This window comes from Ptychodera flava, chromosome 17 (assembly GCF_041260155.1).
Source record: "Ptychodera flava strain L36383 chromosome 17, AS_Pfla_20210202, whole genome shotgun sequence".
NCBI classification, from domain to species: Eukaryota; Metazoa; Hemichordata; class Enteropneusta; family Ptychoderidae; genus Ptychodera; species Ptychodera flava.
Genome location: NC_091944.1, coordinates 6,338,589 through 6,466,434, shown reverse-complemented (window position 1 = coordinate 6,466,434; position 127,846 = coordinate 6,338,589). Strand labels below are relative to the sequence as shown.

At 39.7% G+C, this 127,846-nt stretch overlaps 2 protein-coding genes across 14 annotated transcripts; both read right to left on the bottom strand.

Moving 5' to 3' along the window:
* Positions 1-14,176: 14,176 nt before the first annotated feature.
* Positions 14,177-88,696, bottom strand: LOC139115260 (uncharacterized). 12 transcript variants are annotated; one of them, XM_070677249.1, is made up of 20 exons: positions 86,601-88,696; positions 59,606-59,620; positions 57,230-57,298; positions 55,822-56,221; positions 53,611-54,198; positions 44,372-44,637; positions 43,857-44,030; positions 41,456-41,581; positions 40,541-40,750; positions 37,081-37,260; positions 35,322-36,416; positions 30,866-31,237; positions 28,280-28,447; positions 27,420-27,689; positions 24,920-25,099; positions 24,206-24,367; positions 23,650-23,847; positions 21,701-21,717; positions 18,704-20,648; positions 14,177-16,775 (listed from the first exon to the last, which is right to left on the bottom strand). In XM_070677249.1, the coding sequence occupies exons 1-20, from the start codon at positions 88,458-88,460 to the stop codon at positions 16,536-16,538; spliced, it is 8,535 nt and encodes a 2,844-aa protein (XP_070533350.1). In that variant the 5' UTR covers positions 88,461-88,696; the 3' UTR covers positions 14,177-16,535. The 12 variants fall into 12 exon arrangements, with proteins under 12 accessions (XP_070533350.1, XP_070533355.1, XP_070533353.1 ...); XM_070677254.1 differs by lacking the exon at positions 21,701-21,717 and adding an exon at positions 21,560-21,648 and having other exon boundaries at positions 14,177-17,222; XM_070677252.1 differs by lacking the exon at positions 21,701-21,717 and adding an exon at positions 21,560-21,648 and having other exon boundaries at positions 14,177-16,881.
* An 8,584-nt stretch (positions 88,697-97,280) lies between these two features.
* LOC139115258 (uncharacterized) lies at positions 97,281-121,143 on the bottom strand. Of its 2 annotated transcripts, none has more exons than XM_070677241.1 (4): positions 120,691-121,143; positions 103,785-106,276; positions 103,158-103,418; positions 97,281-97,527 (listed from the first exon to the last, which is right to left on the bottom strand). In XM_070677241.1, exons 1-4 carry the CDS (start codon positions 120,794-120,796, stop codon positions 97,420-97,422), a joined length of 2,967 nt encoding a protein of 988 aa, XP_070533342.1. In that variant the 5' UTR covers positions 120,797-121,143; the 3' UTR covers positions 97,281-97,419. The 2 variants fall into 2 exon arrangements, with proteins under 2 accessions (XP_070533342.1, XP_070533343.1); XM_070677242.1 differs by having other exon boundaries at positions 97,443-97,527; positions 103,102-103,418.
* Between the last annotated feature and the right edge of the window lie 6,703 nt (positions 121,144-127,846).

Here is a 127,846-nt window from a genome sequence, read left to right as displayed (position 1 = left end):
TTGCACTAATAGAACGCCTGACCGCTTGGAAAAAGCCGACCTAATTTGTAAGGTTGAAGATCGGATCGACTACTAAAGGCGAGAAAAACTTTTCTCTATTCCGATTCCCTTCTGTCAGGTTAATTGAAAGCACCGGTAATTAAAACGACATCCGTCCATACTTCAGCGACCATTTAACACGATGAATGGCTTGTATATCTTTTTCTAAACCCATGAATTCTGAATCTGCATCATAGAATAAGAACGAGCTAAATAAACGATTCCATTCTAGCTTCAGATACTTCGGATTGAGAAAAAGAACGCTCGGGTTCCAAATTTCGAAATCTGAATCCGACGTGCAATTTAATTTCGTGACGTGCAAATGCAAAGCTGGCATGCGGCACCAAAGTCAAGGTTAAGAAGCTGAAGAAAGTTCTAAACGTCATGCTGTTAAATAGCTAGTTCGTTGACAAAGAGACAGCGTGAATCAAAACAAAAGCATTAAAGAATACAAGCCAACTTTTGCACTTTAACGAATTTAAGGTAATCGAAACATAGCATCCGTTTGTTCTCTCTCTCTCTCTCTCTCTCTCTCTCTCTCTCTCTCTCTCTCTCTCTCTCTCTCTCTCTCTCTCTCTCTCTCTCTCTCTTATATCCATGTTTCAGAGTAGTAGTGAAGTTGACTTTTAAAATGGATCTCAGTGTATTGTGTCAATGAAGTTGTTTTATTGGAAGTTCAAAAAAGGCATATCATTAATACCCATTCAGCAACACGTACGCTTCTCTCTTTTGAAATATTGTTCTCCTAATTGGCTGTTTCCCTCATGTGTCGTTTATATTTTGAGGAGTTGGAGAGAGTGTTTTGTTACCCGAATGAAAACGCCGGCAGCCTCAGGGTTGATGCACTTCGCCTTTGCCCGTTGTCGTATCGCGTATCCGCCCCCTGACACTCAATACCGTATTCACTCTCTGAAGTAAAAAGCGACATTCAGTGAATATCTCCCCTCACTCTGAAAGCAATGCGTTTTATCGCCGAACCCCCCGCCTCCACACGGACACGGGAGATATATATTCGGGACCCCTGCTACTGGGCACTTTTCGACAATGCACCGAGCGAAAGATGAGAAGGCAAAGCAAACAATATCCAGTGGGCAGGGACACAGATGCCAGACGAGCAGATCAACGCGTTATGCGGCGTGACATTCACAAAACGCTCTCGATAACATCATACGCATTGCCACCTTGTCATTAAACGCCTCAAACGCACACAAAACGGTGCAAATCGATGCAACATTGGCAATCACTTTGGCCCTACAGAGTTGCCCCGGGTCAGACCATTTTACAATATCAAGGCATTGCGCAGTCGTTTGCTCGCCCCCAAAACCCCCATAGCAATATCATTTTTATGTCTATTATAGAAAATGTCACCCACTTATTTTGAAATCCATGTTTAAATCAATGCAAGCCGTATATTATGGAAATAAAATCCCCTGTGATGCACCGGTGTTAAATCTGGCATTCTCAGTGATTTCAATGTCTAACCGTCTTATAAACATCTGAAGGCTTTTTTGAAAGTCATTCACTTTAGTTATTGCTAACTTTGAGATCTAAACTTCAATGTAGTGTCTGTCGGTAGATAAAGGAAAATATCAGTTCATGTCGTGTGTTATATCATCTAAGTATGAATGTACTACGCAAAGTCACCTCAAGACCTGTATATTTGTGGCCACATTGCCTGGCATTTCTCCAAAAGCGCTATTTGTATTCTCAGATTCACCGGTGCAATTCATGTACATCCATGTGTAATAACGGGCAAATACAGTTCAGCTGGGCGACCAAATATATACGATAAAAGGCCTGGTTTTTTAACCACAACCATGAAAAATATATAGAAGACTTCTCGTGAGTGCAGAAGGGTAAAAATGTCTAGCTGTAAAGATTTTTTCACTATTTTTGTTTAGTATGTCAATTCTAAGTTCTTGTTCTACTCCAAAAAGTACGTTTAAAACCACTAGTAGGTTCACAAGATCGCGTTGATACATGTAAAATCATGCAGACAAATCAGAAGCTTCTACTGTATTTGGTAAAATGCGCTGTTATTATTGTTTGCATTTGAATACTATAGCATTGACCAAAATTCACTTATCAACAATAACAGCGCAGTCTACGCACGTACAGGCTGAGTTGAGAAGCTCAATACCGTATATCTCAACATGCCATGGCAAGTTTGACAAGAAACTGAAGTCGACAATTAAGAATAAAATAATAAAAAAAATCATCAAAAGTTATAGATGCAGGCCCTTTACAAAATGAAAACGGTATCGGTTGCCCATATCGGATATAGCAACTGGTATGGCGGTCACTCTTGACTAATACGCCATCACAAGTTCCGAGCGAAATAATATATGCACCGCTGTCCAGTACTTGTTCATTATAGTTCCGTGGTTGCTCTTCCAAGTTGCAGCCTCTTCCTCCAAATTCGATTCAGGGGGAATTGAATCCTGAACAGTAAATTTGTTGTATTAAAAATTCACTTATTTCCATACAATACCGGAAGACTCATTTGCATAAAATAATCGGGCCAAATTTAACGCGCTAGATGCTTATTTCATGGAACACGATTGGAACTAATTTGGGATTATTGGATCTTCATATTTCTCAATTTTCTCAAAAATTTTAGGTGCCCTATTGTTTAATGTTTCAATATTACAAATTATTCATAAAAGCAAGTGTGTAACGTAAAGAGAAAAGCAGATGAGGTTACATTTGTAGATAAAATCGACATTACTTCACCATTCAATTATCCCAAATTAGTTCCAATCGTGTTATTGGAAGAATTAAACTCGACTCAACTCGGCTAAAGTTTTACCAGCTTGGCATTTATTATCGTCAGTTTCTCAGGATACGTTAGGGCCGCTATGTAGCATTTGAGATTATAAACGGTAAATACTGTATTATTTCCTAGGCTGACCAGGTCAGCTATGGCAGCTATTGCTATTTGATTGCTATAGCAGATAATTAATTGAAACGTCTAGCGTCTAGCTCGAACTTTGTAGTCAATTTTGAAATTACATCATCGGCTACGTTGTAAATTTTTAATCCTACAACCAAGGTGGCCGATATTATATGCAATATATATTTTCAATTTGGTTGTAGGGAAAATATATAACAACAGCACGATGCCTTCGAATTTAAGAATCGGGCAACAGGCAGACGTACCGTGTACGCAACCCGGCAACGTATCGTGGGTTGTCAGTGCCTCCAGGCTAGGAGCCCTGCTAATAATTTGGATGAAGAATTAAAAACGAATGCAATGCCGACAAAGTGCACGTGTTCACCGTCATTTTCTATAGAGTGTTTTGACAGAGGAAGTCTCCACAAATCGATCGGCCTTCATCGGCCACGCTCTCTAATTATCCAACAAAAGGCTCACGTATAATGACAACAGGAGGAATGACACCGGCAGTTCCAAGCGTGCACAGTTCATCAAGCTGAGAGGAGAACTCGGGGCAAGTATCTTCTGCAACCTAGTCCTTACGAAGCTCTTTAATCCAATGTGAAAATTGTTGAAAAGTCGAAAAAAGGCAAAGTGTTGAAGACTATTTTACGACCGCTAAGAATAAGGTCCCCTTTCACATCGACATTGAAATGTTAATGACAATACGGTTAGACGAACAAATTATCTTTATGTAGATTCAAAATTTCCGTGACGTCTTCGATTTTTTCATTTTTTCCTCCTTGGAAGATGAATACACCGCCTTTGATGTTTGTTGTAACAACTTTGTCCTCTTTGCTTCAAGTTGAAAAAATTGTCATTGCATTTCTTACTTCATTTATTGTTTGAGGGAAGTTCAGGTTTATAAGACTGTACAATCATTATAGTTTGGGTTTTTTGTGAAAAAAGTGAGAAAAACATGACATTCAAGCAGCCACAGAGAGAGAGAGAGAGAGAGAGAGAGAGAGAGAGAGAGAGAGAGAGAGAGAGAGAGAGAGAGAGAGAGAGAGAGAGAGGTCACAGCCCACAGGTTTAGTCGCAAAAGTAGCCCAGTAATTATAAAATCAGTTAATCGTCGTATAATTTCTATTGTTGTTTGTTAATAGACAATAATTTACCCGTGTTCCAATAGTAATCTCTGTTATCTACGACGTTGTAAATCAAGAGCTCGAAAAGCTTCCCTCTCCAGCCGGTCTGTATATGTTAATGTTGTGTTCTTACCATTGTGGTATTATCGCAGTCTGCAGAAGTGCCCTCTATCGGACAACCATGTACAACAGTACAACCCGAGGTTAGTGGCACTAGTTCAAATTCAGCGGGTTGAGACTTACATAGTACGCGACGTCACACGCAGAGCCTACTACGGGCGACAAGGTCAACGTTACCAGGCGAATCTCAATTTTGATATCCATTGTTGGCCCTCCCATGAAGACGATGTCGCCGGCGTTTGATATTCATGCCCTATTTTTTACACAGTCAGCAAACACCCGTGGCATGGTTCTGTCATCCGATATTCCCAGCGCTTCTAAAGCCCGTTCAATCTATAATTGAAGCGCCACGACCAAACTAGAGTTATTTACCCAAAGTTGACATCGAAACTATCGTCGGATCATTATCCCCGACGCAAATGTCACGGCCATATGTGCTACGGTGTCTTGTTCACTCTATACTGCTGTGTTTGAACATATTATGAGGGTTTCCAACCATTTTCGGAAATCCTAAAATTAAAAATCCTGGTCACCTTGCGAGTACACTTCGTCGGCGCAAGCCATGAACGAAATTGAACTGAGAACAGCGTACTAGTTTTAAAACAATCACACTGTATGTCTTCAGAGTCCACAAATATTATTAAGTTATTAAATATATAAAGGGTCCAGATTATCCAGGATATAAAATATGTAAATGATCGAGTAAAAGTATCCCCGCGTTGTCTCAGTAACGCGGTGACAAAAAGTAAGCCACGGACTGAAGTAAGTTGAAGGTAGGAATATAATGATATATGTTTGAGCTGCCTAAAATGTGACATCAGTTGCATGGGAAACAGACAGCTTTTGAAAAAATAATTAAAACTGTGAATTTTTAGTTAGTTTTCTGGGTAGAACTACAGACGAAACATTCTCGAGAATAAGATTCTGGTCAAACTGCATTACAGAGATTGATTAATACGATGAGAAAATAGAGTGTAGCACTTGTAGGATGGTTTATATTACTTGTTGTCTTACGGACAACGCCATGAAAAAAAATTAAACGAAGACGCCAAGATACTGTTTTTTTCATCGTACAATGGCAAAAGAAATAAATTCAACTTTATACGCTCCGAACAAAGATGGGCGGGTTGTGAACGCATAAAAGCACTTTGACGCGAAAAAGAATGAACTGCAGAGGACGATGAACGTAAAGAGCTACAAGAACCGATCGATTTTCTCTGTTGATGGAACAATCGAGTCGTATCGTAAGTCAAACATGCTCTAAAAATTGAAGCGAGGGATAAGTTCTCCCCTCTGTGTCCCTATCGCTGTCTCCAAGTCCATGTCTCTGTCTGGATTTCTGACTCTCTCGCTGTCTGTCTGTCTGACTCTCTCTTGCTCTCCAACTCTCTCTCTCCCTGCCCCCTCTCTCTCCCTGTCCCCTCTCTCTCTCTCTAAATGAACAAAATTATCAAACTACTAATGATTGTCTATACACTGCAATATTTGAGACTGCAATACTTACGATGGGGAATCGCTAGAACGGCTAAGAAACCTCGAATTTGATTGTTGGTACAGTTTTCCCACTTTATCGTGCTGAGGTCAAAAACTAAGGACCACCTGCACACAGGCACTTGCAGCATGTGTCGCTGACTATTTGCATTTTTCTTCATCAAACACACGAGCACACGCACACACTTAATATTATCGCTTCCAGAAAATACCAAATTGTATGGAATTGAAGGGGACAAAGGGAATGGATTACTGACAAGTAGAAAAAAAGAGGAAGTGGAACACTTGTTCCCTGACCCCTTAACTATAGTACAGCAGCAACTCTGTCGTTAATTATCGCGTGCGGCAATTGAAACTATTGTAGTGCGCCGAAGAGCTGAACAATGTCCGTGCGAGTAAAGTACATGTCCATTCTCTGTACAGCGACTTTTGATCAGATTCTTCAACCCCGGAGGCAGCGTCGATTGCGACAGCGGGAGAACCCATCATCGACGCCTTATTTTGGAAATTTGACGAAATATGTGATTCGTCAGTGACAAGGATCGATGGAGTAATTTGACATGTCAAAATACACAAAAAGATCGACTCAATTGGTGGTGAAAGTGTCTCGTTTAAAATTTTGATTCTTCTATTTTTTTGCATAAAAAATACGACGAAAGGTAACATCACATTTATAAGCGGGCCAATAGCTTGCTCTGATGGCAGAATATTTCGGCATGCTTCACAACACAGACTAATTAAAAATGGACTTTTATGACGAAACACATGATGAAATATAATAATGATAGTATTCTTCGAATGAGCGTTGGAGAAAAAAAACCCACGAGGAACGATTTCAATTAAAAGTACGTACAATATACACCTCGGGGCCCGGTCAATAGTCGGATTCTCAAACTCTTACGATATTCTTTTGGCTGACCACTTGTGGGGCTTATTTTGAAGCTTATGGAATAAATTAAATTTTCGCCGGTTTAGTTTTGTGGAAATTTTATTTCCCCCATAAAGATAACACAGGGATGGTTGCCATTTCGAATTTCAAATATCGTCAAATATTGGGTAATATTTCTCTACCATCAAAATTTGTACGGTGACCCCTAATTTTTATTCTTGATTTTGAAAGATGGTTGAAAGTTTACTTGAGGAAAATTCAAAGTCTTTTAATTTCGAGGCGTAAAAACTACTTTAAAGGTACTCCTCGAGAAAAAAAAATGTGAAAGGGTGAGGTGTCTAAAATGGTAGTGCAATTACAATAAGTTAACAAACCTGCATTGATTGCCAGTGTATAGATGTATTTCGTTTGACAGTAAATTTGTTTCGCTTTGTTTTCAACTTGACTAATTGTGAATATTGGAGAAAGCACAAACACCTACATGCACATTTCCATGTGTGTAAATGTGTTTGTGTGTGTGCGTGTGCGTGCGTTTCTCTGAATACTTCGAAGTCGACTTAATTCGAGTTCTCTCAAACGTGCATTACCTGCTCAATCTTGGAAAGTGTTGCGCATGCGTGATGCTGTATTATTGAACCCTTTCCCCTTCCCTAGGATCGAAACCAAGGCAGTGGAAATATTGTGGAGTTTCGTCCAGAGACAGCAGCCTCGCCTGGTTGGTGTTTTTAAACAAAGTGTAAAGAACTAGTTTTATGGCCCAAAGTCGGAGGAAACGTTAACCACTGGCTGTCTTTTATCTCGAGAGTACTTTTCAAATCATCGCTTGGCTGGCAACGTTTCAGCTTCCAAATTCAAAGCCTTTATACATGTAAGCGCATCAGACACTATTTAGAGGTATTTATATAGCCTTTGTCGGGTGTCTTATTGACATTTAACAAGAGAAACGTGACTGCGTAGAGCGATAGTACACCGTAAAATTTCCTATAGTTGTGTGTTTGACTGTGAACTCGTGTTGTACGCTGTCTCCAGTGACAGCCATCATGTGGAAAACTTTACCAGCCTTTTGGACTTACTTTGCTTTACTACGATCCTCTGACGGTAAAACGTCAAATTGACATTAATTCCCCAAATTTTGAACTTCTACCATCAAATCATTGTGGCTTCTCTAACTTGAAAGCGGTTAGGCGTGGTTATTGGGGTAATGTCATCCGGCGTGGCTGACAAACTGGCAACCGCGAGCACTTCATGAAGAGATTTTCTTTCCTATACATTAATAGAGAATTGTAGAACGTACACTACACTATTCATTGTAGGAGGGTAGTCTTTTATTCAGTTCCTGCATCATTGGTGGTAGCGCATGCGGAGAGACTGTGGTTTATTTGAATAAAAACCTGGTACTTGTATATAATAAAATAAAACGATAGGTACTAGGTCAGGACGATACAAATGAAATGGGCTCGAGGAATTGTCGACAGTCAAAATGTGTAAAACTTTTTGAAGTATTCATTTAGAAGGAGTGTCAACTAAATTGATTGGTGATTATCGACACCAAGCTACTCATTCAAGTAAATATTAAGGACTCGCTCACAGCTCCATTGGCTTGAAATGTTATGCTGTTTTCCGGAAGTATTTTCTTCCTTGTTTTCTTATTAAACGCCAAAACTTGATAAAAATTGAAGCGTTAAACTTGTCGACATAGCTTGTATATTTGGTAATGTCCTCTGTTATTTTTTGACATACGAAATTCCATCCGGACTATGGAATGCATTATTTGTCAACACCAGCATTGCGCAAAGCTCAAGATGAATCGTGGTGTCGAAACTCAGGCTGATATGTTGCAGCTTATTTACATAAAAGAATAACAAATAAGCTGTATTTTCAGAACCTGATCAGTGACAATAATATAATTGGTACTGCATTTTAAAGTAAACTTTAAGCAACCCATATGAAAAGTATTAATTTCTCAGTTCGTAGAACCAGCTTATGCTTTTAGTTTGACATGCAAACTTAAAACACAGGCTGCGGATTGTCTTGCTGCTGGACGCATGGTAACTGCTTTACATATTTTTTTCGTTAATGATTTTGGTATCGACCGTGTTACTGGACTGTTGGGATACAGTGGAAATCGTGAACGATAGATTAAGTTATCCAGCCAATGGACATGACTCATGGTCCAGGAGCTGAAGGGACGTTGGCTGAGATCAGTTTTTCTCGTAATTCAGTCACATGATGACAATGACATTTAGATAGTTTTACAAAAGGTAAAAAAATCTAGGCGTTGACCCTTTTCTGCTTAACGTTGTGTTGCACATTACATGATATTTTTCTCAAAAAAGATGACCGAGTGTCACTTAAATCGTAACTTTTTTTTCCGACGCAGAAATTCAAACTCGAATAATATGTCCCTCATGCAAATAGGCTAGTACGGGCGTCGAAATTAAAAGGCTGAAATTTTTCATCAACTTTTTTGAAATCAAGAATAAAAATCAAGATCCGCTGTGCAAACTTTTGTACTAGATAAACAAATTACCAAATACAGTGAGTGTATGTACCAACTCTTATTATTCAATGGCCGTTATCCCTGTAACTATTAGGGAATAATTGAACGTTCTATGTCAACGAATATGAGTGGGGTTACTGGATTGGCTTTCAAATGAACCCCCACAAGTGGTAGATCAAAGCAGCCTGTTACAGAAGTTTGAGAGTCAAAGTACATGCCCACACGGCGCATTCTAAAAGAACCCGAACTAATTCGATTACTCTGCTTTCGACTTTCAAGTATTTAACATTTATGTAATGTGTCGCGTTTGTTGCTTGTCAAGCCACTACTTCCTTTTCACGACACCATCCTCGGCATTATTGCGTTTAAATATTGATTTAACTTTGTGACCGCGTGACTCGCTGATTATTGGCACCACGAAGGTACTTCCCGCCAGTTGATAGGGGTGAACGTCTGCATAATAATGACGGAAAAGCATGTACCGGTATTACCTCACCATTGGTTCCAACCCGTTCTTTAGCAGCGATTTCCGTTTTAAAAATTACTGCAATTAATCTTACACCACTGCTAGTCATCTGTAGGCTGTCGTCGGCACAATCATATAAGAGGGATAGGAAGCGAGTATTTGTCCGTGATAAGAGAGAATACCGTCGTGGTTTTTTTCGAATGGGAAACTGGTACGGTTAACAAATAGATTTGTCCGTAATTCAGAACACTACCAGTTATAGTCTAGAACCCTTTTTACACATACAAACCATGCGTGTCTTCACAAACGCCGCACCGAGTCGCTTCAATGCGGCGTGACACAACACGCATTTTGACGCCTAGGTCAAAGGAACTGCCGCATGCCTAGCTAAGACTTCACACTCAACAATATGATCAATTACAATGATCAATAAAGGTGGTGGTCTTTAAATTATTAGCAGTCACGTTTTGCAACCAAATGTGGTGATCATCTGTTGAATTTGTATTCTTTCCAAGCTAAATGTAACGTTCAATTCATCACCCTCCCCCTATCCCTTATGGTTTCAGAAAGCCATGGAAAACAACGCCAGACAGCCAGGCTGGTAGTACTTTGAAAAAAATTTCTGCCCGAGGAAAATTGCATCTACCTGATAATTATATTTTGGATAATGTAACGCGGCATACCTTGCTTTACATTCAGAAAACTAATAGCTATAAAGGCATTAATTCGGGAAGGCGGGCGGGCACGTGTAATACGACATGACCAAGAGAGAGAGAGAGAGAGAGAGAGAGAGAGAGAGAGAGAGAGAGAGAGAGAGAGAGAGAGAAGAGAGAGAGAGAGAGAGAGAGAGAGAGAGAGAGAAAACGACTGAGAAAGAGACATACAGACAGATATGTGTAGGCAGACAGACAGAGACTGGGGAGCAAGACGAGGCAGACTTGGGGAGCGAGATAGATATAAACTGAGGTGAGCAAAATCGTTCATAAATAAACGTCCTACCGAGAGCAAAAGTTTACATAGTTTTTTTTTCTCATCTTGGTAGATGACTTTCTAGAGACATACAGAGACAGAGACAGAGACAAAGAAAGACACACAGAGACAGAGGGACTGAGAGAGTATGGGTGACAACAATCGTTTCTTGTTCGACAACAATACTCTTGATCTCGGTTATGTCTGTTAGCCATACAAGAAATTTCTACTTGCAGAAAAATCTTACCGTAGCCGTAAAATTGACCTGATTGCATCGGCGACACCACCAACGTATAATATGGTGCGTCAATGAGCCACAAGAATGAAGTATACAGACTATAGGATATCGACAATAAAGAAAACAGAAACCCATTACTACTAAACATCTCACGATTAAAAAGTTATTGAAGGAAAAATATGATAAGGAAAGACTCAAGTAGCCATGTCGCTCTACCAATAAAGAGAGTTCAGTGTACCTTTAAATTCTTACATCTTACTGAGATGCTGAAAAGCGGAGCGTGAGGGCTTACGCAATGTAAAGGTTGCAAAGGGGATTATTTCAAAGAAAATTTTAACTTCAGTATCATTTAAAAAAGAGACGGGGGAGATATTAACGATTACCAGTATATAACGTCTTCAAGAATACACTCGGAAATTTAGGAAAGGTTCAAACAAGTTTGTAAACATATATGTTTGGAATCATTATTACTCAATGAGAACTGATCATAACACCGCTTTTTGATACGTGTATCAGATTTCATATTTGAGATTTTGATATTCATATTTTAGAAAACGACACTCCTAGTATATAAACTGTGAGTTCTGTTAAATCAGTCAGGCCAATAAAAAATAATACAGTATCCCAGTCTGCACTTCAAAGTAATACTCGCCTTTGTAGAGGGACTTCAACTTTGCTAAAATTTCTTTGGGAAATTTCTAACCATTCTAATAATCAAGGATGAAAATCATGGGCCACTGTGTACGGTTTGTGGAATTAGGGGAAATATTACCCGAGATTGCCGATATTTGTGATTCAGTATGGCAGCTTTATTACCCATCGTGTATACTTAAAGGTAAAGAAAACTGTTCGATGTTCACAACTTAGCAATACTGTCCAAAGGCTTCAAAACAAATCCGTGCTAGTAGCAGGCTATTGTACAAATTCGAGTGTCCGAAGAACTATCTTCGGATCGCATTCTACATTACCAGTGCCGCTTTGACCAATAGCTGTATTCTTGCAGGTTTTCTGCGTTGGTTACGGACAGTGAAGTTCAATGAAGTTTCACAGCTTATAGCCTTTACCTTTGTACCGCTATGTAGTATTGCGATTTAGCATAGACAGCAACCAAGGCAACGCTCTCTCATCCCCGCGCGGGTTTTATTCCATCAAGTTCACTTCTATATAGACTGCCAAGTAACACAATGGGCCTGGTACAACGAGCTCAAAATGCTGCAACCAGAATAACCACACGTACTAGGAAATTTGCGCTTATCACCCCAGTTCTCACCAGTTCGTCTCAGCATTGACTACAAAATTTTGCTGTTAACTTTCGAGGCTATGCAGAATCAGACTCCTGCGTACATCAGTGATCTACTCCAGCCTTATATTCCAACTCATACACTCCGTTCATCAACCGAGAAACTTTTAACATGTACGACCCATACAAAACCACCACCTATAGTGGCAGCCCGCGGCCATTTTCATAAGCTGGACCTAAACTATGGAACGCACTGCCACTTGACCTCAGAGAATTCCCAAACTTAAAAGCTCTCAAAAGAAAACTGAAAACGAACATGTTCTCCAGAGCATAAAATATGGTCAAGCCATTGAGCGTCATGGTCCAAAACACTGTTTTTGGTTTTTGTCGCTATATAAACTTAGCTGATTGATTGATTGATTGATTGATTGAATTACTACCCGCCGTTTTATGCCACACGCTACCGTTTCTAAGTATGTCATGCAACTAACACCGTCCCGCATTTCACACGTCTGTAGGAAAACAGCCGAAGAACGGTAGGAAGTTGGTCATCTGGTATGTGATACCAGTGTTCTTGGCAATACTAGTAATAATATACCAGAAAAAATCGTGACATCCGTTCAAAGAGAGAATAGCCACTTGGCGTGCACTATGTAGGAAAATAACTTTGATAAGATTGTTCATATCGTAACGATTTCTCTACCCATCTTTACCGCTCGTTGAAGTTATAGAGATTCTAGAATTTCTGCAACTAATTTATCAGCTTGACGGAGTCGACACTTCCTTTGACAAGATAAATTAATGTCATGATCAATACAGCTTACTGTAAAAAAAACGGCGGTAAAAATGAAACTTTTTGCTGGTAAAATTTCTCTCTCCGGAAGTCGACAAAGGGTGGTGATTCGTGCCTCTTCGACGTAACTATAGCCACGACTCTGTGCAAGAAATTCGAAATTGAAACTTTACAATGAGCGGAAAATGTTGGCATTTCATCAAATAATCATTGTCCGCTTTAAAGGTTCTTATTCTGGCCGACAAAACTTGTTACGGTCCTGCATCACGGTGTTATCATCATGCCTTTTGTTCAATTTCGAAATCTGTAGATTTTCATGGTTATCGACAGTGGCTTTTATTCTTGTCCTCTTGCAGTGAACTCCGCTTTTAATGGTACCTCAACCCTCAAAGAAAACTACAGTGCACCGGAAAGTTTGGAAGCCAATTGCAAACCATCTATTTTTAATTGATCGCTCTTTTCATTCTACGATTGCAAGAAATCAAGTTATGACACAATCAAATTTCAATAGGTTGGGTTCTGTGGGAACGTGGTCAGGGTGCGATTTCCATCAGGCTCTGCGACAGCTGAGGAGTTGGGCTTCCGGGATAACGACATGTCGGGTCGTTGTCAAGAATTATGAAATAGTAAAACTTGTGGCCGACTATGCCGTTTGATGGTTTTACCCGAAGCACACAAGGGTGGGTAAGACACTAAGTTTCAACTGCGCATGTTACGGTATTGTAGTTCTTGCACAGAACGCCCACATGTTGCTGTGTTCACACTGACCAAAGTCATAAAGTACAAAATGAAGAGAAGAACGGCCGGCACAACAGACGGCACAACAGACAATCAAATGCAGTCATTGAATTGAAATAAATATACTGGACGATGAAGTTACTTCTCACTTGCCAGCAGATTTCTTTTGTACCCTGTGCATGTACGGAACATTTGGTAAGAGATATTATTTCAGGAGTCGTGACACAAAGAATCCTTTGTCAAAGAAGATCGTAAATTGTGAATCGGGCCACCAGCATTCACTGCATATTTTCTCGCATCTACTGAGCGAGTGCACTCAGACAAATGTTAACGTTATGAGATGTTGGCAATATCAAGACGAGCTCCAAAGCCGCTGAACAATGAAAGCCATTCGGCAATACGTAAAGTACATCAAATTTGAAATTTTCAGCACGGGATTCGGGTAACAGACATAAGTTTGATATGGTTCCATATCAAGCATGAGACTCATATCACGGTGATCATTTACTGAATACAACCTCCATTTTGAATTATTCTTTGTTGGTTACTGTTTGTCGTCCTGTTTCAAATACTCTTGACTCTTACACAAATACATTCAGAAAATTAAAACACACACATATTTTGCTAAATGGCATAAATTCAAGAAGAGAATACGCCTGATATACACCTGTTTCTCTATAAAAACAAATTTTATTAATTCACAAAACAAAATGACAAAGCCAAATTAAGCATTTTCTATAATATTTATGGGAGCGAGCATTTTAAGAAAATAAAAATTCAAGCAACATTTCATAATTTGCATGCACGTAATCAAGTCTGCCAGTACTCGGGATACATTTAATTACGTCAGAAATGACGTCATACAGCCGGCATGATCTACTGTGAATGAGGTAGGATAACTTTGTGTGTATGTAGTCATGACTTCTATTAAATACTTAATATTTGAAGATCTTGTCGAAAAAGGCAACGTTTTACTTATTCACAAAGTCGTATCATCAAAATGATTTTAACTCAAATATGCAAACGATTTGAAGGGCGAAAATGTCAAGGAAATCTACGGACATATTTTTACTGACGACAAATGAAACGAATACAACATGATCATGGCCCAGTTTTATTTTTAAATATAACTTAATGTCTTAAGTGACGTATTTTTGATGTGTAAATTTTGATTCTATATTATTATAAATAATTGGCTTGTTTCATTTGATGAATACAATCGATTTAAATTACTGATTATTTTCACACGGATATTGCACTACCATTGCGCTAGAAATACAACGAAAACACTATGTAGCCAAGCAAATAAAAATCAAAATGAACTCTTGGGAAACAAAGAAAACATTTCCACCATTACAGGAAATGTTGATATTGTCACAGACTTACGGGCTTGCAAGCACTGCGTCAACATGATAGGGTGGGAAAGAATTTTGCTGTTAATGTAGTTTTACAATGTTAAATACGCGGTCCCTGAATAAATTAAACTTTTGGATTTGTCATAAAAACAAACTATAAGACAGACAAACAAACGACAACTAGGGGGCACAACGGTACGATATCATTCATAGATACTCCTGACGGTTTAAATATATCAAGGATTTTCTTCCCTTCTAGTAAATGGTTGTATATTGATATTAAAAAACTAAGCAGGCGCGGGTGTTAGGTCTAGAGAAAAAATCCTGAAACTTCTTCTGACGAAAGTCAATGCATTTAAGAAGTGATTGACTGTTGATGATAGGACCAACGCTACGATTTTCACAATAATATCTGAATTTCTATGAGATTCAAAACAGGGAAACATGTCCTGCCAGAAATTAAGATTAACCAATTTGAATTTAATTTTGTAGAGTGTTGGTCGGAAAGAGGCTATAGGAAAACGGCACAGAAATCGGACACGTGCACAATGACCAATCACTGATGTTATAAACATGCATATAATTATTCCGATATTTAAAAAAGAAATACAACGATATATCAGCTTCGATTTTCCATTCAAGTATTTTGCTGAGGACCTGGGAATGACATAAGATTCGAACGTACGCGGAACCCCCCTCCCCTCAAGAAAAACTACACACAGATCAAGCGTTGTTGAAAGTGGGTTTTACAAGAGACAGACAAAACGGTTGCATGCGCTGTAAACTTCTTTTATCTTGTTTTAATCTAGTTAATTTAAATATGGTTTCATTACGTCACAGTGTATAAATCATGTGACATGTACGCGTTGCAAATAACCTACGTAACGATATAAATACAAAAACAACGCGTCTCTGTCAGCATCTTATCAACTTTGTCTATCATTGCAAGGTTCACTTGTAGACATGACATCGGATTTACAAAGTTTTTGAAAGCAAACACTTTAAAAAGCTTATGTTTGAAATCTAAGAAATATCCCCTAGTTGCAGTAACGATGGTATGTTAGGTATTCGGAAGTATTGTACGATATAATAGTTTTGGTAGCACCATAGGAAGTGATGAATATTTACATCAGTTCAACTCTAGTGTAAAACCAGTTTATATGCGTCTGCAAATGAGACCAAAATGTCCTTCGTTACCACTCTAGGCCACGTTTCTTCTCGCTTTCATCTCGTTGGGTCTCGGCACGGTTCGGTAAACTTCGAAGGTCGCAGCTCAGTGCTTGGGTATACCTGCGAGCAGCGTTCTAGGCTTGTCACTATCGATTACAGTTAACGGTGACTAATAATTCTTCAATAGAAAGGTTATCTGAAGTTCTCAGAATGTTTTTCTCATTTTTTTGTTTTCCTCTTTTTCTGAAATCCATTATAAAATTGGTGCGATGGTTGTTCATAAAATAATACTGTCATTAAAACTGACGGTAAAACTAATATCCATTGCGACTGCTGGTTAGCCAGGTTTATTGCTGAAATAGTTGATGGCGACGATGATGACAAAGAGCTCATGTATCAATCAAGCATATCACCCAGCTTCATATTTTTCCAAAAATGTTGGCCCACTTCTCAAGTGATGACGTAATGTTTTCGCCTCGGATACGTTCGGATTTAGTCGGGAGTTCAAACAGTCGTTTCGCAGAAACGCTTGAACATTTCCAACGCTTCTTGCATTGACGGGTGCTGTTCAATGTCTGGCGATAAGTGGGACTCCTGTACGAAGATCTGGCCACTCACAATGTCAATATGTAATGTCTGCTGCTGCAGTCGACGGTGTAGCCATCTAGAGGGCGCTCGTCTGTTGGCGGGTTTCGGAGGCCTCGGAAAACGCATCGTCAACATCGGAACGATATCTGCAGTGATCTAACTCAACCAGGGAACGGAAAAGTTTTCAAAACAAAGTAGGAAAATAAAAATAAAGGAAGTGCAAAACTAAACCAATCACAAACAGAAAAGAAAAGGATGGTGCCTGAAAATTTCAGAACAAAAACAAAAATTCCGAAAGAGAGTGATTTGGCATAGTTAAGAAGCCAAAGACCAACCACAACCAAAACAAAATAATTGTATGAACATTTCACAACAAATAAAACGATACCACAAACAATTACAGTTAGGTAAACAAATGTTCAAAATAGCAAAATCATAAAGGCAAAGAGTCGACAGCGGACAGTTTCGAAAAATCAAAGAATATTTGCGTTGGAGGGCGAGGGGTAGGGAGAGAGAGAGAAAGCGGTTAGAAATATACGGACCAAACCATGCAAGCACTTTTCCCAAGAGAGACACACACTAATTTTTACGCTTATTTTTCTTCTAATAGATTACAATTTTTAGTAAAAGTGTTACCGGATATATGTACACCAGGAGTTAAGGCACACGTTATGTATACCACGGGGTTGTTTTGTGTGAATATTGATGCATCGAGTCAATAGAGGGCGCACCAGACCACGTGAGTAACAACACAGGCATTCGACGGAGAAAACATAAAAAAAAAAAGAAATAGGAATAAAAGTAAAAGAATATGGAAAAATAGTTGAAAATGAGAAAGAATAAATATAGTGTTAGTAATTATTTATTCATATGTTCATGCTAATGTTTTGTTAACGTACAAGCTGGGAGACGAAGCATAATGTATATCTCACGACATGAAATACGTAACAATACGAGACTTCGCAACGAGATTTCACAAGTCCTCATTACGCTAGCTGGAAGTGACTTATATCGAAAGATCATGCGTTTATTGTAGTTCCTAGAAAGTTAAAAAGAATAGATTAAACAGAGCAATTTTATGAAATGCTTGATTTTGTCGTCATGGGCCCGAAGAGCTAGTTACTCTAGCATACATGATGAAAAATCTTTAGCAGCTACCACTGAAAAGGAAACGTCACACAACAGATACATCGATCAAATATTATTCATCAAAGTGTCTGGATTTACAACTTATTGTTTATCACTGATTTCAATCGTTAATATTAGACAACAAGGCATAGAAAGCCTATCATTTGGGCATTTCTGAACGGCGTGTGTCGGTACTAATTCCGACTGTAATACGCGACAGTCTCCTAAATCAAGGGGAAACGAGCAAAAAGCAAAAAGGCGATGTTCTACAATCAGGTATGACAGTTAAGTGTTTGTGCCAATATCATTTAAATTCGTTTTTGAAAGTAATTTTAAAAAATAACATGAGCAATTTTTTTATTATTTTCACCCCAGAGAAAAATGACTGCCCGCCTGTAAAATTTCATGTCGTGGATTGTTAAAATGCGATATGGTATCATGCGACAAGCCAATTTCACAAATCTACAAGTTTGTTGGGCTGTTCTGTGACATCGCAGAAGCTTGGTCGATCACATAGGACGAACAGTTAGTGACGTTCGGTCAGTGTGGCGCCATGCACAGACTGTCAAATGCTATGACGTCATATGGACAATAAAGATAAACAAAAAGTAGCGTAACGAATGTTTGACGAGATTTTCGACACGCTGAATTTCAGTTCTCAGAAGTTCTTCGAAACGATAAACAATCGCTATCACGAGGCTAAGTCAACGCAACCAATTTGGTTTTGTGACATTTTCAGTTTTATATTCTTCTTTTCGAAATAGTAGATCTTGGGCCTTTGGACAGTGTTCATCAAAAACTTTAGCTATCATCAGCTACCACTTATTACAATAATTTACCAAATGGTTTGTGTCACATTATTTCATATGTTTAAACAACAAATGCAGGACTAAACTTCGCAGTAAAAGGTACTTCCTTGTTATAAAATTCTATATTCACGATGAAAGGACACTCACCTGTGAAAATGCATTATCTGACGGGCTGCCAGCGTTTCCTGAGCGACTGTTTCCACCGCTCTTGAATACTGAAGACTTTTTTGTTGTTTTGCTCGCCTTCTGTTTATCTTCAGCGGCCGCCTTTCTGTTTGCACTTTGGTCCGGCGTGTGCATACTCCTAACGCCCATTTTCGGCGAGGCCTGACTATACGATGTGGCCGACTTGCCGTGTGCTGTCGTTGGCGACGCTGTAGCGGTGATCGGGCGGTTTGAGGGGGCGTGTTTTTGTCGTTGGCCCTCAGTCCTTGGCTGTTGGCTAGATTTCGTTTTAGGCTGTTGCCCCGATGACGTAGAAGCGTGGCTTTGCACACCTGACGGACTCGGGGACCTGTCTCGGACTGATGTCTTCTCTTCAACAGTCTTTTGGTCTTTCGTAACACTCTGAGGTACAGCTGGAGGCAAAGAAAACTTCAAAGGCTCTCCCGAAAGTCTGAAACCTGGTGGGCTCAAGCTTCTGCTCCGTAGACTTCGATCAAACTTGTCCGGCTTAGACGTGCTCTCCGAGGGGCTCTCTGCAAAGAACTTGGCCCTCGCTGTGCGAGGCGAGGAAGGGGTATTGTCCTTCGAATGCTTACGTTGTTGGTCTGCTGGTAACTGTGATGGAGATTGCTGCTGAGGTGGGGTATGATGCAATCTCACTGCCTCCTGATGCTGCATCCTTGTTTTAGTCCGGGGAAGATTACCCGGTATGATAGGCACAAACGGTTCCGGAGAAAGTTTTTCTGGGACGAATTGAGCGTCTCTTATCGGTGGTGTTGGGGTGCGAGACGCATTCGGCGAAGGGCCCTTTTTGGTGAGATCTCTCTCGGGCGTCGAAGCATCCCTTTCAAATGATGGCTCCTGCATGCGTTTCACATATAACGCGTTTGGTGGAGTTCTGGCATATGTTGGGGACGACGGTCCCTTCCGTTCTGCTGCCCCCTGTTGTTTAGGTGAAGTCTTGTCAGCGGATTTCTTGGCCGAATCTGGTTTTCCAGGCACAGGCGGCTTGCCATGTTTTGCAGAAGGGCTGCTCGCCTGCCTGTCTGATGAGGGCTTTGTCCGAGGAGAAGGCGCCTTCTCTTCGACTTCCTTCTCAGCTTTCGAAGAAATCACTGAAGATGACCCAACCGGTGATGTAGGCGTTTTGGTCCCTGCACTCTCTGCTTTCGGAGAAATTCCCTTGACGGGATCCTGGCCGATGGATGTGGCTGTAGGTTTGGTGGTTTCGACTTTTGGCTTCTCGGACATAGGGGACGTGATCCGGCCCGGGGCTGGACTTGCTTCCCTCGAACGCGATGAGCCATTCTCGAACATCTTTTTGGCGGAGAGCACTCTGCTCTCTCGCACTACCTCAGGGTCCCTTTGACTGTCGTTGATAAGTTTGCCGTCATCTTGCATCCATGGCAACAGCGGCTGTTTCTTTTCAGTCGGTCGTAGCAGTCCCCGGACGTCGAAGTAACCAGATCGTCCGACGACCGGAACAGTCACTATCTTCGAGGGTGGGGAGGTTCTCCCTTTGTCGTCTGAGGGGGAGCCCTCTTCCTGTTCTTGGGTTGACGGGGGCGGTACATCATCCGAGGCAATGCTTGATGTCGCCGTTGGTACCTTTGTGCTATGACTGATACTGGTCTGGGCAAGTTTTTCAGATATGACGGTGCCTGGACTTCCTGGACCACTGCTGACACTAGGATACGACTGTTCACACTGATCAGCGATGGGCAAGCTTGAAGGTTTCCCGATGACGGATTTCGAGTCTTCGTGTTCGGGTGGAGTTTGCGCTGCCAGTGCTGTCGGCCGATCTCTGGTGCCTGGTCGAGCTGTAGAGGGCGTTGTGGTTCTTGTTAGACTTGCAGACTGATAAAGTGGTTTCTTGGCTTTTCTCATCTCCTCAACCGGGGTGAACACATCGGAATGCGATCTTGATCTAGACAAGGCAAAGGTGTTTAAGGTGATTACTCTCAGGAACGACGGTATAACACAGCGAGCATACAATTTTTCATACGCCTCTTAAAAACGCAATATATAATTTTGATTTCATTTTAGCACAACACATTCAAAGTACAGAAACAAAACAAGAACGGAAAAACAACAAAGGTCATAGTGCTGGGATGACACAGAAACGTTAAAAACTTAGTACAACGTAAGCTATGGTGTATATATATATATATATATATATATATATATATATATATATATATATATATATATATATATATATATATATATATATAATGTTAAGGCTGTCTACTATGGGCAGTTAAGTGCTCAATGCAATGCTTGACAGCTAAATATTGGTTCAAAAGTCCGTTTGATGAACTAAGTAATTAATGTGTTTGAAGTGAATACTTTGCTAAGTTCCTTTCCCCATTTTTGATCCTACTATCGGTGAAATACACTTCAATACACGTAAAAGTACTGAGACCCCTAATTACTTTCAAGACCCAAGGACCTCTTCATCGTGTAACCATCTCAGGCGTGATTGGACTTTTTTCAGGTCAGGAAAATTTGCATCGCGCGCACCTACCAAACATTAGCTGCCTTGCGCTGCGATTTAAGTAAGGGACAGTTTTTAGATGCAGTATGATTCCAACCCATTACCAGGAAGAAAACTACACACAAAGCAACCAGGTGAGAAATAGGCAACACCAACATCGGTTAAAAGTTGACTTATTTCGAAGGAGAGCAGCCACACTTTGACAACAATTCCGTAACAAGGCGCACACAAACGAACACCGTACCATATAATCTATAAATAAAGCTACTAAAGACATATTATATTGTGTTAGAAATTTAGGCGGGAACTATCAGACTTAGGACAGAAAATATATAGTCTACCTTCGCAAGTTCATGTTTATGTCTTTCAGGGACAGTTCAGCCTGATACTGGGCTAGCTCATCAGTGGCCTTCTCGATCTCTCTCATGGCCTAAAATTTTGTCGAAATATCAAAAATGAAAAAAAGATTCTTAGGGACGTACCTGTCGTCAGCTTTATCCTACCAGAATGAAAGCATGTAAGAAAGGAGTATTGGGATTGTTAGTAAGGGTAAAGAGTGTGAGTGCCATTAAAACTTGACTGTTGTGTTGTTGGTTAGGATTCGGGGTGCAGAATCTACCTTTAGTTGACAAGCGCGTGGCGCAAACTTAACGTCTTGGCTGAAGCTCTACACTACAAAATGCCAGCTAGAATATAGGCTGCAGAAAGGGTCGTTAGTAGACGGAGTTGTCAAACTGTATGACATTTTACTCCCTTACAGTTGTGCAGTTAAAAAGCATTTCTTTGCAAATATTTGTTACTGTGCCCAAAAGAACACGCTGTCACTCCCTTTGTGTCGGAATATGACAACATCTTCGAATACGCATATACAGCTATGGACGGCTTAGCCCATACAAGTACCACACATGAGTGGTTGTTGTATGGGAGTAATCCAGTCTTAGGCATTTTTACGTAGGAGAGGGAACTTCAGGCACTCGCGAATAATTTAATAGTTTTCAGCTGTTATAGTCTGTAAAATTTGTGTCAGTTTTTTCCTGTTTTCCTTTGTAAGGATTACAACGCCCACTTTCACATATCACGGGGCAATGAAACGTCATAGTACGACATTGCGCCACCAGGATAATTTGACAGTTTTCAACTGTTTTAGTCTATAAAATTTGTGTCAGTTTTTCCCATTTACAAAGTCCACTTTTACAAATCACGGGGCAATCAAACGTCACAGTACGAAATTGCGCCACCAGGAAGCCTTGTCGGATGCACCGGAAGTTAGTCACACTACCGGAGCGAGTGCATATTCGCCTGGCCTCCTCGTAATTGTGACAAATCCGGAGAGCTTCCTCAAGAATTCTTAAATGATAGTAGAAAATGGCCGTGTCATGCATAGTAATTATCTATTAGTATTGACGAACTAGAATGTGAAATTATCATCGCTGTTAAATAAACGAGAGATGCAATTTAGTGAAAGTAAAATATCACAGTCGAGTGATAAATATATAGGTGTTATGTGTCGACACAGGCTCTCCAAGAAGTGTAGCGACTGGAATCAAATATAATCATGAGGAGAGGATTTCTGTGATGTTTGTATGAGGAAACAGCGCGTTTACACAAAGGTATGACAAAAGTTTAGTTCAACTTCGAGAAGGGTTTGAATTGATTTCCATAACTACTGCTTCTTGTGTATTGAAGAAGCCAGAGTCGTCAGAGTTTAATGCAAATGAGATGAAAAAAAATCGATTCTGAGCTGACCCGTTTTGCCTTTTATCCCCCAACGACTAAAATTTGCCAAACATGTCATGACCACATATTTCAAATGATCCAAAACTGTAGACAGGCGAGTGATTCATTTCAAAGTTTATATGATCACACGCGCCAAAGGTCACGTCAGGACATCAACAGAAAATCAGATGTCAAAGGAGGAATGAAATGCTGAATGAGAGCTACCAAAGTAGAGAGACTTTCCTTTCTGGTTAGGTACAGGTTGGACAAAATTGGTTAAGTTGTTCATCGTCTTTGACTCAATCAACAGTTATGTACTATGTCATCTTTTTCACTTTGTCACCGTAAAGTAAAAATTGGTGGTAATAGAAATTTAATTAACTCAGCATTCGTATTTATCTGTACTTTGAAAGCAGTACTGTCATGATGGCAATATACTTAAAAATCGCACGGGAGAAAAGGCGGCAGAATGCTAAACGACATGCTTATGTTAGGCGTGTACAGACAAGAAGCAGTGATTCTACATTTGCAGTAAACTTTATTTCGAAAGTCTGGTCAGTTACTTTGACACCCTGTTTAAAATGTATTTGATATGAGATAATATTAGGTCAATTTTGAACAGACGAGAATGTGTGCTTTGAAAAATACAATTTACGTGTTAGAAATGTATAGTGCGGTGGAATTCATCTACACAATTATGCTTTCATTGTCGAACCTCGGAAAGCGTCGTTTCTACTTCCAAATCCGTGTCGTCTTCCCCAGCATTCCAAGCTATCCCGTCATCCCCTGTTAGATATCTATGCGCGTGCGCAGCGTTCGTGGGTATGAGAGTGGTGGCGACCTGCACCTGTTCAAAGTGGCTAATTTGCGGCGAGATCACTTGGTCGGATGTGATTGTCTCGCTTTCTGGCCTCTGTGAAGAGAATCGACACCATAGCAACGTGCAGAAACAACACAAACTTACAAACACAAAAACGAAAATGTGAAAATGAAGGCCAATGTAAAATAAATATGTATGAAGAACATAAATATGACAGAATATGAGAATAAAAATTGCATAAAACGATATATCATGGAGATGAACTACTCGCCGGTAAAGCAAGTACATGGATAAATGCTCTCACAGTAATTGGTATACACAGACAATCAGATGATCTATGGCAATCGCGCATGCGTGAAGTTTGCTTTAAAGTGGGCTTCGCCAATAGTTACAGTTAGGGCGGTAAATATATCCAACTTTCAATGTCCAGGAAATATCTACCGAGACCTACCTGCTTGTTTGTCGCCATGGCCGCGGAGGACTGGGTTTTGGTAAGGGGCTTCTCTGTGTCTCTCTGTGGAGTTTCTCGTATTGACCCGTTTTGGCTGTGTTTTAGAGCAATGCTGGTGTCCACTTGCTCAAGCGCCGTTGCGATATTCTTCAGTTTTTCAAACTACAAAGAAACAAACAAAGTAAATTTGAACGTGAGATGAACACACCTATTCTTTTATTGCGACGTGTGGAAGACGACTATCTGACAAAACCGAGCTTAATTGACAAAACCTTCACTACAAGTTTAGCTATTATTTATCCCTAACGAGTGGGCTCCAGCGAAGTGGGACGGATTTTCATACACGCATGTCTTGTCAGATAGTTGTCTTACACACGTACGTACTAACGATTCAAGTGTGTGCGTATCAATCGAAAGTGCACATTTGCTAGCCAGCGACGGCGCTGTTTATCCAGAATGATAACGAAATAACATAATAATCTTCAACTTTTCCACTCACGAAAGAGATTTACAGGTATTTGAAAGCGCCACAATAACTAAGTGTGGTTATGCAATAACAGGCAAATTCGACATTGGAAACAGGCGGACATGGCCTCATGGAAATAAACATTCGACTTTATACGCCACAGTCTTTGGTATTTTTGAGAACTTGCTGAAAACTTGCTATTTGTTTCCGTATCGCACTTTTGGCAGTCATGAAAAAAGTGAGAGTACCTCAGCTATGATCTCATCCATTCTCGATTTTTCCTGAGTGTGAATTTTCTCGTTTTCGGAGAGTTTCTTCTGATACTCCTCCCTTTCTTCCTTCCAAGCATCGTGATCACGTTGATGTCTTTTCTGAGCCTCCTTCGTCTTCGTCTCCCACTCCTTCAGCACTCGGTTCTCTTCCTCCACCTTGGGAACGAGGGTGAGAAAAGACAAACGCTGTGGGCGCTGTATACAGGCAATGCTGCAGCCACACTTTTCTGTTCGCTCTGGGTACAATGTCATATCTCTGCTCTTTGGTTTCGTATTTCTCCTTCGAACAAACGGAGAATATCAAATACCGGACATCATCGCTGCTCTGGCATGCTAAATTAAAATCATCGATGACTGATCATGATGTTTTTGTACCTCCTGCGCGCGTTACCATGGAGAGTTTAACAGAGTTAAGGGTTCACTGGAAGTCACCCTGCTATCGGAGCCTGTTCAACATCAGCACAACTTGTGTGGTTTGATTGGATGTGAAAAGGTTGAAAAAGAGATTTTCTATAATTGAAGGAATGTGCCGTTGTTTATATTGGTATAATCTTATTCGTTTTATCGCATAAAAACAACATCAAAGATCAGGAATGCCAACACATGTGAATAAATATAGTACATGCGCCGGTTACTAGCTGTCAAATATTATGACCGATACGAACTCTGTTGTGCCCACCTACTATGGTTGACACCAGCATTGCTGGAATTACGGTAGTATGCGCCTCGAAAGTGAAAGACTTAAACTTCTGCCAAAGCGTTCCTCGATGATTCTTTCAAACATTCTCTTACCAGACCAAGAATAAAAATCAGGGGTCACCGTGCAAATCTTGGTACTACAGAAACAAATTAACATTTCTCCACCTTTGAAATTCAAAATGGCAAATATCCCTATGTTAACTCTACGAGGGAAAAAGCCATTTTCGATTTTCACAAAACTAAGACGGTGAAAAGTTTTCTTACACCAAGAGATTTAAATGAGCCCCTACAAGCAGTAGATCAGAAAAGTATTGAAAAAATTCAGAGTCCGAACATCTGTCCCCGAGGCGCATTCTATCCAAATGTTTAGATGCACTATTTGGACTTGGTAGCTGACAGTCAAACCCATATCAATTGGTATCGATCTATCATCGGCTCTTCTACTTCATGAATATTTTAACAATCCGTAAACAAAACAAAATAAAATCATTTCATCATTATTAAAGTAGAATTAAAAAGAGCTGAACTTCAAAGCAGTTGATCGGGTAGCGTTTCGAAAATTGCCGCGAGTACACTCGCACGAGAAAAGTCGGAAAATCCAATACTTTTAGATCTATTGATTTCTGTAGCCGCGAATCTGGTGTTGAATGAAGTTTTTGTAGCTCTCAACAAAACTTCGAAAGATTGTTTTGCTAATCCATTTAAATTACTATACACGACTGGAGTCGACGGATGGCACTAATCCAAAGAAAAGATTACGCAAAATGAAAAGCTTCGGGAATGGAGGTGTGTCTTAGGCTTGCCAGATGTTCCTTATAATTAAAGTTTCTTTCAAAGTCGCCGTCACAACACCCCTAGATTATGTAATTTTCAGGTGTGACCTAAAAAAATTACCAAAGCGCGCTAAAATGGGTCAATTCTTGTAACTGACTCTCGAGCGGAACGGAGCCTCAGAGCTGCAGCTGTTTGATGACAGCCCAGACGACTTTATGGCAGTCGTCTGAGATTGAAGTCACCCACTATTTCGACATTTTACCCTCGTCTTTGTTTCATCGCTGAGGTATACCACCCAAGCCATCATTCTTGTTAACTAAAAGAACAGAAAATTCTATACCGTGGGCATGACGTACGAACTTTTTCACCTCTCACGCAGCCATAATGCATTCTGGATTTCGAGTTCTTTAAAAATACGGGTCAGGGGTAACATGACCCCTGCGTGAAGCTAAGCCGAACGGTACACTCGGAGCAGTGGGGTTGCTCGTGTTTGGTAGATATGATCGTCAAAACAAGACTTATTCGTCTTTACTTGTAACTCTACCCCTTCCGCCGACAGCGAATATCTCTCAAAGATTGATTTCCAAACTGACCAAATCGACAATATTCTAAACTGGAGGAGTATGGCTATCGAGTTTCAACTCCGCACTGAGCTTGTTTTTTGGAATCTCATCTCGCGAGTCACAGGACAGAGGAATAGCAAATCTTCATGGCCAACGTAGTGTACGGTAGTATACTGTATGCTGATCTCAGTTGTCTATTCCTCTACAGTGCGTTTGTTTTTGCATGGATTTAGTTGTGATATTGGAAGACTTAGTGTGTATGATTGCCATTTTTGAGGGGAAATGTTGTGAGATGTATATATATATATATATATATATTTATATATATATATATATATACATATATATATATTGAAATAACAGAACAAAAGCGACAGAACAAAAAGAAAATACACAAATGGGCCTCCGAAAAAAGGGATAAAATAGAAACCATGACTGACTTCCTTAATCCTGGCGACTAACTGCGTCTTCTCATCCTGCCAGTCTTTGCGTTCAGAGTTCAACTTGGTCTCAAAGTCGCGTCTCTCGTTCTGGAGGGTTCTTTCCATCGATTCCAGCTGTCTCTGTAAATCCATATTCTTGCCGTGTGACGCCGCCAGCAGTCGCTTGTGTTCATTTCTTTCCCTCTCCCATGAATCCTTGAGCCTGGCGACTTGCTCCTCCGCCTTCTCTTTGCTTTTCTTCGATGATCCCTTTGTGTGCTGTTCCAACTGTGGATATTAAAAAAACACGATTAGCACAAGTACAGACAAAGTCTTTATCTGTGTCGCAGGTAACAGAAGGGCATATCTGACCCTATAGTACCGATACAACAAATTCAAAATGAAATTTACAGTATTTTCACTTTTTTACAATCTTGTTACACCTTCCTTCAATCGTATGCATGCTTGGGCATGGCAAGTCACTTTCACAATCACTAAATCTAAAAAAACACCAATTGTTAAACGGGTCTGGCCTCTGGCGAAACGCAATTTGTAGTCGCAACTTTTAATGAGTTGTTCAAAATTTTGTGACCTTATTACTTAAAATATGAGGCTCAAATTATTTTAGAGTGACTGAATTGCCGTATCAGTGTTTGCATAAATATAAAGCATCGACCGACTTGGCGTCTGTCTCGTATGCGGACTTATTGCCATACACAAGCATCCTATATACTGTATTAAACATCATCGCTGCATTCATCATCATCATACCTCCCTAATCTGAGTTGTAAGCAGGGATAGCGCAGAGAGATTGTGGACTTGAGGGACATTTCCTTGAAAGAGAGCAGGATCTTCCCGGGATATGACCTTTGACCTACCCTAGCAATTTTGACCTGCATTTCGGAGCGTTCAATCTCCCAGGCAGATTTCTCGGCGACGTATGTGTTCTGCGTCTGGCTTCGACGTTTCTCTTCTACGGCTAGTTTTTGCTGCAGTGTCTCGGCACTTCGTCGCAAATCTAATACCATTCGTTTGGTTTCCTTCGCCTGGAACGAACAGAGTTTGAACATAGCTTAGATCAAGGGAAACATGAATATTTTGCTACGGGACGGTGATAAATTTTGAGTAAACAGCAAATGCGATCATTTGTTTTCCTGACCTAGACACGAGATTTGAAACACACGACAGCTGTTAGATTGTGATATTTCTCACTCAAATTTTTAAGTTTATTTTTCTCTGCCAAGAACTTACGCCCTGGCTAGGATGACGGTGATTTGCGACATTCTCTGACCTTAGCGGTGCCAACATCACGTGACTAGACAACATGACGGATATTTCTGATAAAAACAGGGACCATTAGGGTTATGGAAATTATGCATGATACCTTCCTATGAAATTTTACACGTTGTGTGTGGTCTCTCTTTGAAGGGTAAAATTGGCTCTTTCATCATGGTTGCTAGGGGTTACGGCCCAGAGACAAAGAAGGGTGAATTTATCGGCTGTGGGTCAGAGGTCAACTTTCTTGGCAAGTGCAGGGCCATTACACTGACGTTTGTTACAAATGAAAGAACGTGAGAACCGACTGACACACCACAAAGTCGACATTGTCCACACGGCAACGCTTCTGCTCACAACCACCCTAAGGCAATTGTAAATTTGACAGTGGGATACAAGGACTTGTGTTCCAAACTTGTCGACTGGAAATTCTCTCAAACGCGCACTTAAGGATGTTTGAAATCATTCTAATATGGGGCGCTAGGGTAGTCACAACAACTCTAAGATGTTGTCAAAATCCACTGCTTGCGAGTGTACACTTGAATATCCTCATCTACGCCTGCGTACAGAACATACGTGTGTCAACGCTGTCGTGTCTGCACACTCATCATTTGCCGTAACCATCAAACGCATGCAGAATCTATGTCGGTGACCAGGACGTAAATCAAAAACTGCAAAGAAGAGTATTTATGTGTAGCTTCTTTGACACAAAAAGCAGGTGGCGCTTCCACACTCGTTCGGTATGTCTCAACTTACTATACATCGCAAGACATGGGGAAATATAATTTGTATACATAAATTTCAACCTGGGTCTGTACGAGTCTACCTCACGTTTCAATTGTGTTTTACTCGTGTACTTTGCTGGCTACTCAAAAAATCAGAAATTAACGAGATAACATATTTATAAGGTATTAAAACTTCAAATGTAACCCCCCCCCCCCTCTACTGTCTATGATGTTATGGGCTATTTCGAATAGATGCTTTGTCGCGCTTGGATACTAGTGCGGTTTACGGATTTGCGGTAGATTCACTTGAAACTTGTAACAGATTACTAAAACAAAACCTTTGAACACACACTTGAAGCGCAACAAATCTACATACATACATAGCTTGGGCCAAGAAAAATAAAAAAGTATGTTTCTCATCCTAAACATATTGCAAAATTGATGCGGTGACGCGGCTTTTTTCTTCTCATTTTTTTTATTCCTCAACCAACAAGAACGCGCAAAAAACATGAAAACAACATAGTAATGCACGCAGAGATAAATGCACAGCAGTGTTGCTTTAGTATTTTTGTATTATAGCAACAGTTCTGTGGTTTGACTTTTAGTGCAGCAATGCACAGTTTTGACAGCTTAATAAAACAGTGACATATGTGTACAATTCTGAATGGAATGTTAGTGTCAGTTATTTTGTTTACAGTTCTGTTTTATACGGCACTGTGTTATGCACTGCAGTCGCGTATTTTTGCGGATTTTTCATTTCCCCGTGAGCAGAAAAAGGTTGACTCGGCGGGTTTTAATTGACGCGAGCGAGGATGAGAAACAAACTTTTTTTATCTTTCTTGGTCTTACATGGCTTGACTTCCCCTGAAAACAATGAATTTCAAAACAAAACTGACCAACACGACGCTCTAAAACACAAAACAAATTCGAAATGGCTGATAGGTGCTCTTCCTACATTTTTGTCATTGTAGATGTATTAACTTCGTGTCTGATATACATAATTTAAAAATTTTATTGACGGACTTTAGGGCAATGCTGTCTGATGTTTAAGGCAAACAGACAATAAAGATAAAAAACAATAAAACTAACGTATATTATATTAAAGTTGTAATTGATGAGGGGGGGGGGGGGTTTAATTCTGTTCGACTTGCGTGCACAGACGCAGAATTGATGTATTGTTAAGTAAACATATGCCAAACATTGCGGCTACTGGGGCCTGTTAGTCTGAAAAGTATTGTATAACCAACAGCAAATCTTCTAGAATGGACCTGAGTACAAACATAAATAGTACAAGACAGTAACAATATTCAATTAGAAAACACAAGCCTACACTTTATGCGTAAAGCAAACAGATGTACAGATCGCAGGGTAAGCTGCGACAATGACCAAGTCCAAAGAATGTCAGAGAGAATGGTGTTTGTCGCAGTGTTCGGAACAATCGCTCCTGTTTTGCTATCGGCTTACCTCTGCCGCTTGTCTTTGAAGGTGCGATTTCTCTCTCTCCCATGCCTTGCGTTCGTTGTCGAACTGTGCCTTCACTGTCGCCAGCTCGCTCTGCATATCAGAGTTGATCTGTTTTTGCCGCTCTTTCTCCTTCATCTCGTTCCGGACGCGACTTTCCAGCCGACCCTTGACCTCCTTACCGGAGCGCGCCTCCGCGTCAAGTCGAAACTGCAGAGCGCTGATTGCGCCCTTGTGGAGTTTGTCTTTGGAGTCTGATTGTTGAAGGAGGCGGGTTTTCTCTTTCTTCCATGCGTTCTCTCTCTCCGCTAGCGCATCTTCGGCAACTCTGGTCCTCCCCTGCGCCTCCGTCAGTTCCTCTGTTCGAAGCTTCAACTGAAGCAAAGCAGACAAGGTTAAAACACATTACATGCACGATAAGATAGAGGTCGTCGTTTTGTCTTAAACAAGATCCTTTGATGCTAACGGATCAAGCCCAACATAAACAGATAAATTACTAGTAACCCACGGTATAACGACAATTAATACAAGTCCATGCCTCCATGTACAGCTGGAATGTTGAACCGTTCACCGAGTCGCATTACAGCATAAAGTAGTCTTACGTGATAGAGCGATAAAGACGGTACTCGGAGTAAACGGCACTGGAGCTGAAATTATATGAGTATGTGACTTCATCCGAAACAGTAGCAGACGTACGCCACTGCATTTTAAGGTAGAGTGCGCCCCGTGGACATATATTTGGACTCTCAAACTTGTCAAATTCTTTGCTGATCTACCACTTGTGGGGTTCATCTTGAAACTCTACAAGAAAGAAAAACTTTTCACCGTCTTACATGTAGTTTTTTGAAAATCGAAAATTTTACTTTTCTCCACAGAGTGAACACATGGATTGCGGCCATTTTAAATTTCAAATATCAGTAAATCTTTGGTAATTTGTTTCTCTAGTACCAAAATTTGCACGGTGACCCCCAATTTTTATTCTCGATTTTGAAAGAAAATGGTTGAAACATTCCTTGAGGAAAGTTTGAGCAAATTTTTAAGTATTTCCCTTTCTAGGCGCATACTACCTTAAATCATATTTATTTATTTGCGACGTCAGGTCTGACTGCGTATACGTTAGACCTTTGTAGCAGACGTTTTTGTGGTAACACTGAATCGTAGTGCATGTATAATTGGACATAGAAAACACTGCCTGCTTCCATAATGATTTAGGATATGTACGTACATACGTGCATGCACGTCGCCAGTCACTTACGATTGTTATAAAGTACAGTAATTGGTTGTACCGCCAATATTTGTTCCATAGTAATTGGATATCTGTGTATGCTAATGTGCGAACAAATCGTGTAAATGGAACGGCAACGATCGATTTATGACGCAAGCAAATCTACTTGAGGTAGTGGAAAATGAAAGGGTGAAACTACTGCTCAAACTTTCTAGAAGGAGACCTTCAACCACTCTCTCTAGAAATCAAGAACAAAATTAACCATGGTAACTGTGCAAGTTTTGGTGCTACAGAAACAAATTATCCAATATTTATATCAACATTTGAAATTCAAGGTGGCCGCTTTCCTTTTGTTAACTCTATGGGGAAAAACAAAATTTTCCATTTTCACAAAAATAAGCCGGTAGAAACTTCATTTACTCATTGAGCTTCAAAGTGAGTCCCAACACGTGATAGACCAAAAAAATGTTTGTACAAATCGGAGAGTCCGACTTTCTGTCGCATTCTACAAATGTAGATTGCCTCGTTTTCCTCTGTCTGTTTCCTCGGTAGCTGCCTGCATAGGCGAGGACCGTAATCGCGAAAGCTCCAAAAATCGTTACAGCCGATTTCAATCACAGTGCGAGGCTATCGTTGGTACTTTTGCATGTCGGGCAAGAACGTGGCACCTTTTTTCAGCATAAGTTGCGTTATGTCCCTGACATTTCTGTTTGGTTCAGATTCGCAACGCGTTTCACAGGTGGATAAGAGTGCCATACACTTGCCATCATTGTTGTATCCATATAAATTTTCTCAATCACCACCGACAGTCTCCAATATATTTGAGCATTTGAAGAAATCGGTACTATTTGCTCACTTACTTCACTCGCTCATGACACCACTGATGGACATTCTCCAAAAAGAGCCACTGAAGTGTGCTTACTAAAAGACTTGCAAGATTTAGATTATTACCATCGTAAAAATAGTTTGGGTTGATTACGTATGTTAGCTGCCACTTTGACCTTGGTTGCAGAAGAGTATGTGTATACAAGCGTGTGCGCGCGCATATCATGCAGGTTTCTCTTATTGTCAGTTGCTCCTGGAACATACGACCTGATCTTTGAAACGTTCCAGCGTAGAAATAATTGCTCATCGTCTACTCCCAGTAGTACTGAAAAAATGATTTATATCGTCCGATGAGTTCACACGTTTTATGGGCAGTTCGGGTGCCTTAAAACGTGCCTGACTTCCTTAGACAATGTTTAACGTTTCTCGTCATGTTTGGCTCGAATTAATCAAATGTATATATAGTTTTACATGAAAGAAAGAAATCCTACTACCGGTGCACGGAACATACTATTCTATATTTGATAAATTTGTAATAAATTCAAATCGTTTTCCATACCTTTCGTTTGGGGAAATTGACTTGCAGAGAAACGCAACTCCTCGTCTAAAATGGGTGATATATGAAATGCTGTACTAAACTTGGCGCTCTTGTTATCGTTCGGAATTCACACAGTGCAGACGTCGTTTACTCCGACTTATAAACGTCGATTTTTAAAGAATGCTGCTACGCTTAGGGGGACTTTTAGCTTTCACGCAGCGTCAAACCATGGGAACATGCCCCAGGGGTGGAACTTTATGCTCGATTTAAAGCCAAGAAAACATTCCAGATAGTGTTGATTATCACTCATGTGATGTGTGACGCATTATGTTTGGAAGTTTTGCTGATGGGCTTGAGGTCGGATTCGCTGACTGGGAGAAAGGTTTCTACTCGAGGCGTGAATGTTAGTAGACACGGTCTATCAACTTTCAGTGTTCTGAGATTGCTCTTAACTTTACGTTCAAGACTGGACTGGACGGTGACCAATGGCTGTGTTGTGATGGCTTTACTACGACTCGCTCAACGGATATGCTAGGCCGCCGGTTGTTTTGCTCACCGTCTAGGAGCTCTGTCCCAACCGTGTTTTTTTTCTCAGTCATGGGCCCTAATTCTGACGTATATAGCTGAGAAAGTTGGTGCACAATTCGTTCTTTGAAAGGCACCACTCGGGCTTTGAAAGACATGGCCACTTGTAGTAAACAGTTGAAAAGTTACGTTTGTTTAAAAAATCAGCCGCTGCTGTCTTTACGTGATAAAAATATCAAGCCAAGTGACAAGATAGCGCAAAAGATACGGAATTTCGGGGGAAGCTTGTATAGTCCGCTTACGTCGACAGAAATACAGCGAAATTTATTCTGATCACCCTTAACACAATGTAAAAGTGAGCCATTAACGAAAGGGATATCATCGTTGGGTGGAAAGTGGGATACTATACCACGGAATGAATCCATTTGATCTGTTCGCAAAACGGTGCTTTGTTGGTGCTTTACGACATGTAACTGTTTAGACGAATAAAACTGCTTTATCGTTCTAGAAAGTACGGTGTTTACAGCTGACGATGTACTTAAAGTTGGGAGCCAGTCGATGAAGACGCTACTTATCAGCCCGTTTCCATAGTAACGACACTTTCGTACCTGGTCTTAGCGAACCCTTGTCGATTGTCGTAACTTGCATTAACGAGGGAAAACATGTGAATTTATCTCAAGAGTCGCGATACCATCCAAGAACAAAGAATGAAACGAGATACAGAGATCTCTTACGTGGTAAGAGATACAGTAACACGTATCTTGACAGTCCAATGAGGTACGAACATGTATAAATGTCTAGAAAGAGCTTCCCATCTTAACGCGGACTTCAAAAATGTACGACTGGAGGGAAACCTGACGTGATAGCCCCATTCTACGCATACTTCAGCTCATCCAAATTTAAATACATGTACACGCTATGGTACTTGTGACGCCCAAAGAAACGGTTGTATAATTAGCCAGTAAGCATGGCAGCGTTGCAGGCACAGTGATTTCAAGAGTCTTCAGACTTCACGCTTGCCACTCAGATACTTCGGCGCAAACATTGTAAATTGTAAGTGGACAGTACTACATGGATACCGAAGCGCTTGAGAAAAGAGAAAAACATTATGTAATTCAGAAGTCATTGCACGTAAGCGTTTCGCAGTAAGTAGGCAAGTGGACGTTTTCGCGCATACGCCCGATATTACAGACAAACATTTGTTCACGGAGAGACCAATGCAAGCATAAAGAACACATACCGTTAACAGTTGACTATTCAGCGAATCTCTTGGTGAAAGGTTCGTACTGAATTCATCGTTGCAAATCAAAACTATGAACTTTTGAATAACTGCATATTTTACAAACCTGTTCGTGAAGTTGCTCAACCTCCGCTTTCAGCTCATTTTCTTTTGCAGACGACAGCTCCCCACTGGTGGTTTTCTCATTAAGACTATTCTGCAAGTCTTTACGCGCCCTTTCCCAAGATTCCTCGCGTTCCCGTAACTCCTTTTTCAGTCGCTGCAAGTCATTTGTGAGAGTTGAATTCTCAGCTGTCCATTTCACCTCCTTTTGCTTGAGGGCGTCCTCCGCTGCCTTCCTTTGCTTGCAGAGTTCGTTCCTTTCAGTACCCCATGCGTCTTCCCGCGCTTTCAAACTAGACTTTAATTTTTCCATCGCTTCTTTGAGTTGTTCTTTTTCCCGTTTCCATTCTCCTTCATTAGCTGATGTTTTAGTTTGTTGCGGTTTCTTTTCTCGATTCTGTGTTTCGGTCTCTCCCTTCGACGACTCAAGATCGGCAGCACTTGTCGCCGCTTGAGCGGTCCTGCTTCCTGTCGTCTGCGCTTGTGCCAGTTTTGTCTCCAAGTCCTGTACTTTCCTTTGCAAATCCTGTTTTTGAAGGTCTGAATCTTTAAACTTACTATTCAATTGTGCATTTTCACTCTCGTGTTTGTCAACTTTAGATTGGAGGTCGTTTACTGTCGTCTGCATTTCCTCTTCTCTCGTTTTTTGACGACATTTCAAATCCGCGGTTTCCTTTTCCAGCCGTGATTTCTCACTCTGCAACTTCTTGGCGTAGTCATCGGCTATAGCAGCCTTGTCTCTCGCGAAAGCTTCCTCTTTTTTCTTCAAGAGTTCGTTCAGTTCTAGCGCCTTTCTTTCAAATTCCTTTAATTTGGCTTCATAATGCTTGTGCCCGAAATCGCTCTGTGCTTTCTCCCTACGCAGTCTGTCGTTCTCGTCCTTTGCTTTCTTCAGTTCGTTTTCTCTCCTCTTTCTCTCGTTCTCAAAGTCAAATCTCGCGGTCGCCCGCTCTTTTTCCCATGAAGAGCGCTCCTTCTTGAGTGTCACCTCCATCTCTGATTTCTCTTGCTGTGACTCAGTGAGCTTGCTGTGCAGGAGGGATCTCTCCTCCATCAATATGTCGCGAGATGCCTTCAACTCTTCGTTTTCAGCAGTCATCTGCAAGAGTTGTGATAACACGAATAGAACGAGACGTTTAATATATATGCATATAAGTATGTATGTATATTCAGGCAGACGTACATACATACAGAGCATGCTTGCATAACAATCCGCCCGCCGTCCCCCCACCCCCCATTCATCCATCCATCCATTCATGCATCTATCGATGCATCAATCCAGGATCCATCCATGTATCCTTGCATCCGTCATGATCCATCCATCCATCCATCCATCCATCCATCCATCAATCCATCAATCCATGCACCCGCGCATTCATCTATCCATGCATCCATCATCCATGCATCCATCATCAATCAATCATGCATCAATCCATGCATTTATCTATCCATCCATCCATCCATCCATCCGTCCATCCGCCTCAAAGATTCTCTACAGGAATGGAAGTCTTAAATACAATTATTCACACATCCATTCATGCACCCATCCACCTATCTATACATATATCCATCAAAACCTACATACGTTCACCATCCACCAACTCATCCATCCCAGGGATCCTCTATCGGAGAGGGAAGTCTTTCATACAACCATTCACAGTATGACATAAATTATGCCAGATAGAAACGATTTTTGCAAAAATAATCGATAATCAATCAATAACTACAGTGAAAACAATTGAGTACCCAAAACTTGATCTCACCACTTCGATTTTAGCCCGCAGTTCTTCATTTTTCGCCCGGTGCTTCGATGAATCATTCTCGAGTTTTTGCGTCTCGGCTTGTAGTTTTTGCCGTACCCGTTCAAGCTCTGCTTTCTCGCTGATCCAGTCTGGCGACGTTGGTGTGGTGTCCCCCGATTTAGCGCCCTTGTTGTTGAAATCCTACGATGGAATCCAATGGTTAATATTTTGTTCAGAACTCATCGGTTTGATTCAAATATGAACACAATTCATTGAAAAACCCTTTGTTGTAACTTTAATGAAGCCTCAACAAACATCAGCCTTTATTTGTAGAATTATAAAAAAAGAACAAACTATACAACACCGACTTTATCTGTGTGTTTACAGTGTAAACTGTCCCCTCGCTGGTAGGACGCCCTCAAATATGGAGTATACAATTGTACATGCTAGTTCAGATTTTTACTGCCATAACATCTGTGTATTGGAATCAAAACTAACACGACCACATAAATATTTGACATCATAATCACAGATTAAGTCACTTTTATACACCAAAGTTTCATAAGCCCTTACACTGCCCCCAAGTCGCCTGGATTTTCTCGGCAGGTGAGTTACTGGCTGGCCAAGCGGGCGTTCACCCCACGATCTACGTAACAGCCAACCATCAGTGAGACGGTCTGCTGATGTTTAGCCCTTCAATTTATTATATGTTTTGATACTTATGTGCCCACAGACTTGGAGCATGCGCAAGTCTAATGAGCCCCCACAAAAATGGCATTCTATCTGCCATGGCTTCGTACAATAAATGGGGGACGACGAGCATTTTTCTAATTTTCACTTATCTCCGGTCAGTCAGCCTGCTTTCCCAACATACACTCAAAAGTTAAAGGCCCTATAGCTGTATCTTTTAGCAATATTTTTTGTGATTTTACTTCCAAACTAAAACAAGTTCATGGGAATATACTCATTGAGGGGTGGTTATACAGGTAGAATAAACTGTCCACTGGGACTACATGTGCAATGTTGAGCAAGATAAATAATAAATGTTTGCCCAAACAAAAAATGGCGCCCTCATGCAGATAAAGCAAAAACGCAGTACGCAGTGCATATGTGCATTGGAATCTTCACAGAAACAACAGAGTAGTCCAATATAAGGCATATAGTGCTGAATGTTTTCCACTGGGACACCATATGCTATATTTTCTTTGTAATATTACCAGTTTTTAAAAATGGCGGGAAATCAAAATAACGGTCAAAATTTAAATTTACTTGTCCAATTTTCAGTGGGAAAAGACTATATCCTTTAAATCTGTAGAATTTAAAGAAACCTAGAGAAAATAGAAAGCCTTTTTCAGGTCAACAAATTTCAAGAGTTACAGCTACAGGGGCTTTAATTTCCATCCGTTGTATTTAATTTCGCGTCTTTTTGAATGCTTGGGAAGTGTTTGGTTTAATACAAACATTTCAAGCGATGTATGCGCTTACCCTTTTTGGCTTTTAACACTAGCATATGTGAAACGTTGAGATGCAGCGAAACAAAGGTGCCACGCGCGTACACCCAGCAAGAGTATAAAGGGTCATTACTGACTGCAAGACTTTCTTGACACTTGAACACAAAGACGATTCGAATATCGGCTCATAAGAGCCTCCGTAGACCGAAAAACCTGTTTTGATATAACTTTTTTATCAAGACTCTCAGGTAATTTTTAAAATTGATGTCTCGAATAAAATTATTGGAAAGAAAAGATGTATAGGGCAGATTAATAATTATTTCGGTTGTTGGTATTCAGATGACATTTATTACTTAATTAAATTGCCAGAGATATCGGCTATCTCAATAAATTCGCTAATTATGTCAGGAATTTGTGAGGAATTTTACGTCAGTTCTAAATTGCGCTGCAGAAATGTTTGACTCCGTAGTAATAATTTACCTCTGTGGATAGAACAGTTCCATCCATTTTGTCTAACAGAAAATATATGCATCTTACAATAGCCAATTGTGTGATATGTTAAAGAAATATCTCGAAAAAGTACACCGAACACGAGTAAATGTGATCGGTGTTTCGTGTTAAAGGGCTAGTAGCTGTGACGTTTTGATAAATCTTTTACTATTTTACAATGTTAAGTACAATTTCTTTTTCTACTCCCTAAAGCATGTCGAGATACGCAGTATTCAGCTTGTAAACTCAACCTGTACATCTGTAGACCGTTATTATTTTTGTTATCGTCGACAAGTAAATTCTGGTCCGAATTAGAATCCAAATGTAAACAGTAACAGTGCACTTTACACGTATAAATGTTGGGTGGACAATCTAAATAGTACGTATTTCAACTTGTTTTGCGGAGTAGAAAAAAATTTGCAGTTGAAACTAAAACAATAAAAGTAAAAACTCACAAACAAAAAGTCAAGAGTTACGCAAGTCGTATTACTTAAGGCAAACATTGTTAAATCGTTATCCTGTCTTATTTATTCACGTAATTGACATAAACATCCATTTTGCTTTAACCCTGGAGGTGAATAGCTACTTTTCAAATGTAGTTAACCTTTTCTGACATCGCCGTGACGTCTTACTGACATCGCTGTGACGTCTAATTGTCATACTACAATGGTACTAGGTTGCCTGTAGGGCCATGCCTGAGCTACGGGAGAACGATCTTTTCGTTCGAGTAGGCTATATACATCTAATAATTGGCCAGGTTGCATTATATATATGTACGGTTCAAGATTTGCAGTCTGCGCACGTCCTTTGTTATCATGAAAAAGACACCGAGCTGAGAGCAACAGTGTCTGTTCGTCAACTCCATCGACAGCACATTTAGCCCAAACACAAGTATGCGTGGCACTACTCGCGCGTTTTCTCGTTTCATCGCATACACTTGCAAATAGGCTGCGAAACAGACGTCTAGCTATCTCGACTTCTTTAGTCCCCCAGTTTGAATTTCAGTATTTCATGATCTTCCAGGGACAAATTATTTTGAAACTGTTAAGGAGACAGATAAATACTCAGTGTAATCGCTTGAGAGAGAGAGAGAGAGAGAGAGAGAGAGAGAGAGAGAGAGAGAGAGAGAGAGAGAGAGAGAGAGAGAGAGAGAGAGAGAGAGAGAGAGAGAGTCTACAGACAGCGTTGTTACGATTGATGATTGAATTAAAGTCCGAACGTAATCCTTATATTATCAGTAACAGAACACGTCACTCATAAACACAGTGTCTCGACTGGTTGCGATCGAATACCGGGTATTTGAAAGCATGCTCTAGTTAGTAGACAAGGAAAATGTTGTCTTCATAGAACAAAAATACCGAAATTTCAGCATATTAAATTCGGAATTATTGTTCGCTGATATCACAAAGCAAGATCGATATTAAGCGGCAAAATTATTATAAAGGTTCCAAGCACATTTCTCTGCACGATACTTTTGTGGATACAATTTCCCGCCGTGTACACACTGCGCACTTCGCTAGTAATCGTAAACGCCAATTTACCTCTTTTGACCAATTGCTCTGTTCGGTTTGCAACTTCCGGTGCAACTCATCAGTTCTCTTCTTGAAGTCTTCAAGTTGTTGGTACAGCTCCGTCTTCTCTTTCCTCCAGGCTTTGGTCTCCATCTTACGCTGATGTTCCGCATTGTCCTTCTCCATCTCAATGGTCCGTTGGATTTTCTCCTTCTCATCCCCAATCTGCGATTTTGACAACTATAAGTGTTTTGTAGTATAGCGAGAGAGGATGATTGGGATTACCGAGACAAGGTGAAAGGTGAAAGGTTGCGTGTTAGTGGTGGATGCAAATGACCCGTGGAAGTTTGCCCGCAGCGGTTCAGATAGGAGCTACAGAGGTCCCGCCATTTCAACGTATTTAGCGAAGGCATACAAAACAAATAGATAGGCTGCCAAGGGAAGTCAAAGGCCATACATCAATATACAGCAGGGCACCGTTTACATTACGCAAGAATATATATGTTATAGGAAAGAATTTCATAACATGTGTCATTTGATTTTAACATATTTAGCATAAAATAAATACCACAACACCAAATCTTGACTTGAACTAACCCAGTCATATTTTGTCAGTTACATGATAAGTAGTATTTTCAGCGACCAGTCGGTTATCGCATCGGAAGCAGAGCAGAGCTAAGTAGCTTTGAACCAATAAAGAACTATTGCAAAGCAGGGGTGAGCTGCATTCAGATTATTTACGAGAAATAGAAAGAAAATATCTTGGGGAATATGACTGAGGTAAATTATGCATTTTTACGCATGCGTTGTTACTTGATAACTATAGATCATGTACATGCTTGAAGAGGATCAGAAAAGTACAGGTTTGTCATGAAAGTCCCTCGTCGCGCCTCTTTTCTGAGAATCGTCGGCTTACAGTCGCAGTCTGCACCCAACCTGACTCACCTCAGCGATACGACGCTCGTACCCTTGTCTCTCTTTCTCGCGCGACTCTCGTTCTTTGGCCAGCTCTTCTTGGAGACTGCGGATCTGGTCGTTCGCTTCGGCCATCATCGACTGGCTCTCGTTGAGCTTTGGGGAGGCAAGCAGAATGCAAGAGATTACTTATCTTAAGAATCCTCGGTTACATGACGCATTCCCACTCTCCTATTACTGGAGATTGCTGGAGGTCAGACCCGGCACACACAGTGGAGGAAAGTGAGCCACTGTGACACCGGCCATCAATCTTTTCGGTGACGTCAAAACTGAAAGGCGGTGAGGCACGGCTATTAAAAGTTGAGAGTGCCAGGGGAGACGATCACAAACTTGAAATGGGTGAGTTAACAAGATAAAGACATATGGCCATTAGACGCGGAATGTGTCGACAGTTCACGCTAGAAGGAATGGCACGTACAACTACAGTCCCTGCGCCATTAGGTAAATTTACTGTAATACGTTATTTTCGCTCATTAGCCCCGAAGCTGACTTAAACTATGGTGTGACGCGAGAAAATGGCGAAATTTATGGCTCTAAGATTGGTCCAAAGCTTTCCCGCTGGAGAACGTTGAAAATAGCTGTACTACTTTAGACATACAAAGTGCTTAGCGGCAAATTGTAGAATACTTCACCAATGAGAACGCTGGAGGCAGTTACGAACTGAAGCAAATACGACCGCCGTCAAATTCCCCGCATCTAAGTAGTCACTGAAATAAAGTTACCATTTTTTGGTTTTAGCTGTGAAATACGTTTAAGATTGTTCGCACTGAAACTGAAACTTTCCAAAAGGAAACTTCAACCTATTCTCTTTCAAATAAAGAATAAAAATCAGGAGGTCACCGTGCAAAGTTTGATTCCAGAATAACAAATCAGCTAATACTTGCCAACATTTGAAATTCAAAATGGCCGCCACTCCTGTAACTCTATGGCGAAATTCAAATTTTCGATTTTTTACAAAACTAAGCAGGTAACGACTTCATACTACTAGAGCTTCAAAATGAACCCGCACAAACGGAAAGCCAAAAAAGTATTGAAAAAATCTGATAGTCTGAATATCTGTCCCCGAGGTGCATTCGACCTTAATTACTATTTTAACGCAGTCTTTTTTTTAATGTTAACAATCTGGAGATTTTCGTGTTTCATGACAGAAGTCTGTGAGCTACAGGCTTTCTTTAAAGGAATGTTTCCTTAATTGCACGCCTGTATCATTATAGTTGCGAGCAACATGTTCCTGACGTTGTCTTTATTTCGGAGACCTACAGAGCAACCACAGTTCAGACAACAGCTAGTTTGCTGGAATTCGCAGCATAGAGATAGCAATTTTATTCCCTTTCAGTGGCAAGTCTGGAAACTACAACAACACAGATACATGACTATAAAACAATCAAACGCAAGTTTTCTGGTTAAGGGACCGTTCAGTTTTTACGGCCTGGGGGGGCAAAATCTTGTCGCCTGTGTTCAAAAAAATATAGACCCCCCTGCATTTTTCGGGAAAAAAGATGACCCCCCCTTTTGTCAGACGAAAAAATTTGATGACCCCCCGGCTGAAAAATAACTTAAACCCATATGTCAAATTGACCCGTACAGTTTGGATTTGAACTCCGGTACGCGGTGCACTTTATTTGTGTAGCAGAGATGCCAGTGCACAAACTTCTCAGCCACATCAATGCAAACGTCTGTAAATTAGGACAACTGTAAGGCAATTTTTAACTTCATTTCCATAGACAACTTATGTCCATGGACATTGTATAAAGTAAACTTTATTGGAGTGGTTCGCCAAAGGCAGCCCTCCGGTTAAGAGGGTCATGGGCCATTACGTACAGTCAACTTTATTCTAGTGGGCCACCAAAGGTGGCCCGCCGGTAAAGAGGGTCGATCATGGCCATTGCATAAAGTAAACTTTACTGGACAGGGCCGCTGAAGGCGTCCGGCTGTTAAAATGGTCATGAGCTATTACATAAAGTCAATTTATTGTAGTTGGCCGCCGAAGGCGGCCCGCCGGTAAAGAGGGTCGATCATGGCCATTGCACGAAGTAAACCTGATTGGAGTGGGCCGCCAAAGGCGTCTGCCCGTTAAGAGGGTCATGGGTAATACGTAAAGTCAATTTATTGTAGTGGGCCACCAAAGGCGGCCAGCCGGTAATGAGGGTCGATCATGGCCATGGCATAAAGTGAACTTTATTGTAGGTATTATGTTTTTGAAAATGTGGTGACCCCCCCCCCCTTTCCTACCAGTGAAAAAGCGATGACCCCCCTTCGCGGATTCCAAAATTACGATGACCCCCCCGGATTTTGCCGCCCCCGGCCGTAAAAACTGAACGGTCCCTAAGCGCTGTGAACAAAATTCGGTAGAAAGTTATCAAATTCTTACCTCAAACCGCAAAAGTTCTTTTTCACGCTCTCGGTGACTGCCGTCGTCAGAACACACGGACAGAGTGTCAGACGCCGTTTCACTTAGCAACTCCAACTTTTTCTCAACAGCTTTCGTTTTCTTCTTCTCTTCTTCTAATTGCTGTTCCAAAACTTTGACCTTTTCGTAGAGACCCTGAATGAAAACGGATTGATGGTGAATACCAAACTGTTACTTATTTCAAAGTCGTAACGTGTTAAACGTTACAGTAATTGAAATCTTAATCGAGAGCAAATATGAATTGCTAGTAAACAAATTTATTTCTCCATCTTCCATGCACAATAAAAACGCGGAATAATAGCGCATGAGCGCATGCGTGGAGAACCGATTGAATCGACGCATGTGCCGTTGTTCAGCGAAAAGAAAATTTCCATATTGTGATGCTTCATGGTAAAATTTCGAACGCTAACATCATTTAAATTTTGAGCGCGACTGCTTTAATACGTACAACGGTTTCATTCTCTGAACATAAGTACCTTTATGAAGCTTCCTGGTTTGGCGTCGTCATCTGCGCATGTCTGCTCTAGTTCGCTTTGTAGTTTGGAGTACGATTCCACATTCTCCAGTTGCTTCATCAAAGTTTCCTGTTTCTCGACGGCAAGAGAGAGCTGTTTCTCCAAACGTTCCTGCTTCACTTTGGCTTCATTGGAGGCCATCTCGAATGTGCGGTGGGCGTGTTTCAGCTCTTCTTCCTGCTGTTCTTGAATTTGCTCTTTACCCTTGACAATGGACATCAGGTCACCTATGATGGAAATTCCGTGAAAATGATCTGTCATTAAAACTTGACAATAGTTGTAAAAACAAAACTAGTTGCATGTGTTTGCCCATTGGAGTCACGAAGCTGTTTCCCTTCCCTTCGATATAACACTTCAACGATCGCTCATTTCTGAGACAATAAAATTCCGGCCGACACCAAGTTTACATTTTACACAACATGCTGGTTACTTATTTCTGAGCCAGATATGAATGTGTCTGTTTTTGCTGCAACGTACGGATGCTTGTCTGCCATAAACTTTCTGTCGTCACCCCTTGGTGGCGCCACACAATTTTCCACACACTTTTGTAACTCTCTGAGCTACCGCGGGCTTTGTTTGTGGGTGCTCAGCGATCTGGCAATATGGTGAGCTATAGGGTACAAAGGAGAAACAATTTGTCAACTTTAAGTTCAACAGATGATAAGTTTGCCACAAGTTACAGCAGAAAGAATTATTCCAGACTTGTAGCATCATGTTTACCTTCATCGTTAAATTGAACGTGAACTAAAATTGAGAAAACAATGCATAGCAACCAATATGTTGTAAAAATCAACAAGCGACAAGGTTAAAGAGAATTTCTGGCATGTTTGAATGTGTCAAAATTTTTTTACAATGGATTTAAGGTTGTCGACAGTGTAGCGGTAATGCAAAAGGGAGGATATCAATCTACATGTAGGTAGCAGGAGTTGGCAGATTTCCCGCCAACTCATACTTTCTGCAACTTTTGTCAATGGAGGTAGTTTTTCAATGGAGTTTCGTTTAGTTATCAATCTTTACAGCAACTTTAGGAACATAATAATTAAATAATTTATATAGCGCCTAGTATCCATCAGCAATGTTCTAGAGAGAGTCGAAACTACATGCCAGCGGATGTCAGCTCAGAAAACATGAGGGAATAACAGCACTAACCGATCACGCTATTACGTACATTCCTTGCAGATGGGGTGACGTCATGATATTAAACAGATTAATATCACATAGAAGAACCCTGACATGTCAAAAGTTCCACATTACGCCTACGGTACCCCAGCCCATCCTGCACATTACATTGAAAGCGCAACATTTGATACGCATATGAAAATTAGGTCACAGGTTGCCGTGTCAAGGGTCAAAGGTCACGCGGGGCTCGAGCGCATAGGGTCACCAGGGTGGGATACCACTGCTCTGATCATATTTCACATGTTTCAGGAATTGATTGCGAATGTCCTATTAAAAGCTACACACTATCACGTGATCAACTCAATATAGTGGCGCTCTTGTGACTGAGTAATATATTTCAGATATATTTTTATTTTGTTGAATAGCTGTTTATCTTGATTTTGATTTTCTTTCTGTTTTCTGCCGTAAGATGGTTTAATCCGCCACTGGCCGAGTGCCAATTCTAAACATTACATCATCAGGTTCCGACGGAACTCACCCTTGTGTAAGAAATTCAAGGGATTTTCTCAAATGAGGATTTAACAATATCTACTGTGAGTTGTTACGAGAACGGGATGAAAGCTTACTGTCTATTTAGATTTGAGCAACTTCCTTGTGCCAAGCTAACAAAAGATTTAATGGGTACAGCTTACGAGTTCATCACAGCAGAAAGTTTATATGCCCCCTTTAAGGACTTCCATTCAGGGATTGTATTTTTTGTTAATCTGTATCATAGACAGCTCCAGGCGTTTATGTTTCAGTCGCTAAGCTTGATAGAAGTTAGCAAATTGAAAGCGTCTGTGTTTGCCAGCGAAAATAGTTCTGTACCGCCTGATGGAGTTGAAATATTTCCCCTGGCTGTTAATTACAGACTCGGACGCATGGGGCACATGCTTGGTGAAGTGTGGCGATAAAACCAACTGCAGTTGGTCTGCATTGCATTTCCAGACAAGAACTCACCCCAATTGTTATGGTAACACCGACCTCATGCTTTGTCAATATCATAAAGGACTAAAGCACGAGGTTGATGCTGTTGTTTGCCAGACACTTGAAGCACTGACCCGTTCGAGGGGGGGGGGGGAAGATTTGCATATCCAGGCATGAGTATGCAAATTGGTGTTTAACATGCTTGACGTGATATTATTGATGGCTGGTACTACAGTTGAGTTGGTTATCTTTCAAGAATGTGTTATATATTGTACACGTATAAAAGCATTGCACTAACTAGTGGCATTCTTGCTTGGAGTTTTGTCTTTGCACACAAACTGCAGATGAAAATAAACGTGGTGAAACTTGAGCCGTCTATTTCCTGCAATTTGATTTCCTTTTTTGTTGTCGTGGAAGATTTTCTGCGATTCTAACTTTCACTGTCCGCTTTAATTGTGATAAGTTCGCTATCATCACGTGACACAGGGAAGGTCACAGGTTCACATACTACTCTCAGCGACACAATGATCGTGTAGGTAAAAAAGAACTCAGAATATGTTTCGTAACTCCAGGGCTGTTGGGAGGACAGTATTACGGGAACGCGACCAAAACACTATTGGCTTTGATTTCATTGGGATGGGTATTTTTGACAACTGACATAGAAGTTGAAGTGAACAGACAGCTGCTCAAACGGATTTAAGTTCCGGCATGTCGCAGAAGTACTTGATTGCAAGTTTATGAAAGTGATTGAATCGAGAGCAAAAAATGGCCTTAGTTTGAAATTCTGGACGACAAAGGCGCGCGTCAGGCACAGGCACCAATTTTGGCTGAGGGTGAGATGGTCTTTGACCAGTTTTTGTCTTCAGAAGGTAGGTACATCGACATCAGCGTGATGACGATTTATGACATGCAAAAGGTCAGGTCAACCAGATAGGGCTTATGCTATTGTTTCATCGACACGACACGGCGGTCTCTCCGTTATCGTCTCTGACGTATTAGGGCAATGCATTCTGGGTAATTTAGGCGGCGATCGAACAGGGGGTCCCTTACCAAAGTCTTAAGTGAGACTCCCATGATACCATGCGGTTTATGCTCACCGCATGGTAGGCTATAGTGTAGTGTAATGCTAGTCTTGTCCGAATGAAGCCACTTGCTGGTATGAGGTAAAAAATCGATACGCCCCGACATGCGATATCTGGCTATCTATTTCAAACTATCATATTGGGAAAATTTATATAGGTTTGGACTGGATTGTAATTAGGGCCCCGGCGGTGACCTGTCAGTCACCCGGATATAATGAGCGAAATTCACCGCAAATTACGGGATTAGACAGCGAAATAGGCCAAATTATGAATATACCATATGATTTCAAGCAAAGGTTAATTCTGATCATATTTCAAAAACTATACAGGTCTACTGTTTTAGATAACACGACATAGTGGCATCATTACGAAGGAGACTCGCATTAGACTTTGAATGTCTGCATGTACGTCTTTTATTAACTACGAATGCATGACGTCAGTCAGTCTGTGTTTTCTCTTTGTGGGTTTGGTATTTTAGGTATTATTGTTGCTGGGGGCCTAGAAGTTGCAGTGGCATGGATCCCATTATTCACGATGCAGTCTAAACTACTGGCCAGACCTGCCAAGTGTGACTTGTTAGATCATGAGAGAGTGCGTCAGTTGTATGAAAGGAAGGTGACGAGCGCGTCATCACGTGGTAATTAGCAACAACTCGCATGCCATTGCTAGTCCAGGCGTAACTCCTGCTCAGTAGAAATAAGTGGAGTCACTCTGGCATGATATCTTGCCATACTCAGGAGGAAAAAAACGTGACAAATTAGTACACACACGCGAGTGCTATGGCGGTGTCCCTATCCGTTATTTTAAAACTCCAAAGTGATAAAAGTTCACATCTGCTTATGTCACTGGTTAGAGTTAGAAGTAGAGGAAAATTTTGTTAATTAACTGGTTACAATAAGGCCGACAATAAATTTGACAATTTCATGGTGTTAGTAAACACTTGAGGAGATTTACGAGTTTTGTGACATCCTTGTCTTTGTAGAAAACTTTCTCAAATAACCATATTTACGTAAGAATCCGAAATAAAACATTTGATAACTTAATGAAATGTAAGTAGCAAAAAACGGAAACACGAAGTTGATATAGCAAGAAAGTAAAGCTATAGCCATGCCTACATGCAAACGTGATAGAAGAGAGTCGTGACAAATTAAGCATGCATAAAATATGAGTAAAAGTGATGAGAGGGTAGCCGGAAACATATCTTGTGTTTTGATATAATGACGACTAATAAAAAAGAGGAAACACGATAAAGGCGTGAACTCCTTAACTCCGTGTACATTTTCAAGTTTCTATGGTTCTAAATCTTGGCATGTTTGCAACGAAAATGCTATGTACAGACTAAAGTGTGGGGTTTTTTTTGCCGCGATATAAGTGTCAGTAAGAAACAAGAAATTGGTTCAAACAAGTCACTAAATGATACGGAGTTAAGGGGTCTTACCACTTCCGGTCACAAAGGATACAAAATATGCGTTACACATTTTTTTTATTTTTTCGCACAAATGATTGTATTAAATTAGTTCCAAAATTCAAGATCCAATAGCACCCTGTAGTATACAGACACGGCATACTGAAAGACAATGGTGAACACATGTAAAGAAAGAAAGACTGGATAGTTCCAGAAAAAATGTGCAATGAAACTTATATTTGAGAAATAGACAGAGCGAAGAAAAATAAACTGCAAACAGCACACCAATATACAGAAAAATGACTCTACTTTTGATTAAGACAATAAAATAACATTCCGTAAAATTGTAATATGACGTCATTCCTGCTTATAATATTATTTTGCAGACCGGAAGACTATCATCTACATTCACACTTCAATTTCAAACATTTCCGTACTATCTCACTAAGTTTTTTTATCTTTTTCTCAATTACATTGTCAATTTGCCTGCATACATGAAACATCCCGCACTACATATTGCAAAGTAGCTGCTGGTTAAAGCATGAATCACGTGGTTTGCAATTGACCAATGGCTGACTTGTTCTGTTACAATTTGCATAGTTTGACAGCGATTTACGTCCGAATTCAAACAGTTAGTGATTATAAGTACTTGCTCTTTTTAACTTAGTTTAGCCTCTGAGTAGACTTTGGTTACAAATATCACTAAAATAAAGAGCTTAAACAACGATTATATGGCATCGATATCTCGTTCAAAGAAATAACTTGGAAAAATAAATGTACAGTGATACAACCGTATTGAAAAACCTGGCCAGGGTTGAGCCAAACAGCGCCATCATCAAGGCATTACTCAGGTAACACCGCATTCTACCAAGGCAGACATCATGGCGCCGATTAGGCATACACTTTCGTGAGAAGTTAAATTTTTTAATACATGTACCTTTTGATGTATTTTGCGTTATTTTTGTTCCGTTTTGTGACCTTCGATTTCTAGTTCTACTTCCAAAATTATGTCGACAGGGCGAATGTTCAACTTATGTGCCGCAGCGATATCCATATCGACAACTAAATCTGGTGAGAACTCTTTTTTGTCAACCTCAATATAATATTAAACATTTTGCATAATAGTTGTGGTTGCAGGAGTATTTTTGACGGAGTAAACAAAAATTGAGTTTTCTTGAACAAAGATAATGAAAACATCAAAAGTTACAGCTACTGCCCTCCAAAAAGTATATACCATCCTATCGATATATTGTGAACTAGTTCGTATATGTAATTCACGACTTCACAGGTTGTGGCGTTCTACCTGGCCATTCTCTAAAACTTGGCTGTATTGTAATTATATGATTTCTTCTGAAAGAAAGTCGAAAAAAATTTACACTCGGAGTGATTAATAGTATAATGTGTCTTCTCCATAGGTTGCTCGTGTTCTTTCTTCTTATTGCACAGATTGGTCGCAATAATTTTAAAATTAAAAAAAAATGGCAAGCGAGCGGAACGGATTCAATTTGCGTTTGCCATGGCGATTGTATTGTAAAAATCAAATTGGTTAAGCGAAACATTGACTCACAACTGTGATTTGGGCCACTGCTAAGAATGATACAAATATGCACTCTATATAGCGATGAATTATGCATAGCATGTGTAAATGTTACACACAATTTTTCCATTCGAGATGTTATCCTTTAAAAGGCAGAAGCCAAGCACCATGTCTAGGACATCAATAAATGAGCAGTAGATAGCTTGTTTCTTGACAGAGGTAGCCATTGCAGCTGACCAAAAGAAATGTCACGGCAAATATTTGAACCAAATAAAAGCGAGAGGTACAACAATAATTGAACAAAAAGCATGGTCGATGATTTGTATTTATGCGATGAAGAAAATAACCAACCTAGTAATATTATGACTAGAAAACGAGTATGCGTGTATAATGCCTTCACGTAATGACGTCAATGTGTCAGCAGCTATTGCTGTGACGTCAGGGAATATTGTGCCTTTTCTTACGGCTGTCTTCATAATTTACTGTAAAATTTAGCGTTGTCCCGTTTTGGTGAACAGTGACGTGTTATTGGTCGCGTTGGCGTAAGAGGTCTATATTTTCTATATATTCATACTACAAATTCCTGGAGCAGGGTTTCAGGCCATATGTGTTAAACGCTGACTGATTAAAACGTTGACCTGGGACACGCCTGAATTGCGCATGGAAGGAAATTGTGGTAAAGGGGGCCAACCATCAGTGCTCACAAGGAACATTTACAGTTGGCCTGTCCCTAGTTATGTAACTGACCTTTCAAATAGAACTGAACCATTCTTAGGGACCAACTACATGTTAGAGATATTACCTCAATTTAGAGGTATGTAAGACGATGAATATCTGGAGCACCGCAAATTGAAAAGAAAGCTGACTATGTTGCATTAGCATTACCTGGCCAGCTGTACTTAACGAGACACGAAGTACTCGATCACGTAATATGTCTCACCCATAATTCATGATTGCATTTTAATTTGAGGCGACTAATAGCTCGTATTCACTTGACGTACTTGTAAATTGCGAATTCAACCATAAGCACCTTCTGGTTAAATATTTAGTTGATTTGTCTCTTGACGTAACCTTGATTGAAGAGCCATCCCGGAAACGTTTCCGGCTGCGGTCTATAGAGGGCTTCAAAAGCTGTCTGCAGAAACTCTCACGTTGAGAACATTGCGAAGCCAAAAACGCGACATCAAAATCGTCCCTGAACTTGGAAATGTCGATAGGAACAGTCATTAGATCAAAACAAATACTTTTAAATTTCGACTACCTTGAATTTTGACCTGTGACACGTAGGTCACGTAGCCCCTGGAATCTCAGTGTAAGCTGGTGCTAAACTAATAATCATCGATGAAGCAAGTGCATGACTTTTATGATTCCGTCGGCTGCCGTTGAGGTACTATCTACGACTTGATTTTCGAGAGCTTGCCTGTTTGACTCTTTATCTGCTCTCTGAATGTGATTGTACTTATTTATAGAGAAACTTTTTCTTCGGGTGATCTACTTTCTGAGTACTCTCAAGGAGCGATAAAAATACTTCAACTGAATCAGTCAAAACGTACTTAACATTAACGAGCTACCCTGTAAAGTAGGTCGATTTTCACAGCAAAACTTACAAAAAAATTGTCCGAAAGTGCATTCAATATCGTCGAGTGTCAACAGAATGACCAAGATTTCTCTTTTCACGGCGATACTAAATTAAAGCGTGAAGTTACGCAGTATTATAATTTTCACATCACGTCAATCGTCAACAAACAATTTGATTGGTTTCCGCTCCTTGGGTCAATGGGAGGCCAAAGCTTCGACTCAATTCACACAACATTCTAATAGGATGTTTGTATTATATTACAAGGGCACATTAATCGTCTTTTGAAGCAATTCACATTGGATAAACTATCGATTTCACAAGGAACAATCTATAAGGATAATTCGATTATGTCTCGCGTTTTCAAGTTTTCAAGACTACAAAAATCTAATCATTGAGGTTTGAATCGACACGTTTTTATTTGGCTTTGGAATTATCCTTGACCGTTAGCCAAAACAGACAGACATATTTAAGTATATTTTTCACATCCTGGGATAAGATATACGCCTTCATGCTCGTTTGTTCTTTTCACAATTTCCAATGACAGAATTACCTTCAGGTAGAACGCGCCTTGGGGATAGAAATTCGGGCTTTCAAATTTTATCAATGCTCCTCTGATTTACCACCTGTGGGGGCTCGTTTTAAAGCTCTTGATGAAAGACAACTTTTCACCGTCTTAGTTTTCGAAAAACGTAAATTTTATTTTTCCCCATAGAGTTCACACAGGGATGGCGGTCAGTTTGAATTTCCAATATAGGTAAATCTTAGGTAATTTGTCTCTCTAGTACCAAAGTTTGCAAGGTGACCCCTAATTTTTATTCTTGCTTTGGTAAGAGACTGGTCGAAAGTTTCATTGAGGAAAGATTGAGCAAAAGTTTCTCTTTCACTTTCGGGCGCATATTACCTTAACGCGAGAGTGATTATCGATTACATCTGCCGACACGAGACTTTCATCCCGGACCCGATGGTGGTAGTATTTGAATGTACTGAATACCTGAACACAGTGAAGGGAATGGGCGAGTCAGTATCACGCGCAGAAGTCATGCGAACATAAATTTGACACAGTGGGAACACTGTTCCTTTCCCTATGATGGAATATCTATTACATATTACTTCGACATGTCTTGGGCATGACAGCCGTACAAATCATCCCTAATTATAGGATAATACACGACCATGACTGCGCTTGTTTTTTAAAACTCCTTCTCATGGTCACTGTCTCTGTAACGAATTCTGTATTTAGGTATTTTACTGCGATGTGAAAGTATCTCAGGTGAGATGTAAAATTTGTCTCGCGGAAGATATGAGACAACACTCTAAAATATTTAGATTCACCAGAATGATAATTACAAGGTACTTGCGCATCAACACGCTGACCTACAAGGTGCTTAATTGTCCATACCTACTAGTTATGAGAAGGGAAAACAATCTTAACAGCCGCTTAAAAATATAAGGATTAACTAGGGAGTACTACAGGTCAAAGGCTATGTCGAAGTCAAAGGTCACATTACGAACCTAATTGTTCCTCTAAATGGTTGACTTTTCCTTGCAACTCGGGCAACTTATCACTTTCCGGTGCATGCTCCTGCGAGCTTGGGGGCGCTCTATCTCCGCCGTCTTTGCTCCTGTACTGTTGTATCTCCTCTAGCAACGTCTCGTTCTGAATCTCACAGTCGACCATCCTCTTGCGCATGCGGTCATTCTCTTGCTTCAACAGACTGATCTGGGATTTCAACTTGGCTTCTGCTCCTTTACCTTTGCCCTTTGTACTGCCATGACCCAAGGCATCCTCGTTCAGTTTTTTGTAAGTTCTAACCTCGTCCTCGACGATACGATTTATGACCTCCGCTTCTACGAGTCTCTTGCGGATGGCAAGGTTTTCTTCCTCTTTCAAACGTATGAATTTTTTCAAATCAATCGTCTCATCCGGGTCACCTACTGTAATAATTCCTAATGTCGATAGCTCCTCGTATTTATCTAACTTTGCAACAAGATGATGAATCTCATTTTCGGCATCGTCCAAATGCTGCTTCAGGTTTTCGTTCTCTTCCATGTAATGACGCAATTCGTCGGACGCCTCTCCCTTTGTGCCTCCTGGCTGACCTGTGAAAATATTTGAAAAAGTTAGCGCTCATCCTTCGATAATAAGGTTTCAACACTTCGGTTAATTTATATGATCTACGTCAACGAAACATGTGTCATTCAGACAATCTGTCTCTGTCTCCCACGTAACTTACGTTTACAGTGAGAAGAGCGTTTAAACCTGTTCTCGAATCCACACGCCATCCCTCATTTGATCCTCGACTCTCCGACAACCAGCCTTACCTAACAGATAGGTTTTCCGTACATATATTGCAGATTTAGTAGTTTCCTTCGTAACGCCCATTCTTAATCCAACTATACTTTGGGATAAATTCCCAACTCTTTCGGATTTACAAAAGTTTAGGAGACAAGCATTCATTATATCAATTCCTGAGCATAAAGTAAAAACAAAAAGGCAGCCTAAAATGATTGATTTTGCAAACCCTTTCACCACAACACAACCAAGTAGTTCAATCATATCGTCAAGAATTCCGTGTATCTTTTTTTCCCAGTTAGAAGAGGATATATATATATATATATATATATATATATATATATATATATATATATATATATATATATATATATATAGTTGCTAAATTCTTTGTATTATGGTCTTCAAGCCATTCGAAGGAGATGCTTGGAAAACAGGGTTATCTCGATGTATTCCTGTACATATACGTAATTACTTTATTACAATGTTGAACTTGATTATTGTTAAGTTGAATTAAGTTGTATAGTATAACACAGCGTCAAGCTTTACTCTGTGAACCACGCGAGTTAAACTTTCTATGACAGCTTACATTTAATATTTGTCGACTTCTTGCTGCGTCAAAACTGCTGACTCAGAAAATCTGTACCCTCTGAACCAGATGTTAAGGTCATCGTACTTTCAATGTCTGTGTGTCGTCGTGATGTCTTTTCCTGTCACACTGCAATTTTGGTCACGTTAACTGCTACAACATGCACTAAATATTTGTAATTTCAGACATTGTACTTTCATTTCAAGTTACTTGCCGGAGTGATTAAACTGCTAGTGGGGGTCTGCAGAGAAAGTTTATTTCATGGAGGTCTTAGTTTTTGTCTAAGAGAATTGCTTTGCTTACAGTAAAACAAACTTTTTCGGATATCTGGGTAATATCGGATATCGGATATTATCGGGAATTACAAACAACTCTCACAATTTATGTTTCACTGGCGGTTACACGATGATTTCGATACATTAGTGACTGCTTTGTAGGTGACGCTGTGGCGTAACAGACCAAATCAGTGATCGCTTGGGCGGGAAAATTTGGAAGGGTCACAAAATGTTTCTCCGAGGCGGCATACACTCAGTTTCTTGCTTTAATATCATGTCTGGTATATCACAAAATTATACAGCTATGATCGACAAAGTCGAAAATCCAAAGTTATGCATTTTGAACGTGCGTATTGTATTGTAATCCTCTGGCAAATACACTTTTGAAATTTATTGTCAGTATCATGGCAACTGATGGCGATCAAAGCGTGCTGCACTTGTGAACATCCATTTGTTTCTCTTATTTATTTAATATATGTGTGTTTTTAGTACATGACTCCGAAATGTAAAAAACATTTGATTTGGCGTACTGATACCTATTTAAGACGTTAGACGGGTTTACCTACCATCTTTCCCTTCGCTCTTGACTATTGCTGACATGAGCTCTTCATTTTTAGTCTCCAATTCCGAGATCTTCCGGTGCATGACGGTCGCTTCCTGTTCCGTCATCATCAATTGCAGGCGAAGTTCGGCCTCTTTCTCGCTGATTTTACCCTTTTCGCTCTCTTTTCGAGGACTTTCCAAAGTTCCGAAGTGCATTTTATACTTTTCAAGTTCAAATTCAAGGCGCTCCCTCTCCTGTTCGATTTCCCCGAGTTTTCGTCTCATGACGTTTGCCTCTTCCTCTACGAGTTGTAGTTGGTGCTGCAGGTCGCACTCGCGCTCCGTCTTCTGGTGGAGTTCCGCCATCAGGGCGGCGACATCATATTCAACGCTGCCGTCGCTTGATTCCTGCAGCTTTTGCATCTAAATGGGAAATATGATAACAAGGTAATCAGACCCTCAGTACTGTTGCTGAAATCACGAGATGGCAAACGCATGCAAAACCCGTGGTTGTAATTGGCAGTATGAAATTAAACGGCCATTAGCTGTAACTGTTGATGTTTTTTTACTATATTTGTTTTCATCAAGTTCTTTTTCTTCTCCCCAAAGATGTTAGAATACCCACTATTTAGCTTGTAAACACAGCGTTTATACGTGAAATATGCATTGTTATTGTTTATATTTGAATTCTTCACTTGATACATATATACAGCCTGAGTTGATAAGCTGAATGCTGTGTATCTCAACTTGCTTTGAGGAGTCAAAAAAGAAACAGTTGTTGACAATAAAGACAAAATAGTGAAATCATCATCAAAAGTTACAGCTATTGGCCTTTTAACACAAGATATGTGCAAATTGATGATAAAATACGTGTCACACAAGTTGACCTATACATTGTGAGTGGACTAACTCAACCTCAGCGGACGCTCATTGGAAAGTTTGTACTCACACGGACGAGGTTTTCGATATGGATATGTAAACACGTATGAAACATTTGTATGAGAAACCACTGCATCGATAGATCACTGGAGGAATATTACAATGATTTGGTTTCAGTATCTGTTTTGAGGATTTTGGATTTGGTTTTTTGTAAAGACATCAGAACTTATGCAAATCTTGAAAGCGATACTTCTGTGGCAGATAACAATTTTCAGTGTGTGGATATTTTCCCGTTTCCATCCGTTAAGATTGGAAGTCCTCTTCAATGACAACGCATGCTCAGACTAAAAATACCCATGCAAAAAAACTGCAACACTCAAAAACTGCAACCAAGCCGCAGGCAAAATGGTATCTATAAAGCATAAAACATCATATGTGCCAGTCTACCAATGACAAGCGCGCGGACTAAGCTTCACTGACACAACAGTCAAACACCTATATCACTACTCCAAGTTGTCAGTAACATGCGCAATGCAAGATGGGAAGGGATACCTTCCGGCGTTGTTCTTCATTGAGAGCATCGTCCTGTATTTGACCAAGCTTTCTTTTCAAAAGTTCGACCTTTAAAAACAGAAATTGTTATCAGAAATTACGTCAGAGAAAGTGATATTGTATAATATTTATCATTGGCAAACGGTGAATTTCGAAACTTCAACACATCTGCAAGTACCCGCGTGAAGAGATGGAACATACCTGCAGAAAAATTGAAATTGGTAAGAAAATAATTTTCAAAGGAGACTTAAGAATTACAGTTAACTTAGTAATGTTTTTCGTAAACTGATGCCTGGACTTAAGGTGAACATGAGATATTGTGTTTGAGTCGACAGATCGTTAACCTGTCATGCGGAGGCCCCGGTGATCTCCCAGCATTCTTTACTTCAAACCGATGTATTCTGTGTGTCAAGCATCAACGTGTGTTGTATGAGTAATATTGGTGAGGTGATAGATGCTATCTTTCGCAGCGAGCACGTATCATCGCCACATGGCCCAGCTAACGAAGATAGATTGTGACTTCGGGGAAGATGTTTCCTGAAGTCTGTACGCTGACTCAATGTCCATGCCAGCAGAGCTGAATATGGTGACTGCTTGCCTCAGGGTTTGCAATACCTTAGAATTCGTCGTGACAAGAGAGGGATGTTATTGCATGGCGAATGCAAATCAGATAAAACATCATTCAATCAATTTGAAATGGTCTGATCGACCAATTAATCAAGCGTTTCCACCTAAGCCGAACTCAATTTGAATTATTCAAGTGTCGTATCTAATACATACAGAACGCGGGAGCTTTCCCGGAAACTGCCTTACACTTGTCAGAGAAAAAGGCGTCGATGGACAGAATTATGGAGCATTTTCAGGAGTAGCTGTGGCCTGACATTTACTCAGAACGGCAAATCTGTGATACCAACGCGGGGGAAAAGAGGGGAACACGATTTGCATACCATCCTATAGAAAGATAATCTGTATACAGAAATATCAAAGGATTTCGTTTTTGATGCTCGGAGTTGAATTATACTATTGCTAATAGCAAATCAGTTTTTGTTGAAAAAATGGTGCCCGCTATTGTAAATACAGAAAATTCTTGGGATGAGTATTGCTATTCACTTATTCAACTTGAAAGCCGGCAACTTTGGATCTTAGTGCATCCGAAATGATTTCACCGCCTCATTAGTGAACGCTGAAACTTAATATATTTATTTTAAGGCTTTGTGAGCAAAAGTTGAAATAAATTTACCATTCTTGTTTGCGACGGAATTTCTAAGGAAAATATTGCATAATCTGCAATATGGTCGTTTACAATGAAAAGAAAAATGCAAAAATGCCAGGTAAAAATGCTCAGCACAAACACACACATATATAAAGTCCGACAAGTTAACATCTTGCACACAGCTCTAGTCGTGACAGAATCTGCTAAAGGTTAGTTTCGATCAGGAAATTGAAACATAACATATGTAACGGCGCTCAATAAAACTCGTAATGCCTTTCGAAAGCTGACCTTGTGACACGTAAGACTAAAGATTGGCGTTGTTTTGATTATGTAGGCTTGTGTTTTAAATAATTAAGTTGGTGCGATTAACACTTTTGCCCAGCATTTATTCAGGAAGCGTCTCACCTGAGCGAGGATGAAAAACGCAAATGTGGACAAAGACAGGATGCGAGAGTGTTTGAATCGGCAAGTAATAATCACAGCTCATTTACGAACTCCGCGCACATCCCTCTCCCGATAAATAATTAAAGCCATGTCTGCAGGTACACTGCATAACAGCAACCGACCGTTGCATTTTTTGCAAAACTTACATCAAGGACATTAAAATCATCTCAGCCAAATGAGAAGTTGAGCGTGCAGTCACGACATCTTCCCAGTGAGACACGTAACTACGCCTGGGGGGAACGAGATATTCATACGCGCGGACCTCCTCTCATGTTAAAATGGTGTATGGCGAAGATGATATATATATATATATATATATATATATATATATATATATATATATATATATATATATATATATATATATATATATATATGTGTGTATGTATATGTATATGTATATATATATATATATATATATATATATATATATATATATATATATATATATATATATATATATATTACTGTTTACGAAAATACCTCCACCAGCATTTCGCTCTCCTATCCACCACAAAAACTTAATATTTTAAGAACGAGACACAAAATTACAACTGTCCGATATCCTTTATACGTATTCCCAACAAATATTACTGCTATATGTGTGTGAATGTGAAAAGGTACCAAGTGGCATGACAAGATACATGCGTTCAGATGAAGGTGGATGGTACAGAACATTGCAATGTGGGTTAGTACATGAACACTTGGTTTCTACTTACTTCTTTCCTATGAAGCTGCGTGCAATAAAAATTAGCGAAAAAAGACATTAGTTAAAAATTGAGCGTTAAAGAGAGAGCGAGGTTAGTTAGACGCACAGACGTTGAATATTTCACTTTCAAGAAATGTGATAGAGACATGTTGAGATAAACTAGAAAAACATGTAGGGAAACACATTTATCGCAAAACAAACATTAGTATTTAGTGAACCTTTGAGGTATTGCTCTTAGTGCTGCTTTAATAAGTATATTTCATGACATCAATGGCAAAAAATTGCACGGCGTTTGCGAGAAGCGAAGGGCAGCCGTTTGCACATAGCCAGGCGCAATTGCAAGACTGGCAAAATACATCCACATGGATCTGAGACTGCGCGTTCACCGCTCTACCGATTACAATTAGATTGTTTGATTCGTATCTAAGTTGTCTAACTCAACAGGTTTTTCAATCTCCTTCATCAAGGGGAGAATCAGTACAAAGAGAAGTGTGATTTCTTGAGACGGTATTCATGTAACAGCGCTGAGCGAACCATTTCAACCTTTCTGTACATTCAGTATTGTTACTATTATATTTTTTCGAATCAAAATATTCTGAAATAGCTATTTCTCACGGCTATTTCCACAGCTTGCGTACTCGTATCAAATGTCACTGTTGACAATTATATACATGTCGTGGCACACCGTCTTTATTTATGTGAGCCGCGTCGAGACACTCTAACAATGGTTCTGGTATATTTCTCCGAGAAGTGCGCCAATAGTGTGCCGATTCAGGTCATGCAAAATATCAAAAGTCACGGCCTCTGCTCCGGCCATTAGGCATTCGCACTGTGTCGAGGTGCACTGTTAAAATTACACACTTCGAATATCGCTGTAAACACGGTGGCGGAACGCGCCACAAACAATTCGGCGTTGAGTGAAGTATCAGAAACAGTGTCAGCAGTGAAAAGATTCAATAGCTGAATGCTTAAGGTAGCTATATACCTTTTAGACACTTTCAGATTTTTATTTTTTTCTCAATTGAACACGTCCCAATCCCCAATAAAGTATACATTTTCTGAAAGCCCTGATATAGAGCTATCCGACCAAGCACTGTACACGGTCATTATTTGCATAAGAGTCACGTGACAAGCGTTTTACTAAAAACCGGTTTTTCCCGCCTTATGCAAACACGCTGCAAGATTTCCGGTTGGAATTTCTTCATTGACAAGCCTTGACAATATCCTTCAAAACCGTGTCTGGGATTTTTTTTTATGCCTTTGTTTTCTTTAAATGCGCTCTTAAAGGTGTTAGATGAGGGTGCTTTTCAAGGAATTTTAATTATCACGCCATATAATTTGAATGGAGCCTCCGGGAAAAAATCGCAGACACGGTTTTGAAGGATATTGTCAAGGCTTGTCAATGAAGAAATTTCAACCGGAAATCTTGCAGCGTGTTTTGCGTAAGGCGGGAAAAACCTGTTTTTGGAAGGTTCAGCAAAACGCTTGTCACGTGACTCTTATGCAAATAATGACCGTGTACTGTGCTTGGTCGGATAGCTCTATATCAGGGCTTTTAGAAAATGTATACTTTATTTGGGTTTGGGACGTGTTTAATCGAGAAAAAAATAAAAATCTGAAAGTGGCTAAAAGGTATTTAGCTACATGCTTAATCCCTGAGTGCGTATTGGCAGGGGAAGAGTGTCACGCTCTTACATTCTCGTGAGAGGCTGCTCTTTCAAAACGGGGAACTTCAAAGTTTGTAAGTTGGGGAGCATGCGCCCGTCACTCATCAATGACCTTCAGAGAAACGAGGATTTGCTAAACTTTAGGCCACTTTTCACTTGCGATGGCGCCGCGCTTATTCAATAGGGTTACAATTCTCCAAGGTACGTTGAACTGGCAAAAGCAAGCCGTTTCAAGGCATAGCATCAAGTTACCGGATCTGCATTTAAACTATATAGGTCACCGACACGGCGAAGGATGACACCTGACTCATCTACAATCCTACCATCATGACCTACATACATGTGGTATTTTCATCATTCTCGACGACTGAATACGACAGACGTGTTGCGCGAATCACGTTGTATTTCAGAGTGTATACTTCGTCACAATAGCAGCAAATATTCAGAATGACGACTCTTTCCGTTTGCCCACAAAACATTGAATGGCAGCGACGCCACTTAACTACGCATGATAAAACTATCATCATGACTTGATAAGGAGCAGAATGTCAACATTCATAGATAGTGCGTTAACCCTGAAATGGATTACTGAAATTTACTTCCTTTTTAGTACATTGATCTCCATCGTCATTGTCATGAACCCATTGCAAAGAAAATTGTAATGGAAAAACCACCAAAACTATAAGAGCATGTAAAAGTAACTGTTCACTCAAATGAAATAACAACTCCCCTTAAATATTCGGTGGGGGCATTTTCATATGCATTTTGTTGCCTTTTAATTGACCTGTCAATGACCAACCCATCTCACTACAGCCTTATCTAATCTAACAACAATTGCTGACAAAGAACATCGGTGCTTTTTTGTGTATACACTGTTCTAACAGGGATTTATTTGAAACGTTCAACTATATATATTACGAGAAGCTATCACTTTTGTGCATTGGCAAAACCCAATCGCGATACAAGGCGTTGTCATTGTCAATCGACTGAGATCATGATGACCTGTTTAACCTCGTTCAAGGAAATATCAACGTTTGAGGAAAGCGCACGCGATGTTTGAGTTCGCTTGATGAAGGGGTCGGCCCCGGAAAGATTGATCGCCGAGAAGTTTAGATTTCATCGCAATGTGTCGCATTGCGGAATTAAAAACCTGTACGTGCCTGAACGGAGCTTTAGCTGTCACGCTACTTGTTCAGACAGATGTGTCCCTAGAGAATCGATATTTGCATTGCTCAGAAGCACCTGCGCATAAGGATAGCATCGCGGTTAACCTCTAACCCAGAACGTTTCAATTCAGAAAACTGGAGCGAGGACATTTTCCCTATAATAGGAAGTATTTTGAACATATCTGGTAATGGAAAAGTTATATAATGAAAGGATACTAAAGTACTTGTCCAGAATCTGACGGGATATTTCTAGATCTTGGATTCGCACAATGACAGGTTAGATTTAGACTATTCAAGCAGTATAATGTCATGTGCGCTTTCATCCATTTTTCACTTACTGAATCGTCAAGTGGCAAAATGACACGAGAGAGAATGACACGAGACGGACGCACTAAGACCAAGAAATTTCAATACTGTTAAGCGAATAAGACATTTTCGATTAAACAATACTATTTAATGTAGCCAGAAACTGAAATTCTAACTTGTGAGATTTTCAACATCGACATGATAAAGATGCAAAATGATAGGATATTATTCAAACTGTGCTGTAGCTCATTGCAATCGCTCATTTCTCGACGAAATCGATAGATATGTGTATTCACATTCTGTATATTCAGTAACGTGTCGAACTTGGGTGTTACAATTTCCTGGAGATAAAGAAAGACGACAGTCTAAGACACAGATTCCATATCACAAGAATTGTCACGTGTTAGATCTACTCAACCGATTTTCGTCAGCGTTAGGGATACCCTGTTAAAAGCATAAGTGGGGTGGCTAAGATGGAATGAATCTGCAAAGTGATAATTTTCATTTTTACAGGATTGCTACTCTTGCAATAATCAGTTTACTAAGCTTGAAAGCAAAAAAACTTGTGGAATTCTGGAGAGTACTTTGGAGTCTTTGCTTGGTCTGCCAACGTAAACTCGTCAAATCGCGGAAGGTGAAATATTGCTTATTTAATTTTTGGTCACGCATCCTCTGAACAAATGATGCATCGACGAATCGGTAATGGTGAATTATCACGTGACATTAGTGTCACGGCTCATTCTGAGCTTTTGCAGTGAAGCGCGAGTTAAGTAACAAGAAATACAGGTCAGCCATTTCCGATTTCCAATAGTAACTTATATAAAACAGAACATGAATGCAATTTCTTGGTAATATATAACAGAAGGCGATGTAATACTATAAGCTAACGCGGAAATGGGCCTTGGTGATTATTTTTTGCGAAAGATTTGAGAGTTGCATTTTAGATTACTTTCATATTATATTACGTCAGAACAATCGGTGTGTAGGCCGTTTCTGCAAGTCTACCGAGCATCACTTTCCGGCAGGATATTGGTGAGAGTTACGTCTTAAAATGAGTAACCTGAGATACATTTGCGATGGACAGACGATATTAGACTTATGACAGAGTACACGGTGACCGATGCGGGGGATGTAAATTATGTTATCCCCCTCATCACTCTTTCATCATGCTTGGTTATACATACTTATTACACCCACAGGCGCACGACGTCTTTTGAAATCACTTGTCTGTAATTTTAATGTTGAAACATGCATTTTATTAAAATCTGTGCAAACGGAAATCGTGCAGGCAGCTATTGAGACATACAGTGAACAGTGCCCCGTGCACGGCTGTGGCCGCGCAGCTCTACTGTTAACGTTACTAACTTTATAGAAACGGCGAATTTTAAAATCACTTGTCTACAATTTTAATGTTGAAACATGCTGATAACTGTACGAACGGAAATCGTGCAAGCAGCTTTTGTGACATACAGTGAGCAGAGCCCAAAACACGGCTGTGGCCGCTCGGCTGTCTTGTACACATTACTCTAAAGGTACGAAAGTATTTGGAAAATAATTTTTAAATTAGACAAAATTAACGGTTATTGGCCATCCTCGAGATTTAAACTTCAATTTAATCAAGGGAATACTTACACAAATCGATCGATCGGCTTCCTAACTTGTAAAATCAACATCGCCCCATCTACGGCTGATAATGAGCGCAATGTTTTTTTTACGGACAAGTCCCATGCCAGCGCCATTTTCAAAGTGTGCAGCTTGAAGTTGACGCATGCGCATACTTTCCTTTTAAACCAGTACGTCATTGTTATTCGTACTGATGTGGGAGCCTTCAAAATGGCGGTGTCACGGGAGTTGTCCGGAGGTAAAATTTAGCGACTTACCAGCAATTACATGGCCCGGTGCAGTTTTTGTGTTTCAAGAACCCAGTCGATCGATTTAGTACCACGCATGCGACAACACAGAGAAGTTTGAATCCCCAGGGTTGCCAACAACGTTTTATTTTACGGATTTTATTTAAATTATTTTCCCAATAGTTTCGTACCTTTAGAGTAATGTGTACAAGATAGCCGAGCGGCCACAGCCGTGTTCTGGGCGCTGCTCACAGTATGTCTCAAAAGCTGTCCGTATGATTTCTGTTTGCACAGTTGTTAATAAAATGCAAGTTTCACCATTCAATTACAGACAAGTGATTTTAAAATTCGTCGTGCGCCTATGATTACACCTCACTCATTCAGCGTTCACTGCCACTGGTTTAACACGACTCACGTGACATGTAAAAGAACGTGATGATGCCCTCTGCGAATGTGATGATGCCCTCTGCGAACTTGATGATGCCCTCTGCATTTGATATTACATGGATGACATCATTTTACTTACTGCGCATCCTTTCTGCGCAAAACAAATTGTCGTTCGCTTGTTGTACTTTGCAGTTGGCAACTTATGGCTGCGAAACGTCATGCAGAGCTGTCACCGGCACAGTTAGACGATATTTTGATGCAAGTAAACAGCAAACGAACGAAAATGGCAACAAGGAATGCAATTTCAGTGTTCAGCGACTATGCAAGCAACAAATTTGGATACGCCACCGAGGAGATCGGCAAACTTTAGCGGCAACCCTAGACTCGGCACTGACAACATTTTACGCTGAGGTCCGGACTCAGAAGGCGAACTGTACTCGAAGAAGTCTTTGTGTTTTTGTTTCTTTGCATGTTTGCTTGTTCGGTGTAATAAAAATAATAACACATGAGAGCTTGGGCAATATCACGATTTTTGCCTGCCCAAGGGATGGTGGTCATGATCGAAATACTGATGATGCCCTCGCCTACGGCTCGGGTGGTCATGATCGAAATACTGATGATGCCCGAGCCGTAGGCGAGGGCATCATCAGTATTTCGATCATGACCACCATCCCTTGGGCAGGCAATAAATCGTGATATTGCCCTCGCTCTCATGTGTTATTATTTAAATATTACCCTCTACTATCTCTACTGTCTTTGTCTATGTATGTGACTTTGAGCGATATTGTTAACCGATGTCCTTTTTCAACTAAAATATTTCCTGCTCCACAACTAAGAGTGTTTACACAGTGTTTAAACACCCCATGTTTACTATTTATGTGGATAAAATTCTGAACTATTAATATTAATGTGGATAAAACTCATGGTCATTTAACTTAAAAAACATTCCCTACAAGGCTGTTTGTGAGGCGTCCATTATTTTTCAAACACTATTTTCCCGACAAAGGGTCAGTTACTGTAACATTTGATGAGTTTTTTCACAATTTTTGTTTTTAATCTCAACTACAGTTTCTTGTTCTACTCCCATAAGTATATTGAGATACACAGTATTCAGCTTATCAACTCAGCTCGTACATGTGTAGACTGCATTGTTACTGTTAGAAAGTGAATTCTGGACTAGAATTCAGGCCACAGCCGTAAACAACAATAGCGCAACGCTATTTAACATGATTTTGTTCAGGCGCTGTCACGGTGTTGACAAGCTAAATATTTGGAGTTTCAAAATGCTTTAACTAATAGAACAAGGAACTGTTTATGAAATTTAAAAAACAAAAACAGCTTCTGGCCTTCACTGTGCGTCGATAGGTACAGTAAGTAGAGCTACAAATGTGATCACATTCCCAATCTTGTTATATCGTTTGGATTTCTGAAATAAGACAAGATTTCCCTTTTGCAAGACGTTGCTTATGCGCTGAAATGATATTGATGCAGCATTGTCAGGTTTCAAATGCTATTATGGGTGAGTCATGTTATCGAAATGTGTTCATTGAAGACCTTATCAAATTGCTGTTTTTCGTATGAATACTAAATATCATAAATTGTTAATATTTCGTCACTTACATTGACGAATTTTGACATGAAATTCCAACCTGTTTGGAATGTTTGATTAGGTATATACATGTGTGTACGGTGTCAGTGATTGATAACTGAAAGGAGACGATCTCACGGGAGAATCTTCAGTACGTTCAGTGTTTCGGTTTACAGTTATAATCGCACGATATACATATCGTTCTTCGATTACCAAGGGGCGAATATGGAAAAATGATATCGTTTAATCCCACGGGAGAGAGGAAGTTTCTTAGTACAGTGTAGGCCGGGGTCGTGAGCGACAGAGTTCTCACGAACGGCATGCATTACCAAGCAGGATGTTCTGAAGTGCTAACGCATAAATTGAAGTCAGTGATACGTAATCGAACGCCTGATAATGCATCGGGCGTTAACTGATATCTAGAACGTATTACTGGAACCTTTTACCGAGGCGATTCATTACAAATTTGGACATAATGATGTTAAACGCAGCGATTAAGAAATGCTCTGTTGGAAAGGTCGAATAAAGGACAGAATTTCCGCCACTGTCATCTGCTAATTTTAAAGACTGTTCGACCATGTCTATAAACGCAGCGACGATAATGCATTGACCACGTTTTGAATGTTAATATTTTCATCGACTCGCTTTCTTGTTCGCCGTGTACAAGAGCAATTTCAACAAATAGTCATGACCAGCAGCATGTATATATAATTGATGATGGCAGACCATAATATCCATATACAGGAAAATGTCGTTGATTCATCGATAAGATATTGTGTATTTTATAGTTATGATTACGGCAATTGCAAAAATGTAATTATTACCCTGCCTTGGGGAAGGTGATTTGTCGATTTGTATATATTTTGTGGGAAGATTTACCGCTGTCAAAGGGACAAAGTCGGCCATTTTTCATGAATTTTGTTTGATACGAGATACTACTTATATTGTTTGGCATGTCGAAAGATAATGAATGAATGGGTGACCATGCATATATTCGACCCTGGTTTTAGACACGATATATGAAACCATGGCGAAAATGATTTAATGTTCATGACCATTAATTCATTTTCGCGACGGTTTCAGTTAATTTGTCTAAAACCGGGGTCGAATATGCATGGTCACCCATTCATTCAGTATCTTTCAACATGTCAATATATAAGTAGTATCTTGCATCAAACAAAATTCATGAAAAATGGCCGACTTTGCCCCTTTAAATTCTTCCTCCTTTTACGTTTGAGAAATGTGAATAAGCGTCTGATATTCAAGAAATATAAGTTGTGCGCGACGATATATCGTTTAAAGAAAATATTAGCTGTTGCAGGTGTTGACGTCACACTGCTTGATGCACGGTTTTTAATCTGCTTGCATGGAAGACTACGAGGGTAGTTTTTGATTATGACTCGCGGCAAATGTGTCACAACACCACGCATGCGTTGTTTCTGAATTCTCCAACAAGTGCGAATTTAACTCTGGGACTGTCAAATGACTGATATCATAAGAAAGTCCGACCCAAATGCAAGGTTGATCTTAATATTTCTCAAACACACAAATGTAACGCAAAATCTAATCTGCCGACCAATGAATCAATAGCAGTTTCCTGTTTGTGGATTTTCTTGATCTCTCGACATCAATGACATGTCTGTTGTTCATGGTTACGTTCAATAGCCTATGAGCGGCGATAAAGAAACCGAGTTGATGCAAAAGTGAATATTCAAATTATAGACAAGATCATGAAAGCTACTATCTACGACGTACGGCAAATCTGTACGAATACAACCACACTAACGTGTGTTTCTCGTGTGTTCAATTTCAGAGAGGCTTGCATCATCGACTTCGGAAGGCTATACGTACTTGAAGAACTGAAACTTGGCATTGTGCCAGCATGAGTCATACGGAAATCTATCCAGATACATATCTGAATACGACTACATGACAAAACATAAACAAAACGGCCTCCCCCAGGTCATACTGCGGACAATATGGCTGCCAGTTCTACGCGGGCAATATGGCTGCCAGATATGTGTATGTTTATCATCCTCGCGAGCTGGAGCTTTTTCTGCTCCACGAACGTATGCAACACTTCACTTACTATTGCCCAGCAACCATATTTGATTTCAAAGGAAATTGGGCCTGTGCATGTCAGGGGTGACGCATGACGTCTCTGGGCACCGGAAATAACAAAATTATATGTCTTATGTAGGCCTAAACAGTGACTGGTATACGGAATACAAAGAACATGTAGATGTATTTGCTAATAAGTAATAAAGTTTTTCTCCTTGTAAACATAAATAGAAAGAAACGAAGTCTTGACTCTGCATGCCTAGTCTAACTATGGACTTTAAATACACAGCATGCTACAGAGAGGCCACATGGCGGCCATATGAGTTTGTATGATGGCGTCAGTCAGCTCCGTTGGTGGACGCACACATGTATCTCAGTTTTATCATTGTATCAAGCTTCATTTTAAGTGTCCAAGAGACAGCTGTTGATGGATGGACAGACGGACAGACGGTCAGACGGATTGAGAGATGGACGGGCCTAATCTCGACTTCCGTCAGTTATCTCTATGTCAATGTCAGAGTGTTACACGTTGATTTCGGCAAATCATTTTCAACAATACGGACCAGCTGACTATAGATTGCAAATGCTCAAACTATCCAGGAAAACGCAGGTCTCGCCAACAGACACCTATAATTTCATGGATCAATATACGCTATATATTAATAGTCTTACAAGCTGGCTTGTAAAGTGTAATGCAGTGTAGAAAGTAGAAGCTTCTACGATGAATGGAGCCATGATTGAAGGATATTTATTTCACTATAATGTGCAGCTGCACTGTATTTGCCAGATCTCTGCACTGAGACTGCGCACGCCTCTGAACTGAAAGGCTTAATCTTTTGCTCAAACTTTCATGAATGAAATTTCCAACCATACTCTTACTAGATAAAGTATAGAAATCAGGGGTCACCGTGCAAAGTTTGGTACTAGAGAAAGAAATTAACAAATATTTACCGATTTATGAAATTCAAAATGGTCGCCACCCCTGTGTTAATTCTATGGGGAAAATACTTTTTTCGATTTTTTGAAAAACTAAGACGATAACAATTTCTCTGAGGTACATGCTACCTTACATGTGCACAAATCAAATTGTCCTGGTTTTCTGCGTTCTGGGCATGAAAACAATAACGGACTGACGGAAATAACCGCGCGCCATGTGGCGAATTAACCATACCTGTTGCCTATGCCACAAAGTATTACATCAATACTACATACTTATTATTGGGTAAGAAAGACGATGTCACAAAACTACAAGAGGTATCCCTCTGTGACCGGGAAATAATGAATGACGACAAAAAGACAATTATGCAAAGGGTGGCCGGCTGGAATGCACATGCGTGTATCCACTCCCACCACACTGAACGCCTTCGCTGAAGTTCTCACTATTGAATAATGCTGGGGAGAAGTGGCTGCGATTGAATGGAGGTATTTGGACAACAAATTAAGTCGCAGCTGTCAGTGGATTTGTACACTCCAGGGTTATACGAGGCATGCGGATTTGGATTAAAACAGGTGTGAATTCATTTGTACCTGTCGTATGAAGTAGCTCGTTGATTGATGATATGTCATCACAGAACATAGTGACACTATGCTTTCAGAAATAGCGGACTGTCAACAGTAATTGACGCTAGTTTACTAATGGCAACTGCATGATCAATCACGTGATAAACGATACGTGAAGAAGGTTGAGGGAGACAAATTTGACAAGAATGCAACGTCACTGTTTTTATATTACAAAGGGCGAATGAATGGCACTGTGGGCTCATATATTGTTATCGTTTCTTCGATTATTTTGATATCCCTGATTTTGTCTTCATCATCACTTTGCTCTCGCTGTAGGTGAACTGACATCTTGAGCGACAAAATGGGCGCACCCGCATTGAACCCAGCAGTAATCGTTACAACTCGCCATGCTCCAGTTACTGTTCAGCTAATCAGCCAAGAGTATGATTAGCCTCGGTAAATATAACGCGTGCTGTGGTCCTTTCACTGCGACACTTCCACTCAATATCCATTTGACAGTTTAATCCTACAATGACCTGCTTGCATAACATCGACGACAGCATAGTTGAGATAACAGAGAGACCAAATATGTCCCGCGGGAGCATGACATAATATTAGTCTTTTATTTCGAAGTCGTGGGAAATTTGGAAAATTGAAGAGGCTATGGAACAATTACATGGAAACACTTCCATTGTTTCATAATGTTTACAATGGGCAATAAAAGATTATTACGCCGCTGTATTCTTTTGTTTGCAATTTGACAGCAAAACATGTCATTGCAAAAAATTGGGTGTGTAACGTCACCGCTACGCTCATAGTCTTGTGGTTGTAGTCGGTTTCTAATGTTTGATTTTGAGGTGCGAATGTCAAACGTGTATTGAAAGTCCTACGAATGAAAGTTCCTTAGTATTACACTATTTCGAGCAATATGAAGATCGCATACTAGTACTAAGTCTGAGTACGATGTGTTATTGAGGACAAACCAATCAAAACATTCAGGGACTTCGACTCTGATTCACTTTGACAAAACATGTCAGTACCAATGGCGAAACATATCACTAGTTGCGTTTCAAAATACGGTTTCAATCCTAGAAATTACCTTTTTTTTCATGTGAATAATTTGATTTTATTATTCACATACCCACCATGCCCCCTGAAACTTGTTTGAGGAGTCGGAGCGTGGAGGTAGCACACAGACCATGATCAGACTGAACCAAGCCTGGAGGGAGCCACGGAATTTAATACTCGACAGCGCAGACGACCATCTGCAGATCTGCCTCTTCAAATAAACACACAAGCGTGAAGTACGCGCCGCAGTGTAGATGATAGCTTTGCACGCTTACATTAAAGTTAACGAAGTTGATCCATCGCCGTGAGGTGTATGAGGAACTCATTTTGATGTGGCTAATTATTACAAATTTTGCCAAAACTATAACGATGATCAAATGCCGAGCATTCTCAAATCATCTCACAATGACTACGTCATCCTTTCGTATCCTCTCCCATCGCAAATCAAGCTGTGGCAATTACAGAATATTGCTCAGTTGGGTGTGCGTCGTATTAAGCGGCTAGGATCACCAAGGACGTCCTCAACTGGATTATGCAATCAGGCATAACTGCGGGGAGTCGTCATTAACCAAGGATTGGGATTATAATACCAATCTACGCTATAGCGACCACAACTATACGTCATCGCAATTCGGAGGGGATCGATTTCCTGGGACATTTTTCTGCGCCAGAGAAACCCGCTGACATCAAACAACTTTTAATTCGAAACAGGCGGTGAACTTCTATCTCATACTTCATTTGCCCTGCAAAAACGACAATACCCCAGTGCATCTTGGGACAGAGAAGCCAGGCGGGTTAACGTTCACAGGGAAACCTCGGTAAACCAGATGGCTTATAAAGTGAAACTCGATACCACCGATCCCCTGGATGACCTCATGTGAGATCATGAGGCGTACGGATATGATTGACGACTGTCTGTGTAATAAGCTCTATTGGCCTGTGACCCCGCCCTGACCCAGGAAGTACTTGCGTTTTTTAAGACAAGTTTTATGACAGTGCAACTGTCGACAAGTTCGCTCAACAGACAGCTGTTTATCAAATGGACGACCACAGCCTCCACTTTACGGCCTCATCCAATAGGAATGATTGTTATCTGGGCAATCGACACCACAAATCAAACACACGTGGCAAAAGCCGTCGCTGTGAGATCACCACACGGTCTATAAAGGGCAAAATGAGCCAAAATGCACCCTCCTTCTGTATGTTGGATCACCATGCGCACTGACATGGAAACGACAAAAATAGCTCCTGTCAAGTAATGCGCCATGGCATAGCGTGAAGTGAACGCCGAATATGTCCGAGGCTGTTTGGCATTTGCTTAAATATCCGTGCAAATACATTTATTTGATACAGCTGTATGGCAAGCCAAACGTTGCAATATTCTTGAAAACCTATTTTCTTTTTGCATAAAACATTTTCTTTGTGTAGGAAACCATTTTCTTTTTGTAATGGTCCATTTTCTTTGTGTAAAAATCTATTTTCCTGGCATACAAACCTATTTTCGTTTTGTAAAATCCATTTTCTTTGTATAAAAACTTATTTTTCTTTGTGTAAAAAAAACATTTTTTGCTAAAAAAAAAAATTTTCTTTTCGTAAAAAACATTTTCTTTTTGTAAAACCTATTTTCTTTTTGTACAAACCATTTTCTTTTTGTACAAACATATTTTCTTTTTGTACAAACCTATTTTCTTATTGCAAAACCTCCATTCATGTTGCAAAACGTATTTTCTTGTTGCACAACCTTCATTCATGTTGTTCACATAACCTTCGAATAAAGATGGCGCTCTAGTGAAATTTGCTCAGGTCAAAGGTTATTTGCAGATGCCACGAGTAGATTAGCCCACCAGTCGCTTAGAATCTTTGTTTTTGACTTTTAAATGAATATTTTTCAACTAATTGAGTAATGAATTGTCCCCTATTCGTATTAACTGTTTTAATCTACGTTGCGGATATAGTTTTTACCAGGTCACGTCACATGATCGAGCGACACCGCTTTGGAGAATGACGCGTACGGTCACTCCCACCTACAGTAGACTTGCTTCACCCCACGATCTAAGCGCCAGCCTACCTAGCGCGAGGGCAGTGCGACATTGCACATCTAATGGCGATATTTGATATGTATCGTCTAGTATCGATGCTAGAAAATATCGATCTTAGAGTCTAGTATAGTTTAATATGACCGCTTAGAACTCGTTACATAATACGATTTATGATTAATATCGATACTATCCGATACTATCATCTAGTATCGTCTAAGTATTCCAACTGGACGATACTTTATGACGACTTTGACTGGGTCCTTATTTATCAAGGATTTTTGAATTCTGGCATACTAGAATAATAAAATACTAAAGAAAAAGATGGGTCACCATGCATGACTTTTTACAAATGTACGATGAAAAGTAATTGTTTTTCATGAATTCTCGTCAGTAAAGCAATATATAAAACCATTCATTGCAAGTTCATGCTGTGAATGAAAGTTTCACATTCTCATCGTACAATGACAAAAGTAAAACTTTGAAAAGTAAAGACTTTAATTTAAATGAAAAGATGTGTGACTAAATGGAATCATTTTTACCAAATTTGCCATTATCACATCCAAAATTTCAGAGATGAAATCGTTAATTTGATGTACTATTTTAACCTTCCAGTATTGTCGATTTCATACAACTTTTTTAAGTAGCATCTCAGTCATACATGTCTGGTACTTTTGAGAAAAAAAATCGGTCACTGGGTAGGTCCCTGTGCTCAGTATTTTCATAATTTGGCAAAATGTAGCCAGGAATTCACAGTTTGCCTCTCTCTTGTGTGCTCTTCAGGTGTCATTGACCTGGCCAGTGTTAGAGTATCTCAGGTCAGCCTAGATTGATAAATCCAAAAGTCCACTATAATGCATTCGAAAATGAATCAATTTACACTTGCCATAGGAATATGGCTCTACAAACTGCTGATATCAGGCGGTGTCGAGCATCAGCGAGCGGAACTGCGCAAATGTTTATTTTGTCTGGGCGTACATCCCTAATAAATATACGGCTAGATGATAATTTGAGGGTGACTCGAAAAATTCTGACTATACACATGCAGATGAGGGGACTTGAATTTTTTTTATGAGGATATTGAGGAGACTGAAAAAGATTTCAATCGCGGTTGCTCCGCCCCCCCACCCCCATTATTTGTGAACGCAGCTTTACGCAATGGCACTTCTCACGTAAAATTAAATCAAGACAAATTTTGCTGGAATGTATTTTATATTATTACGCCATTATCAAGCCCACTGACTTTTGGTAAGTCTAGCGGCTCTGCTACGCGAGGTCAGAGCATTAAATGACAGTGTCGTATAAGCCACGGTCCCACTGCCACGGTCCACAAGAGGAGGGACCGTGTTGCGCCGACCACACACCTCCTATAGGCTTTCTCAAATCACTGACATGGTTGAAAAAACGATAATCATGCTGCCGAAGCCTCGTGAAGACAGCCTTCTTTCTGACATGTCCCACTGTGAAACTATCTCTCTAAACGTAATGATACAGTCATTGGACTTCAACATCTGTGATGAGGCAAAATTCTCGCAAAAAGTTAAATAATGACGCTAAAAGAAATAATTATACCGTGCACCGAACGGTGTGCACGGACACAGTCCCTCTATCCACTGTGGCACGGAACACACGAAACCTTGACCACGCGTAACCCATCGTCCGGCGTCCGCTCGCACGGGTCCGTTACTTCGACTAGCGTCTCCCAATAACAACCTCATCGGAGAGCATCCAGCTGCCCTGACACGAGACCTTGGCAAGCGAAGATGCGCATAGAAGAGCCAACCAGTACTGCGGTAACACAGATAGCACATAACTGGTGGCGTCTGCAAATAACCTTTGACCAAAACGCCATAGTTCGAAGGTTACATGACCCTATACGAATGACCGTTTTGGAATACAAGCATATGTTATACTTACAGGAATGAAAGTTTTACAAACTTGCGTATGTTATTTTATTAATATAGAAGAAGATATTTCAAATAAAAATAACACATTTTTAAAGAGAAACGTGAGTTGAACAAGCACAAACAGATGTGACACGTGACCAATACGAATGGTCGCTTTGGAATACTAGGATGGGCTCTGCAACATGAATGAAGGTTGTGCAACAAAAAAATACGTTTTGCAACATGAATGAAGGCTGTGCAACAAGAAAATAGGTTTGTACAAAAAGAAAATAGGTCTGTACAAAAAGAAAATGTTTTGAACAAAAGAAAATAGGTTTTACAAAAAGAAAATGTTTTTTACAAAAAGAAAATGTTTTGTACGAAAAGAAAATGTTTTTTTTTTTAAAAAGAAAATGTTTTTTTTGCATAAAGAAAATAGGTTTTCACACGAAAAAAATGGGTTTTTAGACAAAGAAAATAGATTTTCATACAAAGAAATGGGTTTTTACATAAAGAAAATGGATTTTACACAAAGAAAATAGGTTTTCATGCAAAGAAAATAGGTTATAATGCAAAGAAAATGCATATTCACAAAACGAAAATAGGTGTTTGCACAAAGAAAATGTTTTGTATAAAAAGAAAGTAGTTTTTTTCTAGAATATTGCAACGTTTATTTGATACAGCTGCTACGTACGAGTAATCCTTCCGCGCAAAAATATTCTAGATGCCCTTCACTGGCATCCGAAAAATTGAATAATCAGAAACCTACTGGTAATAAAATATTACCAATGGCTACTGTGCCAACTACGGGTAACCATATGCAACTGCACTGTGCCCTTTAGCCGTTATCAGCTGGCAGAATAGACGGATTTAAAATTTAATCTGAATCTGAATTTCTCCGAGTGTGTGAGTAATCCTTTCACGCCCTCAGCAACATTGGGATTCCTAATCCCTGTGTTCAGCACGAAGGTCAAGGGCCGGTACAGCACATCTCAAATTGCAATGCTGCATCTTAGGATGTTGTTTTGTGTGAGTGACGATATGCACAGTTAGGTAGACAATACAAATATTCAGGTGCTATCCTTGAGATAATTGAATAACTGGCACCTTAATGAATTTATTATGGTCCTCAGAAGAAAAGGAAACGTGACTAGAGTAAGCTTCAGATGCATTTTACAAAGACAACCTATAAAATGTCAGCTGCCTATAATTTCATGATGAGAAATATTGAGAATTTTAAATCGAAAGTTTACATAGCTTATTATCACAACCAAGGCGATATAAGCTTCATTTAAGAGTTCACATTGCTACCTGGTGGCCCGACCGATCGGATTTTCGAAAAATATAACGATATAGGTCAGAAGGTCACTGACGGATCCTTGGTGCTTTGGTAAAGAGAGACTCTATGTCTTTAGTTTCTATGAGCAATTCATGCAAAAACGGATGGAAAACATCCATATGTATATGAGAGCCTCTGCAGTGTCACTCTAGCGTAGATGGCCACTGTGTGATAAAACAGACTTAAGTACAGCGAAACTAGTCCAACCATCCATGCATGATATTCACACAAGCATACTTGGCTGCACACACGTTTCCAATATCGTCTCCAGAGTTCAAGGATCCAACAAGCTTAGTTCATATGCTTGGGAGACCGCAAACCGTGTGCGGTAAATGTGACCGGAAATGCGTAATATTTTGGTTGAACGCGGAACGGGGCACCAAATCTGACGGCCTGTTTACTCACCAACGTTGAAACCAAATTTAGCGGAGGAAAAAAATCAATAAGCAAATGTCAACAGCCCAAAATAGAAAAAACGAGATATTGTAATTTGTTTGACAGGAAATGAATAATAGCAGAGCGGAAAATAGCAAAGATTTTGGACTGACGCGAGGCGTTCAAAACAGAGTTGATTGACAAATTTTATTAACACATCTATTAAAATATATTATTAATGCATTAAATTTTTTAAAATATTTTTTGAAACATTGGTACACTGCGACATAAATCCGTGATATATGAATCTTTTAAAGGTGAATCCAAAAGTAATTCGGAGCACATGTGAGTTATGGCCCGCAAAGCTACTAGAATATTGTTGTATGGATACACCGGCCCGAAGGCAGAATAAACATGTCGACGATTAAATGCCTTTGATTGAAGGAGGCTTTTAGCGTGTAAGTGTACGAGTCGTGAAAGGTTATTTCTTGAAGCCTGCCCGCCGATGACGCGAAACCACTCCCGAGAAAGGTGCCATAAAATCAGATACAACTTTTTCATACCTATTGCGCGCACTTCGTTGCCTGGTTACAACATACCGACATTGTCAAGACACCCGAGATCAATTTTCGCTCACAAAGGTAGAAGCGGCTCTTCAACCGGGCATATTTTATTCAAACAACCATAAAACTACGGACCCAATTCTTGAGAATCTCGATACACGTTTCCGCTACACCGTCGTAAATTACTTTACTCTTTCGCTAAACCATAGAAACGCTGAATGAATGCACCGGCCAAATGACACTGCAACGTTGGCGTACAGTCTCCAAATGACACAAACCCACGTGGTGGTTTAGTGATGGCCTGATCATCCATCATCAAAATTTTTGTATAGACAAACAACAGCGACTAACTTCACCCAGGCTGAATTTGGTAGTGTCTAAGTTAGGTTGACAGCCTTATTCTTATCATCAATATTCCTTTATATATCATTTTGTTGGGAATATCTCTCTCTCTCTCTCTCTCTCTCTCTCTCTCTCTCTCTCTCTCTCTCTCTCTCTCTCTCTGCAAGAGCAACTAATCTAAGCGGTGCTCGTAGTGGTTTGGAAAAATAAAATAAGTTACTGATATTCCAGTGTGTCATCATCACATGACTTGACGGTCATCTTATTTTTCATGTCGCTCGGTCAGAGTCGTTCAGTAACAGCTGTGCCGACAACCGATGCCAATGAAAACTCGGCAATTCTTTTGCCTCATAGCGTGTGAGGTGCCAAACTTCTTATTGAAGCATGGATTACAAATGGGGGCATGTCGGGAATGTATTATTCCGCTGCTGGCTTTGAACTAGGAGTGGTTCGTTGCGTCTAGAATGTATCTCTGATTGATTGAGTACATGTTTCTCTTTCCTTCTGAATTTTATCTCTGTTCACGGGTGGATTGAATATTTTAATTGTGCAGATTTCAATAATAGGACATAACAGAAAGACATAAATTAATGTTATGATAGAACGTTTGTTGTTGAATAAAAATGAGCTTTATATCATTGTGATTAATAAAACCATCCCGTTTCTGTTGGATTTTCACACTGCTTCTCATTGTCTCCCCTTTCAATACCTTGCTTAAGTTCGCGAATTCTTTCCTCCACAATCCCTACACGAATTTTGCGGCGAGCGAACCATTCAACTGCCCAGGATCGGGCTACATGGACGATCTGCCCGAGGAGGCATCATTTGACAGGCCAGTCACGGATAACTGCGTTTGACTGTCCACCTTTCCAGCGCATTTAGTCGAGACACGGACAGATCGATATGTATTGTGGACAAAGAACATATGTAAAGTCAGAGGTCATGTGCATAACTGAGTGACAATATTCGGAACCCCTGGCAACGAGAGGGAACGGGTCACAGTATCTGGTCAATATATTACAAAATGGAGCGTATACGTTTCGCTATTGATGGACTTTGCATCACGGTGTAAGAGAGTATTCATGTACCTGTCTCCATATCTTTTTTTCACGAAAAAAAATGTAGGTCATCGCGTCAGCGTCATCTGACACTAACTGCATGCAATGAACTCAAGAGTATTTGCTTGTTGATTTCACGCTGTCATAAATTATAACTGTAAAAAATGACATCTGACCAAGCAATAAGTCCTCCATTCGGATAACGCCCTGCCCTTCAATCAATGTGATTTCGAGTTTAGGGCAATCGTACGTCGACACTCTGCTCCTGCAAAAAAAACACAGAACTATGACGTCACGTTATTACGTTGAATACTTTATCACATACATCGAATTCCTTTGATAGAACTTAGTTTATTTTCTCTCGCATACACACTCCAGTTGTGACGTCTTTCACCTCCAACGCTGACTGTGTCTTCGTTTTTATTTTGGGATGAAAGTGTTGATGAGACAGCGCGTCCCTTCTGTCTGCGCGGTAACGAATGTCGAACATATTGTCACAAAACAGCTTGCGATAATGAATCATCTTCAGTATTTGTTTGGATGTAAGATGCTCGAGAGGATAGTGATGGCAAAAGAGAAAACAGTGAGTCGGATGCACAGCCATTTCAACGATAGCCGCAGAAAATATTCAGCAACACAACAAACTGACTCTAAACATAAAAATTCCCGTACCATATAATCTATGGTTTTGTTTACATGACGCCAGTACCATCGAATATTCCAAATTACCTTTCGGCGTAAACAAACGACTAATTTCGTTCATTCCTGATAACAAATACGTCCTATTACACAGAGAAAACTCCAATTGGCCAAGATTCATTTCCACCAGGCGTGCTTCGTACATCATAAATCTTACACGAGAGATGATCTTTATGGGTATGCAGTGAGAAGACTCATATATCTATCACTGTGGTATAGTTTTTTCATAATCATTTAAAATTGTCAAAGGCGTCGTTTGTGGATCCATTTACGTATGCACTTCAGTTGGTCCTCATGTTCAACACGTCTTCGGGACGTGTTATTTCGGGCAATTAAATGTTTTATGTTGTCTTAATTCATCATTCACAGTCAACAAGTCACCGAGACGCTAGAGGCTCTGTTCTTGGGTGAAACTTTTCGATGTATTTTCATTCTGAGTGTAGAACACAGCGTCTTTTTCTTCACCGATAGACATGTCGAAATGCAGAGAGTTCACCTTTTCACTGACTATGCGTCTGTAACGCCCGATGGTATTGGTGGAGTGACAAGTGGATATTCAGCCGAAACTGGAACACACATATCAAAACATTGTTGCACACTTTGGGGGAAATAACAGGAAAGTTACCGATCTTATTGGGTAATATTTTATCACAACTTACAGCCATCGTTCTTTCACCTTCAACGATTCACCGTAGACGAACAATCTTGTGCCATCGGAGATTCGCAAAAGTAATCGAAAAAAGATACGCGATATCAGGGATTCTGTCAGAAAAATCCAAAGGTCACGCGATTTTTGTAAGATTTCACGACAAATTGGAATTGGAAACACAATGATAGGCTCACGGGAGTCTGAAATCGGAGAAGGCATCAGAAAAAAGCAAAACAACATTTTACAAAGGACTCTGCAAGGTGGTTGCCCATGAAAATGGCTGCAGAGAAAAACAGCATGTATTATTGTCCAGCAAGAATTCAATACGAGTAATTTGATAGAGTGTCCAAATCTCACAGGCGTGAACTTGACCCTACATTCGACTGACCGTTCTATTCTTAAGGTCAAGAGGTCAAGCTGCAACGCACCATTATCGGACAACAATATTGTTATCAGATTTTGTCATCGAACAGCCATATTTCACCAGAGCAGTTTTTGGTGCACATTATTCGTCAACGTCGTTATATCTTCGTCGATCTACTGAGGATGTCACTGTTTGTATTTTAAAAGGGAAACCACAGCGTCACGTGTTTGAATAATGTAGGCAATGGCCTGAAAAGTATCGGCAAATGGAGGCAGTCATATTTGTACTTATGTTATCGGTGTACAGGATTTGGGTTGGTTCTGAGAAACGCATTTTACATCAAAATTCTCGACAGACTCCGATGAAGTTCTCGGTACATTTGTGACCTTGACCTAACCTAAGAGATATATGTTACAGGCCCCACTTTAAGTACGATATGTTTCGCTCTTGCACTGGCATGAGGCGCGTGACTCAGATCGTTTTGCCATCATGTAGTCCGACTGCACTGGGATTTCCGAGCCAGTCTCCAACATCATTAAACTTGCATCGTTCCCTTCATTTCTAATATCCGGAAAGTTCTCCCGGGGATCAGAAGTAGCAGAGCGTGCTTTCGATGCTTGCAAGCATCCAGCAGTAGAATTTAAGGAGATTCTCCTTTAAGCGTTGGAAATTTAAAGCTTGGGAATGCGTTGAAGTTCGAACTGCTTAAACGTTTGACTAAGTTCTAACAGAGGCCTGCAGGTCACACACCTCCACACAGGCCCTGTGCCGTTCATGTTCGCCACAGCCAAAATCCCACGTTTATACGAAGCCTATTCTTTGAGAGAACGCATCCAATCGATGGGAAGCGTTTTGCATAATTTGCCGTGATATTGGAATTTTAAATTGAAACCGGACCATACGCACATCTGCTGAATTGAACGTAGTTAGCTGTTTTCTGCATCAACTGACGGCAGTTTATGACACAGCTGGTATTTATGAATGCAACCAACGGGCATTGTGCACGTTTCAATGGAAGGCACCAAATGTCCTTTCAGGACATGCATGAACATGGAAACCTATTAGCGCCGGAAATGGAAACGCGGGGAGAGAAAGCATGGGGAGGGGCTACCAACTCATCCTCCTGAGGACGATTTAGATACTTGCCACCTCCTCCCCCACCCTCTCTCTCTCTATCTCTCTAGTATGATGTTGGATCTCATCCTAACCCCTGTTTAGCACCACTCGTATTATACGAGTGCTTACACATTTATATGCCTAACCTCTCCTGACTGACCTTGCCAATGGACTCCCGGCAACTATGTCACTTTCCATAACGCAATCACGAAAACAGTCTTACCTAAAAATTACGAAATTGAGAAAAGTTTGACAGTTCGGGCCGAGCGCAAGTAGTTATAATTATTAGAATGGTGTATACTCGATTGTTTACATGTACCTTAGAGAAGGCTGACAAGATAGGCAAATACATATCATGGTGAAATGTTTTCACATTTGTCACTTGTCCTGTGACTCGGCTATGCTCGAGTGGCAATGATCTTCTAGCTCTGCTCACACCGAACAACACGCCGAGTGTTTATTCATTGAAAATAGGCCACGTAGAGAAACACGACTGTTTTTTTAACGGTGGAGGTTGAGCGATAATCCTTGTTTTCAAACACGACCAGAGACGGCTGGTAACCTTTGAACTAGAGTGTACAGACAACAATGTCAACCAATGTTACAGGTCGCACAATAAAATCCACTCAAAATATATGCCAAAGAGTTGAGTACGCGGCCTAAGTTTTCCCAATAAAAGAATCGATTCGGTCTAAATCACAACCTACACACTCAGATAAGAACGCAAATATACCTTTAAATGTTGGTTAAATATTTACAGCCGAGAGCGTTCACAATTTATTGGTACGGGCAGGCTATAGAACACATAAAATGGTGACCTAGGTCAGGTGAGGTTCTGACTGTGCGCCTGTGAATCAATCAAAACTCAATTTTGATTTAAGTTATGACGTGCTTGCATGTGTAAATAACGCATATCAATTTCACGATATGCTGAGACTCTTTAAGGCGATGTATATAATGAAATTACACTTTAACTCGGTGAGTTATCAATCACTGCTCCTCAAACCCAGGGAGTGACATCGCACTTCGCAGACGATGGTGGAGGCGGGAGAGAACTGATTGCGAAAAGCTGATTTTGACAATCTATCGCGATTGTCGCTCCGATCTTGCGAGATTCTAATCTTGAGACGGTGAATTGCACCTGGATGTAAAAAATAGATTTACATCCATGATTGCACTTGCCGTTAAAGCACCATTAGACGCTTATCCGATTATATTAGGCGTGCATGACGTAACATCACAGCAGAGCCCTCTTCCGGGCTGATTGCTCGTACCGGACGACGCAGTTTGTTGCCGTGAAATGAATTCTAGTCCGGACAAGCACTGGGATTTTAACAATAACATTGGAAATTATACTGGTGTATTGACAGGCTGAAAACGAAGAATTTGAAACGAATAAGAGAGTAGAAGAGAACCTGCATTTACAAAAATAACGAAATAATGGACAAATATCAAAGCATGGAGGTAGCCATGATCAAAGTTAAAGATGAGGGAATTTTGCCATTTTCTATTTTTCTCGTTCAAGCGTTGATTTTGGAACATAATCAATTGGTAGTATTTTTGATCGATTGAATACTTCTTTTTTATGAACATAATGTTGAATTCCTGATCCGAGTTTCTCAGATGGCACCTGTAATGGCAAATATCTCAATTACAAATAAAATAGCGAGGAATCTACTCAGGAGGGGATGATTAACCTGTGAATGTGTAGGCCTACATGTTGTTTACTATATGGAGCGTGACGTGAACGATGCTTCCATCAAACATGTATCCCAATTATGAAATGAAATTAAATTCCAAACTTAATTTTTGCGGCCTATCTGGCCAGACTATGATCGAATCATGTTCGACACTGTACAACACTCGATATCAAGGTGTTTCAGTGAGTCGGGTCACATTATATAGCTTGCTCTACATCAATGAAATACTGGAAGACACATCCAAGCCCTGAGCGTGGCATATAGCGTGGCAAAGCCTACATCGTGTGGGTCCGTCTCTATGGCTTGCAGAGTGACAGCGTGTTGTTTCTCTGTTGTTTTGAATTTTCAACAGGGTGATCCCGATCACTCTCATCAAAAGCTACTAGCGTCAGATCCAATCTTTACTGCGGCAGGCATAGATCTATGACAACATGGCGGTTGTATTTCATAGTAACAGCAGCGGAGGGCAATTGAATAAACCACGTGTACACAATGCTGACTATTATGACGGTCGTTAAAGTGTTTAAGAAAATCGATCGCTAGGTTGGCTAGAACTGCCGTGTTTCTATTATTTTCGATCTTGCTAGAATCCGATCGCTACGAATATCTAATAATGTCGCGTAGGCGGTCGAATATTAAGTGACGTCATAGAAGTTCAACAACAGCGAGGTTATCGAATTTCATGTGATACCTTAAAAATATGCTCCACGTATTGCTAAGGTTACCGGCGTTTTACAATGATTTCACCGCTGATAATAACAGCATTAATGCCTCATGTTTGAAAATTAAAACCACGGAAACACCGAGCTACGGGAACTTTTAGTCTTTAATAATGCGTTTGAGAGTATTAAAAATAGGCTATTCAAATGTCGACAATGTGTAATCACCACCTGACCGCGTTCCTGAAAGGAAAATGAATGGACTGAACGCGAGTAATTAATGGCGATTTAAGCTGGCCCAGAGAGTTCGAGTAAATTTGCCTATTCACGGGAACGTGTTTGACAGTATATGAAATGCGATCGGTCTCCGAACACGCCAGGTGTAAACGATAGCCTTTGACCCCATTCAAAAGTGTTCTAGAGCATTTGAATTAAATGTACTGTTATGTAGCGTTATGACGCTAGTTCAGTCATTGGTCATAGCGTATGTGATATTCGGAAAAATAAGAAAAGCATAGATACACCGACTGAAATACGGTGGGTAAATTTGCACATATTATTGAAAACTGCATTTTGCAGGCCTACATCTCGTACATCAACATGGCAGACGGGTTAATTTCTCTCGAGCTACTACTCGTAATTATAAATAACACGAATTCCCAGAGTGTACATACTATATGCGGGGTACATCGAGGTGTATGGCCAACGACAACGTGCGACCTCTTGAAGGAACTCTTTTCGTTCTTGAAGTAAGACACCGAAATGGCTCATTAATCCTTGACAGATAAACTGTCAGACCAGAACAACAACAGTTTTACATGTGTAACGCCATTAACTATTTCTCAGCCACGCCTTCTCTTGGAAGGCTCGACCGCATAAGTTGACAGGCTATAGACAGACCCCTCTATCACTTCCATATCCCGGGTTTCATCTTGAATCTGACGAACGAGAATCCTCGACTTTCTCGCCTCTCCATACCCAACATAGATGCTTTATCGTGAATGAATATGTTTTGCTGCGAGGATAAAAGATAGGATGCAACTAAATGGCCTGTGAGATATCCCAGGGGTCAGATTGCGCCGTCACATGACTGTCACATGACTCCTGTAATCGAAGCTCCGAAGACATGTTCAGAACGGCACCAGAGATGGGCACAAGTTTTCGATTAACTTTGGTCAGCTCAACACTCCACAAACATAACAATTAACGTGATTGAAGTGATCTCTCCGATAGAAGTTGATAAGGTGATTTGACAAGAAGTGCGGAGGACAATAAACCCACAATGCAATCTAAAGAGCTACATTTCCTTAAAGTGTCAGCTTACTGAGTAAAACAAGTGATTAAGAAAAATTGAGGTGATAAAAACAATTCTGATCGAACCAGTGGAATGGACGAAATACAAACAACCTCCCAATTTTGTCAAGAAAACAAGCAACTCATTTCTCTAGCACACTAAAGCCTAGTCATCCGAAGCACTGTTTGGAAGGATACTTGTAAGAAATGACCATTTTCCAATTGTACATGTCGTCTGCGCAAAATTTTATGGCGCCATTTTCTACGATTGCGACCAAACGATAGTAAAGACGACTGTCTTTTTTGTCTGTTACTCAAAGAATGCTTTTTCCCCTGTAGATTTGTCTTGCCATGTAAAGAAACTTGTGATGTAATGTTACATGATGCTTTACTGGTTTTGTACACTGTAGTCATTATACATTTGGTGTTGGGCGTGAATCGCCGATGAATGAACACAAAGGCTCGGATTTATCACTACGTCGGCAGAGCATGTACGTGTTATAAACTGAAATGGGCTCAGGGCTGAGCTGGTTGTAACGCGTTCCCAAAAAGGAGATGACGATATACTGGAGAAATCTCTTAATTATAGCGTACAGCATCTTACCCCGGGAAGTATAAAATAGTTAATATATTCCTCTCAGACATCCGTTACGGTTTCGAAGCCATACACGGTACATGATTAATTGGCAAAACAAAAGCGTTAATTGGCTGCCCGTTAAAAATAGTCAGGCACTATAAGGTAATATATATCGTGGTAATGGGAAGTATGGCCTCCATACTGGTAGTTAGTGAGCGCGTTTCACAAGAGATATTCGAAGTGCAATGAAAGTGGTTGTCGGGGCTTTTTGTTAACGCAGACAACGAACGCCTACACTAGTCATGGTCATAAAATTCGCCGCATCATGAATAAGATATTACAGCTTGTGGCAATTTATAATTTGGCATAAATATATGCCGAGTGTCAAATAGGTATAGCTAAACTCGGGAGTGCTTTCTTTGACATCAGAGACAACAATTAGTCAACGTGTGAATGCCGATGGGTCATCTCATGTTACGAAAACAAACACTGGAGCAGGGAACGGAATTTATAATGGGGACTTCGTGAGAAAGGGTCGTTCAGCCGAGGGGAAGATTGAGCAGCGCAGGGCACTCCGAAGCGATAAATATTTGTAGATTCCTCGGAGTGCCGGTCATAAAATATAGCGACAGATGAAACCGGGCCAGAGCATCCAGGGTCAAGATATGGTCCCATGCTCCAGAAAAGTGGAAAGAAACGGTGACAACAGGTGACTTTTTTTGAAAGGCATCGATGTGGCGTAAAGTGATTATTTACCTCAATGCGAACTTTTTCAATTTCCCGCTTCATTTCCTTTCGTTGCTTCTCCGAATCGACCAGCTTTCGCCGGAGAAGCTGGTTTTCTTCCTCGATCCGACCGCGCTTCTCTTCCATGCTCTCAAGTTCAAGGTGGAGGCGTACGGACACATCTTTGGCAACCTTCAGCTCCTGCTGCATGTCATTCATAGCACCACTGCCGTTACCGTTGGGGAGTTTAGCACCACTTTGAGAGGACAACTTTTCGGCGAAAGACTTCTTCTCGCTCTCCAAATCGTCAATCCTCTTATCCGCCTTGCGAAGGCGATATTGCAAAACGCGACAATTCTTCGCGGCAGCATCAAGCTGCTTTTGTATTTCCCGAAATTCTTCAATTTCTCCTTCCCTGAATGTATCACGGACCTCGTCCATCTCTATTTGGATTTCTTCAAGTTCCGACTGAAGAGCTGCGTTCGCTTCTTTTAATGCATTGCACTCGGTTTCTGAGGCATCCAGTCTCTTTTTTAACTCGATGATAGCTTTTTGGGGATCTTGATTTCTGATGGAATCTGGCAGTTGGGACGCTTTTAGCTCTTTGTTTTCCTCCATCAGCAAATCTGCATCTTTTTCCATCTCATCTATCCTACTTTGAAGCGTGGTGACACGTGATTTCAACTGCTCCACTTCGGCTGTGTTGATCCTTTCAACGGGCTCGTTACCGGCTTTATCTGCTGCCGATTGCACTGCCTTTGGACTGACCGAGTCCGCAGAGCTAACCCCGGCTCCTGCGGGCACCGATTTGACCTGCGTGGCAGACGCTTCTTTGTTTGTCGTGGCATTTTTCGGGGTTGCTTTTTCAGCCGACTGTTCCTTCGCCGCGCCTGTACTAGTCCCGCTGGTTTGCTTTGATTGCTGCCTAGGCTTCGCGTTCTGCTGATCGACCGAATTATCCGCGGCTGGGTCACTGTCAGCTGCGTTCACTGCAGCGCCTGCCTTCTTGATTTTGGCACCCTTTTCGGCCATTGCTTCGCTGCTCGTCCCCACAGCAGGAGATGTGGTCACACTTGTACAGCCAGCCTTTTCGTTCGCTACACTGGTGTTCCCATTTGTAACTGTGTGCAGTCCCTCTTTCGCACCGAGGCTTCTACTCCGTACACGTTCCTGTTCCGATTCCTGACTTTGCTCAGCCTCTTTCTGAATAACTAATGAGTCTAGCGACTTATTAACATTCGCCGATTCGACCAATGAGCATTTAAGTTCTAAATTAGCTTGGCGCTCTTCGGGTAATGAAGTTGATCTATTATCTTTATCTATAGGAAGACATGATAAGTCCTCGTAAGTACTGTACACGGAAGAATCACCTTGGAACTGCACGTCAGGGTCGATGTCAAATTCATCGTCATCGAGAAGCTGGTCAAACCGCACTCGAAATCCGGCGATATCTCCTTTTCCGTCTATGGCTGGCGGTGTTCCCTGCCCATATTTCACATTCCGTGAATAGCTGTGCGAAGTCAATGACTTGCCTATGGCGGAATCATCCCGCCAGGTCGAAACGATGCGTCTCTCTGACCTCGTTGCGAAATCATGGTCGTCGAAAAATGGCGACCTACGGAGTTCCGTCGGCGACTGCCTTTGTCCCTGGTAGGACACACACTGCTTGGCTTGGTAGCGAGTCGACGTTGTGGTGACAACAGTGCCGGTTCGCTGAGATCTATCATCAATAGCCGACATTGACATCTTCGATACTGTCGATGTTGCCGATTGATATTGTCGCTGAGGAGAGTTTCGGTGGTCCGCCCTACCTCGGAAGCACGTTCCACATTTATCCACAATCTGTCCTTGGGCTTGGAAAGCGCGACAGCTGACTTTCGGATCGCTCATATTAGCGAGCGCCAACTCCTCATGAAAAATTATTTAAAACAAACCACAGAAAAGTCGTCGGTAACGACTCACTCGACGGTTAGAGGCATCCAAACGTAATGAAATAGTCCACATCCTATGTCGCAATTTTCCATATATAGTCGGCCTGCCATATGATATATTACCAGCTGCAGTATACGTAGTCGAAGCCTGCCGTGCTCAGATAAGCGGGTCTACCGTTTTCAGCGTGTGAGTACAGCACAATTGATCAGAGGCCCCAACTCATTGACAAATGTTATTTTAATATTCCAACAGGGGCCTTGTGTTAGGGCTTTCCCAGCATCACTATCTATCACGAGCTTCATCAACAGCAAAATATCTCACTTCCCTTCGATGGAAAACGGGACAAAGAAATTTGTTTTCATAATCTCGAGCACAGGACACATGACAAAAACACGCAATTTCGCAGGGATCGATTTTTTTCATAAATTTTCAGGAAACCATCCAAAATATTCGCGAACAAAGAAATTGGATATTAATATGGCGACCAGGTAAAAGCAAACATGTAATTAACATAATTTATTAAATTAGCACGCGCTCCATGTGTTAATATTCATGCATTCTAGATTCTCTGTCGGGTGTCTACGTGACGTTAATTACTGAGGAGTCTATAAAAATGACAAGTCGGCATTATTTCGTAAAATTATCTATCGTCAAGAGAACGAATAATATCTACCGTAAGCTTGAGACAAATCTTTTTCCCATATACACTCGAGCTATAGATGCGGTATGTACAGTATGTGGTGGGATAATGACATAGTTTATGTCGTTACTAATGACAAATAATTTTAGTCTGTCATGCAGTCACCGTGTGGTTCGTAAGAATGTAACAGGACCTTTCCCGTGATAAGTAATATACATCTGCTTTTCAGAAATACTTATCGGACCTTACATCCGCTTACCGTACACGTGTTAGTGAGAGGTCAAACAAAAGCTTTACTGTCTACATGAGAGGTTTTCTTCAGAAAATGACTCGGACAGGACAGATTAAACTAAGATGCGTCATTTTGTCATCCAGAGAAAAAAATATCAAGTAAAAATAAACCACGAATCATAAATTTTATATATTAAGTAAAACAACTTAAATTAAAAAAAAAACCAAGCAGGTTAGGGATTTCAAATCAGTTTGACAGTTTAGTGGAACGACAGGTTAATAATATCCTATAATCTACCCTGAATTCTATTACTCATTATATTAATTATCAAGTGAAATTTCAGTGAAATATCTTTTGCAGTATTTTTATTGCTATTATTAAAAATGTAATAAAGAGAGGCCAGATGCAATTACTTATAAAGCCAAATTGTTCCCAGTTAGTCATGAAATTTCAATCATAAATTCTTTCGTCCATAAATATTCACATCGTTGCATAATTTTTTGTGACATCACTCACAATAGAATCGGTGACAGCTGGGAATGCCCATTGTGCAATGTCGGGTCACTTCAGTTCAAAGGTCAGGGTTAACTCTGGTGACGAAAACGGGTTCAACGAATATTTTGCAGAGTCAATTAGAGGAAACCACGATGGCTGTTATTTTTTGCAGCCGTTGAAGGGGGCACAGAGACTATTATTAATGCGAAAACAAAATATTGTTTGGGCTAAAAACAATATTTTTTTCTCATTCTAGGTTCTACCACGCATCATGGTGGAGAAGTTAATTTCTCTGCCCAGAACTTTGCGGTGTTTCCTGTGATCATTAAGATATCAAGAATTTCTGCCATGTGTTATGCAGGGTCATTTTTTATGTTTTAATTTTTAAAGAAGCGTCAAAAAATAAGCTGAAGCGGCTAGACTAGATCGACGCTCATAGGGATTAGAAGCAAAACCCGTGTTTTAGCCTTATTTGCACAGAAACCTGGTTGACACGTGACTTTTGCGATATAACCAGCAAGGAAATGAATGAAAGTCTGTGGCATACCTAAATGATAAAGTATAGTCCATGTTAAGAGATGATTAGTAAATATTGAAAAGTCAATAGTTCTCACCACGAATTCAGACAAACAGAGATAGTTTGAAAACGGTGTCTTTTCTATCAACCAGTGCGCATAATACAGCAATAATTAAATAAAAACAATTAAAACTATTTTTCTAGGTTGGCTGAGCGTGAATTATACGAATGCCCCGGGAAAACCTAGTCTGAAGTCTAGTACCTGCAGAGTATGTCAGCGTTTCAATATTATATTCACAGTGATTCAATGAAAGGAAGCCCTGTACACTTATTATTTCGTGTGAATATTAACTCTGTCGAGATCAAAAAAGATAAGGCATCAACGTCAGAATTTCGCATCCGTCAAGCTACGATGACCTAGTACTAAATGTTTACATTGACAGCAATCCCTGCACAGGCAGGGTACGTGTCAATTTCTAAAACGAGACACGGATTCGTCACCTTGCATAAATGTCACAACGCACCAGATGAATGGAAAATGCCGTTCCACCATGTTTTACAAATGATAATCCGATTCAAAAAAAGTACACCGGCTTTAGCAATTACATATTTATAGTCACTCTGCGTCACGATATTGACGAATTGCACAGTCGATTGTAGTTGAACATGAGCAGTGTGTAAAGTTTCAGGACAAAAAGTTTTGGGAGCTGACATCGCCTGTCTCTTTCATTGAACATTATTCCTATCAGTTCCGGCTTAATAACTAATTTCCAGAATCGTCCATTGCTTTCATAAGCATGTCCATCAAAACTGTACTTAGCATTCATAATATTGATTTGTAAACCGTCATATTGTGACCGTCACGAGGGAGAAAGAGTCAACTGAAATTGCTTAGTACCAGATAATACTATGATGTTTGATTTGAAAGGTGTCATAGTTCATATAATTTAATCACGACATCTATAGGTATCATTTCAAAGAGCGAGACGTGCAAATTATGACTCTAATCCCTCTGCTGCACGTAGCAACAAGCAGCGTCCATGAACATGTTTTCGTCCGTTCGTACAACTCCCCATCTTCGCCTACCAGGCTATGTTTATTCTGGCCTGAGTCTCCCAGCACATCAATTGTGAGACCCTTGGCTGGTTTCTCCCATTAAGCGTGTCAGATGTACATTTTAGGAATAAAACAAAACATTTCATATTGTTTTGACTTCACATGTGTGTGTAATTACTGAATATGCACATGAGGTGCCTGTCAGTGATGTTTGCATGTCCGTTCGAGTATATACATCCTGGAAATAATCGACACAAAGCTGTAGGAACAAATCATATCGCAACTTATCATTATACTATGAAGGGTTCTGTTGAGATAATAGAAATTTAAACTTGGCCGACTTTATCTGTGCTTTTTTAATTTTAGGTTGTATTGTGCTCGTTCATGTTTCTTTATTTTTAAAGAAAGACATCTACTCAAAACACTCAAAATATCGACGTCATCCCTGAACCCCGAATGTTGACGGTTATTTTGATATGTTGATAGCAATATCGCGATCTCCCATCCGACATCATGTCGTCATCATGAGTGTTCGAAATGTGAAATGTTAATATTAAATTCTGTTTACACAGAATGCCTTGTGTTCGCGAGGTTAATACGTCATATTTGTAGCACTACTGTACAGAGGAGAATGTGAACATGTGGCTGCTTTATAAAACAAATAAATATTGTTAAAGGTTACAGCGATTGTCGAGTTTAGGGTAGACCCTTTGACCGGCCTCATCGGAGAAAAATTTCTTGCATTTCTCGCTTGAAGAACTTCACGTCGTAAAGTTTACATTCACATTTTCCCGCCAACACACTTGACAGATGAGTCATTTAGACATCTGTCGACAGACAGACGGAGAGACAGACAAACAGACAGACGTGTAAAATACCACGAGACAACAACGCATCTTCAGCTTGATTAAATAAGTTCTTTGTTAATTTATTAATTGACGAAACGAATGCAAATTACTCAACATCAATTACCGCAATTACATTAATTAATTAATTTTCGGGAAATTAAATCCCATCAAGATTTATTACATCATTACAATTTGACTCAGTGATGAAATCACATGAAGGTGAATACAGATGAAACAAATTAGGGATTAGTTACTGAGCGGGGAACAAATAATGATGTTTAATGACATGGCACTTTTAGTTGCGCAACTTCATCAAAATTCCGGATGGACTAATTACATTATGTTTCAATCGATATGTCGTGTGAACACAGCAATAAATTTCGAGAACAAAACGCACTAAAACTCGTACACTTTCCCTCAATGCAAATAATACTGATTCTCTCAACCTAAAGATGTTATATGAGGGCTGTGCTGTCACGCTCAAGAAAGTCTGGGAAACGTTGGCGGGAATGGATGTCACCAAGGATAGCTGACCTTTGACCTGAAAATCGAACACATATGTCATTCTCGTTAGATGAAAGTAAATAATGAAATGACTCAGCCGTATCGAGCTTGGCAAGTACAATTAACAACTGATAATATTCTCCTAGAGGGCGCGTAACATCTTGAATTTTTTTCTTCATATTTTGATGACGCAGCTGACTGTCAGTGATGTTTCAGTTCATTATCGATGTAGATAAAGGGAAAAGAGCTTATTAGTGTCAGAAATTACGAGCAATTGCAGCTCTTCTGTGAAACAGGACATGCGCAATACCGTATTCATTACTACAAAAGCCGATTAGTCGAGAGAACAGGCATGCACACGTGGTGTCGATAATTGTTACATTTGTCGTTATCGACAAGATACTTGCCTTTACTTATTAATCTGTAACAGTCATATAAAACGTTGTCGTCCGCTCGCTATTGATACCCGGCGCCATTGTCCACGCGCCAAGCTAATCGTTTGTCAGATATATTTAACAACTGGCAAGCTGAAGGCAAGGACAATTCCGTCATCTTTACACATGTCACAAGGCAATTAATCAAATCTATGTGGGTTATCACCGGGGTGTCGCCGACATCATAATTGCAAATGCATCGATGCAGGAACACTTTGGTAACAGAGCGTGAATCCTTAACCCCGGGGAGTCCCATCACCAGATCTACTGCCTCTGTTTGAAAATGAAACATGACTATTAAGCCATCACTTTTTTCCTTACGGAATTTTGTGACCTATTTTATTTTTAAAAACCGAATATGAATCAGGAAACTTCATAGCAACGTGCAGCATTAAGACAGAATGCGCCTCAAGTTGGGGACTTTTAAATGTTCGGAGATTTATACTTTAGCTTGCAGTTTATGTTGATTCGTTTCAAAGCTTGTAGGGTCAATGAATATTTACTGTCCTTTTTCATGATTATTAAAAATTGTATTTTGCCCAAAGAGTTAACAAAGGGCATATTGATCAACTTGAATTCCAAATATGTGGTAAATGTTAGAATAATTGCTTCTCTAATCTAAAACTGTGCGTGGCAGACCTGATCTTTGTTCCTAACTATTAAGTGGTTCAAAGTTGACTGAAAGTTTGAGCCAGAGTTTGGAACCTGTTTTTAGGGGTATATCTCGAAACTAAAATAATACAAAGAGAGTACCTTCTGAAACACTCGATATCAATGGCAAACATGTCCTGTCTCAAATCAGCACACTGGCCCAGGGGAAAAGTTAACAGAAACCATGTAAGCCTAATCTTTGTCACGAGAACATCGACTCGACCTCTAACATTTCTACATGTACAACAATTTTGTAAATTGTCGTCGTTATAAGTCCAAAGAGATGTCGCTCACCTCTTTCTTTTTTTTCATTTCTGGTTAACTGTTTAATTTAATTGCTTTCCGGTGACTGCCATTACGACTGTACATACGTACATATTTCATACATATTTGAATAAATAAGTTGTTCAGTCTTCATATATAAATGAATAGGTATGTTTTCTGTATATATATATATATATATATATATATATATATATATATATATATATATATATATATATATATACAGAAAGTATACAGATGTCCTCCTGGAAAATTAAAACACTCAGAGCAGATCATTATAAATAATTACCAATATTATTTATAGCCTAAAGAAATACATGTAACTTCTGTTACTTAACTTTCATGCATAATGCAATCATAATACAGACAGAACGAAAATCATCCTACTCAACTTTTATCATCTAAGTCATCTAAGGCTAATTTAGTTCTGTCTGTCTGATGATTGCAGGATGCACGGAACGTACGCTATTATCACTATGTAATTGAAGAAAATTGTAAATATATATATATATATATATATATATATATATATATATATATATATATATATATTTTAGTTATATATATATATATTACATACTATACTATACATACATACATACGTACATACATACATACATACATACATACATACATACATACATACATACATACATACATACATACATACATACATACATACATACATACATACATACATACATACATACATACATACATACATACATACATACATACATACATACATACATACATACATACATACATACATACATACATACATACATACATACACTTCTTATACTATAATCGCACATTTCTGTGTCCAAATTACATTTTATTTTGATATTGATTTAAATTAAATATCGAGAATTTTCCTTGTGAACAGGTCAAAATTATTGGCTTGATTCGGATGACAACAAAATTTTGTTCTTAATGGTAATGAAAAGGTTCTTCTGCGCATTTTACTGAAATTTACCAAATGTTAAGTGCGATAACAGTTCACAGTTCCGGGGAAGAACTCTTTATCCGTCACCAAACTGATTTGCATTCCCTCTTCAAATTCTTCTCCGGCGCGTTGACCGTGAAATATGCAATCATCTCCATCATAATGGTACTTGACAATTAGAGAGGCTTCCCAACACACAATAAAGGTGATGAATTTGACCTTGACATCTCAGTGAGTGAGATCACGCGAATCTCGTTTACCAGACAGTAACGGCCATTTCTCTGGGCACAAATAAGTAGGACACCAAGGGCAAGGAGAATGGGGCAGATGAACGGTCAGGATCAAAAATTTATTGCATTTTAGGCCATCACAAAATAATCGAACTATAGCTAGAATTACACCACTTATCAGCATGAACAGTGCCCACTTATCAGCACGAAAAGTGCCCTCTCTGTTGTATCTATCCCCATTGCAAACAGATTTTATCTCAGTATGTTCTGATTATTAAACATGATAACATAGTTTATCGCAGAATATCAAACTAATGGTTATGTTGCTAGCATCTACAAGTAAAACAATCAACAATGCCCAATCTGATTTTGAATAATTACTTATCAAGAAAACAATTAAAGTGTTTCCCGATCTTGAATAACATATATACCAGGCTTCTCCACTGGGGGATTTTGAGGGGTAGGATCACCCCTCTCTTTTCCAGCATATATATATGTAAATAACTATACAAAAGAATCCATTTTCACAAGAAGATAATATGCAAATTGTGCATCACTATGTAAACTGGCAGCCCCCACTGTATACAATTTATAAATGCCAGGCTATTTGATGTTTAGAGTGCCATAAATTGCCGCAATTTTATTTCTATCAATGACAACGTATTCCCGCTGAAATCCTCTCCATAAGATGATAATTTACAGACCATTAGAGTAAAATTAATCCAAATTCAGAGGGAGAACAGCAATAGCGAGCAAATAATTGTAAAATGGAAAATTGTCTTAAAAAATTCAGGACAAATTTCTTCTGTTCTTTGTGGAAACAATGTTGAATACGCCACGGGGACTCTCAAACTTTTACAATACTGTTTTGATCTACCACTTGTGGGGGACTCATTATAATTTCTTGGGGTACTAGAAATGAAGTTTTCGCCGGCTTTTGTGAGAATTGAAATTTAATTTTTCTTCATATAGAGTTAACAATGGGATGTGGCATCCATTTTTGTCCTACTTTAGGGAGAAGATTTAGCTGATCCTTCCATATTTATCAGTCGAAAACTCATCTCTATTGGCGTAATTTCAATTTTTGATGCGCCAACAATACACATACACTGGAAGCACGGCAAATTCGGAGATTGCGAAGTGTGTATACACAAATATGACAATAAACGCGGGAAAAGTCACAATGATTGCAAGGAGGCAATGTCAGGTAAGGCGAACTTTAATTATACTTTAAACGGCTTGTACATTTAATTCGCAGCTACAATCTAAACAAGCGTAAATATTTGTTCAGTATTTTATTATGAAAAAAATATATATATCGTCAGCATCGGTGCAGTATCTCCTCTGTACCGTGCTCTTTCTATTCAAATTAGAGCAGAAGTATTTCCTTACGTCTGATAATTAAACCGTCCACTTGGATCGTTCTAACTTCTCCGCGACAGAGCATGACTTTTTTTCTTTAATGGAAACGTTTTGTGTCATGCATCAAACTCTCTGTACAATTCAAAATAATGTTCTATATTCATATATTGATATAGTTACTTTTTTAAAACGTCTATACAATATTGTGTGTATATATAGTGGTATACAATAATGTATTTATAAGTTTTCTACAGTAATGTAAATATGGTACAGATGTAGTAAAGGAACATATATTTGAAAAATAAAAAAATGTTTCTTTTGTTTGTATTCTGACTTCGGTTATTTTCTCATTCATCAATTCTCTGTCAGATCGAGAGCATATCTAGTAATCTTGCCACCAAATCTTTTCCCAGACAAAACTAAATAACAACAACAAAAACAACAACAATAATAATAAAGATGATTATAATAACAATAAAACAACAACAACAACAACAACAGCAACAACAACAACAACAACAATAATAATAATAATAATAATATTAATATAATAATGATAATAATATCTGTTCTAGGATATGTTTTTGTGCGTTCTGTAAAATTTTTGCTATTTACATCATTTTGGCGTAATAAGGTTACATCGCAGTTCGCAATAACACATCAAGTCCTTTTTAGCCAAATAGGAATCATCAACAATTATTATTTATGATGACGTCATATCCAGCCGTCGTCATCGCACCTGGTCTTGTAATTCTTCTTAGTCTTGGTTGTTGTCGCTACTACATTTGTTGATTTGCAAAGCACCGCCACCATCGTACGGTTCTGCGAATAGAACATGCATGAACAATGTTAATTGTGGTTGAATTGCAAAGATGTTTTTAAGTACGTGAACGGTTTGCCTTTGTAACGGAAAAGCATAGCTTGTTGTGCGAACAACAGGGCGCCTAATCGCCAGCCTGAGGTAGCGGCTTTGTGTGACTTAGGATACAGCGCCCTCACTCACGCTAGAACAGCAAAACAACTGACATGAAAAGACGGCCGGAGACAGCAATATTATCGACAAAACATATTTTAAAGGCATCCGAAAACGTATGAAGATGACGTCCAGAATGTTAGTCACACAGGTACAAGTCAAATAATTTATTCATTAATCATAACAGAAGGACATGTGAAGAGGGTTCACAAACGTCATTGCCAAGAGACCGGAATATATCAAATGATTTTAAGAATTATTGAGAAGAACTTCACAAGGAAAACTCTGAATTGTCAATGGAAACCTTATAATTAAAATGCAATTGAAGGGCTTGGTATTAATCAATAGGTTATATCTACAGTGAGGGAGAGACGTGTCCTGAAGAAGTGTTTTTGTCGACAACATTTTTTATTTCAAATACCTTGGAGAAAACGTTAACAGAAATATCGTTGAAACAAATAATAAATGAAAGATGACTTTCACGGAGTAACTGGAGCTGCCTCAGGTGAGACAATGTTTCATATTCGACCAAACGTTGACGTACAAAGAAACTGTGTTATATCCAAGAATATCATTTTTAAGATTCGCTTGGAATTCATAACTCTGAAACCATGTGTCAATAAATAGTAAAATAAATGATTGTGTTCGTTATGTAAATTGAACACCTGAAGGTTAAATAATAAGTCAATTTTTATATGCGTAAGGTTCAGGTGGCAACAGCCTAGGCCTCAGGTTAACGATAACAATAATGTACAGTTTCTATATGGAAGACCATTTCTCTTGAGTAATCTCAAAAAAACTTTGCCTACAGCTCTTCTTAAAGAGAATGTTAAGAGTGCAATGAGAATATCTTTGCCTCTTATCTTGCTCGCATGTTCTAAATCATATCGTCAGATATCAATAATTTTTGATAAGTTTTTTAAATCCACGTTATTATTGAGCACTTGATAGCATGTACTTGATGACCAGCAGATTGCCATGGAAACGACATGACCCGAAAGTGAAGCTATCTTTTTTCTAAAAGTAAATGTATTTTGTTACCTTGTCATGAAATGCTTTTGTTGTAAGAGACTTTTTAATTGACTGCAGTTTCCTCTGAATTATAATATTTTATAAGTATCTTTAGTTATTTTTTTAGCTGAATTCAATTTTTTAGACTATAAAAAGTAAACGTTGGTGTCAGCGTTTTTCTATCTACATTATTTGTCATTTTCAAACTCAATGTATGTCTTCGCAGACGTGAAACGATAGAGTATACAGAATCATGGACGAGGGCACATGATACTACTTTGAGGTGCGCCATCACACGATTGTTAAAGTGAATGGAGTCTTTACAGACAAGACTTTACTTTACTTTACTTTTTGTCTTTACAGACAAGACAATTATCAATTATCAATTGATGGCATCGGAGGCGCTTGATCAGCTGAGAACACCAAGGAAAGGAACATACCCCAGTCTTCAGTTAGATATCTACTATATTAAAATTGCGATGCAGGATTTATAAGGTCACTGCGAGGTAATTTGGTTGACAGTGACGATAATCGGAAACACCAAAAATTGATGATTTTATCGTTAACAACCAAGAAAACACTTCATCAACTTGAAAGAAATGACCTTCAGCCGTCATGATAGCGGCAGCGTATAGGTTTAGGTAGAAAAAATGAGGTAGTACATTTGTACTCCGTATTATTTGATATTTGATTAAGTAAAACCCCGGAATTCAAATGGACCACCGTACAAACAAAACAACGTGACCTGCAGAATAGAAGATAGGATTATTTGTATTCCGGTTTCCGCGTTCATTCACCCGTATTCGTTTGTACCGTGACAGTGATAGTGTCCCCCACCGGTCGTTTTACATTGAATCGTGACGTCACTTTAGGGGTGTGCAACATTTTATTCTGGAGTACGCCCGTTCTGACGCGATTTTTAACACCAGTTGCCGCGAGCTGTATGTCATTGTTTCAAGGTAATCATTTAACTCATTTTTACATACTTTCAACGCAAAATTTTCTACGGAAAGAATAATTATCGTGAATGCATCATGTTCAGCGCCAGTCTACGAATCACATGATTTGGCTTAGGCTTAGGGACAGATTTGATAAAATCTACTTCCGAAATAGTTTGGATTGAAATGGCTTACCAGTGCTCCGCAATAATATCTGGAAGAAAAATGGTCGGCTGTCCTCTGCTAGCTATCACCGAAATGGTGGAGGCGAAGAACGCCCTCGCGCGGATAAATATAAGTTGAGATAAGTTGCTGTTGCATACTGCGTCACAAGTAATCTTTCGGTGAAGTACAATTCATTTATCTGCTATCTCATGTTATGGCGTAACAATATGGATGCTTCAACCGTAGATGGCGCTTTTCTAATTCACCCTCGAAGTATGCGACCATCTTTACACCTTGTAGAGTATAGACCCAAAAGCCTCAAGCTCTATGGTTCCACGTATCTCATTTAATTGTTAAGTGGCACATTGCATCAGAGAGAAGTGGTTAATTTCATAAGGTCGGCATGCTAGCGAATAATAACGACCCTATTGTTATTAGCAGACAATTCACAAAAAAATTATGTGTATGCTGATCGATCTGAAAAAAAATTGACATTGAAGGAAAATTTGGAACTTTGCCAAGACATCCCTATAGCATATGTACCTATTCTCACCCTCCGATTCTAAAATTGGGAAATCTGTAGTAAAATACGTTTGTTATGTCAAATTTACTACTCTTACGGCTGTTTCGAGCGCATTTCGTTTGTAATTGCAGGGAATCGTGTGTAGGAATTTATGATTGAGCAAGAAATATTTTGACCTCGCTTCCTAGTCGTCCGTAGAATAGTAACGCAAGTTAAATATTATTTTTTTTTATCCAGGAACCTTCAGTTGAAAAATTCACTTGAGGAAGTGTGTTTTGAAAAGAGCGGAAGTTGCTATAGTGAACAGATGAAGAAGAATATATAAATTGTAGGTTACACAATACGTCATAACAATGTCTGAATTGTCATTTAGTTTACTTTTTAATAACCAACATAGTTAATCATTTTGAAAGAAAACAACTAGTTATAATACGTTAATAAAATAACGCACGAAGATAAGTTTGTTAATGCCTTATACGTCGTCAACATGACTGAGCACACATATATACAAAGCTTTATTGCAGTGACGTAAGTGGTCACATTCAAAAAGTTAGGAATCTGGGAAAGCATACACGTGCGCCATCACACGTTCATGTTTTGGAAAATAAAATTATTCAATATTATCCAAAACACGCAAGCGACTATTCCAGGAGTCGGCTCATGCCGATAGAAAGATTAGGATTAAAAGATTAAAAAAATGCGAGGAAAAGCCAAATACATGCACAGAACAACTAAATTTCACCATAAAAGGTAGTGTAAATGAATCTATTGTAATAGTAAATATAAAGAATTGAATGTTTTGTAACTGTTCAACAGTTTTCGTCAAAATTGGTTGATACGTTTTCAATCGCATATATATTGCAACGTTTGCTAAGGTTTAACATATTAAATATGCTATCCAAATAAAAAGAAATGTAATTTCCTTTGATCATCCGCTTCCGTGGCAGTGTTGAGATTTTTTATTTGTTAAAATGAGACATAGCTAGGATACTAACAGAGCACAAGATATGGCAGATTGCATGCTGTATGCAAGGATTCGACGCCTCAGAAATATGCCAATTTCATTAAAAAAACACTTTGCCAATATTTGAAGCGGTAAGGTAACCTATAATGCTTAATTCGCATCACAGTAAGGAGCAACAATAATTAGGATAGGAATGGTAGTCACTCACTTTTCTAGGAAAAGTAAACAAAAACAATAGAAATACACAGCTAACGTGAGCGAGTGAAAAGTAGCTGTCACGTGACACTTCACAAAGAATTCAACATCTTTTCGTACATGTTTAACATGCTCAAAGGAATCTGAACGTTTAGAGACGTCAACTGTCAAATGTAGTTTATCAAAAGAAACACGTTTTTAGCTCAAAAAGTCTTTCATGTTGTGTTGATTAAATTTAAACGCTAGATGTACTGTTAATTATGTTATGTTTCTAAAGCAATAACACACTTATTGTTAAGCAACGGCAGCCATCTTGCTCGAAAGAACGAAACAACACAAATCTGATGACGTCTTGTTTTACAAGCACAAATACGTCAGACTCTGAGTCACATCATCTGCTGAAACACTTTTGCAAGCACAACCACGGTTCCTCGTATACATATTTCTAACCACAAAAACGTTACGAGAAAATTCAATACATAAATTTTAAAATGCACAAATTCAAAAATAATAAGATCAACATTTGGAGATGCCCCTGAACACAATAGGAATTTGGAAATTTGTGTTCATGCTATCATTATCAACGAAAGTGCTGTTGCGTCATGCACGTGCAACCACTTTCACTTTCAAGGTAACGTGTAAGAAGACATCTATGGTGAAACGATGACTTTAAAAGATTGGAACTAGAATTAGAAAATATCATAATATTACAATTAACAAGATTAATCTTCAAAGCAAATCAGTACCGTACTGATGATAAGTACATGAATAACAAAACACATATTAATCATAGGTACCTTGCACCTTTCCACAGGAAACACTGGCGTTGTATATTTGTGTTTAGCGTACACAATATTATATACGACACTCTGCTAAGTCAAAAGCAGTGTGATCTCATATTTGGCCTCTGCCATTTTAAGAGTTATTGATTCTGATTCAACGCGAAATTCATCAATTCTTCGCGGAACATTTTATCACTGGGGTGTACAGATTCCGATCTTAATTAGTTTGATTAACAAGGTGTCATTCTCGACATGTTCCGTTTAATACGGTTTTTGAACTCGTGTCTGGTATTCATCTGTCAGTCACAGTCGTTCGTTTTAGATTTATCATGGTATTACGGTAGAATGCGCCTCCGGGACAGATATTCCAACTCTCAAACATTCTCAATACTTTTTGGTATAACACTCGCTGGGGCTCATTTTAAAGCTCTTAGCGAACCTAACTTGTCCACTGGCATACTTTCGTGAACAACGAAAACCCCTTCATTGGGTGATTTGTTTTTCTAATACCAAATTTTGCAGACGACCCCTGATTTTAGTTATGATTTCGAAAGCGAATGATTTAAAGTTTCCTTGCGCAAAGTTTGAGCGAGAGTTACAGTCTTTCAATTTTAGGCACGTACTATTTTTAACATTGAGGTACATATACAATTTGACAGACTGTGTTGTGCAGATTGCAAACGTAAACATTGTGCAAAGTGCAAATTGATTCTGGACAGAGAAACTTCGTTTAGCTCTCTAATCAGCCACGAAGTGCCGGCACGGTTCGTGCATTTCATGCAAGCAACAATCTGTAAAACGATCGGAAGGCAAAGCATGCATTGCATTCTGGGAGAAGTTACTACATCGGGCACGACACACGACGAGCCACACGGAGAAGGTGTCATTACAAACTAGTTACTCGGCCGGACAGCAGTTCTGTGGTTTTTGTCTTTGCTGACGACGTTGGCGGCGTAACACCAGTCTGACTCTTCCTCCTCCGGCCGTGCTTGCTCAGGCGCCGTCTCCACATTCTGATGATCCGCCTGTTCAGCGTGAAAGCGAAAAAGATGAAAACTCCCTGCAGAGTGTTGAATACGATGAACAGATACCAGAATGCTTGGATGCCCGTGAAGGCCGCGATGAATCCGAATATCCACGTGAAGCCCATGATAGTGGTCAGCTGGAAAGAAACAAAAAGCAAAGAAAAAAGGAAGAATTAGCTTTGACATCTGAATGCACGATAGATACAGACAGTATTTTCCTGCCAAATGAACTTACATGTTGCCTACGGACTATCGTCTGCAAGAGAACGAAGATGGCACATTGAAACTTGCACTTTGTACTATGGATAAATATAATTACTCTTCTCAGCTCAGTCACTGTGTGTTAAGGGACTGTATCTCAGTGGAGTAAAACGTCAGCACCCGTTTGACAAGCTTGAATACATAATATTTACTCTGTGAAGAGGGTCGTTGTTGGCATCCTAAAATTACAAAGATTTGGAGAGTAATTGGCTTTTGTCATACATACATCAAATCTGGCCTACCTTCAGGTAAAGGAGAAGTTGTGTTTTTAGATTTTCAGCTTCGGATTTCTTCGTCACCTTCTGTGCGATCTTTGACGTTGACCATATGCCGTGTATTGTCCGAAGATACATGACCAAGTTGGCGAATATGATGACGCCAACAGGTGTCATGAAGGAGATAACGAGCGCCAAAGGTTCCTCAATCCAACAACTGCTTCCCGTTCCGTAGCCAATTCTACAGTTTGCGCAATCGCAGAAGTTTACTATTACACATACGGGGACGATGAGGGCGGGCGCTCCCCAGGCATAGATCATGTATCGGCGGAGGAGGACGTTTCTGTCTTCGGGGTTACGCGGGCGGAGGCGCTTTCTGAATGTTCGGCTGATATCGAAGGCCATGACGTTCATCCAAAAAAACACTGCCAGCCAGAAGTAGTGACAAACCACCGCAACGGAGGCACAAAACCAGTAATGCTGCGTTTGGTTGGAACCGAAGAGGAGGAATGCTTGGGCCGTGAAAAGTGCAACGATCAAATTCATAATAGTCTTTCCGGGCAAGTTTCGTAAACTTGGGAATGTACAGTAGGTGATGAAGGAAAACGTCAGGAATACCAAGGAAAGAAGCGAGCCAACCACGGTGAGGATTGTCTGTGCCTTTGAATATTCAAAGAAGATGGCGCTGTATGAGTCAGTTCTTGTACCGTTCTGAGAAAGATAGCTGCAGACGAACACAGACCCGTTTTCCACTATGTACTTTCCCTGTTCATACACGGTGTTGGTTGGTCCATAGTACACTGACGTTCCTGTAGCCCCCTCTGAAAAAGTCACGTATTTGTTGTCTAGCCGTATCATAGGGCAGCTGAGGGAAATTTCATCGCAGGTTAGAAGGTGTACTCTTCTGTGCCACGTTGAAGACTCTTGGTCATACGCCGATAGGATTCGCCAATAGCTGGACGTCTCTCCACGAGGTTTATCACTGTAGTTGGTTTGCAGCGCTTTGTTCTCAGACACTTTCGGTGACAAGTTCTCAACATTTCTTGTGACGTCATTCACAGTCTTTTCCCTGCAAGTACTGTAGGCGCTAAAATTTGATTTGTCGACCATTACACTCTGTATATAAATTTTTGTATTCTGGAATTGTATTCCATAGTTTAGATTCTTATGCAGAGCCCTTGCTAAGACCGAAAGGGTAATATTTGATTTCGAGAAGGTGGAGTAGACGAAAAGATCTCTGGAGTTCTTCTCGGTTGAGCTATTTACCTGTGAAAATTTGTATCGTTTCAAATTTGTGTAAAATAACGAACCAGGTGATATTGTCAAGATGTCGGACATGACTTTATTTAGAAATTGCAAAAGCTGATTTCTATGCGAAATATCTTGGTTTCCTGGTATTTGAAGTTTGGCTGAAATGTACAAAGTTGATATTGAGATATTGTTGTCAGCAAGAGTGGAGTTTATGACGGGTAGGTAGCTGCGACCGTTTTCGTCTTCGATGGGTTTGGGTTGCTGTTTTGGTTTACATGCTCCGTTAATGAGCTCAAAGTACGCGGGACAAGATAACTGATGGCACTTATCAAGAAATGGGTCGTACACTTGATGTTCATCACAAACCACATGACTTTCCCTAACCTCACTTTCTGACCTCACTGTTAGTCCGCTGTTGGAGTTGAAGTCCAAAAGCGTTGAGAATGAGACCCAATTCACCCACCACATTTCTCCGTAGGCAACAGTACCACACATTAAGTTGTTGATTCCTGCCTTGCGGCACAAAGAACAGTGCGGGTTTTTGACCCACGAACCTTTTCCGGCATGGTAGACGACAGCGGCATAGGTTTTGCAGGCCTTTTCCATGACGATGTCGCCCTCGTCGTTGCAATCTGACCAAACATTACCACATGGCAGCCTTGGGCTGTGGTTGGAATTCTGTGGCGGAAAGTAAATAACTTTGCACGACGTTGATAGTGAAGACTGCGCAAGTTCAGGCAGGGATTTGTTCGCAGTATCGCTGCTACATGTAGTGTTCACGTCCCAAAACTCCACGTCGTGTCTTTGTATACCGTGGCATGCAGCGCAGAATACATTCTTGTAAAGGACGCCCTCTGGTCCGAAAACCGGCACCCTGGATAAGAAAGTATCGTTGTCCTCACACAGAGTTCTGACGTTATCATCCGACCAAAATGGAGGACATCGATTTATTGTCCAATACCAATATCGATCGTTCGTTCCAGGCTTTAAGCAGCCGATGGAATCGGACAAGTTCTGGCGGCTTAAGATCGACTTCAGGGCAGATGAAGGAGACAAGCTTTGTCCACCACTTTGATGACGCCCTTTATCGGAGTGACACTGCAATTCGTAATCATAGCAACAGTCGCCATATTGGATGCACAGGTCATCACATCCACAGTGTGTGAGGTTGCTTTGTGAGTTGCATCGTCCATAGCAGGAATTCGGATTATTTTGGTTTACCGATGAGCAAATGTTAAAAGCCTTTGCCATTGCCTCAATAGCGGTTCCTAATGTGGATAGTAAACAAGAAAACACAAATGGATTAGTTATTGGGTACATGAAAGTATCTGTTCGAATTAGGCTAACGCAGTCATAACTGAGCTTGAATGAGCAGACACTTGATGAAGCTTAGGCTATGGTCTTAAAGCCCCCGAGTTGCATTTATGGACTATTTGCACTTACTGTGAAAATATTGCAGATGGCCCTCATTGAATTTGTTATCCACTGATTTGTCATAATTCACGTTTCTATGTATAAATTCACCCAGCATCCTGTAAGTGTTTGACCGCTCATTCCCTACAACTGCTACCATTCCATGTAGTAGGTAGGTTAGGGAACACTGCACATAAATATGGAGAGGTTCTCGACGAAACGTAGTACAAGCTATGCCTTTCTTAAAGTCACGGTTTAATTAATGGCCTTCACCAAGTTTGGCTGCAATAGACATCTGATCGATTTACTGAATGCGCTTAAATAAGTGTATATTTGGGCTGTTCAGAAGCAATATTGGAATTTTATTATTTAGTGCATTTTTCGTCAGAAACAATAACAGTAAAGTTTTTTATTTTTGCCAACACAAAACGTTAAAGTGAGATGTAACTAACTACGATCTCAAATATTTGTCTTTAATCAGTAATTTTCATAATCAGTTTGAAGTAATGTTTAGTTTCAGGAAACCCGGGGACTGTGTCCTTCAACATTCATGCTTCACACATGGGACACATTTTCAGTTGTCTGCACCGATGAAAATCCGCAGTAACGCCGTAAAAGAGTATTTATTTCCATTTGCTGTTCTCCTTTGTGATCCGCAATGACGGCAGGAAATTAAGTATGTGCTGAATACAAACATTAATGTACACTCTGAGGGAATGTTGTTTGTAATAAAGAGAAACAATGATTTCTTTCTTTTTCTCGAAGGTATTGGTTCAGTTTTGTTACAGCCACTTTGCTTGTAATTGATAGGTGCTCCAATTGCAGTCGACGACCCTTCGCTAATGAATTCGGATTCAAAGCCTCCAGGGGACCAAAACTCGTTCCAGCTAAGATGAGGTGACGTCTAGATGCAAATTACGGTAATTTACGAATATTTATCGATTTAAATCACACACGCCTCCACACATACTTGAATCACAAACCCTACACCATATTTATTACAGACCCTGCAGGAAACAGAAGTGCATATATATATATATATATATATATATATATATATATATATATATATATATATATATATATATATATATATATGCACTTCTGTTTTCTGCAGGGTCCGTGATGACGTATACAAATGCCCTCGTGGGAAACTACAGTGCTCGATTACAAAAACTACTTCAAGTACAATGTAATAACATCCTTCAATCTTCAGACAGAATCTTTTGTCTGAAGATTGCTGGTATTCTGGTGTTGAAGGGATGTAAGGAAGAATGGAAGCAGCGCTCGTTGTAATTTACAGATGCTACTTTACTCCTCTATACACGAGGCTACAGTACAATGGCTAGAGTTGAACTGGAGAGACTCTGACCAGTATATACATGGGCCAAGAAAGGTATACATGCCCTCATGAATAGTAATGATAGCTCATGAATAATAATATCATGACACTATGTCACACTCCTTCTTGATGGAGACAGGCAGTTTACATCACTAGTACGGATGCTTGAAACTTAGGTAACAGATATCATGACTTTGTACTTGAAGTAATTTTGTTTATATATATATATATATATATATATATATATATATATATATATATATATATATATTCTTGCGTAATGTATTAATGGTCGACAGACCTAACTCCTAATCTTGACTGTAGGCTAAACTCAATTTTGAGCATTTGCAGCGCCTTTGAACTGTATGACGTTCTCGATTGTTGAAATACCTGAGAATTACTAAATTGATATATTTATTGACTTACTGACTTACCAGTTGATGAACTGATAGATTGATTGTTTGCTTGATTGATTGGTTGACTGATTGATTGATTGATTGATTGACTTAATTGTTTGTATGTCTGCATGAAATAAGTTTTTATGCTAGTGTCATAGATAGTTAATAGATCGCGGAATATATATATAACTATAACTAACAAAAAGAGGGTCAATGATAAAACATCGTGCACACAAGCAGGAAAATGTCAACATTGTAGGTAGATGCGTGATTGTGTCTTTCCCTGCATGAATAAGCAAACACTTATGACATCAGCTTGCGTGGGTGTTTTACGAGTTGAAGACTGAAATATCAAAACACATGTATCTCGTCAAAGTATTGGCTCTTAGATTTTTTGATATTCAGTATGTGACTTTTCACTCAAAACACTTTAAATATTTATCTGACACATCTGTTTCTAATAGACTCCATCTTTGCGCTGTAAAGGCTATTTCAGATGTTACCTATCTCTGTCTTTCTGTTAACCTTTCTCTCTTTTCCTCCATCAGAGAGAGATATATAGAAAGATAGATAGATAGATAGAGAGAGAGAGAGTGAGTGTGTGTGTGTGTGTGTGTGTGTGTGTGTGTTATAAGTTTTTCATATTAAATCTTGAAGATAATCCAACTTCATGTTGTCTTTCCAGAAACAATGAAAATGAAATTCAGCCAAGGGGATACACCATAACAACACTAATAACCTCAATTCAAGACGTAATGTTCTAACGGTTGCGATGATTTTATATTTCAAAAATTAGCATCGATATTTTCACTCCAGCAGCAAGCATGCAATGAAAGGGTCAAACACGCAACGGCCAATAGGCTAGGTTAAACACAGTCCCTAAATCAACTAAGTCTAAACGGATATATGCATGTTATGTACTTGTTTGTTAGTTTGTTTCAACTATGTCAATTCAATCAAAACCTTCATTATATTCTACGATCGAAACTGATGCTGGACAATAATTCATCTTCTGAATAGTATGTACATGTATTTCAGGCACGGTTGGTCATTATTGATATTACAGTTGTGCCAGCACAGGGCAGATTATATAGACTCGTAAAACGCTACAGCAAACTGTGTAACCTTTGAACACACATCGAAGCGGGTGCGTGGTGTCAAATTGCAGGTGTCGTAAATATCGACGATATAAAGCAATGTATATACTTCGGGTCAAAGGTTATATATAAATCAACTCATGCATGCATTCTGTCGTTCGTGTGTTGGACGTATTAAAAGCTGTTAAGCGGTCGGCATCAAGACACTAACATGCCTCGGTGGACGGAATACGCATCTTGGGATTATTTCCTGTTGGGTAAGATGTGACAGTATACGAGGAAAACCCATTTGTAGTCATAAACACTGTATTGGATCCTACTTGAATTGTCGCGTTATTCAAGTCTAGGTATAAATTAAATAATGGCATAAATCAACTAATTCCAGCGACGTAAATAATATCTGTGACGTGCTCTTTTCAATGACTCACACGATAGAGCTGCCCTTGGAATTTAACATTGAAATCACATCGCACCTCGCACTGTACACTTTCACTAGTTTTTTTTTCTATTATGTGACCGTAAAGGAAGTTTAAGGGTTGACAATCCCGATCATCGATCACTGTAGACAAATGACAATTGGTTCATGAATTCATCCCGCTAACACACCTGGCCGTTGGCGGCCGTGAAATCGACACATGCCATGGGAGTCGTGAAATCGACGGAACGTCGACATTTTTCCCGCACTTGCGCGGATAATCTCGTTCTCGGCGTGATCAGTCATGTAAATTTACCATCAGCAAGATTGACTGTAGTATCAATCAAACTATCTGCATATCTACGCATGCGTTCCCCGAATATCCATGGGCATATGCCAGCGAGGTATCAGCGTGTAACTGTATCGGTGTACTAAGAATTATATGTAATTTTGAGTTAAAAGAGCTTTAGTCCTACAGGTATTCCCCATCAATACTCAGAAACGCAATCATATTCATAAGTCATAATTTTACATGCCTCAAAGAAAAATTGAGTGCCTCCATTACATGTGTAAGTCAATAATTCAGTTTTAACAAAATATGATATATGGTCACGTGACTGCTAGCCAGACGTTGATTTGTCACCGTTCCGTTGATAGAGCAATTTCCATCTTGATGGGATATGTTTCAGATGCGATGATCTCAACCGAAATTGATAAAGATAAATTAGACATTTGTCAGCATTGATAAAAATTGACGAATTTCAGTCGAGTTCGATAGAGAAAAATGGATCTAAGTAAACCTTAAATTATCAATTGTGATTGAAAGTAATTATTCCGTATTCCAGTGACATTTATCAAACCGCGTGCCGTACCGTTTTATTTGATCATTATAACATTTTCGAATTCGGTTTTTGCAGCGTGATCGATGCGAACACCATATCTGCAGACTAATAGAATCCCACACCCAACGGGTTTGGATGGAATGTCTCACACGAGTTGGGGAGTTCTGTCTCACACGAGCCGAAGGCGAGTGTGAGACAGAATTCCCCAACGAGTGTGAGACATTCCATCCCAACCCATTGGGGTGTGGGATTATTTTTCTCACGTCCCTCCAATATCTTTAGAAAATTGCATTTTATTGTCAAAGTGGTAGGTTTAAACTATCAAAAACCAGCAGCCGATTGCTCTTGTTTCATTTGTATCATTCCGCACAGAAAAATGAAGTTCCTTTCATTGATGAGCATATCAAACACGTTAACATGTATATTACCGATATGGCAATTTTGTTTTGTTGGTCAGCCACAAAATTCTCCAGGTCATCTGAGGAAAATGTTGCGAAACAACTCTGGTGGCCATCTGTTGATGACATTGCGTGAAAGCTGTCGTCTGCTACAGCCTCGTGTGCAAATGGCTCGCTCATCGAAGTCTTTCGCTAACTGTATCGCTGTCAAGTCAGTTCTTCTCCAGGAAATATGTCGACGAGCGTAAACAGCCGATAGGTTTGTAATGGCCTGAATTCTCCCGTCACAACATAAAAGCGGTCATCCTCCGAGTATTTGTTGCCGACGCCGCGCTGACCGTACTCAAATCTAGAACAACCTGTTCACTCTGCGGTTCAGTCGTCTGTCCGCTATAGTGCCAGTTGTACATTACGTGATGTTCTATTCGTAAAATAATTCGTACAGAGAACTGGGCGCTGAGCAGAGTGACCAATCAACATACGTTTCACATACGAGGTGTTCGGTCGCGCAACAATACAGAGTGTGAGAACAAATTGTTCTCACACTGTGTTCTCACACTCCCAGCGCACTGGGGACGTGAGAAATAACGCTTTCACATACTGGATTTCGTATCGTGAGTATTTAGTTATCTTCAGAACCACAGAGTGCTGGTTTATTTATTTATTTATTTATTTATTTATTTATTTATTTATTTATTTACTTAATCATTTACTTATTTATTTGTGTATTCATTCATTCAGTTACCCTTTTAATCTATGTATTCTTACTTGTGTACGAATCGATTTCCTGGAACGACTTAGATGGTCAAGTATCGCGCCTGCATGTCCAGACATTTTTGAAAATGACCACTCGACGTTACTTTTTGTCAATAATTGCCGGAGCTCGAGAGGAAACACTACACAAATTTGATGTGAGATTGTTGAATTGATAATGTGCTTCGGCAAATAATATTGCCGCAATGTCTTGCTTCATTTCATAAACATACGTCGATTTATAAAAACGAAAGAAAATGGTGAGCTTAATCATCTTCCCTTCATTTTGTCAGGATCTTCATCCTTTTGGCATGAGTTCTACGACTGCAGCTGCAAGGGTGGAAACGACGTTTACATGTAGAAAATAATATGGTTTATAAGTAAATCATACAGTATTTGTTGGTCCAGCAGTTTAAAATCATCGTAGCTTAGACTCACAAGCTGGTATGTTTTTTTTTCAAATGGAATGGTTGTATACTGCGAGCAGGACACACGACGTTCAAAAAAGTCAGCTGTCATGTAACCCATACAACATAAAAATTTGTTTGCTCTAATGATAAACAATCTACCATAAACGTCTGTTCTGTTCTCAGACCAACGCGATTGGCGCTATTTCGGGAGATATCATGAATGGTATTCCTTGAGTATGTTAGGAAACTTGCAAGACAGGAAGCGACGTGTAATTTTCTTGCAAAATGATGGACTTGATGGAACAAATAGTTCGTTAACAAATACATGCAGAATTTTTTCACCGCCTATCACCGTATCCAATTTGAACTTCAATAACTATTGTTTTACACACTTTCCCTACGCACAATTCTATATTTGTCTTTTGTACGTGTCTGTACACATTTCATGACACAAAGTCTATATATAAATTTAATTGTATGCCAGGCTGTAAAATGTTCTTTGTTTCCGATAAATTACTTCCATTTTAACTATTCTAATGTTTTATACACATTAATAGTTTCATCTAAAATGCACGACTCATGTCATTCATCTCCAATTTACCAATTTCTGAATCTCACGTTTGTTGTAATCCGTGACAAGTTACGTCCATTCATTCTGATTCAGTGATACTTGATATGTGTTGCGACATTTTCGAGTTGTAATTTCGATTATTTTAATCGGAATAATGCGCGAGCCTTTAATCGTTTATCTTGAATAAAAGAGATGCAAGATATCACTTTTCATATAATGTCAAGACAATGGAACCAACTTTAAGTTCAATAAGTCAAGTTGTCGTTTTGGACTGACCAATCACGTCCAGGTGATGTGAATTCTGAAATTTTTTGTAGAAAATTCACAGAGTAACTATAACATCGTGCCTATTGCGTTTATTCCCTCTGCACTTTACAAATGTAATAATCAATAAGGTCAACTCATAATCGGTTATCACGTGTGGGTTTGACCCCACAAGCAGGCATGTGCGTTCGTTTGATCGGAGATGACACCAGATTACAGGACCATGCTCCTAAAAAGATGGGTACATTTTTGCTACTGAGTGAGATTTTCATAACGTTGATCATTGGATTTCTCATCTTGCTCGGGACAACTCAATCATAGTTCCTTCTGTATCGACGGGCAAACTTCCGTTTCAGCTATCTCAACTTGTTCATTAAGTTTTTCGCGTGTTGTGATGATAAATACTAGCTAGGCCGGTTACAGATTCCGCCCACACTCCTTTCGGATACGCCAGTAATGCCAGCATTTTTGTTTGTAATAAAATTTTGATATCACCGTTGGAGCGTATAAATTAAAAGTGTAATCCGACAAAAGATTTTTTCATCTCCATGATGACCAGCTAGTACTGCCTTAATTCGATTTCGCATTAATCAGGGGGTGGCTGCTTTCAGCCAATCAGAATATAGAATAATTGGCAGACTGTATCAAGCTACTAAAATAGCAGATGAATGACACAGTTACACCCACTTTGACAATCTGCTTTGTAGTTTAAATCATAAATTGTATGAGACAAAGCACGTTATAGTAAACATAGGGTGATATCAAAATTGTATCAAAAATTCAAGGAATTTCTTCATCCAACGCACCATTTAGGACCGGGCATTGAAATAATAACTTTATACTACAAGTGGTACTTTCACATTATCTGATTTTACGTAGTGTGGACCATTGGAAAGAAATGATAATTTTGTTACGTGTGAGAAAACGAACACTATCAAGAAAAATGTAAATTAGCCACAAAATGTAATAAACATGTTTAAAAATACTACATTGAATCTGGCGCCAGTTCCGATCAAACGAACGATAAAGGGCGCGCACGTCATGTCAAACCAATGGGGTCAAACTCATATGCGAGAACCGATTATGAGTTGACCTTATTGCATATTACATTTGCAGAGTGTAGAAGGGATAATCGCAGTGTCCACTATATGTTACAGTCACTATGAGAATTATCAACCATAAATTTCAGATGTTACATGACCTGGAGGACGCGATTTGTCACGCCGAAACGACAACTTGACTTATTGAATTTAAAGCTCGATGCTGTTATCTACGAAAAGTGGGATACCTTGCATCTCCCTCCTGTTTTATTCCAGTTAAACGATTGAGGGCTTGTGAACTATTACGATTGAAATTATCGAAACTACAAATCGAAAATGTCAAAACAGGTGTATTAGAATAATATGGTATATCAAGTATCACAGCATCAGAAGGGATGGATGCAATTTGTCACGAATTGTTGTCTTCATTAGCTTTTCTTGTGACAAAGAATGTCAAGACGAATACTATTAGCATCTTTTCATTGGAGATTTACAAGAGTAGAGAGTGATTTAGAAAAATATACCCTCGTGAGAGTTCTAACATATTTCTCAACGTTGAATTGTGAAGTTTATCTTATTGAGAAAAGAAAAGAAAAGAAAACTAAAAATACTATTCACCAGCTTGTACATGGCATTTAATATGTTTATGTTTCAATTTTTACCGTAGTTCCCCCTATTTCCGAATTGATATATTGTTACCATGCAAACCGAAAATCAGAAATCAAGGGTTCCATTGATTATCTTCCAGCTCTAACAAATTCAGAAATGAAAAAAAAAACACCATGATTTTAACAAAAGAGAATATCACATTCTGTTACAAAAGATTTCATTCTGTTTGAAAGTTATGCTGATAACCCAGCTAAAATGGAGTGGTTCGCAGGTTAAGGCCGTACAAGCCTTAAACGTAAAACTTATCTTACTGGATAATGGATCGTTTAAAATGCCTTGCGTACGTGTTATAAAATCAATCGTAAAATTTAGAGGAATCTACAGTTACAGCGGATAAAATACAATGAAGTGAATTTATCACAGCAAGATGAGTAATTTACATGTAATCCCTTTCATGAAACTTAGCATATAACTCAGTCGCATAAAGAGATAAATATGAATACGAGTTAGTCGGCTTTTTTTACTACTACTTTATCTACTGGCGAAAGCCCGGGTGTAATATTTCATAAGAAGAATGATTTTAATTTCTTTTAGCTGCATGAGCTTAGGGCGAAGTTTCATGAAAATGACGACGAATGTTGAAAAGAGTTTCCCTGGCTGTGCTCATGATTGAATCCTTTGAGAGAGACAGTTTGACGCTAGTTGTGTGGCGAACGTAAATTTTGTAGCTTGAAATTATCAAGCTGAGACTTTCTGGATCAATTAATGTAGGATTTACACTGCCTCTTGGGAATCTAAAGCCACGTTTGCATATACGAGTATTGTCATTTTGCCGTTGGGTTTCTGTCCGTTGTAAATCTTGGAAAGCCTGTCACGGACAAGAGAGCAAAGGATCGAAGCACGCTTTTGGAATACAGTATCACCGAAGTATAGATATCTTAGACTAGTGTAAATTATCATCATTGATACAGATTTTGAAATCATCGAATGGAACGCTTCAAAAACAGACACACAAATCTAAAACAGCAAATATGTGTTTAAGTAGGCCAATGTGGGATACATAAAATGACAGTTTTAGTCATAATTACAGTAGACTGCGCTTGGAGACAGATTTTCGCACACTCAGAATTTTACGATACGTTTCTCCACTACTCCGTTAATTTCGTTAATTCGTTTTGAAGCCTGAAGACTAAGTTAATTTTTTTGTGAAAATCAAAAATCTAATTTCCCCGTAAAGTTAACCAAGGGTATAGCAGCCATTTCAAACTTTCGTAGCAGCCATTTCATTTCGTCAAATTTAATCTTTAACCCCCGTCTTTGCTCGATGACCTTTGATTTTTATTATTGATTAGCAAATGGTTTAAAAAACTTTGGAGGATTTGACGAGGAAGTACTAAATGACAGAAAGTCCCTCTTTTTACAATGAGAATCTATATTTTTCCTGAGGACCTGAAAACCAGTAGACAGGTTAAGCTACAGAGAGAGTTTGGTGAGAAAATGAAGTTTTGTGCCCCTTATTGACGTGTCTGAGTTCTTCCTGGATGTATATTTTGGTATGATCGATGGCGGTTTATTTAAGTTGTATGCATGAGCTGATGCGAAAAGAATAATCCGTGTTTGCTCTTTCAATAGTACGCCAGTTCACAAGATGGCCCCTCGGGTCTATAATTCTTGTGGGATAGTTTTCAACAATTCTACCAAGGAGATAGCTCGTACTTTATTCGACGATTACTTACAGAGTAATAACCGCGTTCGTCAACTATCTACAGACATTTGACGTTCGGTTTTATAATAGTTTACGTCATGTCATAAGATAATTATTCCAGCCTTCGCATACAGTTCGTAGTGGAATAATTGGTTTAAAGATCATGATGATCATCCAAACAGCCACCAAAAACATTCCGTTGTCTGGGATAATTGGGCCGGAAATGCTCGAAGGGTCAGGAGGGCAACTAAACCCACATATTTGAGGCTTGATGTAATATTTGTTAAGTTACCAGTTTTGTGGAAGGAGTGATGTCATAGTTCTGTTGGTTGGCAAGCAGATTCCATCGGAATGGCTCCTCATCCGCGCTCACTTCAATACTCCCTTAAACTTACAACGACAAACTTCAGAATTCAAAGTTAATGTTTATGGTCAGCAAGTGCAGCGAAACTTGAGAGCTCATGTGACACATCCGACGCATTTTATGCCGTTTCTATGTACAAGATTTGTGGCCACACTTTGAGTAAACGCCGTTAATATTGGGTAAACAAGATTGAAATTTATTGTCAACTATGTAAAGTGTACAGATGGTTAACTGCATTGGATCTCGCGAACAGTTGTCTGTCAGTATACAATGCGAAAATGATACAGCGCAATACTTTAGCTTGCTTGAGACAGTTATGAAGGACATGATCTCTTCGAGCTTGCGTCACTTTATGTACGTTGTGGGCTCGAATCCGAGCGAGAAGTCACTGACCGTTCTGCCCTGGGTTGATAGGTCTGCTGGTGGACAGAGTTATCCCCAAGCCTGTCTGGATCCCAGTGTAGCGATGTATTCGTTGCTTTAAGTTTGTGTGCTGTGTACGATAGCGAGTATGTGTGTGCGAGTGTATTGACAGTGTGTGGCGTGGTCCGAACGATCGCAACAACTTAGCTCTGTTCAGTCTGTTACTGAACCACTCTTATTATGGATGGGGATTTAACCCAGTAGTTTTGACAGCTGATGTCTTCGCTAGGTGAACAGTTGCTATGCGTTGTAGGTTCGAATATACTGAATTTCCTCTCTTTAAGAATTGATTATGTTTCTCTTCTTCCCGAAATTACGTCACCTTCCTCTCTTGAGATTACGTCACTTCAGCTGAAATATCATATTCTCCTCGGGAAACAGACATGCAAAACGGAAGCCGCATGAAGCGCTCGAAATGCGACTTATTTAAATTATCGATTATAACCTATTTTGTTTTGTGTCGGCTATTGACTGGTAAATGTTTCTTCATTTGCCTCTTGATGTCAGTTTAAAACGTAATGTAAAGCGTTTTAGAGCATATGTCACACAAACGTATGAAAATGACAAACATTTGAAAAGGTCTTGAAGTTACGCAAGGTATACTGGTCCAGTGGAATTAGAAAGCGAACACTTAAAACCATGGATAAACTTGGAGAATTCTAAGAAGGGAACGACATTGAGAGAATTCCGATCGAATATTTTGACTGTTTGATGCCATATAATATGTATTTGTATTTTTTGAAGTTGAAAGAGTTCCAATTCGCCATCAGCTATAACCTTTGCAAGATGCACGTATTTTACAACAGCATTAAATTACTGTTAAATGTTTGGAACGAATTACACAGACCATCTCTAGATACGTTACGGTATAGCACTGAATGATGTCATCGAAGTGTATACTTACAAGAATCAGCGAAAATATCTCTCTAAAGAATATGATTCTAATGTTCACCTTGGAATCCAGCTTGTCAAACAGTGCATCCATATATGTTTGATAACTGACACAAATACACAAGGTGAACCTTATTCATCTGAAGGTATAATTTAGAGAAACAAAGGAGTAAAAATTCCTATTTATGGTACATTTTCGATTTGTTTGTTTTACTATTATTGAATACGTATATGGCGCATGATGATTCACAATAAAAATAACTGAAATTATTTTGATCTGCAAAGTTTGCGTACCATCAAAACTTTGAAGACTGGTTGACTTCGCCGTACCGCCTCCTGAATGTCAATTTCATTCAGTTATTTTCCACCGAGTATTTGGGCGTGTGTGCGGCAAAGTTGGTGGATACAGTACACGCTACTTAACCGCGAATTCATCACTCTGTGGTTAGTTCAGCAAGCGTATGCCGGTAGTTCTTTCTATTAATAAAGAAGCGTGGTCTGTCAGAGGGCCATAAAAGTCAAAGGCTGTGTGTCTGATAACATTGTCTTGCTGTCTGATTATGACAAACAAAGTAAAAACGAAACAAAGTGTAATGAGCATAATAAAAAACCCTGACCTTGATGAAGAATTATTGCAAATTAAATTTATCACTGGAAACAATTCAGCGGGACTGCGAGACAAGGGGCAACTATGGTTTCGAAAGATCGTCATCCGTTGTCGGTTACTGCCTTCTTTATCGGACCGTTTTACTATTTCTCTCATGTCGCAGTCGAAATAGCGAGTAACCGACCATACTTTTAGGGAGGAGCCATTTTGTTTTAAGGGGGCTTGTAGGGAAAATTTCACATTGGACTTCCGTGCAAAGAAAAAACCCAGTCCCACTGAGCTGTGAGAAAAATTACACTACGAAGCGACAGTGGGATAATCACCGTCAGGGTCTTATGACTTTCAATGTTTTGTGACAAAATGTCATATTTACATTTATATTTTTTCTCAGCGTTCTATATTTTAACAACGCAGCGTAGCCCGGCTTTCACAGTTTTACATAGCAAACCAAAAACCTTCTGATCTAGTTTGAAGAATCCTAGTCTCTAAGGGATCGTGACCTTTAACACTGAAACGAGCAGAGCTATTGACACCCTTAAAAGAAATTGATTTTTATGCGTAGAAGTTTAGAGATATTGAAAATGTCATCAATATTATGAGAATATTCATCTTTTCTTACTGTGTAAATATCATCCTATTTTATTAATTAATTGAAGTGTTTTTCTTTACAATAAAAACACTGATAAAAGTGATGCCAACTCAAAACATTTGCGATATTACTGGAAAAACAAACAACTTAAAAGAAGAGAGAACGGGGCATGGAATTTATGCGATCTACTTTTCCAGGATAAACGACGATTATGTGCGTGCACTACATGTATGTGACGTCATCATTTCATTTGGGGGCAAGAACGGTTTGGTATAATATTCAGTCACATAAGTTCAGGAAGACGGCATTGCACCGTTTACAACGTGCTGATTTCTTTGGGCCTAGCAATGGTGACGTGTTTTTATAATATCTTCAAGCCAGAGGATAACATAATATAAAAAATATAATGTAATGAAATTCAAACATTTTGAAATCTGTTGCTTTGGAGATTTGGGTTCTAGCAATTCAAAATACCATTACGCTATCACCTGCTTGTTTTTGACCAGAATTTTGTCCTTCATATGTACTATAATGCCACTGTGAAGTTGAATGAAATATGAAATCAGTCACAGCACGTCTAAGATTGCTCTTCAGGTTCTTACGAATGAATTAGATTGCCACTGAAAAATGGATAATTTTTATCATGTAGTACCAACAAATCGAAATGAATTCACATTCTTTGCTCTACTTGAAGTAATGAACCTTAAAAAACAAATCTCGCCCGATTACTCATAATCGTTGCATTGAGAGGAGAGTGGGAACAACAGGTTGAAACTGTATCAATAAAAATTATTACGCAGGGTGAACTTTGAAAAACCGCGAGCCGCGCCTTTCTAGGATTAAAAGAGTGGGAAACCCACAGCATTTAGGGGAGACACCGTGGACCAGTGGTTAGGGTAACGGAATCAGTATCGGATGGATGGTGAATTCGAGACCCAGTTCAAGATCCGGTAGGTCCAGAGCATAACGGATCACTGTCGGAGGAAGGTGAGTGGACATGTTGTGCCCCTGAGCAAGGCACTTTACTCCTCAGTGCTCTATTATGGGTACCTATGCTGTAATTGGGCTAACGCCCGTTGCATGATGGACAGATTAAAATTTTTAAAAAATTCTCGAGGAGACACACAATCTTCCTAAACCCAAAAGATATGAAATGGTCAGTCCCTAAGTGTTAGCAAGTACGTGTAAACTTTTTTTGAGTAGTACCATCCATCAAAACTATAGAAACACTGCTTATATCCGCCTACACTATAGTCTGAATTTTCCAAAACATTTACATATATACGATATGGGCGACATAATCGCACTTCTGCAAAATATTTGCAAAATACCACCGAACTTTCGATTCGGCGACTCGAAATGAGGATTTTCAATTTTGCGATGCTATGGGCGAGCTACGCTTGTACTCTGACCAATAAATATGTGACGTAGCGTGTAGGGTGTTATTAGAATATTTGGCACACAGCGTTTTGTGTCAACATGATTCGTGACCGCGTTTTTTTCCACACCCTATATTACGGAAATCCCCTGAAAACCGAAGCGGTCACTTACCGTGTAACGGCATCTCGTGAGACTGTTCCGCAAACGCTGTTTCCCATGCTACAAAGAGTAAAATACAGACGAGAGGGACTATCGCTGCGGTCCTTGTTCCTCCCATCTTTGGTTGTCCAACTTTTCACACAAGTTTGCCCCGTGTCCAGTCGGAGCTGTGGGCTGAGCGAACCAGACAGAAAGGACAGATCAGACTGAAAAGTCGTGTGCCGAACGATGTAGCTGTTATGTACCCTCAAAAGACGAGTGGCTTATATAAGATATTTTCTGGTCGCCTGGGTACAGTGTAGAGCTGGATTCAGTGCCGTGATTGACCAATTGACGCTGCAGGAACAGTACAGAACTGTACCTCGTGAGTCCGAACCATATGGTATTATGTAAACACCATGTAGATTTCTACAGCTAGTTGTGTGGCGTACTGCTGTTGCGATCGTGTGGATAACTTTGACAGAATCGCCACGCTATAATAAAGCCGTAACTACCATATTTCATTGTCAGAAGACCAACCCCTGATGTGACGTAGGCGTTAATAGAAGGCAATCGGTCACATTATGAACCATAGCTGACGCGGACATTTCGTTGCTCCGCGGCGGTTGACCTCAGCTTGGGTTTTTGGCATTCAGCACGCTGTCACGGCAATAAACAGAGCGAAAAAGTCATCATCATGTACCCGAGGTGACAGGTGAATGGGAAGATCATTTGCCTCTCAGCAGAAATCGTTTGTAGTTTTTTTAACGATTGCATCACTAAGCTAATAAAACACTCCAACGAAGGTATATGTAGCTCTTAATCGAGTTCATTGCCCAAGTTAGTGACTCCAACAAGTAGATATAAGGCGTACGCTGGGAGAGAGCCTGGGGTCCCTGCAATTCCAATGGTTCGTATCCCAGGGCCAGGTACATCCATTGAGACGCTTTTCCGGCGTTCAGAGAGCGTGATTTATGCATGGGCCGTCTTGGACGACTTCCGTCCACTCGCGTCGGCCTTACATGATCCGCATCAGTGAGAGGAGAGACACCGTAAAGTAAAGAGATGAAGAATTGGACAGGTGATCGACCCTAGACAAACTTTGTTTACTTATCAAGTCTTCAGAAAAAAATGTCTCGCTGAACGTCGTATATTTTTAGAGTTTTGATCGATTTGAAAAGACGTGTACTCTTTTGGTTGTGTGACGATAGGTAAATTTATAGTATCTCACAAGGTAAAACTGTCCGTACGAGAGAGAGAGAGAGAGAGAGAGAGAGAGAGAGAGAGAGAGAGAGAGAGAGAGAGAGAGAGAGAGAGAGAGAGAGAGAGAGAGAGAGAGAGAGAGAGAGAGAGAGAGAGAGAGAGAGACAGACAGACAGACAGACAGACAGACAGACAGACAGAGAGACAGACAGACAGACAAAAGTAGAGAGACAGGGACATAGTGACAGGAGGGACAGATAGACACGGAAAATGTGATCTAACTCTGACTGACATGCAAGCATTGAACGCAAAGCAACAAGCAACACTTCCATCATCTTGATCATGACACAGATGTCAAATATTCAGTTGCGATACTAAGATCACGGTGACCTACACCGAGTCATAGATACACGATATCGTAAATAAATGAAACAAACAATCAAATATCCACTTCTTACCTATCTACCTACTATCACTACTTGCACACCGTAAGGCCTTTCTTGCTAACTATCTGCGCCACGAACACATGAATACACAGTACGTATACATACATACATACATACATACATACATACATACATACATACATACATATATATATACATACATACATACATACATACATACATACATACATACATACATACTAAGCGACATAAACATTTATTTTGCAAATGCTGATATGCTCAGTTTGCCTTCAGACACAATCTCCTAATCATTTGGTTCTCATAAAATTACGCTTAATGACCTACTCTCCGTGTTTGCTTGCTGTGTTTCTCGCGTACGACATTTATGTAACATTATGAGAAAACTCTAGTACAGTGGCGGGAAGTAGGTCGAATCATTCCCAAGGAGGAAACCACAGTGTTGGAGTGAAAAATTCCGTTTCCTCACTGAAGCGTCAGAAAGTCATTGTCACTGCCTTGGCACGAATATTTGATGAGGAGCGAAAATTTGCGCGATGATGCACGGTCAACATTCCTCAGTTTCATCCGCCTATATTCCTTTGAGCATCTCGACTAGTTACGGAAAAGTAGGGACTTAAATATTTTACTAACTGTGCCTGCTAGACCGTTTTATCCCTAATAAAAATTCTTTACATATCTACTCAAGAAACAGAACGTTTGTTTTCCAGATTTATTATATTTGTGAGCGCTTATGTGATCACATCCCTTGTTTGTTCCAATCAAAGTCAGAACACATCTGATAAGTCAGCACAGATGCAGTAAGGGAATACACCTATTTAACGTCAGGTTTATTTTATAGCTTAAACGTGACTATGATATCCGATAATGCAAAAACTTGAGAGTGATTTGCGAACTTTTGTCTCCAGAGTCACAGAGATCGAAATTTCAGCTGGCGATGGAATCATGCACCTTGAAAATCTGTCGACATTCATTGCCATGTCAATGCTGTGCTCTGTCATTAACATAACTAGTTTCAATCGTGGTGTTTGGAGGACGGTTCACTTGAAGACATTCCATCTTAAAACGGGTCAGGTGAATGACTAAGCTAAGTATGATGAGTCTAACAATGTAGTAATATTTCAGTTTCGTGAAATTGAAAATAATTCACAGTCATGACACAATCTAGTTGATGTCGTGTCTGTCATTTTCATAAATCACCAACGGAAAGTAATTTGCCCTAACTCGACTCCACTCCCCTGTCTCGTTCTCCATGGCAACCTGACGCAAACAGAATTGTAGTTCTCGTCGTGCTGAGTCAATGTCCTTTGAACCGGCCGTGTCTGGGAAAAATGATGGATTTTGGTGACATAGAAATCAGCAGGCGGCGCTGGCGAATGTCTGAGTGCATTGGACTAGTCAAATTCGTGGCCGGTCGTTAATCAGAGCAGCTGCCCAACTACAGACACTCTGGCCGAGTCGTTATGGCCCTGCTGTGATTATGGATAGGAGACAAGAGACCAACAAATTGACATTCCACGTGGAATGCTGTGGGACTGTTCAAAGCAGTTATGAATCGATGTTCGAAGTACACGTATCTTTGCATGGTCAAAATCAAGATGAGGACGATGACAGACGGTACCGTGTAGACCTAAGTGGCACGCATATGCACGTGCACTAGCACACACGCTCACACTATCTCACCTACTCTCATATCTATTTGTGTGTGTGTAATATATATATATATATATATATATATATATATATATATATATATATATATATATATATATATTTATATAAGAGAGATAGATAGATAGATAGATAGATAGATAGGTAGATAGATATTATCATATATTATATATATTGCTGAACACTTTGTCATTATTGTACATGCTGCCGAGTCGAGATGACACATAACTGATTTATTTCTGCCGACATTTCAACGACAAAAAGCAAGAAAAGCTCAACGGATAGCTCAGTGAAGAATATCAAGTAATAATTATAATAATTGACCCGCCGCATTTGAAAGAATGTGCAAGATTCAACGCAAACAATTCGACAAACGCATCGTCAATAGTGACATCACAGATCAAAGCCTGCATTTATCTTTATACAGTACATTTCTTTTAGCAAACCAAATCACCCGAGTATTGTAACAGAAAAGCTACAGTTGTTACTCCAAGTTGTTCTGTTGTCGCTTGACAAATGCCGCAGTGTTTGTTATTTGGAAACTCTGCCTTTAATGTCTCTGATCTTTTAATTTTCTTTCTTTTTCTATCTCAATTTTAAGGATATGCGCATCGAAACTAAAAGACTTTAAAGTTTTGCTCAAACTTCAAACCATTTTCTTTCAACTTAAGAATCGGGTGACCATTCAAATTTTGGTATCAGAGAATCAACTTACTTCAGAATTACCGAGGTTTCAAATTCAAAATGGGCACTATCCGTGTGTTAACTCTAAGGGGAAATACACATTTTCAAATTTTCACTAAAGTAAGAAAGCGAAAACGCCATTTACTTCCAAGAATTTTAAAATAAACCCGCAATCGAAAAAATAATGTGATAATCTGAGAGTTAGAAAATGCATTATATCTTAAACTAGTTCTAGAAGCTGAAAGACTTAGACTTTTGCTCAAACTTTCCGTGAGAAAACTTCAACCAGTCCCCATTCGAAATAAAGAATAAAAACAGTGGTGAGAATCAAATAATTCAATAATCTACCGATCTTTGAAATTCAAAATGGCCGCCATCCCTGTATCTCCAGGGAGAAAAATTAAATTTTCGATTTTCACAAATTAAGCCGTGATAACTTTATTTACTCCATAAGGTTAAAAAAGGACCCCACAAGCGGTAGACCATAAAATATTGTAAACGGTTAAGAGTCAAAATATCCGGCTGTCCCCGAGTCGCATCCTACCAAGCGAACGTCCCATCAGCAATATCATATCCGTGTTTCCGCCAGAGCGTGGGGCAGAGTCAAGAAGCTGAAACTTACAGAAAGTATGCTCGCAGTTCGATGCTGCCGGATAAGTTTTAAAAGCAATGTAACAATTTGGCGAGTTATTTTGCACAATAGTTATCGGTATGACAAAACAAGATCTACAGAAACAGCACTATCATGTGTTAACTACTGCAATGCTTATTACTATTTCGAATCTGCGGGTTGCACCGGCATGAAACTTGCAGACTAAGCATTAACTGCCAATCGACAGTTGGCGACACAGTTACAATATTGGTAAACCACCAAACTATCGGTATGTCACAATGGCTGTCTCTAAATTTTATGGTTTATGACGTGTAGTAATTTATGTTGAAAATATCCGTCACAAGATAGGATGATAGTGTACTGAAAAATGCTTGATAATTAAAGCACCAAGTTCAACTTTACCCCACTGTCATTGTCATAAAACTTGTGAGGCGATACTAAATGTCAATACGGATGATTTGTTGTACTTTTGTGAGAGTTAAGAATGAATGATGGGACAGTCATTTTGCTTTATAAATGAGTATTATTACTCGTATCGGTGTGGAAATAATGGCCAGTATTTCAGTGTAATTGCGACAGCACGTTCGTTTTGATTTACAGAGCCCTCTATATTATATTACGGATGCTGTAATTAAAGACAAAAAAGTCGACGTCATTCATCACTCTGCAACGCTTACCTATATTTTGACTCTGTTTGGGTGTGATGATACTATTTTTGTGTATGATTATGTTCGATGACAGCTTTGCGATTTGCTAGCGCATGCGCAGTCTTTCACAATGGCAAAGGTCGGCACCCTCAGTAATTATACCCCGAGAACTTTGTTCCAAATCCCTGTTTTTTGTATTAGAAGTTAGATTCAACAAGCTTGACTCAGATTTATTCAGATTTGTTAACTATTTAAGGAAATATTGTTCGCTGACGAGCAGATTAGAATCGACTGTTTGGCTCTACAGATATGGGGTCACGTTTTAACTTTAGAACGGTTATTTTGCCGAGCATTTTTGATGGTACATACTTGATCTTATCTGTTTATCATGAGTCGTCAAACAACTGACGAGGGTGTCTTCATATCTGGGTTTATTAGGGTTTATTGCGAAACAAATACAAAATATTAATAGGTATACAATACACGTATTACTTTTTCGATTTCCCTTGCTTCTTTCTGCATTATTTAATCGGTCTGTATGTACGGTATCTTGCTTTCACCGCAAACATGACTTTGAACAATTTGCTGCGGTGTTATTTTTGCAATAATCCGACAAACACCACTGAGTGTAATCATTGCGGTTTAATTGCCCAGGCGTGTACCGAACAGAATAATCTGTATCTAATAGATGAATGCAGTGATATGGTAGGTAGAAAATACTTACTGGACTCACAGAAAAAATTGAACCTATTTTATCACAGTTGTGCTAAAATTGTCACTGGCTGTCGAGTTTAATTTTCTGTTTGGTGACGTCATGACAGCGTTTATACGGTGAACAGTGAACAACAGCCACGATTTAATTTACACAGTCAGTGATTCCTTGTATCACTAATGGTGAGAGCGATCTGTTTTCTTGGCCGTGCCCAGGAAATATAAAGCAACCGGTAGCACATACATGTACTTTGCTATGAAATGTTTGGAAAGTTCAGAAGATTTGTTGAAGACTAAATCATGTCGTGTGCATTTTTGGTGACTTAGGCAATATTGAAGAGACGGAAACGCCACTCAAAATGGCAGACACTTTAAAGGGCTGAACATACATCAAGGAAACTCTAGAATTTCGGACGAGTTCTGTTTCGAAGAAAAGTAAATATAAAATATAATGAGCGTAATTTCTTGATATTCTTAGATTAAACTAATAATGAAGTTTAGTTTTTCTCGTCACATGCACCTAGCACTGGTGCTTACTGTACAATGGGATGCTGGGACCCGTTGCGAAACCTAAAAAATAACATATCAAGCAAAACAGTAGTGTAAGAAATAAATATTATTATTATTATTATTAACAGTAAACTTACGAATATATCATCTATACAGGTAAACGACACTGCGTTATTTTTTTAATCTTTAGTGTCACAGAAAGTCATAGGTTACGACATTGATAGTACACCTCGGTAACCTTGTCACAGTCAATTGTAACCATGGGCAAAAACAAAACACCACGTCCATTGAAATTCTAACCATATTGTCGTCCTAATTAGTGTTGGCCCAAGATTTTAATGTTCGGTCATGTGCTTTGCCTGATTTACTTTGTTGTTGTTCACATTTTTTCCAACAGAGAAGCGATGAACAGTTTTCACAGACTGTGGAAATATGATCCTATGCGGTATTCGGTAAGGTATGTTGGTTCAGTGTCTCGGAGTTCCAAATAATAGCTTCAATTATCTAATCGGTGTGTTTCGACCAATCACAGCTCTCCTCTGAATAGCCTCTTCTGCTTTACTGATTTTCTTTTTTTCTAAATGCCATATAACCGTTCATGCATAAATCCCCATGTCAATATATATCTCATCTGGAGCTTAATTACTAACAGTTTTCTTGATCTTTTTTCATGGCAAAGTAAATTAAAAAACATCGTACGTTTTTTTTGCATACCCGCCAAGAAA

Coding starts and splice junctions, on each gene's coding strand:
- LOC139115260 (XM_070677243.1), bottom strand. CDS start 88,460: ATGAGCGATCCGAAAGTCAGCTGTCGCGCTTTCCAAGCCCAAGGACAG. Junction 44,638..53,610: donor CCATTTAGAGGAACAATTAG/GTTCGTAATGTG, acceptor TTTCCATCATAG/GTGACCTGATGTCCATTGTC. Junction 36,417..37,080: donor TGCGGGCTAAAATCGAAGTG/GTGAGATCAAGT, acceptor CAACTCTTGCAG/ATGACTGCTGAAAACGAAGA.
- LOC139115258 (XM_070677241.1), bottom strand. CDS start 120,796: ATGGGAGGAACAAGGACCGCAGCGATAGTCCCTCTCGTCTGTATTTTA. Junction 106,277..120,690: donor TCACGAGATGCCGTTACACG/GTAAGTGACCGC, acceptor TATCCACATTAG/GAACCGCTATTGAGGCAATG. Junction 103,419..103,784: donor AACTTCTCCTTTACCTGAAG/GTAGGCCAGATT, acceptor GTTTCTTTCCAG/CTGACCACTATCATGGGCTT.